This window comes from Pezoporus flaviventris, unplaced genomic scaffold (assembly GCF_033815535.1).
Source record: "Pezoporus flaviventris isolate CSIRO_AGI_PZ_B2104156 unplaced genomic scaffold, CSIRO_AGI_Pfla_v1 ptg000001l, whole genome shotgun sequence".
In the NCBI taxonomy this organism is placed as follows: Eukaryota; Metazoa; Chordata; class Aves; order Psittaciformes; family Psittacidae; genus Pezoporus; species Pezoporus flaviventris.
The window spans coordinates 41,447,904-41,549,107 of record NW_026892549.1 but is presented as its reverse complement, the minus strand read 5'-3'; the positions used below and the strand labels follow the sequence as shown (position 1 = coordinate 41,549,107).

Here is a 101,204-nt window from a genome sequence, read left to right as displayed (position 1 = left end):
TAGAAAGAATTAACTTTCTTCTTCTTCCTGTAGAAATTATCACAACTGCCTTGCCTGAATGGAGAGAAGAAGCAGCTGTAATGAATTATTTATCTGTAGCACACTGTAAGAAGGATGTGCTGTGATTAATTGTAGAGCCGGGCAGGAAATGGTTTCCTTGTCCCAAAAGATTTTTGAGATTAAAAATGTGTTCCTGTTGCACACTGGGATAAAACCAAAACCCCTTTAGAAGATTTTAGAAAGAGAGAGAAAGCAAGAGACCTACAAAAATACTCATTTGTCCTATGTGTGGCACTCTCTTGAAACATGAAAGCCCAACACAAAATCTTAATGACTAAGAAGAAAGTTTGGTAGAGAATTCATGGGGTCAAACCATCCCATTCAACCTCCATATCCTTGGGGAGACCAACACACTGGAGCAGGGACTTGAACATTGTTGACCTCACATTAATGCTGTCTCTGCTGAGCCGGAATGGGGCTTGTCTCTTGGCTTTTTGTGCTATCCCTCTCACTTCAGCATAAGAGTCATACTGGTTCTACCTGATTGCTTAGTCCTTAGGGAAGCAATCTGTTATTTATACTGACTTTTTTTGGTTTTACAGCTAAATGCTGCAGAGCTGAATGACCTTTTATAAACTTTTTGCCTCCAGATGGGAAACCTCCTTTTGTAAAAAGCTTACGTGGAATTGACTTTTTATTTTCTGAATCATTTCCCCCATGTGTCTCATAAATAAGGCATAATTTTCCCTATTGTTATTTTATTTTTGCCAACACTTCCAATCTAAACACGTAGCCTGACTATACAGGAGTACCCTGCTATATTTTTAACTGAGGCTGAGTTGATTCACTAAATATGACATAGCAGAAACTTCAGAAGTTGAATCTATTCCATCTAAAATCATTGTCTTGCTCCATAAAAGGAGCAAGAAAGCTTTGCCGTATCTTCATTACAGCTGTAGAAGTTCATACTTCACATAGTTTCTCCCCAGGGTACAACTGTGGTAAGGAAAAAAATCACACTGACTGAAAGAACTTGAATGTATATAGATTAAAAGCATATGGTCTTTTTAGTAGCGGGCATGAGCTGGTGAGGCTGAGTAACTCCTGAGATTTGTGAGGAGATGTGGCAGATCAGATTGATCCTTTTTCTGGAACCAGTAGAAGGGTGTGAGAAAAGCACCAGGTGTCTCCTTTAGTCTTTTTTGAGACCAAGCAACCAGAAATAAAAAGTAGTGCAGCAATGATTTTACAACATTTTTCAAAGAATATGCACTTTGAAGCCCTTTGAACACTGGGAGATGGAAAAAGAATGCCTGATTGAGAAATGTTTTGAGCCACATGAGCCAGATTCAGTTTCTATGCGTGCGCAGAGAGCACAGGCTATCTGAATTCCAGCTCAGTCCGGCTAGCAGCCGTGTGTAAATGTAACTTCCCCAATCCATCACCGCCTCTCAATTCCCTGAAAGCTGGCAAGAGTTTCAGGAGTTTCATGGTTTAAGCCCAGCCTGTAACTCAGATCCATGCAGCCACTCTGTCACACACGCACTCCGGGCAGGAGAGGGAGGAGAATTGAAAGAATGTAAACCCCACGTGTTAAGATAAGAACAGTCAAATAACTAAGGTATAATACAAAACTACTACTACTAATCATAATAATAATAATAAAGATAAGGAAGTAACAAGGAGAGAGAATATAAAACTAAAAGAGGAAAGGAAAAAATCAATAAACACAAGTGGTGCACAATACAATTGCTCACCACCCGCCAACTGACACCCAGCCTGACCTGAGCAGTGATCTGTGCCTTCCAGGTGACTCCCCCCAGCTTACATACTGGAATGGTGTGCTGTGATATGAAATACCCCTTTGGCAAGTTTGGGTCAGGTGTCCTGTCTCTGATTCCTCCTGGCTTCTTGTGCCCCTCCTCACTGGCAGAGGAGACTGAGACTGAGAAGTTCTTGGTCAGGGTAAGTATTACTTAACAGCAACTAAAACACTGGTGTGTTATCAGCATTGTTCTCAGACTAAAGCTGAAACACAGCACTGCAGCAGCTGTGAGGAAGGAGAAAAATAACTATTACCACTGAAACCAGGACAAGGAGTAATGTTTTTAAGATCTGAATTAAATGTGTTTAATAAAATGAATACATGGACTTGCCAGTATATTTCAGCTCTGGTACAGAAGACGTACACTAATGAGTCAGATGGCCAGTCAACCTGGACTATCAACATGGTTGAATGCAGGCAGAACCAATGCAAAACAAGCCCTGAGACTGACTAACCCAGCAAACGTGAGCAATCGGTTGCACTGCTTGGATATTATGCAGCCACCAGTGATGCTCAGGCTGATGATGGCTTTACGAAACAAATTGCAGGCTGGCAGTGTCTGGTGTCCCTGTCTGGATGTGACTGTTGCTGACAACTTCCAGGTATGCCATCACCTTTTTATTAAATACAATGGATTTTAAATTTAGGAAAAAGTCTTCAGAAGAACAGGTCAGAGCCATGCTCTCCCAGTTCTTGAAAGCAAGGCCATCTGCCTCTGGGGAGGATGAGCTCTGTTGCGGGACTTAGATCACAGGTGGCAGACACAACAACATCATAAATGACACTGACAACATGCAGACAGGACATAATTCTTTTTTTCCTTTTTTTTCCTTTTTTCTTTCACAGTTATTATTAGCTCTAGAGTTGTGATAATCCTTTCCTCATGTGGCTTTTGCGGTAACAATTCACACTTGTGATGTCCCAAATCAGATTACCAAATCTATTTCATTTGGTACCACATTTGAAAAGCAACCAGATGCACCAGGTGGACCATTTCTTAAGTGAGACGTGATATTAAGACTGTTCAACAGTCCTGTCCCATTTTTTTGCGCTGTCTGCCTGGTCACATTAAAATGAAAGTCACAGTGCTCACAGTGCTGGTTACAATCACAGCATTTTACAGAATCTTGGACCTGTTATAAGACATCTCCCTGTTGTGTGAGCTATGTTTTAGGGGCTAGTCTCTCCAGTAGGAGAAAACGGCTTTGATAACCCACTGGTGTCAGGTACCTATGATGTTTCTACCCAGCTGAATTTCTAAAGAGAAAGATAGATGTTGTTTATTGATAGGGCTTTATCACTGTTTCATAATTATCATTAGATTTGATACACTCTGATGTTGAAGAAAATGTTATCCCACATAAATGGTATAATTTATAAATCTATAAATGTGTGTGCTTTAAAAATAATTATTCCAATATCTGTGCTTAACATATGCATCTGATACTAGAGACCGCCAGGATTAGAAATTGTTTCCATTATCTGAACAGTAACTGGGCAAAATCTGATCTGAGTAGTCATTAAAAAATTTAGTGAGATTTTTATCTATTTTCAAATACCACTATCAACTTTATTGTGTTTAATCTAGCTTACTTGTTAAAGGAACATAAAAAGGGGCATTAGAACTGTAGATTTAGTGTAGCACAACCATTAAGATGAAGAGTAATGGCTGGAAAGCCTTAGCTCTCAAGGTTCTCCTGCTGTATTAATGTCACCAAAATCATATTACGGGGATGCGGGTATTTTTTTCTCAGGCTGTATGGGCAGAAGGAATAGTTTCTTTGCCCAGCAGAAGCAACTCTCCTGATCCACCTGAATTCACATATGGGTGTAATTCTATGCACACCCACATCAGCATGGATCGATGCATTGCCAAGTTCTTTGTTCTCTGTGTAAGGGAACAAGCACCCAGGTTAGGTATGTCCCCCATGGTGGTAGGTGTTGGAGTCTCACTCTTAAGGCCAGGGCCAGACCGCTGGAGTTGGACCTGTTACACGTTTTCACAAGGCATGATATGCTATCCTGGTTAAAGGTGCCTCGGTTTCCAGAATAAACTCAAAATTGTGGTCTATTATCTGTAACACTATGCTTTTTGATGAAGTGTAGTAAAAAATATCTATTTTCCAGGTGTTGGGAAGTCTGATGGGCTGGTAGAGAATGAACTGACTGTATTTGTTCATGTATTTGTTTGTTTACTTAAACTGCTTGGTTTTCAATCTGCTAATCACCAGGATCTGTTGCTTTTTAAGGAAACAAAAACACAAGAAAAACAAAACTGTTTATGAAAAGGTCTTTTGTGGGCATGTGGTCTAAATGTTTTCAGTATAAAGGAAGCCTTGTTCTGCTTACAAATAGTTGTAAGGACTGTATCTTCATCTGAGATTTTAACACTCTGTGCAGACATAAGTTTAAGACAAGGAAGGTTCACATGTTGCACAGCTGAGGGTTAGTTACTTTGTTCACTTGGCTGGCGTTCAAGAATAGCAAATAATTTCTGGATAAATGTAAAATACAATAAGACACTGGCTCCGGGAAATATCTTTTCCTATACATTGCCCATAATTATTTGGGGGGCATTTTGGAGATATGGCTGGGGGAAGAATGAATACCAGACTTTGTTACTTCAGGGAGCAGAGTTATTTGTCATTTGGTTCACCTTCCTTTCTTTCAACAGGGTGCTTTTCCCTGGACAAAGACTCTTCTAGTTCACTGACATTAAGAAAAGTCATAGAAAATAACGCTTGAGATTGAGTCATGTATGTAGCCATATATCACTAATAGAAAAGAATGTGTTTCCCCTAAACTTCAGTCACCTCTTAGTGATAAACTGGTAACAACCATGTCTTATTTGGGGTTTCTCTCCATACCTCTTTCTCCTTGGCCATCGGGGATTTGCAAGTGTTCTCGGGATTTCCTTGGAATTTAGGCTGAGTAGTGCAGGACACATCATAAGTATGATTTATTAGGTGTTAGAGACAAGTGCTTGGAACTACAAGGAGGTCTTTCCATTTTGTAACTTTGCCTGCAAAGGTTTTTCTTAAAAGAAGTAATAGTCTGTTCTCCTCTACTAATAATCTGTACTGGTTTATGCGTAAGCCACCATTCCAGGTTTTACCAATAAATAGAGGAAATGGCACACTTTTAAAAGGAGATTAAAATGTGGGGATTGGGTTGCATATTTTTGTTTTCTGGTTTACTGCTGTGTTCTGTCATGCTCGAAATAAACCTGTATCTGCAGTTTATACCATATCCTGGAGTCGTTGGTTTGACCCTCGGCAAAGCATTCCCTGTGCTGTATTTGCAAGCAGTAACATTCAGTTCTGCATGGAAAGCTAGATACCAAAGCAAGCGTGGGTTCTTGCCCAAGCTTGGTTTTCAAAGAGGTGTGATTTTCTGTTATCAGTTACCTATCCAAAGGATATGAATTCTCTACATTCACATATACCGCTTAGGAACAGTAATTTTACAAGTTTTTTCTCCTTGGAAGCCTTCCAAATCAATATTTTTGTTCTGTTTCAGGCAAAATGGGAACACATGAAAAATATTATTTTGTTCATATCCCTTTGTAGCCTGTGGCCCTTTGAGCAACAGTCAGTAGGCAAAAATTAATATATGACTGAAAGAGAATGGTCTGTGTTTTCTAATGATGTTTGAGAGAAAATAAGGCCAGGAAATAGTATTTTCATAACTTGTGATAAATTATATGGTGGTGGGTATTTTGTTCAGATTGCAGTGAGAACTGCAGGTTGTGCTCTTACTTCCATGTGCCTAATCCAAAACCTGTTTCCAACTGCTAGGCTTCAAACTGAATGTGTGTGAGACACAATTAATAGGATTAATGTTAAATGAGGGAATCTTAGACCTTATCTATCATTTATTTAGCATTTAATTATTCAGGAATTAGCACATGACCTGCATTAGCTCCTTCCTCTGGGTATCTTGCTGACAGAACAGTGCAAAGGAGCAATATCTAATCCTCATACAGCTAAAACTGCTGGTGAAGAAGAAAGATCCTATTAAACTGGCCCTGTCATGTGAGCAGAAACTGCACTTAATACTAAGTACTGGCTCTTAAGGCAGAGTACAGTTGTGTTCATAACAGCAAATTGATTCAGACTGCCATAAAAGTGTTGTAAAGTTTCATCTTAATTTGCAAGTAAATATGTATTCAGGCTGTGTCATTTTGATGGATACAGAACTGTGCACTGCTACAAGGCCTGCACATGTATTTATTTATTCGGGAAAATATACCGCATGAAAACATTCATTACAAAAGACTTAGTGTGCTGTAATGGCTTGATCCAGCACCACTGAAATCAATGAGAATCTTTCTTTCCATGTTGGTAGCGCAGGAACATGCCAGCAGGATGGAAAACATTCCTCTGGCCTGAAGTGCCCAGCACAAATGTCAAAATCATTAGGAAAATAAAAGGCTGACAAACCGGCAGTCCCATAGACATGTGACAAATTTGGAGGTAACTGAAAACACAGCTGTTTTATAAAGTTTGCGTGTGAACCATATGCTCTTAGAAAGATGGGCTATTCCCACTACTTGTCCATGCTTATTGCTGTTTAAAAACCAAAAACTATCAGGAGACTTGGTAGATATGTACCTTAAGAACACCTGAAAAGGGTTGATTAGTAGTTGACTTGACTTTAATATTCAGCTTGTAAATCAAATTTTATTTCCTTGAGTTTTTATTAATTTTACCAGATTTTGTTTTATTCTGCTTTAAATAGCATCTTCTCAAAAACAGGTGACAGAAATAATTTTTCCTATTTCTTAATGAATGATCAGCCTGCAGTGTAACACTTGTTTGGTGTCATTACTTTAATAAGGAATTGAAAACTGTATATTTTGGTTGCAACTAGTTCCACACGAGTACTTCAGTCCTGAGAATTTTTCAGTGATAACCTGTGAAGTGAATCAGTGGGACATGAACCGTAACACCATATACAGAACAAAAAGGTCCCTGTGTGCATGCACAACCGCGAGCCTTTAGCCTTATTGTACTTTCCAGGTACAGTTGCGATATGATGCTTAACCAAATCCTTCTGTCTTAGAAGGTCCTCTCCTGCAGATGCTCACTGCAGGGGCACCCACCTCCTTGCCAAGGAGGCTGCTTGCTCATGCTCAGCCATGGCATCATCCCAACATGCCTGCCTGGCTTTCGGAGCACACTGTTTCCCAGGACTCCTGCCAACCTCTACTGAAGCTGCCATCAGCGATGGCTTCCCAGTCCAAGGGAGAAATCTTCATGGGAAAGCTTATAAGCAGAGGGGTACATTGGAGAATGGAAGGTATTACAGAGAATAAGTATCCCCAACATTATGGACTTTCTGACCTGAGACATCCATCTTCATCTTCTGTCTTGGTTTGCCCAACAAGCACTCAACAAAAATCAACAGCTGTTTGTGTCTGGGGCTGGCTTCCAAACAGGAACTTGGTGCTCACAGGTCCCCTGAGATACATCTCCCCTCCTGCTACAAGTTGTTCTTCACCCAGCAGAAATCCAGAGCAACAAATGTGCTGTCCAAAATCATTTTGTCTCACAAATAAATAAAATCACCTTCCCATAAATCCAGATGTCATTCTTCTCCACATTCTTGTTATGCTTTCCAGTTCACAGGTAGGAAAAGAATCTAAACTTGACTCTTCTATGCACTTCAGTACAGTTATTTTACCTCTGGGAAAGATGAAATGGGGACAAGTGAAGAACACTGGTGAATTTTGCACTCGTATGCGGTAATCAGTTGTTCTTTTTGAATGGTAAAAGACCCAGGAATCCTCTTGGTCTTTCGCTGCCAGAGTTCTGTGGTCAAACCCAAGCATTATTCTGTACTTTAACAGGTCTTGAGGTTTCGCATGTAATAAGACTTGTTGCAAACAGATTTCACATGGTGCATTTCTTTAACTGTAAGATATAATCAAGCCTGCAGAGCTGGATGATCTTACATCTAGATGCTGTAAGAGGTTTTACATTGTCTTGTCCTTGCCTAGGCACATGCAAGAGGTGCTGGAAGCCAGTGGAGTGGCTGCTGTCTGGTCCTGTGCAGCCTCTGTAAGGAAAATCCCAGCACCTCTGCAGTTTGAATGAGGTGCTCCTCCTTAGACTGACTTTCTTTTAAAATCTTCCCTCACGGTTACTAAGCAGATTTTGGACTAAACTAGCCGCATAAGGAATAGGAACGAACGAGGAATAAATACAAGCAGAAACAGCATAATTTTTTGCAGCAATTTTGCGAAGGGTAGGGCACAAGACAAGGGCACTTTTTCCAGAGGGGATCCTGGACTCATACTCCTGTGAGAAGTTTTCCCTGCTCTATTCTGCTCTGCCTTCTCGGGCTTTCCCCCCTTCTTCTGCATGAACTCTGCCCTAGCCTGCGTATCTCTCCTTAAATGGAAAACGGGGAAGGGGCCGGCTGCTTGGGCAGCCGCCGAACCCAGGGCAGCCGGTGCAGCGGCAGTCCCCGTTATCTCCAGGCTGTGCCAGCCCGCTCCCACGGGCAGAATTTGAGCAGCAGCGTTCCGGGCTGGCACTTTTCCCTGAATCCTCATAAATAAAACTGTAAATAAGTTGCAATAGAGAAAGAAAGAAAATACCAACAACCACAGGGGAGCTGCCTCGCCGCGGTCCCGCGCCAAAGGGCACCGCGAGTCTCCCGCCGGCTGCAGCATCCCTCCCTGCCCCGACGTCCCCGGCGGACCCCTCCGTCGGGGGCCGTGGGGCTTCACGCCGGGCCGCCCAGGGCATCGGCGGGCGCGGCGGTGGGGGCGGCCAGCGCTTCCCGCTCCCGCTTCTTCTGCTTCATGCGGCGGTTCTGGAACCAGACCTTCACCTGGGCGTCGCGGAGGCGCAGCGAGCGGGCCACCTCGAGACGGCGAGCCCGCGACAGGTACCGGCTGAAGTGAAACTCCTTCTCCAGCTCCGTGAGCTGCCTGGTGCTGAAGCTGGTGCGTGCGGGGCAGGCGGGAGGGTCCCCCCTGCACGGCGCCGCACCGCCTGCAACGCCGAAAAACACCGCGCTTCAGCGGGGGGAAGGGGAACGGAGCTGGGCGGGGGTCGGGGCAGGAGGGGATCAGAGGGGAGCTGGGATGGGAGCAGCCCCCGCCCGCCCCCCGCCGCCCCACTCACTTCTCCCGGGCGGGCTCCGCTTCGCTCGCATCCACTCGAAGGTGCGGGGCGCCGCCGGGGCCGCCGAGGGGGCCAGGGAGCCGGGCGGGGGGACACCGCCGGGGCAGGAGGGGCCGGCCTCCGGAGGCGTCGGCGGGCGGCCGCTCCCGGGGAAGATGGATGTGGAGCAGTCCGACGGCCCGGCTCCGCGGGACGGTCGGTAGCTGGAGCCCGGCGCCGCGGGGGCGGCCGCCGTGTACCCCGCTGCCCCTGCGCAAGCAGCCGGCGGCGGGGCTGACGCGGCGCTGGCTGCGGTGCCCAGCGCCAGGAAGGTGCCGTCCGCCAGCCGGGAAAAGGGTGACTCCGGGGTTCCGCGGCACAGCCCCGGCGGGAAGGCGAGGGGAAAGTACCCCAGGTCCATGGCCTGCGGGGCAGCACCGCTCCCCACACCCCGCTGGGGCAATATTTCCCTAATATAGGGCTGGGAGTGGGGCGGCACGTCCCGCCCCGCGGCCAATGGGAACCCTGCGCGGGAAGCCCGCACCGGGGGTCCCGGGCGCCGAGGGCTTCACGGCCCACGGCCACCCGCCCAGGGCCGGTGCGGGGCTGCGGGTGGGCAGCACCCCGAGCCCTCCCCAGACCCCGTCGGGACAGACCGCTTCCCCTGGACTGGCAGGGCTCCCGTCCCAGGGCAGCTCTGCCCCCTCCCCTTGCCCTGCTGTCGGCCAAGCCCCCGGGAGCTTCCACGGGAACCCGCGCGGCCCGGGGGAGCAGCCGGGGGAGAGGAGGACTGCGCAAGCACCCCCAGGCTGTCCGCACCCGGCTGGGGGATGCTGCACCTCGCGGCACTTAATGGTCTCGCTCCATCAGATAAGTGCTCTGCAGCCTCTCAAAAGTGAATCCCCGGGCTCACCCCGTTAATGGGCTTTCATTTTTCCCTAGGCGATTCAGTACTGTTTACAGAGCGCTTTCACCTGGCAGAGACTGCAGCAAGCTGCACTGCCCAGGCAACCACTCCAACTCCCTCTCTTGGTTTCATCCCCTCAGAATGGCAGGCAACAAGAACAAGTGCGAAGGATATGAAGCCTGGACTCCAAGAAGGATGGTCTTTCCCTACATGGCTCCAAGTCACACTTGACCATTCAGTCTGAGCTACACATGCTTGATTTGGATAATGATGAGTTTTATCTAACTTGTCAATTGATAATCATAGAAACATAGAATAGTTTGGGTTGGAAGGGACCTTCAGAAGCCATCTAATCCAACCCCCCTGCAATGAGCAGGGAATCTTCAACTATATCAGGTTGCCCAGAACCACATTCAGCCTGCCCTTGAATGTCTTCAGGGATGGGGCATCTATATACCTCTTGCACTCAGGCAAGTGAAGCCAAGACCTATTTCCTTGTGGATGCAGCAGGAAATTCAACCACTAGAATTAAAAAATTGCTTGCAAGTTGCACAAAACTCTCCTTCTAAATATAGCAAGAGGTTGGCCTTGCTCCCACATGGTGCCTATCAGGATAATTCCTGTAATGATCAGCTGCAAAATTAAAATTAGGTCTGTTCCATTAAACGGATTTATCTTGATAAAAATATGTCAGGAACTCACAGGATGAGGGAAATAAAATAGAAAAAAAAGAGGTATCAAGATACTTTCAATTGCGATTTGAAAGTGTATCACTACAAAATGTGGGAAAGTTGTCCCAGATTATAGAAGTCAATCATTAAGATGCCAATACTTAAAGATCACTGTATTGAAACATAACTGGAAATCTGATGTGGAGGGAAATAAAAACATTCATCTCCATAAGATCCCTAAGCAGTCCTATTATAAATTATGCTTGCAGAATTAGGAAAAAAATAAGTCTTTGTTACAGGTAAACATGTGTGGGCCCCAGTAGCTCTTACTTGAAGTCTTTTAGACCATGTATGGTGTGGACTGCCATGCACACGCAGGAAAACTGTTAGTATTCCCACCTTAGTATAGCTGCATTACGTACTTTGGAATCAATATGACTGCTGAATCCCTCTTAGAAAGAGTGATTTGCACATCCTCATCTTTTACTATTTCACCCTATTTACTTGATTAATAAATGAAAGCCCCAAAACTATTCTATCTTTATATCTGAGAACTGCTTTAAGACTTAATTTTCTTATCTTCCCCACAAGGAACCTACTTTTAATGAAACAAATTTTAGTTTATGGATTTTGAAGAGCATCAAAATGGAAAGGATTTTTTTTTTTCCCCTCTCCATAAAACCTGTATTCACACTGAATACAAAATGTTGTGTTTAGTACCTCACCAGGAATGGAGGACTCATACTAAATTTAACATTTTACAGAGGACTGTTCACTCTGTACAAAACTTTGAGTTCAAACAAGATTATACTTTCCTGACATTACCCATACTGCTGAGATGTACCTGAAGCATTTTTAAGTGACTGATAATCATGTGTCAATGCAGTTCAGAACAGCAAAAGGGTGCTCTGGGCAGAGCACACTTGGGCTTCAGTGACTTGGGAGTGGACAGACAAAGAACACGAGCAATAGCTGCATCATGCTGCTTCAAATTGCACATGTAACCTTCTAAGTCTTAGGAAGTGGATGTGAAATCAGTTGGGAAATGCAAGGTGGTACCTTATAAAAAAAATATATTTCTGAATAAAACCACAAACTTTAAATGCCTTTATTCAGTGCCTTAGACTCAACAGCCCAAATAGCTCAATAAACTCTTGGCCAAAGCTCTGCTTGTTGTGGTCAAGAAGAGGCCACAGATTTTGTGAGGACCTGACATGGTGACAACCAACCAAGGGCAACCAGGATCTCCAGAGAAGGAAAAGTTACACAAGGTCTTCCACAGATTTCAGAGGGCTGGTAGCAGAGAAGGGACACCATTGGGAGACACAATCAGACCATTGGGAGACACAATCAGACCGTTTCACTGACTCAACCTCAACTCTTTCCCACAAAGAAGTGCTCTGCAGCTCAGCCCCAGCTGCCCCACTATTACACCCAATTGAGGGTTCACAGCAGGCCTGTTCTATTTCTTTCCTGCAGAGGCCCTGACATGACACATCCCTGGGACAGGCAGATGCAAGCCCACAAGGACAGAGGTGTGCTTCACTGCGTATGGGCTCTGATCAGTGATGTCAACTTCCGTTAGCCCTGCTTTCTTCCCAGCTCATCCAACCCACCTGCTATAAAGCAGCTATTCCAGAGCAAAGGCTGGCTTTGCAGCATTAATGTGCTTGGGACTTGGGATCTACAGAGCAGTCACTGGTAAGCACAGAGACACAAAGTTAGGTGTTCTCCAGACACAGTCTCATCTATGCTACCCTGCTGCACTAGTAATGGGATATCACCTATATTTCTATTTGGTTGTATACATTAGAAGAAGAGTTCAAATTAAATATACCTTGTCAGGAAACCTACATTTTGACGGAGGGGTTAAATTATGGATGATACAAACTTGCTCAGCACACCCACGGCAATCAGAGCAGTTGGGAAAATGTCATCTTCTGGCAAAACAGAAGCCTGGGAACACCAAGCTCTTTAGCAGAGAAAGGCTGGCCATGTAGGAGAGCATCTGTGCTTTTCAGTCTCCCCTGCTGTAAAAACTCTTGCCTGCAATGAAGCAAATAGCACTGGCTCTGGAGGAGGGTTGCTGCTCTACTTGAGTCTTCTGTTTGCAGAACACAACTGGTTTAATTACACCTAAAGCTCTGTTTTAAACGCTAGAAGAGCTGTCCATGTTCACACCAACATACGATCTTTCCATTCACACAGCTGGATTCTGTTACTGAGTTTCTTGTTCACTACCTGTTTGTTTTTGCAGGACTGTTCAAGGGTGAGGAAAGCAGGAATCAGTAGCTAAACACAGGCAGAGCATCTCTTGTTGCTGTTTTGGCTTTTGACAGGGATCTGATTTTCTATGCTTCTGAATTTCACAGTGTTCATACTTATATGGCTAAGTCCCAGTGATAGGAAATTGAGAGACTGCAGCTGGTTTTGCTGTTTTTTTGCAAGAGGTCTAATAGGAAAGAGTCCCTGGAAGTCAAAAGGAGGAAGAAGAAAACTGAGTTAAAAAGAAGGGTGGGAGGAATGTGATGCTGTCAAAGGCAATTTGAGAATGGCGGGGAGGTTTGGGGATGTCTGTCAAGTAGTGCAGTGATGGCACGAACCAGAGGAGCTGCTGGTCCAGAAACCCCTGTGAGAACAATGGACCAAACCAACCCCTGTGCCACCACACTTCTGGGAGCACATGGGCCACTGCAAAGCCTGACACAGCCACTGGGAAATTAAGATGTGATGTAGAAACAAGCCCAGTGAAAAAGCCCAAAGCCCTGTTGAATGCAGATGCTTACCAGCAGTGCACTGAGGAGGCTGCTTGAGCAGCACATGCATGAAGGCAATGGCAGCCCTGAGCCACAAGGACTACTTTGAGGTTGGTGCACATTGCCTTTCCTCTCTGGAGTAAGCCTCCACCATCTGTGCTTGTCTCAATAACATACAGGAGATTCAACAGACCCCTGCTCAACCCCGTTCTCAGGAAAATGATACAGAAGGTCTGATTAAAGCATGGCCTTGTCCTTGCCCCTCTGCTGCCACAACATAACAGCAAGAGAGAGCTGGTTCTCAGCGGTATGTGGGGATGCACTCCATCGTGTGGAGACAGCCAGGGCATGGGTGGGCATCCCAAAGAGAAGGAAGCAAACACTGCGGATTTAAGCATTGTCCCTGTTAACACAGGCAAACCATAAAAGGCCCCTGGAAGGAAGGCTAGCAGAGAAAAAGGAGAAGCTCTGGGGAGTTTATTTTGTACAGTGTGAATAAAACCAGGGATGTGCAGAGACCCCAGGGCAAAGAAGGGAAATCATTCTGCCGCTCTGGGGTGGGGCAGGCTCAGCTCCAGCACAAGCACAGCCCTTCCAAACAGGCAACGCATTTTGCGCTCTTCCTGAGGAAAGCGTGTTTCCCTCTGCCATCAGTATTTCCCTGCCACAAGCTCTGCTTTCCTGGCTGACCCCTGGGGCAGTTTCACCAGGCCTGGGACAGAGACCTCTGCTCTCACAGTCTGTGGGATTAACTATAAAGATCCTCCACATGAACACAGAGAAAAGGAGTCTCTCCCTCATTCTGTAAAGATTTGCCAAGAAGAGTAATTCCACTCGAGCCCCTGCGCCATGTAATGCCATTTTCTGTCCCATGGCTATGAATTTTATAGGAAAATATACATGTATGGATAACCCAGAGGTATTAAGGTAAGCCATGCTGCTCTGTGCAAAACAGAGATGTTAAAGGGTTTGCAGCCAGGATTTCTGCTTTGCCTAGCCCTTCTTACTCCCAAAGGTCCTAAAAAGTGGCCCAAGTTCCTTGGAGGAAAGATCGTTACTACAAAGGGGCTGGAGGTTGTCTGCCCTCTTCAAAACTTCTGCTGTTGCCAGAAAAACTGCACATCAACAAACTAAAAAGAAAGAAAGAAGTGCTCAACTTGTACATTCAAGAGTATTTTTACCCAGAAGACTCCATCCTACTAATAGTACAGATCCCATGCTGATTACGTTCAGCTTTGTGCTTATGATCATTGCAGCTGAGCCTTTCTGGGTTCAAGGAGCTCCAGGATCCTAGGCTCTGAAGGTGAACACAAAGGCCAAAGTCTGCTCCCAAGAAGTTTCTGCAGAGGTCTGTGGATGTGCTGCTACAGACGACACCTTGCTGTGTTCCCTTTTGCATCTCAGCCTTTCTGACCAAAGGGGCTCCGTCCCATCCTGCCATATTACTCCATGGCTCTGGGGCTCTGGGACTGGGCTATTCCTCTGCTGCTGGAGTTTCTGATCGAGTCCCAGCTGGCTCAGGCTAGAAGAGAAGTCAGAGGAACACTGTCGAGTGAAAAGTGTTCATCATGTGATTGATGACCCTTAATAGAGCCAGCCTCTTCCCTCCCCCACCAGCTCCACTGCCAGCCAGGACCAAGTTGCCACTGCTGCTGCTCACATGGGAATGGAGAGCCTGTTCAGGGATTAACCTGCCACTCAGTCCCTGGAAAGTGGCTGCGGCCAACAGAGCTGTGGTCCAGCACATCTAATGCCTTTTAAAAGCAGAGGTAGTCAGTTCGTCTATGTATAACATCACATGGTGCCCAGCCAACCACCGCAGCCCTAATTGCCCTAGCAGCACCAGCCCCTTTGTGCTGCCCGTCTGGCTCCAGCTTTTGTTCCCAGGCAGGTCTGCTGGATGCCTGGGCCTCTCCACCACACAGCATGCTGTGCCTTCACTGGGCTGCCATTGTGTGTGGCTGCTGGGCACACACAGCAGGCTGGCACGTAGAAGGACGGTGTTGTGAGCTGCAGCTCCTTCCCTGCCTCCCTGGCTGACGGCTGTCAGTGAGGCACCCTCCCAGCAGGACCCCAGCACCCCCAACCGCTTTACCTTCTTTGTTCCTCAGCAGAGTAATCCCTTCTGTGCCTAGACCTTTCTGCAGGCTGTTTCAGCGGTGCAGAGACCCCAGTGGAGGGTCCTGCCTTCAGACTTCTTGCCAACGGAGCATCAACGATCCAGTGGGTCCCTAAGAAAGTCAGGGGGCTTCTAGCTGATGCTGGTGGGCTCCCTCTTTCTTAGCTAGCCTCCGCTGCCGCCTGTCCTTGCCTGCTTTGCCTGCAGCCAGCTGCCTCCTCTTTACCCATGGATAGGTTGGTGCAGCCCAGACGACCCAGGCATGGTCCCACGGTGGCAGCCATATGGGGTGCCCTGGAATCCCTCCCTGGACCACCTAGGGACCAGGGCTGTAAACCCTACTTTGCTCAGGGACCACTTGCTAATGAAGCAGGATGCATTTGGTTTTGCTTCCCCAGCCTCACACAAGTGTCACCTGCAAGAGAGTGGCATCCCTGGGAGCTCCTGGCTGTGCCTGACTGGGGTCCCCTGCCCTGGTGCTGCTCACCAGGCCCTAGACAGAGGGACATGGATGGGACACCCCTCAAAAGAAGCAGGGTACAAAGGTGCAGCTCAGTCCTGTACTGACTGCACAGAGATGACACAAAGCTTCATCTCCTTTTGCAGCAGGGAAACTGCTGGGCCCCCATTAAATAGTGAGTTACCATAAGAGCCAAAACAGCAACCGGAGACCCAAAACCCACTGAACAGGGGAACCTTCACAGACTCACTGAAGCGCAGTACACCCCTGACGCCCCTCAACCAGTGCTGTCAGCAGCTTTCTATTCCAAACACTGCAGCAGTGCTGCCGACATTGAGAGGCCTTGGCTCAGTGACCCTGCTACGGGTCTGGAGCAGATGGAGGGAGCAGGGAAGGAGGGGAAGGGATGATGTGACTCCTACATGCAAAGAAAAGCAAGGCTAGGATCAGCCCCAGGCCTGGTCTTGGCTGACTAGTTGTGTTTTAAATAGGTGACTGGAGTTCATCACATCAGATGCTGTTGCAAAAGATCTGAGTTCCTATTGAGTGTGAAAGGGGGCTGTTTATAATTTATGGGTTTTAAATGATGGGCCAAGAAAAAGTCTGGCTTGTGCCAAAGTGTCTCTCTCCTCTAGATTGCTGATGCTTGTACAAACATTGTAAAAATGCCAGTGATCTCACTAAAGTAACATTGCTTCCAATAATTAAGTTATCATCATGGACTTCTCCTATGTCACAAACAAGACGCCTCTGCCGGAGTCACGGAGAAGAAAAGTGAATTTATTTACAAGATTTCCCCTCGCACATGCTCCTCCTCCCCCCCACTGGAAACTAAGTCTGCAAACCCCATCCTTCTGCAATACGAAAATATCTCAGAGCAGTGTGCCTCAGTAACTCTGTGTTTGTGGTCAGGGTTCCTCTCAAACCCCCTTCTTCCTCAGATCATGGGAAGGGCTACCTATAAACGGCCTTTTCTTTCCTAACAGATTTAATGAAGGACTAATCATGTAAGTCAGAGCGGACACTGTTTGAAGAGCAACCTACAGAGCATGGAGGTGGGAAACTCTTGAGGAAAGCACATAGGGTTACACCAGGAATGGCCCTGCAGAAATAGGGGTGCCTTGCCATTTCACATATAGAAGCAGGTGGTACAAAATACATGGTGTTTTCAAGAACACACAAAAAAACCCACATGTACAATCTCAGTCCTGGGTACATTGATTACAGAAAATTCTGGAGATACAAACATATATATATTTCTGGAATATTATAAAGTGTAATTCACAAGTGGTGTTTAGCCTTACTTTTTGCATTACTTGTATGTGGTTTTTACTCCCAAATGGAGCTTCTATGAAACAATTTGTGTGGAAAATTCCAGATAAAACAATTTTAGGGCTCAAAATGGTTAAAATATGTATCTGAACAAAGTAGTTTATTCTGTTCTGTATTGTTTACAGATCTACAACACATATATCCAAATTTGCTAGGGTAAAAGTGAAATTTAACAGAAGTTACACTTCTCAACATAGCACAACATTGTTAAAATTGCATGGAGGGGAAAATAAAACCTTAAGTAGGATTTTGAATTGTTACTGTCCAGCCAAACATAAATACCAGGAGGTGAGGAAGAAAGGAAGGTGAGGAAGGAAGGTAAGGAAGGTGAGGAAGGAAGGTAAGGAAGGTGAGGAAGGTGATGAAAGAAAGAAGGGGAGGAAGGGAGAAGGGAAAGAGGGAAGGAAGGAGGGAAAGGGGGTGGAAGGAAGGAAGGAAGGAAGGAAGGAAGGAAGGAAGGAAGGAAGGAAGAGAGAGAGAGAAAGAAAGAAGAGAGAAAGAAAGAAAAGAGAAAGAGAAAAAGAGTGAAAGAGAGACAGAGGGAGAGAGAGAGAAAGAGAGAGAGGGAGAGAGAGAGAAAGAGAGAGAGAGAGAAAGAAAGAAAAGAAGGAAGGAAAAGAAAGAGAGAGAAAGAGAGAAAAAACTTGTCTGTGTTGACCAGAATTGGAGGAGTTAAAATATTTCCCACAATAGGAATGCCATGTCCTTTCATTAGAGGATGGAGTAGGAGCTGCAGTGTTTGTCAGACTGGGAAGTGGCACGTCAGACGGGTTGGTGGGGAATAGGGAAGTTCGGATTTATCTTGAACTCGACACTTTTAGAAAGGTAAGAACAGTCTTCTCGGAGAGACGTGTACCGTCAGGAAGAGACTTTAATGACAACGTTTACAAAAGAAGTATCTGTAAATCCAGCGAGGGATTCAACACAGCCGTGTAACTAAAGAGGAGGAAACACGAGGGTTCAGAGCATCGTTTTGTGGTTTGGTTGGGGTTGTTTGTTTTTTTTTTCTATTTCTTTTTTTTTTGTATTAATTTTTATTTATTCCTCCTCGTGTTAGCGGTCCCGTTGGTGACGGAAGGAGGCGGCGATGCCCCGCAGCCGCGGTCCTGGGGGACGAAACCGTCCTCGTCGGGCGCCCCTGCCCGCACCCCGCCTCTGCGGCTGCCCTTCGGCTGCATCTACCTGATTGTCAATTTTCTTTCAAAGTTTATTTTTATGAAAAACAAGAGGAAAAGCTCGGGCTTTCAAAGATGTCTAAAAAATTGATTTATGGTTAGTATAAAGACAACAGTATAAATAACAAAGGAGGCAGCAGCTGCTGCGCAGATTGCTATGGAGACCCTAATGAAATTAGCACTATCAGAGGGTTTCTAATTTTTTTTTTTTTTTTTTGCTTTCTAAGCTTCTAATCTTTCCTATTTCAGATAGCCAGAGTGTAATTTAAAACAATAAAAAAGAAAAAAGAAAATAAAATAGCCCACCCAAATAATAATATGTGTGATAGATACCCAGTCAATAAATAAATGTTAACCTCACCGAGGCTTTTGTACGCAGGATTTGATCTGAAACAAGATGGCCAAGCGTCCCTGCTTTGTAGATCACCTCCTCCAAGCGGCTGTGATTCCAGCCAAGGGTGGCTTCACCCGGCCAAGCCAGCTGCCCCCAAGCCACCCCGGCGCTCGGGGCCAGCCAGAAATAAATACTTTTAAAATAATTCCGATACTATTAATTTTTTTTTAAAGTGTAACGGCTCTTTTGTGTGATGCCACAGTTTGTTTTACTCTATTCATGACTTACGACTTGCTGTCTTAATTAATCCTTACATAAACTACGAACACCAGCCACTGTTACAACTGTTCAAGACTACTCTCTCAACTAGCTCAGACCGAATATACTAAATAGGTGGAAATGTCAGTCACCACGGACCTGAATCGCTCTCCCGAAGTATTGGTGAAGGAACTCTACAAATACCCACATAAATACATTAAGACGAGGATAAATAATCAGTGATACAAAAATGTCTCGCTTAAAATAATAAATACATATCGTTTAGTCCAATGCGATCCTTACGTTACGGAAGAATTCATAAATTAACTTCTCTGGAATAAGTTTACGCGCGGGCGAGTTCCCACCGCTCACCCCTGCTCTAAAACACCTCAGCATGACGAGCTGCTAACACTACGGCATGTCTAAAACTTACCTTCAAGTACATCATTACCAGCTTACCAGTCCCTCGGTTTGCAGTATATTGCACTGTCATGCTTAAACACAGCTCTAAGAGAAAGGCTCCTGCTCGCGGACCTACCCGGGGCTGCGGAAGAAGGGAGCTGCTAGGGGAGACAAATCCACTAACACTGTTGGCACTCGAGAGCAAAGTAACACTGTCCCGTCAGAAAAGTGAGGTAATGGAGAGGGGAGCGGGCCCCGCCGCCCGCCGCCCCGCTACAGATGCGTGAGCTTGGGTGCCTCCTGCATCCGTCCCTGAGAGCTGTGGTGGGAGGAGAGGTCCGTGTAGGTGGGGTGGGGGTCGCAAGGTCCGTGGTGATGGCCGCCGGGGATCTGGGCGGCGCAGCTGTAGTCCACGCTGGCGGAGGAGGGGTGCTGCAGGTGCCCCAGGTTGAACATGGGGCCCGAGGCCGGCATCGAGTCCACGAAGTTGCCCCCCACGTAGACGGGGCTGCCCTGCAGGCTGGGGTTGGCGAAACCGCCGCCGCCGCTCTGCATGGGGTGGGGGTCGTACTCCGCGCCCGCGTAGCGCTTCTGCTGCGGCAGGCAGCTGCTCAGCGGCGCCGTGTAGGCGGCCAGCCCATACATGCTCTGCTGGGACTTGGCGAAAGAGGTGGGCGAGGGCGCATCGTAGCTGAGGCTGTTGACGCTGGGGAGCTGGCTGGAGTAGCCGACGTGGTTTGGGCCGCTCAGGGGGGGGCTGCGGTCCGGGGACTGTCCGACGGGAGAGTGCATGATGCCTTTGGCTTTCTGGTCTTTTTTGTACTTCATCCGGCGGTTCTGGAACCAGATCTTGATCTGCCGCTCGGTCAGGTTGAGAAGATTGGCCATCTCCACCCGGCGCGGCCGGCACAGATAGCGGTTGAAGTGAAACTCCTTCTCCAGCTCCACCAGCTGCGCGCTGGTGTAGGCTGTGCGCACCCGCTTGGAGGCCGGCCCGGGGGGGCTCTTGTCCTCGCAGCTTTCTCCTGCAGGAAAGAGGCACAAGTTGGTCCCCCCCCGAAAGCCACCCCGGGGTCTCCCGAAGCCCCCCTCGTTCTTCCGGCCCCCGGAGAGGGGGAGCAGGGAGTTCGGGGGAGGCCTTCCACCCCTTCCTGCCCTGCACGCACCGACCCCCGCAGCTGCCTCCCCCAGGGACCCTAGCTGCCCTATCCAGGCCAGTCGTGGCCGCGCCTTCCGCCACTGGGCTGGCGGGGGGAACAGGGCAGGAGCCTCCAGCCTTCCCCGCCTGCGGCGCCCGGTGAGGCTGAGACCCCCGAGCCATCTCTGGGGGCCATTGCCCCTGGAGGAGGAGGGGACATGGTGCAGGGCCAGGGGCTCAGTCCGAGAGGCTCTGCCCCGCTCCCAGGGCGGGCAGTGGGGCGGGTCGGGGGTGTCGGGCTACCTGAAGGGGCGCAGGTGCTTTTCTGCTTGGAGTTCTGCCGGGACTCCTTCATCCAGGGGAATATCTGCTTGCTGAGGGTGGCGGTGGTTGAGCCCGAGGAGTTGGGGCCTCCCTTGTTTTTTTTCGGAGGGGGCGCGCTGGGAGGGGGGTTGGGCGGGGAGGAGGGCGGCAGCGCCGGGGGCTGCTGTTCGCCGATGCCCGAGGGCTGGCTGGCCCCTGCGCCGCCCCCCGCCGTCCGCATGCAGCTGCCGCTCAGCTCGCTGCCCTTGTGGGCCGGGGCACGGCCGGGAGCCGAGCCCTGGACGGAGCAGGCCGAGCCGGGGTACTCGCCGTCCAGGCCAGCCTGGCCGTAGGACTGGTGGGTCGCGCCGTAGGGGTAGGCGTCGGCCTTGCTGTAGCTGTAGCCCCCGAAGAGCCCCGCGTTGTCGTAGTAAGCGGCTTTCTGCATCCTCCGCTCTGCTATCTCCGAGGCCCGCGGCCCCCGCTCAAATAACATTGACCGCCGCCCCGCGCCTCACGTCGTCGGCCCGGGCCACTCGTATCCACCTGGGAAGGGGGACAGTGGGAACACAAAAGAGACTTTCAGTGGGGGGCGACGGCTGGGAGCCTCCGGGCTGTCCCTGGAATGCCCCGCACCCCAGCACCAACGGCCTCGGCAGGGCCGGTAGGCCTTGGAGACGGCAGGGCGGGAGCAGGGGCAGAAGGGAAGGAGCGGGTGACATCCAGGAAGGAGCAAGGGACTCCAGATTAGGAGCATGGGGCATAAAGCAAGGAGCAGGAGACACCAGAAAAGGAGCAAGGGACACCAGAGAAGGAGCAGGGGGGATTAGGAAAGAGCAGGAGACACCTGAGAGAGGATCAGGGGACCCCAGAGAAGGACCAGAGTCACGAGGGAGTGAGCAGAAGACACCCAGAAAGGAGCAGGATCACCAGGTAGGAGCCAGGCCAAATTGGAGCACACCAGGTAGAAGAGCAGGGCACACGAGGAAAGAACAGGGGGACAGCAGGGAAGGAGCCACCGAGAGCAGGTGTGCTGAGGGGAACGGGAACAGATTGGCGGGACTTCCCAGGGTCCACTTTTTGAGTCATTTTGGGGAATTTTCTTGCTTTGTTCTGCCTGTGGACCCCAGGAGTTCGGACGAATCGCTCTCCGTGGTTGCAAGGGAAGGGCTCCCACTGAGCAAGGCGAGGCCGCGCTGGGTGGTGTTCCCAGCCCCCCCCCCCCCCCCCCCCGCCCGGTTCATTTCAGCCCAGAGCCCTCCGCGCCCCTCTCCCGCCCGGCACGCGTGCGCAGGGCCGCGCAGAGCTGACATGATGGATTGAGCCCGGGCTGCGGCCGGGCAGAGGCAGAAAAATCCCGTCCTCTTTGTAAACCCGCCCTCCTTCTTCCCCCGGATTCCTCCGGAGTTAAAGTGTAACCGGCGCCATTCACTCCCTTCACTTTGCACTATAAAGGAAGTCTCAGGTCAGCTCCCCTGTTTTATTTCTGTGATGAATTAAATTCCCTCACCCGGCGTTTCTCGTCGCTTTTATTTGTCCCCATTAGAAAGAACCTGAGAGATGGGAGATAATTTTTAGGGGGTTCTCTTCTTTTTCCAGCTTGCGAATTTGTGGCGCTCCCCTCCCCGCCTACCGGCCTCCCGATCAGACTGTTTAAGCCGAAAACGCACTGTCCCCTCGGGGCAGATGTTTTGGTCCAGAGTGCTGCTCCCTTTTCCCTTGCAACTTCCCTGCACTTTTTGCAAGATAGAAACTGTTCTGTGATTTTGTTGCGGCTTTTTTAATATTCACTGCCATTATTTTTTCTTGTGGGATAGGTTTAGTTTTAGTAATTTTGTAAAATGCCATATGCTTCACCTGCCAATGTAAGCCTGTAACTCAACGTATCTGCAGAGTTCGTTTTATTTCTTCAGGGTTTAAGCCTATTACCATACGAGAGAAGAATAGCTAGATATTTTTGACCAGTGTCCGATAATTACCGTTCTCCGGCCTATACTTGAGCAATACTACCAGGATACTGCTCTTTGTCCCGCAGCCTTTGGTACCGCCAAGTACCGCTCATCTGTTCCCTAAAATTCACCGGGATTATACACGTCTGTGTAATTCAGAATAACCTTAGCGATCTGAGATCCGCGGCCGCTCTCGGCGGTTTATCCCCTGTCACAAACCACCGGGGTCCTTTTCTTCCCTGAACAAAAGCTTGGGATGATCTGCGAAGCTGATGGAAATGGGAAAAGAGCTATTTTCCTCTCCTGGAAAATTTAGTTTAAAAAAGTTGTCTATGGAAATGGGCGGTGGCGATTCAGATGCTTTTTAATATGCTGTGATAATCTTGAAGAGTCCTGAAAGTATTTTTTGTACAAAATAATTCTGTCGCTCGTTTTCCACTTCCATCATCTACATTTTCGGGAGCGGTCTGGACTGAGGACTTTTGTTAGCACAACACCGCCTTAAGCGTGGGCTTTTATGTGCCTTGTGAAATATAGTTCCCAAAAGAATACGCAGAATCTTAAGAAAGAATATTGCTGTTAAGCTGTTAAAAGCCTTATTTCTTTTCTGAAATACCAACTGCTTGTGAACTCTGCTTGAACCTAAAAAGGAGGCTATGGGCCATAAATCACATAGACAATGCTCAACTGTTTGGTGGCTCATCTTTAGATCTTAAAAAGAGAGTGAGGGAGAGAAAGAGGGGAGACCTCTCCAGGGTTTGATTTTCCACGAGTGCAAGGCCCGGGGTGATGTTTTTATAGGTAACACCAAAGCAGGGGCTCAACACTTGGTGGTTTGGCCAGAAACAGCCTCTAGGGAAAAACAAAAAAAAAAAAAAAAAGGTGACATCCAAATGGTGGGCCCGAGCTGTGGGAGGTGGGCTCAGAGTCTCCAAGGGTAGGAAACCACGTATACATGCCTGTGTTTCAAATTTCCCTTCCTGCACTCCAGAAAGGTTAACCTTATCTGAACTGTTGGCGTTGGACACGATAATGGGGCTTTTTGTCCGTCCTGCCGCTGGCTCCAACGCTTTTGGAGGTTACCGACCCTCTCACGGCAATACCTGGGGAGAAGCCGGGAGCCTGAGCGTCCACAAGGCGCTTTCCTCTCGACACCTCCATATTAAGCAGCTCTCTAGTGAAACTTCCACTACACTTAATTCTGCTGAGGATCAATATCTAATATGATACCGAATAAATAAGAGGCGGTGAGCGCGGCCAGCGGAGCGGTTATTAAAGCAGCTGGAGTTCTCAGGGTGCATATCAATGCACCTGTCATTGCGGTTTGTAACAAAATTTATGACTGCTAGTGCCGTGGCAGTAAACGCTCCGGCCAGGAATGAAAAGGAAAACACTTCCCAAGCCACGGCACTTTCAGAAGTGCAAAGCAGCCGGCGCGTAGGAGGGAGCCCGGCAAAAGAATCCCCTGCTCGGCACGTTTCCCGGCAGCCGGCCCGGGGCAGCTCTGTATATAAGGAACACGCTGGACCCACTGCCGGACCCAGCCGCCGCTCCGGGCCGCGGGCAGGAGAGCCAGGCGATGGTAATCCTCTGCCCTGGGCTGGCTGCCGTGGGCAGTCGGGCACCCACCGCTGGGGCTGGACCTGGACCTAAGCCGGGAGGTCTTGCTCAGAGTTGAGAGCACTGAGAAGCGCGGAAGGGCCCGCGGACAGAGGAGCAGCGGGGGCGCTCCGGTACGGAGCAGTGACCGCCGTGAGGCCTCTTAAATCAGCTTCGGAGCACCCCCACTGGTAGACGTCCGCTCCCCGCGGCCGGGTGCTGGGCAAGGTTGCTCCCCAGCCGGGCTCGGCTCCCTCTGACCCCGCTTTCAGCGGGGCTTCCTACGGGCTGGTATTTACTGGTATAATCTGGCGTCGAAGGCTGTGGCGCGCCCGGCCGAGCAGCGCTTCCCGCTCGGCGGTCCGGCTGCCGGGCCCGGGCTTTGGTCCCTGCGGAGGGCCTGCAGCACTGGGGGAAGCGGGAGGTGGATGGAAAAGGAAACTTAGAGAACTCACCACACTTATGTTTTTTCTTGATTTTTGACTTTAACTGTCTGGGTAGGATCTTCAGGTTCCTTTGGATAATCCGTGGGCACGGACCTGCAACAAAAAATGAGAACTGTCAGCGGAAACTGCTTTGTTTTGGACTTTCTTCCTTAGGACTTTGTTAATAAATGCACATCTCGTTCTCAGCCCCTCACCGTGTCTCTCCGTCCGCGTCAGATCTATTGCCAGACAAAGGGCAGATGTTTCTCTCCATTTGTTAATAGTGCTTTGAGAGATGCGGGGAGCGAAAAAACGCGCAAAATTCCGCGGCTGCGGGTCGTACCCAGGCAGGGCTGCATGTGGCAGCCGCTCCGCCGGGCCCCGAGTACCGACCGCGGAGGGGAGCCGCCTGTGCCTCCCCGATCTCTGAGCCCGGGCCGAGGAGCGAAGGAGAGCAGAGATTCAGCGCACGGAGGAGAGGGACCGCCATTGCATGGGAGCTGAGGGGTCCTCCCCGCTCCCCGTCGGTCCTCCACAGCTCCTGCCTCCCGCAACTCACAGCCCGCGGAGGGCCTTGGGGAAACAGAGCTAGCGCAGGTCTTTCTCCCTTCCTATCCCCCGGACCCCTGTTAAGACAGAGAGAGAGAAAAGCGGAGAACCCCCAGCGCTGAAAATGCCCCGCAAGTATTTGCATCTCGAAATGAGCATTTTGCATTTGGCTGTGTTATGTGTCGACTCAGGACTTTAAGAACTTAAGAGTGTCAGAAAATCCCCCACAAAGAAGCCCAGGTCATTATAAAGACGATATCTAGCCACCATAAGCCTTTGAAATGACCTTTGCCTCGTACAGCAATAACTCACCACTTAATGAACAACCAACGGAAGCGCCTCCAATAGCTCACAACACAACAGACCTTACAACTTTCCACCAAGTCTTCTCTCTCCCTACCCAAACCAAGTAGGATGCAACATTCCCTCTTCTTATCACCTTAATTTATGCTGGCAAACTGGAGTTGGGGAAGTGGAGCTTCATGATTACACATGATGCTCACTCGGATTCTTGGCCTGGGCCTGTCCCGGCAACGTCTTATATAATATATTCACGTGGGTGTACGTCAATTTTAAGTGCTTTATTTTTTTTAAAGACGGGTCATTAGAAATAGCACTTTACAGAGTGTTTGAAGGCAGTGTAAGTGGCGTTGCACCTTAGCCCCTGAGCGGAGAGATCATAATATTGCAAACCGAGTCATTGTTAGCCGCTCTTGATTAATACGGTAAGTTTTCATTTTGTGCCTAATTAATTATCGACTTCTTATTCCTTCCTGAAGCAGCTCCTGAGCCTCACAAGCGGAAGCCTTCTTGGTCTAAACATGTTGTACTTGGTGAGAGCTTGGCCAAATCTCGGGATTTCCACGGCCACAGGAATAGCCCCCAAAATTTGTTCTGTGGCGAGGGGATCCCGGGCACGCTGGGGCTGTGTTCTGCTCCCGGCGCTGCTCCCGCAGAGCCCACCTCGGAGAAGAAGTCGCCAGCGCTAAACGCAGGGAAATCTTTAGAATTATTCAGGCGTGGGCCCAATATAGGTATTATTGAAATTTTAGGTGAAGTTATAAGTGAGTGCTTCCATCGAGCCAAATGAAATGCTGCTTGCAGTAATTGGATTCAGCTGACTAACTTGGCAGGCCAGCAGCTTGGAGGCATAGAGCTAAGAAAAATGTTCACTGCTTTTAACTTCTGATCGAGCAGAGCAACACGCAACAGAAAGGAAAACAAACAAACAAACAAAAAATCACGCCAAACACCCCAACTTCCTCCTTTCTTCCCTTTCCCTCTCCTTCCTGCCCTGCATCCCACTGGCACCTCGGCCCCACTGAGGAGTTGCCGGGGTGGCCGGGGCGACCAAGGTCCGGCTCTGCCCTACACCCACTCCTGCCAGCCTGCACAAAGCTGGGATTTAAGCAGGGGCTGTCTAACAAACATAACCGAGAGTTCACCCCGGCTGCAGGCAGACCACAGACCGGTGGGACAGGCGCTTCTGAGAAAGCCGGGCTAGTTGCAACAGCCCAAGAGGGGGCTGAGCTGCAGATGTGTGCGGGGAGGCTGCACGGCCCCTGTCAGCTCCCCCGTCCACCCGAAGGGACACAGGCCGATCCCCTTGGGCACCTTCCCACCGCCGGATTCATCAGACTGCAAGAATGGAGGGCAATAAACTCTTCGGTACGTAAATATCAAGTCGTGTTTCAGACAGCGTATGTAACTAGGAAGCATGAGCATACCGGTAGTATCAACACCAAAACTACTGGGTGATGAAAACAACAGCCACTGAGGAACAGGAATGCACGGAGAGGGGAAAAGATTTTGGAAGACATTTGGCAGGAATATTTAAGATACCCTATGCAGGGGCTACAATACCGATGACCCTGGTTTAAATCGTCCTTTACAAATCAACACGGTACCCCCTGCCCGGCTACCCACGGCAATGCATTAACGCGATGCTCAATCTTACTTTGGCAATGGGAGCATCTAGCAAAGTTGTCTGCCCCTTGTTCCTTTGATTGTTTGCAATTCCCTTCCTGCAACCAGCAAAAATTGGGAAGAGGATAGGGTTAAACGTCTTCCCCCTAGCCTTTGGGAAGGAGTCTACATTTTCTTTAAGGAGCATAATTAAAAGAAGATACAGCTTAAAGCGTTCATAGAGGGGGAGACCAGTCCATGCATTTGCAGCCTTTATGGGTAGAGATTGCAAACAAATTCCAGATAGTCTCTGAGCAAAGGCAATAATTCAGCCCCTGTGGTTAAAGGTCCCATTTTGTCATGCAGTTGCTTACCTGTGCATCAATTTATCATAAACCTGGACTCCTCACTTTTCAGGATCTGCTCTTGCAGTTCTTAGAATATATCCTTCACCCTTTGTCTGCAGACAATACTCTCCTAAACCTGATCTTGCGGTTTTACAGACATTTCCATACACCAGAATTCCCGATAGAGCGAAAACAAGCTCAGGCTCAACTACCAATAAAAGAGAGCGAGTGGAAATCGGAATTTGTTGGGCTTACAAAAAAAAAAAAAAAAAAAAGAGAGAGAGAGGAAAAAAAAAAAAGTCAACACACAACCCCTCAGCCATCAGCCTCCTGCAACCACAGGCGGCAATTGGCCGGCTCGTGTTTTGTTTTGGTTTTAAATCGTGCGGCCATTGATGAATTTTGGGGGCCAGCAGGAGAAACCCCTTTATAATCAGAAATATAGGCACTGCCTTAAAATACAGGAACAGGGCCCACGTGATCACGGGAGCAGCTCGGCGGCCCGAGCCTGGCGCGCACCCCGCCGCCTCCCGCACCCCTGCTCACCGGGGCCGCCGCCCCGGGCCCCGCGGGACGGGCCGCTCAGCGCACCCCGTATTCCGCGCACTGGCCCGCTCTCCTCCCGGCGGAGCTCCGCGCTGCACCGCGGAGGCCGGCGGCTGCGGCGCTCGCACTTACGCTCCCCGCGAGGCCGGCGGAGCCTGGGGAAAAGGTGAATTCCGCGGGATGATCCCAGGGCGCAGAAATTCCCGGAGGAGAAAGATGAGGTATTTGGGACCGGCCGCAGAAGAGAGCCTGCGCAGGGGGCAGCTCCACAGCAGCGCTGCTCTGGTGGAAAGGCGCTGGGACTCGCTGGCGTGAGCGAATTTTTGCTTTCTCCTTCTCCGTACCGTGAAGATGTGGGGTAGCAGGGACTACCCCTGTCTGGAGGCTAAACAAGCGTTGGGGAAGAAAAAAGCCAAGCCAGCAACCTCATGACATTTGTGCGTGTGTGTGTCTGCCCTGAGCCTGCCTTCCCTCCCTGTGTGCATGAAGCCACATAGAGCAAACCCGAAGTATATTCGTCATGTGTACCCACAAAGCTACCCAACAGTTCCAGTTCAGAAAAAAAAACAAATAAAAAACCAAAAAACACCTATATTAGCTCCTCTGTTTGATTTTTCTAACATATCTGTGGCTATAAATACACTACACCTAATCTAACATCTGCTATGATTTCATTACCATCCAAAGCATGGGGATGTGACAGTAACGTATTACCTTACAATACTAACCGTAAGTGCATTGTAACATTTATCTAAATTAACATTGCTTTTCCTGACTTTGCAAACCAGTTATAAAAAGATTGGAGTCCAGTGATGGAAACATAAGTTCAATGTAAATTATTGTGTACGGCTTCGGATTTATAACCCTATATTTCTTCGAAATGATGCACTTAAATCTCGCCTCAAGTAAGAGGTAATGGTTCTTTATATCCTTTTCCGTCAGCCATATATTTCGGTGTCTGGGTAGTTTTGCAGAGCCCCCCGCGCTCGCGTGTCTGTGTGTACATACAGCAACTCCTACACTCACAGCGTGTTCTGCATATTTGTGTACATACACACAAAGCCGAACATAATTCTGGCCGCTGTTTAGACATTTTGGATGACGGAGAGGTCTTTCTTTTCCTACACAAAAGTGGAGGGAAAAGCTGGGCACCGCTAGAGCAAAAAGCACAAAGAGGATTCAGAAGAAAATGACTTTTTGGAGGGCAGTTTCGACGCACCTGGAAAAAGCCCCACAGCCCTCGGGTGTCTTGTCAAAGTCTAGGGCTTAAAAATAAAAATAAATTACAAAATCTAAAAAAGCGAAATATAATGTGAAAATGGAGGACTGGTGAAAGAAAGAAAGGAAGGAAGGAGCACCTTCACCACCGCCGCCAGAATTAAGACATCGTAAAGGGGACTGAAAAAAAAGCCTATTAAGGAAATGTTAATCCTCTGGCTGGTGGGACTCCAGCTTTCCACGAATTTGTCTCTGGTAAAGGATCTAAGACTTCTTCAATCGGAGCATATGTTCATAGAGCAATAAAACAGAAAGATTTACAGTCTCCGCCCGCCCCCCAGCAGCCTCGCACCCTTTCAGGAATTACTTATGATGATTTATAACAACAACTCCGGCAATTGTCAAACTGATAAAATAGCCCGGGCTATATGCGGGAATAAACGCTCTTATGAAAGGGCTGCGATTTATGTTCGGGTCCGTTTTACTGCGTGTCTTGGTGGAGTTTGGTTTCTTTCCCGGACCAACAGGATAGTATAAAACTTCATTGATAAAAACGTAGGAGTTCTCGTGAAGTAGCAAATCTGTTCCTTAGTCACTACCAAAGCACATAAACATTTGTCATCTTTGAATAATTGAATTAATGTGTTATTGTTTGAATGTATAATTCATAACATAGGAAACTTTGTCTCTGTCCTGCCACCGAAACGGAAGTAATAAAAAGCTACACTCTAGGTTTTTTTTAGAAATTACTCCAGCAAGGAATAATAAAGAATATCCTGTTTGCAGAAAGTATTTCCAGCTGACTCTGGGATTTCACAGAGAAATCTCAGCCTCGTTGTCCATATTCTGTGGAGTTCATAGACGGTGGCTTCATATAAAAACACAAATACCATTTCCCCCTAGTCCGAGCTATCGATCGGAGACTTGCAAGGCGGCGAGCCCGTTTCGGGGGCTGGATGCTCCCGGACTCCTCCGCCTGGGCGGCGAGGCTAGGGATGACACGAACGGCGGTCGGGGCTGGAGCGGGGCCGGGGCTGGGGGAGCGGGGCTGCGGGAGCGGGGCCGTGGCCGGCCTTTGTGTGGGCGGTGGGGGAAGGCGCGCCCTGTGCTGGCTCTGGCCCCGCTGCAGCCCCGCTGTCAAAGACGCGCGGCAAAATTTACGACCCTGCTTGCAAAGGAGTTGAGGGCCCTTCCCTGCCGGTAGCACCGGGCAGCGGCTGTCCTGACAGCCGCATTGTTCCTTCCGCGCCTCCCCGCGCAGGCGGCCGCGGCCACCGCCGCCGCCCATGGAGGCGGTCAGCATGCCTCCTCCGCGGCACTCCGCGCTGCTCCTCGCTCGCCCTCTTTCCCCTGCTCCCTGGGAAGCAAAGGTCACCGCTTGCGCCCGGTCCGGTCCCCGGCCGCTGCCGAGCTGGAAATCAGGAAGCAACGTGCCCTATTTGTCAAGCGTTTGACAGCTGAGTTCATTAAGGCTTAAATAAGAAGGAATAAAAGTAAAAAATATTTACGTACCGGGCGTCTCTTTTTCGGCAGCTAGCAAAGAGCTAGGTGTGCAGAGAGAGGGACTGCACCCTTTGTATATTATATTCTTGGGATCTCTTCAGTTTTCAAGTCTGATAGAGTCCTTTGCTTGGCAGATTAATGACGACTCCGTGTTTCTTAAGGGACGTGCTGAATTAATTATTTCGCAAATCACGTGGTCAGGACTTGTAGAAATCTATTCTTATCATCTTCCTTGCACTTTGAAATTCTGCCTGTTATGACTGTTCCTACCGAGGTTATTTTGGTCTCTAGGCTTGGGGGGAAGGAAAAAAAAAAAAGGAAAAAAGAATCAGGGGAAAGGGCTAACAAACATGGCCGTTGGAAACGGTGTGGCTCTGCACAGAGAGGTCCCTATTTACTGTACTGTACAGTGAGTGGGGTTTGCTATTGACTCTGCCTTTCCTCTTCATTCTTACCTTAACGACTAGTGGTGATATAATATACAGAACCGTATTGATGTATCGGGAGTAACAGGAGGAGCCATTAAACAGGAGAGAGAAAGTATAATCACAAAATGTGCCTCGACATTTCAACTTGTGCTCAGAACCGCACCCGCACCCACCTCGGCACACCCCGGTGGGAAGGGCCCTCGCCTCACCCGGGCACCCCTCTCCTGCCCTGTCCGAATGGGGTGCTCTCCCTTTGGACCCTACCTTGACCACGCTCCAGGGGAGGATAAGTCTTCAGTGGCAAATACTTGTAACAAATAACACAATCGACTTCTGCTGACCAGAGGTGCATGTTGTTGTCTGAGGTGCTTAGTCAGCGGGATTAAAAATAAATGAATAAATGTTTGCTTTAGGTGCACAGGAAAGTTTAAACTCCCCAAGTTTGTGTTTTCTCGTGGTCTTTGGTTTGTATCGGCTGGAAAAAAAAATAAATAAAAAAAGGAAAGCTTACTGCTCAGGAAGAGCTACTTCCAGCATTTCCATTTCAAATTTCTTTTTTGAATGGATTCCGTCCAGGACTCACCTAAAAGGCACCCATCTGTGTGGGGATCGAGGTGACTTCAGGTGTGGCTCCTCGTCTCCTACCGCACATGCATAAATCCGGGAGTCATTCTAGGAGGGCTTGTTAAATGCAAAGCAGTAGCAAATGGATGACAGGCACTTTTAACTGCAGCCTAAATGTAAATATAGACTCCAGCTTGGCCTAAAGTCACACCATTATAGCTGGGGCGATCATCAGACCTGTTCAAAGGGACATTTGGAAAGATGCTATGCAGTCACTCATCTTTTAACACTGTAATGATGGGAGGGACCAGCATTTTCACAGCAGAAAGACCCACCTTGTAAGGACTGTTTGTTCAAGGTACAAACCAGAATCTATTTCTCTACACCTTTTATTATTTCAAATGTATACGGAGGGCTTACATCAAAACTACAGGCGACATTTAGTATAAATAACGCTTTAATCAATGGCAGCAAAACATTGGCAAAGTCTATAAAAAGCATCACACTTCAACAGAGATGAGAGTATTGCTGGACAATGCAACCGTTTAACAAAGGCTCCAACGCACAACGTTTCACTCATGATATACAAAAATAACCATCTTCCCTTTCGACACAAAGTAACTCTGAAGGAGGGTTAAAAACCAATAAGAAATAAATGTCAGGTTCGTTTTGCAGGAGAGATAGTGACCAGTGGGTGCTCCTGGTCGTTATTACAGAGCACTGGCATCTGGAAACTATTTCTTTTGGTACTTTTTGCCTCCAGTTCACGTATTATCCAAGCTCACAGCGCAATTACAACTGTGTAAACTGACAGTGCCCCCAGCCTCGCTCAAAGAGGGCTTGCAACAGGGGCTGTAAGAGCTGTGTTGAACTCAACACTCATCCTGGAGATATTAACATTTCAAAAGACAATGAGAAAAATTCTGCTCGCAGATACATCCCTGTTTGACTTCAGTGGGTGGGGGAAGTAAATCTGGAGCAGAATTTGGTCCTTTAACTTTGGGAGCCATCTCGGTTGATAAGAAGCCCAAAGTAAGGATTTGCTTATCCTAGGCCATTATTTTCCAGAACTGTACCACAGAAACCAAAGTTGGTGGCTCTCTCTGACAACCCTTTTGCCCTGCTCCCAACCAACTTATCACAGACTTTGAGTGAACAGCGGGGGTCCAGGAGGGGCATTTTCAAGAACAGCCAGAGAAGGTTCCCCCCAACCCCCTTTTTTTGGGGGTGGGTTTTCTTTTCTTTTTTTTTTTTTTGCCTTTCCCTGGATTCATCTGAAGAGCAAAGGGAGGGCTATGGACAGCTCTGGAGACGAAAGGCCGCTACCACAGGATCCGGGTATAACAAAACTTGAAAACTTGTCTCAGGAATTCCCTCCTCAAGCGCTGCTGCTAGCTGCTCTCCATGCCAGAGAAAGGGAAGGGTAGTTTGGGTCCAAAAGGTTAAGGGTTTAGAGGTCACTCTTCCCGGCTGAAATACAACTAATCGAATAGAAAATTTGTCCTCTGGGTGAACCTGCTCCTGCAATTTAGCCGAACTTCAGTAAAATACCTTTTCAGCTTCTCAACGTGAAGGCGTCAGAAAAAAGACGTCTTTACTATGTATGAACTCGGTGCTTTTTGTCATAGAAACAATGACGCGAATAATGCGGGAATATCCATCTTTAATATCACGACGTGGAGATATTCAAGTATTGCCATGTGCAAGTCTGAGAACTGGGCTAACCCTAACGAAGAACAAAGAGTTTTCTCCAGGCTCTAAAACAAAAGACCAGGTCTTAAAGAGACTTTACGGACTTCTAGGGATGAGAAAGGGGCAGAAATTAACCGCTGGCCACAGCTAATGCTGCCGAATACACTTCTGATGAAAAGCTAGCCTTTCATTTTCGAATGCATTCAAACCCGTTTTGGCCACGTTTTTCCGAGCGAGCCCAAAAAGCAGTGGGTCTTGGGTATGAAGCACCCAGCCTGGAGATGGGCACGTTAACTCACCCCCTGTTCCTGCCACCTCCCTTCCGCCTTTGCTCCGAGTTTCCTTCTTTGCCCCTTTTCTCTTTTAATAAAGGGATCACCTCGTTACAATTTCGCTGATATTGGTTCCTCTCCCAGGCTGCCCTGAGGGTGCAGGAGATAAGGGTTGAGCTTTCAAATCGCTTGAGAGGAGGTTTAAGTGGCTGAGAGAGCTGGTTTGGTTGGGTTTGGGAGTTACAGCGCACCAAAACTTTGGCATGATGCACCCAACAACCAGGGACAAATAGGTGGGTATTAGACCAGCTCTGCTCCCGTCCAAGCCTTTCCTCTTTCCCTGAAAGCGACTCTCTCAGAGATTTTCAGCCATGGCAGTCATGTGGTTTGCTTAAAAACAATCACTGTTCTTAAAAAAAAAAAAAAAAGACCAAAATAACACCCAAACAAAGCAAAGCACAACCCACATCTCCCGTCTGTGTCTCAGAAAGAAAAGATATTAAAAATCTGGTTGAAAGAATGCATTCAGCTTTGAGTGGCTCAGGTTAGATCAGAAATCTCACACATTTTTCACTCTGGGGTTTTCTTTTTTTTTGGGGGGGGGCTGGGGAGTTATTTTGTTGTGGTCTCTTTTTTTTTTTTTCTTGTTTCCACCACCCCACCCCCATCCATTTTTAAATGAGGTATCGATGATTTAAAGCACAACACTGAGCAGAGCAGACTTTGGAAACAGATTTCAAGCCTTCTAGCCCTGGATGGCACACAGTAAGGAGCAGGGATACTTTTTCTATTCACAAAGAAGGAAATGAAAAAAAAAAACACAAACCCGGACAAGAAAGTTGTGTACATTCAAGACAAGTAAACATTATACATGTGTTCATGAGACTGAAAAGGAGAAATGTTGTATTTCAGCTCCCCTTTCCTGGTTTTGGCTTGACTATTTTTCTTTTTATCTTCACTCTTCTACTTAACAAATAAATAAATACACTAACACTATCAGTACATAGAATAACCCGTTTTCACTTAAGTCCTATGAACACCTTCTGAGACGTTATGGAAATGAGCAAGTATTTTCATTACACCAAGAAAGGTAAAGCAGCACAAAAAGTTCACAATTAGTAGTCTTCATGTTCAAATAAAAGACTACGCTATAAATTTCCTGTCTTTAACTTGCCCAAATGCATCCTCCCGAAATTGCATGGGATAAAAAGACAATTAAAAGTAAAAACTCCAGTATAAAGCATCAAACCTTCACTTTAGAATTCAAAACTGAAACACAGGACAGTTTCATTTTCAATGATTTATTACTTTTTATGGACAGAAGGTCTCTTTTAATATTTTCTTAATTCCCACTGCCTGCATGATGTTTCTTTTCTCTCTTTTTTTTTCCTCCTTTTCTTTCTCCTCCCCCCCCCCCCTTTTTTTTTTTTTAGGTTGTGCTAGCAGAGGCAAATAAAATAAAGTCCAAAGTAGCGTCATTTTGTCTCCTTTGTACAACAGTACCTTAAAGAAAGATGACAGTTTCTCGAGTCCTTAGCTGCTATATGCAGGTTCTGCTTGGACAGTGTCAGTTATGTACAGTACTGGTCAGAAGCGAAGGATGAAATGGAAAATTTCACCTCTTCTACAAAGTTGTCAAGTCAGTCTGATGGTCCTTGGAACCAGTCTGTAAATGGGAGTTTGAACCAGAGGAAGAAGACCTGCCCTTCGTGTTGGGCAGTTTGTGATCTTTTTTCCACTTCATTCTTCTGTTCTGAAACCAGATCTTGATCTGGCGCTCAGAGAGACACAAAGTGTGGGCTATCTCGATACGGCGGCGCCTGGTCAGGTACCTGTTAAAATGAAATTCTTTTTCCAGTTCTAGGACTTGCTGTCTGGTGTAAGCTGTGCGAGAGCGTTTAGGTTCCCCTCCGTTGTAATTGGGATTCACTGGGAAAAAAATACGGAGAACTTTACAAAGCTAATCTTGACTTGCCGGTTCGACTTTACAAAAGAAAACCCTTACGAGCTGCGAGCATGTGGCCGGGCTGGGCTCGTCCCGGTGCCTTACAATGGACGGGCTGCTCTCCCCCCACTAAGGCAGGCAGCTAGGTAGGCTGGGAGCCCCTAGCAGGCTCCTGAAATAGAGTTTTCCCCTTGCACGGTAAAGCCCCGCATGGCCAACGGCCTATTTCCTCGGCAATAAAAATTTATGATGAGTGTAATTGGCTACCTCGGCTTAAAAAGCTCGCCCAGAAACCTGGCAGGGACTCGAGCGAGCGCCGCTGAGGGCGGCCGGAGGCAGGGTAGAAGAGCAAAGTAAGAAGAGGATCCTTACCCGAGTTAACATGGACTTTCTTCATCCAGGGGTAAACTACTGCTGGCTGCTTAAGTGCCGACCCGTGGGGGGGTTTGAGGGCCGGCTGCTGGCTGCAGGCTCGCGAGTTGGGCATTGGAGGCGGTGGACAATGCTCTGCTTGGCCGGGGAAGTGGCTCGCCGGGCCGGATTGCTCCTGTCCGTGACCCCGCGGCTGCACGGCAGAGCCTTGGGCATTGCTACAGCTAAAGGGCTGCTCGCTGTAGTTTGACCGTGGGTAGAGTCCCTGGTGCTGGAAATCAGAGCCCTGCGAGGCACTGTAGTACTCGGCCCCTTGCTCGCCTAGGTAGTTGTTCTGCAAATATTCCTCGCAAGGAGGAAATTTAGGATCCACATACTTGGAGTTCACCATGTACGAACTCATGGCCATTAATTTCTGAAGGTAGAAAATACTAATTTTTCTCGTGTTGTCTTTTTTCCCCCTGCCATAGAGCCCTCCTACTTGCTGTCAACTGAATAAAGTTAGGCGGGCATGTGACCGGCCCGGCCAATGGGGAGCCGGGAGCCCATCACCGGATTTCGCCGCAGCTCAGTGTTTCCACCGATTTCACCCCAGAATATCCCCGTAACCGAGTGACCCCCCTCCCCGGCGGGTCGCACCCCCCGAGCAGGTGCCGAGGTGCGGGGCACCCCTGGGGAAGCGGTGCTCCTCCTGGCCCGCAGGTAGGGCCAGCCTTTTGTCTGAGCTGGCGGCCCTCCGCCCCGGTTGACTGTGCTGTGCCGTCAGATTTCCCATCTGCGGCCGCCACCGGGGTTTGTTACCTCGCTTTAAGTAAAACACCGAAAGAAATATTCGGAGTGAGGAGCTGAAGCGGGGTTAAAAGGGAGGAAACCGATAAGGAGGCGAGAGAAAGCGAAGCCATCCAAGAAGAGGGTAATATGTTGTACAATAGATCTGTTCTGCCTTTGTCTCGCAGAGGTCATTCAAAAGTTACCAGAATTTAGTTCTGCTGAATAAAATTAGGCAATCAGTAACTTCTCATTCACTTTCAAGGCTCAATATGTATCTCCATGCATACGTATGCGCGCACAGACGCCAACGCACGCCTATATATGTAAAGCTATACACGTATGCATGTAAAACCATACAGATGGCAAGAAATCGCTCACTAACCACTAAAGTTCAATCAATTGAACTAGAGACGGCATTTATTTAAGTTAAAAATATCACGGCTTTAATGAGATAAATTCGGTCTTCATTCATCAGTATCATTCCAGGAGCACAAGTAAATCTATTCCAGTGAGGCGAGTGCTGCTCTTTTGCTGTTGCTGTAAATATTTGGATGCGATCTGAGCCCTTGATGGGAAAATTTTGCTAAGGTCTGGCATATCTGGCTAATTTATGAGTATCTTTAAAAAGATTCAGTCACCGATTAGTGGATTTTTTTTGTTGCTATTTTTTTAAATAAAATGTATAACTTCTGTTGAGATTTAACTGTTTGGATTCACAGTCTGTCAGTGAAAGTTACGACTGAACGACAACTGAAATTTGAAGAGACGTCCTAAAACCTGGCAAATAGGAGAGAGGCAGAAAAACTTTTGTAATTTCTGGGTGTTCATCACGGACATGCTTTTTGATTCCGCCCGTATTTAAACTTCTAACCATTTGCAGAACGGTGAAGTTTTTGCATCGACCATATATTCCCCTAGAATCGAATCTGTGACTATATGAATATCACACAAATTCGGTTCTACAGGGTATATATAGACAACGTAATAACATTCTGTTTTCATCTATAATATAGCAGGGCTTTGCAATTCTCTTAGTCCTTACTGTCTTCTGAGGAATGCAAACTATTCTGCTGGGACTCAATTCTGAGATACGGATTTGCAGGAAGGTGGGATTTCAGAAAAGATTCACGCTTCTTATTATTGCTGCAATACAGCCATACGACTCTCCACCAATTTATAGCGACGAATTTCGCCTACAAAATTCTCAGAAAGACCTGCTGCTCACTTTAAATGCTCTGCCGTTTACGTCCTTTTTAAGAAAACAGACGTTACCAGTCAAATCCCGCCACTTGGAATAATAATGGTTAAAATAATTTAGAAAGAGTCTTTATATATTTAGACTAACACGAATCTGAAGATATTCTCCATGGTCAGAATTTCCCCTCCCCCTAAAATATAAAATAATAATAATAATAATAATAATAATAATAATAGAGATATTGAAACAGAAGAAAAACAGCCGACAACAGAAACAGCGATTGGTGAAAAAGAGAAGAGAAAAGGCTGGAGTTAGTCGCTTTCGGGAAGAAGAGAGTTTCCAAATTTTCCAAATTTACCTTCATCCTATTATGCTGGTCTAGCTATTATCTCTGCGAGCTGCCTGCGAGCCGCAGCCTCTCACCCTCCCAGGTTCTCCCCGCCGTAGCGTTTATGGTGAAGGGCAGGGCGAGAGGTCAGCCGAAATCATTTACAAACATATCACAAAGTTTCATTATTTTTACTTTGTCGACAGCGGCACACAGGAGTACAAAAGTTCATGAATTGTGTCTGACCCAGCTCCTCACTGCTGTCCTGCGGTCAACCTCTTCTCCTTCCACTATTTAAAACAGGCACCATAAGGACAAATAATGGTGCAGGGGTAATACATCCAGCCACTGCGGAGGGCAGATTTGGGGGTGTTGCGTTTATCCGAGCGATGTGTACCGGTTTGTTTCCCTGGCTCCAATTCCCAGCTGCCTGGTCTGGGGATGCTATTTTTAAACATCTGCTTTCTTACCACTGCCCTGGTGTCTTCTTCACAGCAAGTGCAACTCGAAACGACTTTGTGTCCCTAATCTCCTTCCCCCTCTCTGTCGCCGTTGTGCCCCCCTCTTCCCCCTCCCGGATTATTTTAATCTCCACCCAACTATTTTCAGCGTCTCTCTCTGCTTTCTCCTCCTTTCTCCGGGGGAAAGGAGGATACCTCCCCCCCGGGTGGGTGTGTTAACCACCCAGCTGAACTGTCAGGGTGAAACACACACACCCAAAGCGAGGTGGGGTTTGGGGCAGCCCCCGGGAGCGGACGAGCTCTCAGAGGGCTGCCCAGGGAGAAGCAATGGGGCCGGGGAAGCAGCAGCTCCCCGCACTGCTTAATACTACACATTTTCATATTTGTTAGACGCCGTGACCTGCGTTTCACCTTATTGCACGACTTGCTCAGACAGGTCAAAGCCAAAGAGTTATTGATGAACAAAAGCGTTATATATTCACCTCCTGTTCAACTGCCCATACAAAATACTTTTGATCTATCAGGCTTTTTGTATTCTGGTTCATAATCAGTATGCTAAATTTACTTGGGCAGAAAACAAGTAATCCATACATTTAGGGCCGGCCCTGGAATAAAATGCCAAGGGCATCTGTATAGCACAGAACTGATCTACGAGTGGAGGAAAGTTATCTATGGAACAAAATTAAAACTTAAACGCTGGAGGCGATCTTTTAATTCGTATTTAAAGGGCTCGAAAACCAATATCACAACGTAAGGCAAAAAAAAGAAGCAGCCTGGCACAAGCAGTGAAAGAGGTTATTTATCAGCAAGCAGAGAGGGGAAATAGGGAGAAAAGCAAATAAACACAGCTCTGCTCCTCTACATGCTCCTCCTGGCCAGAACAGGGCTGGCAGAAGAGGGGAGGGCAATGTGTACCTAACTAATCTCCAAATAGCCCAGGCTTTCTTTTCCTGTTTGAGATACAAGCCACTCTCAGCCTGAAGCACCAGGACTAATACACTTGGCTCCATCCTGCAGCCAGAGAGGTTCAACAGCGTTTCCTGCCACACTCGGACCTGCTGCCCTCCCGTCGGTTCTCCCGGCCAAATCCCGCGGGAGCATCGGGGATGCAAAAACCCCTAGAGTAAAAGGTAGCTCTCCTAAGCTCAGACACCCGTTCCCTTCCGTTGTCTTCCCAACATTTCAGTCCACGTTTGAGTGTCCCTTGCCTGAAGAAAACTCAGCTGAGGCGGATCGGAGCGACCCGGCTGCAGGGGTGGCTGACCCAGGTGGCTCTGGCGCTGGCAGCCTCCAGAGCCCGCCTCCTCTTTCGCCCGTTCACTAGGCTGTGCCAAGCGAGGCTAACATTAGATAGCAGGCACGTCTCTGCTTCAAATCCAGGCTAGAGAGGAGTGGGAGTAGCCAAGGCTGTGAGGCGCTGGGATACAAAGTGATCCATCCAAGATCTGCGCGGGGAGGCGCTGTACAGACCAGCCGAGCCGAAATGGAATCGCTGCTAATTGCTTCAGAGTGTCTTAAAAGCAGGAGGACACCTGTACAGCCATAATAATCCCACAGGATGCTGCACCTCTACTTTTAACGCTAGCCAGGATTACAACATGGTACCACAAACTGACACCACAAGAGCCTTCCCATGCTGACATAGCCTTTTGCCTCTTCTTTTTTTTTGGGTGGTTAGCAATATTCCTCAGAGATACATCATTCTTAATTCTTCCAATTTGAAGGGAAGAAACAGGATTTTCAAGCAACACAAGATCTACAAGAAATAAAAGGTTACTCACAGTGGATGTTCTTCCATACTGGCGAACCTGTTGCAATAAAAACGTTTGTTACTGTTGTATTCCACATACGGGTGATATTTCTGGAGATCAGTTACAGACCACATCTGATAGATGAAGGCAGAGAGGAGCTGGTGGTAAATCCTGCGAGCAGCAGAGTGGTGGGGTGGAAGCCCCTTCTGAATGAGGGCCACGTTTCATTCAGGCAGTTTTTTATGAACACACGCTTTCCCTGTGCCTGGGGTGTGATTTTTTCACTTTTAATATTCATAGTCCAGATTTTTATACCACTTAATTTCTAAAAGGATGGAAAACCAGACCTCCCTCTTTCATTGGTGGAAAAAGGAATAACAAAGGCCTTTTTTTGTTCTGTGGCAACCCAGTCATAAATGAAATATTCAGATCACCTTTGCTAAACCATCACCCATAAAACATCACAATATGACACGCAGCATCATAACCATGCTGAACACAGAAAGAGCCAGAATTTGATAAGAATAAAGCTCGGATTACTCTAAGATAGGTCCCCTTTAAAATGACCCAATTAACCTAACAGTAACCACGAGACGTGTGTCTTTGTTTGCCTTATAGAAGGATAGATTTGACTTGAACTTTCCTTCAAATCTTCTTATAAATGCATTCAAAGATCACAATAAGCAAAATAAAACCACCGTCCAGCCTAACGCTCCTGAAACGCATCGTATGTTCAAAAGTAAATAATATTGGGGGATTCTTTTCTGTGAGCGATTTTTCAACCTCCTCTATTGCCTTTCTACGATATCTTGAAGAGTTATTGTATTACACACAGCGCAATTGCCCAGGTATCAGTAGCTCATTAGGTAGAGCTTCCCAAGACTGTTTTTTTATTAAAAAAAAATATATATATATATATGTATATTTAGTTCTGCCCACTCTGGTTAGCATTCAGAGCTTGCCAGGACGGCGGAGTCATATCAGCATTTCAGCACTAAACATTCCCTTACCCTCACTTTCCCTTTTATCTTTCTTGGGTAATAAATAAAGGTTAGCTCCAGATAAGATGTCCCGCTAAATTCCGAAACCTCCGTCGGGAGCACCCCACTCATCCCGGAGCTACCCTAGCCACCTGGGCTCTACCTGTCTGTTTTCCCCGCAAAGCCGTTCCGTAGGGCCATGCGGAGCAGCGCCTGTGCCCCGCTTCCGCAGCGCTGCTCCGGGCCCAGCGGCATCCCGAGCTTGGTGGCGGGGAGGCCGGTAGCGGACTTACTGCGCGCTTCCCCCGCGGCCGGGGAGACCCGGGAGCAGAGGTGCCTGCACGGCCGCATTCCCGCAGACGGTTCCCTGCTAACATTTTCCCGATTACTGCTTCCAGGAACGAAAGCATCTGCACTTGTATGCTCTTAAACTAATTTATGGTGGGAATTATATTTTGGCTTGTCAACTCTCAAGCCATAAAACAAAGTTTATTGGAATCACGTGCTCCTAAATAGCCACTCAGGACCTATCTCCGCGGAACCATAAATAACCTTCGGCTTTAAACTTTTATTCGCTAAATAAAGGTTCTCTGAATCTGTCCTATAAAACGGGAATGGGTCGGAGTAGCGGGGATGGGCAGAAGGTCAGCTCAGCTGCCTTTTTGAGCAGCGTGTTGTAGGGAAAGCTGCCAAGAAGAGAGTTACCACTGCTAAATTGCTCTTGCGAAAGGAGCCGGGTTAATTTAGCTGTGGGTACCCATTCAAGTCCTTCTTTGCACCTCTTAGGAGACAGGGAAGCCCATTGCCAGGAAGGCAAAAAAAAAAAGGAGAGGTAGTTCAGAGAGAGGGGCTTCTGCCTCTCCCTTCCCTGGATGTTTCTGAGATTTTGGTCAGGCGCCCTGGAAAACTGTGTTGACTTATTCATCTCCTGAGCTGTATCTCGGGAAAGCTGTACCAGGGACTGCGGACTCTCCGGGCACCAATGGACCCTTGTGAGGGACCAAACCGCTGGAAACAGAGAGGGCTCCGGGCTTTGGAAAGGGAGAAAGTGTGAAGCCTGCCACAATGAAATCTTTGAGGACTGGAAGTTTGAGGGCGGTTATAAAACAATAAAACAGCCCTGGTGTGAAGGGAGCAGGGTGTGAGTTAGCAAATGAGAATTTCAAGGAGCCCGAGCACAGGAAGTCAAATGTCCCTGGCAGCCACATAGCATAAAGGAACCCGGGCATCAGCTCCTAATCTATCATGGCTGAAATGAGGAAGTCGGAGCTGCCAGCAGCTCCCAGCTCTTTCAAGGAGTGGCTTGTGCCTTCCCCAGAGGGCGAGGAGTCGCGTCAGCCCCGTCGAGGACCAGCCGCAGATCACGGGGACCGGCTGCTGCCCCGGCCCGCGAGTGCGGATACGGTCTCACTCCTGCTCTGGGTCTCAGCTCTGAAAAGCGGGACAGCTTCAGCTCCCTGTTGGTGTTGGCACTAGCTGGGTGGTGCTTGGTTAAGTCCCTCCTGATCTCTGAATCGGCCATGTCCTGCCCAATCTGCCTGTTACACGAATTCTAAGTTGCCCCAAAGGGGCAGCTCACCTATCGCTGTGCTCTTTAGGTGGCTCACATCACAGCTGATCAATTCATTTTCCCTCATAGCACAAGAGGTGTCCTGAGCACCTTCCCTGCTCGCTCCTTAAGATGCAGAGTTACTCTGCATTCCGCTGTTTCTTTTGCTGTGACAATGCTTTAATCATTTGGCATCACCTGTGTGCTTTTATAATGGCCTAAGTCGGGGAATGACTTTTTCCCCTGCGCCCTTCCCTGCCAAGAATAGCTGGCAGGGGCACTGTGCAAGGTGACCTTTCAGACGGAATCTGAGAAGTTTTTTTTGACTGCCGATTAAAGTTCGGGGGGCCCGGCCATTCACCCCCAGGCAGGAGTGGATTGCCCTGTGTGGGACCAGGCTCTGTGGCAGCCTTCAGGCACCCCCTCGCTCCAAAACAAGCAGTTCTCTCTGGCATCTGGGGAACAGCCTCAGCGGCAGGCAGGTGCAAGATGCCAGGATGCTGGTCCCCTGAGAAGGTGGGGAAAAAAGATAAGGATCAGGATTTGAGGGGTAGGGATGCAATGGGGAAGTACAACAAAATGTAGGGAAAAGAGGCTGGGACGACAAGAACCGTGATGCAGAGGCATTTGCCCCAGGCCTGGCAGCTGGTGCTGGATACAGTGGAGGTCCGGTCCTGGGCAAACGGGACCACGAGTGAGCTCCAGCCCTTGTGATCGGCTCCCCTTACCTTCCCTGGTATCCGCGACAGCTTCTGCTCTCTTGGCCTACCCAGTGGGCAATAAAAGACTCTGGTTTGGACGGGGTCGCATCCCACACGTGCGGGAGAAGAGCCACGGAGAGGCAGTCGGCGTGGCAGCGCTGCTGGCGCCCGGCCGGAGAGTCAGCCCCTGCAAAGCCGGGCCGGGCATGTGCCTCTGGCAAATGTGGCCTTGAGGCTGGGGCTGGGAACTGTGAGGCTGTGGGGTAGTGAGGAGGTGATGAATGAGATACAGCTCCCTGTGATCATGGGCAAGATGAAGAATGTTTCAGCAACTGAGTAATTCCAGCCCTGACATTTTGAAGAGGGAATTAGGAGGATTTTCCCATTTTTTATTCTAAAATGCAGATGTGAAAGTTGACTTTGAAGCTCTGGCCAGTTCATTTAGGTTTTTATGCCAGCTCTCATATTCAGGACTGACGATCTGGAGGTGGATAAGGTGTGGAATTAAGTTACCCACTAACAATTGGTTTCCCTCTGGTAACTTGAGTTAAAAGGATTGGGGAAATTGAATCACATGTGTAAACCACTGTCGCTCTCGATGGCACTTGATAGACATGATTGCCAGCATCCACACCACCAGAAAATGACAGGCTCCATCTCTGACTTTGAAGACCTACAGAGCGCCTTGATAGCGTCCAAAACAGCCCTCACTTTTCTCATAACCCTGACCTTTCAGCAGTCACCTCACCACCTATGCCCTCGCCGAGCAGGATGTGGGCATGCAAAGGCCCCTGCCCGCAGCTCCCCGTGCCCGCGGGCAGATCCGGCGGCAGCAGAGACCCGGGGCAGGCAGGGCTGTTAGCGAGCCGCACCCCGACATCAAACGGGGGCAGCGGCGGCGGCACCCCGGGTCCGCGGGGGAAGAGGGCGAGGAGCGCGGAGCAGGGAGGGGAGGCCGGGGGCCGTGGGAGCGTCGAGGTGGAGCAGGCACGGCCCGGGGGGGTTGTGGATCACCAGGGTCATGTCCGGGCAAGGCTGGGTCAGATGAAACCTGGAGGTAACAGGTGAGGTGGAGGCAGTGAAAGCTGCCGGGCCCCTCTTGCAGAGGGTAGGGAGGCTCTGCCCGGTGGAAGGGAGCCAGCAGTGCTGGCCGCCATGGTGCTCTGGCACCCACATCAAAGGGGCAGAGAAGGAAAAAGTGTCTGCCCGACATCAAAGGGCGGGCCGGTGACCTGGAGGGCGGCGGGGCACTCGAGGTGAGCCGCGCCGGCACCGTGGGGAAAGGCAGGGAGTGCGCCGGGGCGGGCACGGGTGCGTGCAAAAGCCCGGGGACCCGGGGCGGAAGGAGGCCGCAGGGCTGGAAGCAGTGGGACAACTGAGCCACGGCTGGGGAGGGCTCCTCCTGTGGACCTCTCCCGTGGGCAGGCGGGAGGCCGGGTCGGGGCCCGGGGCAAGCGGTGGGGGGCGGCGGGTAGGCAGACCCCTCTCCGAGGCTGGGAGAGCGGCCAGGCTTGTCCTACAGCGCCTTCTCCTGGAAGAGGCCGTGGAGACAAAATGGCTGGTGGAGGCAGCCAGGGCCTACCGCGCCCCCGGCGGCCGCTCCGCTCTGCACGCCGGCCTGGCCTGGCCCTACCACCCGAGGGGGGAAGCAGCGGGCAGGTGACCCCGGCGCTAGCCGTCGGGGCGGCACCACCCGCGGGCAGATGTGTCGGAGCCAGGCCTCGACGGCGGCGCCGGGCGGGAAGCTGGGCTGAGCCCTCAGCCTCGGCACTTTGGCGGGGTCCAGTTCGGGTCGGCTCCAGCGTGGGGCGCTGGGTGGGCGATGTGGACTACCCCCCCCTTCTTCCTCCTCCCCCGCATTGGTGGGAGGCGAGTACCGGGTTCGGACAGAGCCTGCTGCCGCTGAATGCAGTTTTATTGCCTCTTGTTTCTGGCAGGACCCTTCCTCCGCGCCCCGCCCGGCCCCTGCGACCTGCTGCAATGTTTATTGTGCCTCATCTTTTCCTTTCGCTTCCTGTTTTTATCTCTCCCGCTTCAGCAGCATTGAGTGCCGCACTGCAGTAGAGCCGTAAATACCTTTAACAGCTGCCTGCCAACTGAGGGGTGAAATACTGTCTTTGTTCGGACTTTTTTTCTGCCCTAAGCACTCATAAAACACCCCATGAGAATTATATTTGTTTGGGGAAAGAGAAACATTATTGGGAAATAAAAGAATCGGCGGGTTTTGGGGTTCTTAAGAGCGCAAACCCAACGTGTGTTTCTTTGCTCGGGCTTCCCGGATCCAAGGTTCACATCGCCTCCCTTACTTGCCCCAAAACCCCTCCAGGGTCGGGGAGCAGAGGCTGCTCTTCTCGCTCAGGCAACTTGGAGCAGCTAAGAGGGAGCCCAGCCTGACCCCAAATGGCAGCTGGCGCCAGGGATACCTGGGCACTGCCGGGGAATGCAGCCTGCGCTGTCCTGAGGGTTATTTTGTGCTGCTGTTCTTTCACTGCCCTTGAGTCAGTAACGTGTAGGCTAGGGCTCGGCTATTTCCTTTCAACAAAAAAATGAGATGACTCAAATTCTGCCAAACACGTCGGAAAACGGAGCAGGTGTGAGAAATGTAAATGTGGATTCTGTGTTCCAGAAATTACAGCACACCAACACATCTACACTCACACAGGCGCCCACGTTTGTGTATAAATGTATATAAAAATAGTTCTCGTATGTGCCATAAATATATATATACACATCCATACAGTGTTATGAACACTCGCACACAGGTATATTTAAGAGCATACACATATTTATGCTTCAATGTTAATGAAAGAAATGAAAGGGGGAGTAAAAAAGATAAAAACGAACAAAAGCAAGCAAGGAAGGAAGCCGTTTAGAAAGGAAAAAAAAAACGAACTCCCACATAAACCAGTGGGACCATAAATGCATATGTGTATCCGCATGTGTCAGCATATGGACCCGCAGACGTACATGCACATAAGAATTCGTTAGAACATCCTGCTTTTGTTTCCTTCTTTTTCCCCAGGCTACGAATAATTTCAAAACAGCTCAAGGACGAGATTTTTTTTAAGTTTTTGGAGAGATTTATAGCCAAGCAGCTACAATTACTGTGTCACCTAGGAGAGATTTTGAGAGTGAAACCTAACTCAATACATACTTTCCAAGTTACTCCTAAAGACTGTTGCTATGTTGAAAACGATTTCCCCCAAATAATTCCCAAGTCCTTCAGCAGCGGAGGGCGGCCGGCTACTGCAGAGCCAAAGCGGGAGGAAAAAGCGTCCTACCGCTTCCTGAGCTGGGCTCGGGCTCAGCAAGCTGGGAACATGTTCAGGGATGGATTAAATAATTTCTCCTGCTGCTTCAAAATATGTACCTGGGACACGACCCACCCCTTTGCATTCTCACTAGGGATGGTTTATTCAGGCGGTTTGCTTTACCGTTAAATAAGCGGCTGCTTTTGAGGTAAATTGCCGATTCACTAAATTTCTGCAGTGCAATGGCATAGTGCATTTCCATCGCTGACCAACGATGTAACAATGCCAGGCAGCGGATTTTCTACTGCGCATTCACATCTTGAAAATTAAGAGGAAATGTGTAAAATACATGTGCATTCAAAATAATATAATTCCAAAGGACCAATGTTCTACAGAGAACATACATATGTAAGTATGTTCTTACCTAAGGGTAGATAAGGGTAGATACACATGTATGGGTATCGCAGATATAGTTTATATGACTGCTCTACCTCCTCTACATATTTCAAAATAAACCTGGGTTGGGTGGAGGATTTTTTTTTTCCGGCAAACTCGTCCCCTATTGAGTCCCCCACGATTTCCACGCGGGTCAGCAGCCGCGCTGCGAAGTGTCCCCCTGCCGTGGCTCCGCGCAGCCCTCCCCGCTCTGTGCGGCTGCGGAGCCCGGCCCTTGTGCCTCCCACAGGGCCGGTCGGAACCTCACCCTTGGCTCATGCACAGTGAAGAGAGAAGGATATGCTAAACCGCCCCGGCGGGGCCCCGGGCACAACCACCGGCGCGACCGGCTCGGCGGGACCGCCCCGCGCCCTCCGCCTCTGCGGGAGCTCTGACCCCGGTTCTCCTGAGAAAACACCTGTTAAGCTTTAAAGTTACGCGACCGCCCTTCCGCCATGAGGAAATCAAACCGCAGCATCACCACACCGCGCTTCAGACGGGAAGGGAAAATAGTTCCCAAAGAAAAAAAAAGCCTTTTTTACTGGAAGAAACCCCGCTCATGAGAAATGCTGCCTGCGAGCGCTACGCCCCAGCCTTCCGCCCCTCGGGGCGGAGGGGCTCGGATCGCAGCTCCAGCTCGGGCCCCAACGCCTTTTCCGTTCCAGTCAACGCAGCAGCCTTATACACCCCGCGGCGTACCCACAACCGTTATTAATAACAATAACAATGCCAATAAATTACAGTAGCAATAACAGCAACAGTAATAATAACAATAATAGTAACAATAATACAAATGGCATTAGAGAAAATAAGGGACTGTGAGGGACAGGTGACCAGCGGGGCTGAAGGACAGGGCAGCCGTCGCCGTGCTGCAGTGCGGGACGGTACGCGGGTGCGGAACCAGCGGCAATCCCGAGGGGAGCCGAGTGCTTACCGGTTCGCGGCACTGCCCGCCGGCGGAGGAGCCCGGGACGGTCGCTGTAATCCATTTTGCACCCGCGTAGCAATCCGTGTGCCGGAGGATGTGTCGGCAACAAGCGGCGGGAGAGGAGCGGGGGGCTGGAGCCAGCGCGGCGGCGGGCGCGGAGCTCAGCGCATTCCCCCCCTGTCGCGGGAGAGGAAGCGCAGCGGGTCTGGGGACGTGTCAGCACGGCAACGGCGGGACCGGCCGCGGGCTTTAGGGTGCAGGGCACAAACATGAGGGCGACTGCCATACACCTCAGCCTAGACAAAGGTTAGAAAAAGAGGGGCTGAGGCTCTCTGAAGGCAGAATGCAGGGGGAAATTCGCCAGGGAAATCAGGAAAAGGCCATGAAAGCGCTCGCTGCCTGCACATGACCAGCCGCAGCCAATGACGAGCCCAAATAGGTCATAAAAAGGTCTATTACCAAGTTGTAAATTTTCTTCAAACAAAAAGGAATTTACTGCAATTCCTTGCGGATTTTGCACATACTGCTTCCCAGCGCCATGTTTCTTTCGCCTGCGCGCTGCGCTTTTACTGAGTCCCCGATCCCGCCTGCCCGCGGCCTGCGCGCCCCGGGCGCGGTTGCGGAGGCCCTCGAGCACGGCCATTCGCAGAAGATCCGCGCAGGGAGAAGGGTGAGCTTCCTCGGAGCCGCACAAAGAGGGGGACCGCGCGGCGCCGGGGGCTCCATGTCGGCCCCCAACGAAAGAGGGCTCTACCCTCATCCCCCCACCTCACCCCCCTCTCCGCTCCGGCTTGCCCTAAAAGCATCCACACTTGTTTGAGCGCCCACTACTGAAGCCGAAGCCGTTCCTGACCTAAAAATAGTCCTAGCTGCTTCCCCACCCGGTGTGCCCGTTGCCCAAGGGTGGTGGCGGGCGCTGACATCGCGCCCAGGCTGCCCACGGCCCCGCCGGTGGGGATGCCCCTGTCCCCAAGAAAACCTTACCGCGGCTACTAGGATGTGGGGCAAAATTCGCAGAAAGTACTAGAAAAAGCTAAAACCTGCCCCGTGTCCACAGTGAATGCTCTGCTCGGAGATGGAGTATTCTTGCTCAATTTTTGTTCTAGACAATAAACAGATCCCTCCATCAGTGACCGCCGTGTTGATTGTACCTGCTTCGAAAATAGAGCTAACAAAAGTAAACACTTCCAAAGATGGAAGATCCTTTTAGCACGCTGCTTCTGGCAGTTGCACACCCGTGAATATCACAGGCGTGTGTCATGTCCCTCGGCGGAGGTACCGGCACCGGCACCGTTCGCGGCCGCTCTGCGGAACCCACGGCAGAGCTGCCCAGGGTGGAAATGGAGAAATACCGCGGAAACCAAAGGTGTGGTATATCCGCACTGCGGCCGCCACAGGCGGCCTCTTTCCTCCATTGCCTCCGCTACTCGCACAGCTACGGCTTTTCTCTGCCAAAATACCACTGCCTGCTCCGGATCTCGAGGAGTCCTGTTAATCTGGGGCTTACTGACAGCCCGGGACAATTTCTGGATCAGTTTTCTTTTTGTTAGCAAGACTCTACGAACGATTCAGCTGCCAGGCTGTAAGGGGGAGCTACCTTAACAACTACATTAATTTTTATTGTTTTTCTTAATAAGACAGGGACTATTCCAGTTACAGCTAGGCCTTTGCCGTTGTGCGTGCAAGGAAGTCAGCTTTTGTCTACGTGGCTGCGTTCCCAGTCGGCCCAGGGTGAGCGATGCTTAACGGAAACTTCCCCAAGAATATTCCAATTTTATTCTCTTTGTCTGGAAATTAAAAACAACCACAGCATCAGAACTTTCCCGGATAAATATTAGTGCTCGCCCAGGTGTGCAGGTCTCCGACACGCGCTTCCCTTGTTGCCGTCCCGGTCTGCGGCACTGATATCTCTGTGGCAGCGCCTGCAGGGACCTGCTGCATCAGGGCTTGGCCACAACCGCAGCGCAGGGCAGAGGCTTTTACCCTGACCTGAGACCCAACACGCCGGTGTCAGTGGCAACTGGTATTTTGAAAACCAAGGTGGAGACTGGGTTTCCTAAACTGCGCCGCCACCAGCTCCACATCCTTCCTGGACATTAGGGGTACCCGTGTATTTATGCAAATCCATGCAGCAAAATGTTTACTTCACCTCTTTGCTGCAGTTTCCCCTCTTTTACAACCTTTAACCAACTACGTGATTAAAATAAACCTAGAACAATAGCTCCGCTTGCTTGTGACTCCCTCTAGAGCTACTGTTTTGCAGGAATGGAAATGTGCCTGGCTCGGTGGCGGGAACGGGGTAAAGGGAAGGGAAACGAAATGAACCAAGCCCACCATACAATTCCCGACACCGGGCATGGCGATTCCCGCCGTGCCGGATCTGTTCCCTGGAGCGAAGCGGTGGGCGCCGGAGAAGGGCCGTAGCACTGGGCGCGGACGGCGGAGGCAGGCACCCCTCCAGGCTCCTCGATGTGTTTTCGAGTGGGGCCTGGCTCGGCCCTTAATAGTTTCCCGGGCAGATAATGTAAATTTCTCGTGTTCGTGGCAGTGGCTGGCGCGTCCCTCAGGTCCCCTTCAGGTAGCCATCACTCACGGGGACGTGAGGCCGTGGAGAAAAAATGACACAAATATCTTAGTAGGGTTTTATACCTCATACCCCAGCGCTCTGGCTACTGTTCCTAAAAAGGACTGCTGTCGGCCATCCTCTCGGATATTGCAGGCTGCGGGACCTCGCCGAGGAGCGGGAGAAAGGGGAGGGAGGGGAAAAGGGGAGATAAACCGTTTTACTGATCAGAGCGGGCTCCTCTCCCCTTGGCTGCGGGGAATCTTGCGGGGAATCTGCTCTCTCCGGCTGTGGCCTTCGCGGGGAACGCACTCAAGACATGCGATAATAGGGGGAAAAACGCCCTTCTCTCCGTTTACGTGTGGTTTGGGAGCACTAACCATTACAGCTCCCGAGAAAACTCCACTTAAGGCCACAGAAGCTTTTAATCTCTCCACTCGTCAACCATCCGCAGGGTCGTTTACGCCGGGTTTGGCTGCGGATGGAAGCCCAGCACCGATCAGGAGCAACGCTCATCTCGGCAAGGCAAAGCCCCTGTCTGGTGGCAGCAGCCCCCGGGCCCGCCGTCCCGCAGCTCAGGGAGGGTGGGAAAGCTGAAAGCAAGGCCCGGGCGCACACACCGAGGGGGCTCCCGGGACCGGGCCGCAGCGTGGCTCAGCCAGAGAGTGGGCCCTTGGTCCCTGCTGTCCGCTGCTTCCACCACGATCCCGCAGAGCCATGTCTGGAGACTCTGGCGGGGTGTGCAGGCAACAGGGAGAGAAACCCAGGATTTGCAGCCAATGTGACCTTCCCAGACCCCACCGAAACACCCAGCACAGGGAGAAGTACAGAAAAAGGCGCAGGGGGGGTTATTCCAGACGTGGAGGGGCAGTGAGGTTTACTGGAGGAGTGAATTACGAAAAAGATACGAAGATGCCGATACAGTTTATATTTGAATAAATTTGGTTTATTTTCATCAAATATCATAGCAGAAGGTTAAATATACTTCTAAGTTCTTCAAATTTATTAAATTTATTTAATTTAGTCAACATAAGAACAAGAATTAAAATAGTACAAGTGCACTTGATTAATAAACCGTCGTTAAATGTCTTGCTTATTGGAATTCATTATTAGGAAGTTTATGTTGTTTCTCGCAATCACCGTCTTTTAAGATTGGGAAAAAAAAAATAGAAATGTATTGCTACAAAATCTGTATCAAATTTGCAAAAAGTAGATGAACTGTTAAATCTAGAGATTGTTCCGGATATGGTTAAAAACAAAACCATAAACTGAAGCACCCGAAGCAGAGAAACGTCAAGCAGAGGTACACTCGTCCCACGGCAGGACCTCGTACAGGGGGAGACAGGCTGACATGTCGGGCTGTGGCGCTGGTTGTTTCTGATGGTCTTTGCAAAGGCTTTTCGGGCAAAATTTAATTCGTCTGGCCCTCAGCTCTGTCTTCTTCCAGATCATGTGCTTTCTTTTTGGTCTCCCCTTCCTTTCCCTCCTGTCTGGAAGCGGGGAATTTGTCCTTGTTGTTCTCTTTTTTCCATTTCATCCTCCTGTTCTGAAACCAGATCTTTACTTGCCTTTCGGTGAGTCCTAATGCATGGGACACTTCTATTCTCCTCTTCCTGGTCAGATAGGGGTTAAAGAGGAATTCCTTTTCCAGCTCTAGTGTCTGGAATCGACTGTATGTTTGTCTTCCTCTCCTCCTACCCGGCGCTGCTGTTTAAAACAAAAACACAAGGTTTTGGAAGTTGGTGTGGTCGTTCAAAACCAGGCACAAGCAGGGAGCGAGGGCTCGGGCCCCTCTGGAATCCCTCGAGAGAAGCCCCACAGAAACGCAGGGAGAAAAAGCAAAGAGCTCGGCAGAGCCGAGTTCTACACACGAGTGCGGGACAAACAGCAGTAGCAGATGCACGAAGTGCCTCGGCTCCCCATCCCTCCACTGGGCTTTGCGGGACCGAGTCACTTTATTATCTGATGACCGGTCCCCCGGCCCTGCTCCCTCCCTTTCGGACGGCTGCGGCAGGAGCCGGGCGAGAGCGGCAGATACACCTCGGTGTCCAAATGGACTTTAAAGCTATTCTTGGGGTGACAGCCGCCTTCTGCTGAGCTTTCTGTTTGCTTACTGTATCGCTTTATTATCGCAAGCCACCGCGGCGATAGGAATTGCGGGGAGAGACGCAGGGAGCGAGGGCGGCAGAGGCAGGGAGCGAGATGCAGCAAGAAAGAAGCGGGAGGAGGAAAAGAAAGTTTCGAACTCAGACGTGAGATGGAAGCACAAATTTTTGACTGCGTCCAACCTTGTGGTCTCATCCAGGGAAACATTTGAGCAGGAGACGAGCTCTGATTTAAGTGGTCTGGTTCCTCGCCAATATTAGCACTGGACGATTTACAGTCAGGATATTGTACCAGCTCGGCCTCTTGCTGTGTCGTAAAAATCTGCTGTCTCTGTAAGTTATCGTATCCATAAAATTTAGCGGGCTCCCCGTGACAGGTAACCCCGCTGCAGGGGGCAGGAGGCGGAGGCGCGGCGGGGGGAGGAGGAGGCGGCTGGTAGGCGGCCGTGGGGCTCCCCCCGGCCGGGTGGTAAAAGTCCGCTGCTGCGCCGCCGCCGCCCCCCGCCCCTCCGGGCGCGGGGTGCGGGAAGCCGGCGGCGGCCGCGCCGTTCCCGTAGAGCAGGGCGGCGGCAGCGGCGGCGGCGGCGTGGCGGCCGCTCACCTCGGGCGCGAAGTGACAGTCGTAGTACGGGGGATTGATGGGCTCCCTCGCCGCCGCCGCCGCCGCCTTGTACTTGGAGTACAGCGGGTTGACAAAGTAGGAGCTCATCTGGGAGGGGGCAGCGGCGGGTGGGGGCGCGGGCGTGGGGTGCTGCTCCCGCCGCCGCCGCCGCTGGTGCCTCTACGCTGCGCTCATGCCGTCGCCGCTCGCCAGTGCGCTCACCGCTCCCGCTCTCCGTGTATGTGGTGACCAGGACTGGATTATAATCGCTCCCAAAATGACCTGCCTCACTGCTTTTACTATTTCCTATTAGGCACACAGCAGTCCGCGCACACACACACACATACACACACGCTCATGAGCTCAGGGGGGACTTTTGGCTTCAGTTTACATGTGCCGCTCCTCAGGCAAGAAAAAAACCCGGCCCAGTCCTGCCCGGATCCACCCCAGCCGCTGCGCCTCCGCTCCCCCCGCCGGTGCGCGCTCGCCAGGAGCCAACGAAACCCCCGCCGCGCACAGGCGAGGCAGCCGCGCAGATCCCGCGCGATAACCGCGGGCGCGCTGCCCGGGGCGAGGCCACTAGGGGCCCAGGGCCGCGGCTGAGCTCTGAACCGCGGCCTGCACCGCCGTTCGGCTAGGGAGGCCAGCCGAGGGAGCCGGTGCTCGGCGCACTGAGCCGGGGGTGTCGGCGAGGGCAGCCGGGGAGACCCCGAGGGCGGAGGGGTGCTGCGGACCCTCCAGTCATTCCCTTGCAGGCGAGCAGAGCGCTGGGAAATGAGATGCACATTTACCCTTGACGCCGTGCACGCATGGCTGAGGCTCCAGGTTAATTGACAATGGAAATCATGCCTATGAATATACTTTCCATCATTTCACCCTTGGTGGACGTCATTACCGAGGCAGAGAGAGGGAGGGAAAAATAAAAAAAAAAATAGGAAAATATGTGGATGAGGGGTTTGCATCGCTCGGGGACGCGGTCCCAAATAAGCGAGCCCTGTTATACGAGAGGAAGGAAGGAAAGCGCTGCGCGGTAGGCTCGGTTCTGCCCCTGCTCCTCGGGCTGGCAGCCATCGCGGGGCCCCGAGCCTCGAGAAGTGCTGTCTCCAGCCCTCTCTTCGCTGCTTTGTCCTGCGGTGGGAATCGGCTTTTTGGACAGATACCCCCAGGAGGTCGAGTCTGCCCTATTTTGAAGAGAAACGAAAAATCTAGGTGAAATACAATACGGGCCCCGCTAGAGCCACGTGTGACCATCTGGTGTGAATTGACAAAAAAATATTTGTGGTTACATAAAAGGCATCGCAGGCTCCTTCCCCATCACACTCTGCTCCCCCACCCCTCCGACCTCCCGGTCCCCATCACAATTAACTTGCTTTGTCTAGGTGACCAGCCCTGCTAACCACCACATGAGTGCCCGAACGGGCGCTAGGCCCGCAGCGACACCCGCGCCCAAGCAAGGGCCCGGCGGCCTGGGACACACGCCTTTTGGAGCCTGGAAAAGGCTCAGGGACAGCCGGGGAGCAGGCGGGTGGGGGGTGTTGGAGTGAGAGAGGCCCGGAGGTGGCACACGGACTTTTAATGCTACAAGGATAGATAGAAGCAGAAGCAAAAGGCCATAGCAAGAGAGCAGCAAGAAGGCAGGAGACCAGGCCAAGCTGTGTGTTGGCAGAATGGCGGCAGCAGGGAAACTGCTTCACTCCGCACAGAGGCGCGGAGGGTCAGCGTGGATGCTTTCCACATCCACTCCAGACCACCCGCCCCCGATGTGTCAGCACTGCCACTCGCATGGGGCTGCAGTCCCAGCAGCGGTTCTCCGCGGCAGGGGAGAGCGCAGAGCAGTACGCGGGGCGCGGAGCACGAGGCGCGGCGGCGGCACTAAAGTGGAGCGCGGGCGCCCTCTGGCGGTGTGTGATGGCAGGCAACGTCCTCCCGCCCCGCGCTGCCCGCAGCTTCCCGGCCCCGTGGCCGTTCCGCGGCTCCGCCAGAACCCCGAAGGGACACTGAGGGACGCCGGCCGGCTCTGCACTGTCCCGGCGGGGCCTCAGCGCTGAGCGGTCCTTCCTGTGCTAGCTGGTTCCGGAATGGTTTTCATTCTTTTTATTTTTCCTTTTTTTTTTTTTCCTTTTCCCTCTTTTCCTTCCCCCATTTTTTCACCCCCTTTTTTTTTTTTTTTGTCTGCCGGACTTCAGAATGCCATTTTCTTAGCACATTTCGGTGACCGTCTTTTATTTTTTTCTCAGTGCTATAATTAACTACATACAAAGAATGCGCCTCGTTTACACATGGCAGCCAGCAAAGACGCCTGAGCTTTGAAGACCGCTGCTATCGCGTTTTCGATCGTGTTTCCCCACGTATTACACCACGAATTCTCCATGTGTGGCAGTTTCAGAGTTACACGGTTTTGTCTTGAACATGTTATTTCGTTTGCCCATGCATTTCTGTATTTATGGATTGACTTATGTAAACGAAAGTAAAGATGGATCTTTGTTCATCCTCCCCCCCCCCTTCACCACACATGCCTGTGAATTATTCGGTATGATGCGTGTGCACGCGACTGCGCATATGTGCAAACATATATTAACACAACCAACGGGTAACAATTAAATTATTGTTCAGTTTGACACAAAAAGTCATTTCCCTGGAAAAACCGCGTTTCGGCTTTCAAGACGTTTGGTTTTCTTTCTGCCATTTTGAAACAACGCACACCATATTAGAAATAGGTAAACAAAGGCGGGGGGGGGAGGGGGGAATAGACAAGGTAGAAACTGTCAATCTGCCAGAAATAAAATATTTAAAAGAGATGGTGTGGACTTGACAATTTCTTACCAGAGCCTTTGCTGGAATCAACTGTTGTGTGGCAAGAATATTGTTTACTTGTTGTTAGTTATAGATCACCCCCCTCCATAGTTATTTCCGCAAACACAGAGGCTAACGTCGCAGTGGAAGATCCAATAAAATACATTTCAACAAATCAGGGGACTTTGTAAAATCTCTCAGTTCAGTGACCTTCGGGTCTTTTTTGAGTCTGTTGCCTTGGCCCAAAGCTGACATATTGAAATTTATAGTCCAAGATTTTAAGACCTAGTTTGTCTGGATTTTTTGGCCTTTCCTCCCCCCTTTTAACAAACACAAACATCAAAATAAGGTGGTTTCAAAGAAAAGAGCCATAGCATATCGTAAACTCATTAGGTCCAGACGTCTAGCCATCTCAATGGTTTTATTATACCACGGTTCTTCCTGTTTTAAAAGAATTATAGGTATCTTCTCCACAATGGATGGGAAGCAATGCAACACCTTTTCCTGGAACTGCAGGCTTTTGCTCTTTTTTTTTTTTTACAGAGGTAAAAAACATTAAACACCAGGTCTCTCAGCTCTCCCCTTATTCTTGATTTAACCGAACTGCTCGTAAATATTTACGGGTCCTTCATTTTAATGGTTACTCTTTAAACAAAGCATTTTTTACAATGAACTTCATCTCAATTATCTTGATAAAGTCATGTGAGCTTATAAATGCAGAAGGCAGGAGACACGTTGCTAAATGAACTCTCTCCAACAAAGCCGAACGTTTGGAAGCAGCCGGGTCCCCCCAGAGCCCTCCAACCTCCAGATTAAAGTGTAGAGATTTGAAGCGGCCCCCAACAATAAAATAAGTTTAAGCGAATAGGCGTCATTTTTCTCCATTGGTTCTGGAGGACCGGTGTGGGAACATTTCCTAAGGTGTCCCAAGAGGTGGCTGGTGTTTCAGAGAGCGCTGGTAACCCAGGCGCTCAGGAGGGGTACGCGGCCCATGCACCTACATGGAGAGGCCAGAGCCGGCCTCGCCACCGCTGCCCTCCGAGAGCAAACTTCGATTAGGCGAGAACGGCGGGGGAGTGATTTTCCTCCGGCCTTTTTGGCTGCCAGAGGTGCTGCTGGCCCGGCAGCGAGGCCGAGCTTTCCCGCGGCCCCAGCCCGGCAGTGCTCGGCCCGCTGAGGCCCCGCGGGACCTGCGCGGTAGGGTCGGCTGCGCGAAGAGCATCGCGAGGGGCGCACAGATTTGTCCTCTCACGGCAGCGCTGTCGTTCGGTCACGGCAGACTTTATTGTGTAATAACTGACAACAATTACAACAGGTCTGTAGTTCGAGACACTGGGCAGTTAATACAACAGTCACCGGGGGCTGGGTCGCGAGCTAGCCGGGGACCGGGAGGCGTTAGGCCTATTGCGAACGGATTCAGGGATGAGACAACCTCCTACCAGTGCACTAAAGGTGTGTGTGGGGGACAGCTCGTGGCCTCTCTGTGACATCTATTGCGAAGGAGCGAAATTCAGACCTAGAAAGCAGAGGTTTTGGGAGAGGTTTCCTCTTAGTAAATCGTGGACAACACAGCACCCCGTTGATTTAAGTCACTGTAATTTAATATATATTTTATTACCGTAATTATAATTAATTCCCTTACCTTTATTTTGGCAAAGTAACTATCTAGACTACATCACTTTTAAGGAACATGTCAAACATTTAGCATCAGATAGAGTTCCCAAAGCTAACGTGCACTCACAATATCAACCAAACGGTCTGGGAAGGAGGAAGGGGGGATGAAGCGATTCTGCAAAACACGTTGGCGAGCAAGACAATATTTCCGAAAATACCTGACATAGACCACGTTTCACTTCTAGCTAAGGAAAAAAAAAAAAAAAAAGGACCAGATTGATTTAAAGTTCCTGGGAGAGATGGGGGGGGGACCCGGAGGAGGAGGAGAAACGTATGTGGGGCTGAGAGTACAGGGGCAGAATGAATAAAACCAAACCAACAAAAAAAGAAAACAAAGAGAAAAAAAGAAAAGAAAAAGAAAGAAAGAAAGAAAAAGACCCCTCCCCTCCCCAAAAAGGCAACTCGACAACCAAAAAACCCAAATCCAAAATAAAACCCAAACCTTCCAAACTCAAATCTAAAGCAGCATTCCCCAACTGCGTTTCTACCCCAGCGTTAGTCTCCTTTATTGCCCTTCTCCTTGTTCATCTTTTTCATTTTCATTCTTCTGTTTTGAAACCAGATTTTGACCTGTCTCTCTGTGAGATTTAAAATCCTAGCTACTTCGTAACGGCGGTCTCGGGTGAGGTACATGTTAAAGAGAAACTCTTTTTCCAGTTCCAGAGTTTGATACTTTGTGTAGGGACAACGCTTTTTCCTCGTTGAACGAGCGTGGATCCAGTTTGCTGCAGGATTATCTGGAAGAAGGGATGTATATAGGGAAAGGGGGCCGGGGGCGGGGGGGTGGGGAGGAGAGAGAAAGGTCGTTAAATTAATTTAACGAAGGATGGACTGTTTTCACAACTTTGGAGGAATTATCATAAAAGCCTTAATGCCCCAGTCTGTTTACTGTACAAATGATGTCTTGATGGTAGGTGGTTATGTGGAGTCTTTTATGGGTGCTTGTTGCTGCTTGCGCTGGGGTAGGCGTCTAGACGTTTTTATAGGTTAGTAAAACTATCAGTTTTGCACATTCGAGCCTTACAGGTTTCGGCAATAAATCAAAGGGGCAATTTCTTTCTTTCTTTCCTTCTTTCTTTCTCTCTCTCTCTGCCCCTCTCTCCCTCTCTCTCCCCCCTATTTTTTTTTTTTTTTTTACTTACTTGGGTCAAGTTGCTGCTGTTTCTCCTCCTTCAGATCGCTGCTCGGGCTAGGGTTGTGGCTGCAAGCGGCGGGGTCCTTGGAGCTGCCGGCAGCCGCCTTCTCTCGGGGCTCCTGGAGGAAGGAGCTGCACGTGTACTCGGGCACACCGATCCCCTGGGACTCCCGGGACGAGGAGCACTCAGTCCTTTTGGAAGAGGAGGAGGAGGAGGAGGAAGACGAGGAGGCGGCTGCTCCCGTCTCCGGCTTTATCCCGTAGTGGCGCCCGTTTGAGGAGCCGGAGCTGGAAGCGGAGCCGCTGCCGCCTCCGCCGCCGCCCGGGAAGCCCGGGAAGGGCTCGATCCAGGAGCGCACGTAGCGGCCGGCGTCGGCTGCCCCTAAGTGGGGCTGGTGCATGTAGGGGTGGTAGATCCCGGTCATTGCCGCAGACGGCTGAGGGTGAACCGTGGACCAGGAGGTGGAGAACACGGTGGATTTTGGTGCAAAGCTACAGGAAGAAAAATCTGAACTCTCTGCAACACCTGATGGCCTGGAGGTCGCACTGTGACCTCCCTGGACGAATCTACTCCCGTAAACTTCTTCGCTTTCATGGCCTATGAGAGAATCGACATAATAGTTACTTATGGTGCCACTAGACGACATTTTAGGCTCCCCTCGTAGTCATATAAAAGGTTACACTGTTAACTGTATATGATACCCTCCCGGAGAACAATCGTAGTATTTTGCAGACTGCAACCCTCAACCATTGGTTGCGCAGCCCACGTGATCATATTTACCAATACTGAGAGTAAATCAATCCGCTAAACTGGGGCTGCTGTGATTTAAAAAAAAAATCATCATCAACAACAGCCCCGCACAGCGCTCCCGGACCTCGCAGGGGCCGCCCGCTCTACCCGCCCTGCCCGCCTGCCCTGCCCTCCTTGCCCGTCCTCTCTGCCAGCTTGCCCACCCGCCCTGCCTTGCTTGCCCTGCCCGTCCTCGGTGCCCAGCCCTGCCTGCCCGGGCGCGCCTGGCGTGGCCGCTCTGGCAGCCCACGGCCGCGGCGGGCGCGCACTATTTCTTCACCTCCTTTGAGTGATTTCTGCCACTCATTTCTTAATCAATGAGAGGCAGGGTGTTTAAATAAATCCAACAGCCTTGGCTTGCTAATCACACTCCAAGCTGCTGAGGAAACCCGCTGGGAAAGGGGGATTCTTGCCTGTAAAAACAAACCATCGCAAGCTGGGACTGTAACGACTTCTCATAAAACAGGAAAATGTTACAGTAAAAGCACATTGCGGTACTTCCATATTTCAGAGCATGTGCGGGTATTATTATCTGCTCCCCCACCTACTCTTTGACAGAAAGTTTCCATGGAAAGGGTACACTTTTAAAAAGAGATGCCCATTGTGTTGTTTTAAAACAGGTGGAAGACCTCTGTAATGATTTTATGCCTTTCAATAAAAATTTTATGAGGTGTATTTGATTATAGATTAATGTGTCCCTAATAAAACGGACGGATGGAAACAGCAAAACCTGTGTCTCCAAGCACAACTGACGTGTGGCTGAACACAGGCTCCGGTATCTGCGAAACTTTGGGGCTACGCAGCCCCAGCGCAGCCCCCCCCGGCTATGCCCAGCGCTGCCCAGCCAGGCCCGGCTACAGGCAGCTCCGCGGCCGCGGGGCAGGGGCAGCCCCCCTCCCCGGCAGAACTGACTCCTCCGCCCCTAGCTAGTGGGGGAGCTGGGCCGGGCCGCGCTGGCCACGTTCAATGCCTACGTGAGATTTTTGCCCGCTTTGCTGTCTTTTCCTTCCTTTCCCTTCCCTTCCTCCCCTCCCCCCCCTCCCTGCCCGGTTAGCCTTCCCCGAGTGACACGGTGCCCGGTTAGTACGGAAAACCAGATTACCCATGGTCTTCTCCCCACGCCTGCTCTGCCGAGCGAGGGACGGCGGCTGTGCCGGGATCTGGAGGAAAGCACACGGTTAGTGGGGAGCCCGCCGAGAGCACCAGCGACAGCAGCGCTGCGAAAACACTTCCTACTCCCAGGCCGTTATGAGGAAGGGACTGAAATTCCTGTTTATTTAATGATTTATTACTCTCTGGGGTTGTTTTCTTCTTTTTTTTCTTCTCTTTTAAACCTTTTTTTAAAAAAAAAAATCCTTTTTTTTTTTTCCCCTTGTGGTTGTTTGTTTGTTTCTCTCCTCACACTTCAGTATTTTCCTTTACTTCTCATACTTCTATATTTTTTTCTCTAGAAGCTGGGTTTCTGATATGGCGAAAAGTTGTCCCTCGCTTTACACAGATAAGAATTTATAAAGCGGGCAGATTAAAGTGAGCCTCCTTTTTTCTATATACGTTAAACACTTGGTATGGAGCCAGCTAATTACTTCCCACTGCTGAAACTTCGTTGGTGATGTAGCCAGTATCTTTAAAGGAAAATAAAAGACGGTTCAAATGTATGCAATATTTAAAGATATGGGGGGGGGAGGGGGGGGCGGGGGCTGTTGAGCACCGGTTTTCTTGTTTGTTTTCGAAAGGAGAGCAAGCACAAAATACCTACGGGCTTACGGCTCCCGCAGCATCAAAATTATGATGCTTTGGTTTGAGGAATATATACCTCTGCCCTACGAGTGAACGTGCACATGAGGAAGTATTGGCCTAAATTTAAGTACTTAATTGATATAAATTTAAATCTCAGCAACAAAAGAGTAAAATGCAACACCACCAGCTGCAACGTGACCAGTACTAGTGCCACCAAGTCAGACAATGTTGGCACTATCTTGCTTTTAATTTCTTGATTTAGAAACTGCTTAGGGGAGGAATGGGCGCTGATGGTGAGTGAGCTGGTTTCTCAGCGCGAACAGTAGCCGCGCTATTTTTCCAGTACTGTTTGAAGGTGAAAGTATGCCCAAGTATTTGCACTTCAATTTGGAGTCATGTTCATTTGCAAGCCATTTGCAGTTCTGCTGAGTATTTCTCCTCACACAGGCACTCACCCGCTCCCTGTCTCACGCACACCCTTCCTCAGCAGAGCCCTGCGAATAACATTTCTCAGCTATGTACAGAAAGGGTTAAGAGTCTTGAAAGTCATTATCTGGATGTGTTCTACTAAAATGGAATTGCGCTAAATAAAACGATCTCTGAGTAAACAGAAACGGTGCAGGGTGACAAAAGTAGGTTTGAAGAGGCCGGTGTATTTTTGTAAGCACGCTTGGAGCGTTTCTGCTCAAAAAAGCCAACCTTGCCAGACGTTTGAGGAAACATTTTTACATCCACCATCTTCCGTAAGCTCTTGAGCTGATCAAGAACCGAACTCCTTAACATTTATCTTATGCCCAGCTTTGCATGTGGCATGATGGGGTTCTTTTAAGAGAGTACAGACACGAAATCAAAGTCTACACATTGTAAGCATGCGGTGACTGATATTTTTTAAATCAACATGCGAACGTCAAATAAAATGACATACATATTGCTGACAGCTTGTAGTAGAAAGAATTTTTATCACTTACCATTTATGAGTTGATTGGATGAGGATGTCCAGTTGAGGTCATAGTATTTTACTACGTTTTTTATTTTTTGTTTCCTTCCTCCCTCTCTCTTTTTTTTTTTTTTTTTTTACATTCAATTTGTCAGACTGGGAACATCACACAACATTTTATCAATTAATCATTTGTTTACAGGCACAATTATAAATGAATCAGATTTACATCGTTTCCCGCCCCAGTCTCCACCCCACCCCTAAAAAAGGAAAGGGGAAGAAAAAAAAACAAAAAAGAAAATAAAGGAAAGGGGGGAGAAAGAAAGAAAGAAACTCAGGCAGATACACACAAAGACCAGAAAATGTCAAAGAAGGTACATCAGTCCAAAGAGCTGCTCACAGAGAAAGACCAGGAGACCAACCTGCATCTGTACTTTCAGTATTTGTAGAAAACCAAAGGAACCGCAGTAGTTTACAGAGTTTATTGCATTATACATGCGAACAGAACATGCACAAGTAGGACATATTGCTGCTGAACGACTACTATTCCACATATGCACCACAAGGAAATGTCTACAATGGAGAAGAAGGGAATATTCCATTTTACGAAGGACAATCTCGAAGTTCATTTGCGAGGATAGTTACCTTATAATGTGCTTCTCTTTCCCCCCGCCCCCAAAGTTTCCCTCCCCCCCCTCTTTTTCTTAAAGTATTGAATGTACTCCAAACGTTATGGCCCGTGTAACAGCCCCACATAAATACCATTTTGTTAGTAAAAACATGAAAAAGTCACATTGCTTGGATGTTCGACAGTTCCAATAAGTTAAGACCAAATGATAATATTCAATAATAGTTACCCTGCATTACGATGAGAACAAAAATAAATTACACGTGCTAGGTTTTATATATACTCGTCATAGTAATACATATTCACTTGCAGCGCTAAAAGAAGGACGAAAAGTCACATTCTACCAGAAACAAAACAAAACAAAACATAACTGGGAAATGCCGGGTTTTGCCACAGTCTCTCCTGCCTTTAACAAGTGGCGGTGCTGTGCCCACTCCTCACTGGTGCCCCCCCCGGGGTTAGGGTTTAAGAGAAGGTCAGATTAGCGGTCAGTTCCCGGATTCGGTTCTCCCTGCTCATCTTCTTGAGCTTCATTCTGCGGTTTTGAAACCAAATCTTGACCTGCCTGTCAGTGAGGTTTACGCTCTTACTGATCTCTAGACGGCGCTCTCGAGTGAGATACATATTGAATAAGAACTCTTTCTCTAATTCCAGTGTTTGGTGCTTAGTGTAAGGACACCTCTTCTTTCTGCCACTCTTTGCAGTTAGCCAATTGCTTGTTGGAGTATCAGACTTGATTTCCTCTATCAAAATCAAAGAAGGAGAAGAAGAAGAAAAAAAAATCAAAAATACCTCAGGCTGTTAGATTGTACCCTTGGCCATGACCCCTCCTCTGCAGTGTCTGGCAGATATGGTGGATGCGGGCACTACACAGGGCTCGGGTGCGGGGTGGGCACTGGGAGGGGACCCGCTGCCAGGCTGGGCTTGCCTGGCCCCGCCACCCGGCCCCTGCCTGCGACCGCCCTGCACTCCTCCTGCCCCGGCCCGCAACTGACTCTCCACTTCTCAGCTGGCGTTCAGCATTTCAACAATATTTAACCTGCCATCAGCCCCGTGGCCGGATTTTAACGGGCCTATCCCCGCCATGGCCGCTTCGGGTTCCCACGACAGTTGCTAGGAAAATATCCCAATCACAAAATCCCCTCTCTCTGTATTTGGAAGCAGCATCTCCCCAGCCATCAGCTGAATTACGCAAGCACACCTAGGAACAGACATGGCCGTTTTGCCAGCCAAAATGACATAAAGACGTTCAAGAAACTAACACCCACAGCTCTTTTTTTTTTCTTTCTCTTTTTCCATTTTCTTTTTAGATTTTCTTCCCGCCAGAAAGAAATTTGCCCCACATCAACCTAGACCTGGGATGCTAAATATAATTCAGATAAAGAGAATCTCCATGCACACGTAAGGTAAAAATCGACCTAGAGGTTGCAAAGTACATTTTTATATGGAAAAAAAAATTCCCGTTTTAGGATTCTTCGAAACACGCCGTTCAAAAGGAAAGCTTTAGTGCACTTTTAAAGGGAAAATAAAATCAGATTACACCACCTTTAGCTTTCAAGCGCATTTCAAAAATACTGTAGCACTTCTGGAGACAAACCCAAGGTTATCTAAAGCATCACACTGAAACATTCCATCTTTGGACCAGGCAGATAGCGGACTGCTGCTTTCATTGTGCTTTTATTTCCAACTTTAACCAGCCTGGTAGCACCTATTCCTCACCTATTTTAATAGGATCGTAATTAACTTTAAATGCAATCAAACCGCAGTAAGGCTCAGTAAAAAAATATAAACAACAACAAACAAAAAAAAAAAATCAGCGAAATCTTACGAGAGAAAACTTGAGCTGGTCGTATTTTACAACCTCCAGACCTGCTTTTTTTTTTAGAGGTATGGAGCTGCTTTTGGCTGCTGCAGCGCACTAAGGAGCAGACGGCTATATTCCCCGCACCACGGAGGCTGTCTGCAGGTCTGCATGCACAGGAGAGGCAGACCCCTACAGAAAATCCCTGGACCCTTTAGTGTGGCATTTTTTTTTTCCTGCCAAAATCTTCAGCGATACAGCACCTGCAGCCCAATACTCCTTTGCATTAAATGTGATGGCTGTGATGCTCGTTAGTATATTCGAGCCTGCTTTATGGTGCTGGCGTGTTGGAGTTACACCACGGCACGGTTTAAACTCGGTAATACAGACCTTTACTCTCCTTCTCCTGGACTTCTGGGCTGGACACGGAGCCTTCGGGCAGGCAGCTCCGCTCTTCTTGCAACGTGGACTTGGGCTCGGGACTTTCCACTTGAGAGACTTTAGCGGTGCTGTCTTGGCTGTTCGGGTTTTCATTCATTTTCTTTTCCAGCTGAAGTTGAGCAGATATCTGCGGTTTGGAGCTGCCGCGAGGGTTTAACTGTAACATTACAGTTGAACTCGTTTCAGGGCTATTATTGTACTCTTGGGTTTTCCCAGTGGCGTAGGTCTGGCTCAGTCTAAAATATCCTGGGACGGGAACCTCGGGGTTCTCAATGGGGCATGATTCAGACACCAGCCTCTGGTAGGAAGGGACGTCTGCAGAAATGAGTTTGGATCTCTTATCGGAATACATGCAGCAATTGCTTTCTTCTTTAATATTTGTAGTGAAGGAACAAGTGGGGACCTGCTGTGTAACAGGTTGCTCTATTCGACAAGATCTGTTCGGGTCTGTCCAAGTGTCTACTTGAGGTATATAAGGATGTACATTCATACCCATATTTTGGTGATTAACTTCTCTTTTAGCCAGAGACGGAAGGAGTCCACAGGTTTGCATCCCATACGTCCCAATGTCTGTGCTAGGTGGCATATACATGCTGGCGCTGTTGGAGTAGAAACTGTCACTCCTGCACGCACTGATGAGAGAATCTACTAAAAAAGTATTAGCGGCAGGAGAGCTGTTGGGAAAGGACATTTTGGGGCGGAATTTGAGGAAGAGAGATTGTGTCCTTTGTAGGCTGACATCTCTAGGAAAACATTCCCGTGTAATTGCGGATGCCTCCGCGCGACCACATGACAGCCGGGCCAATGGCAGCGCCCGCCGCCCCGCGCCCCGCCGCCCCGTCGCTGACGCGCCCCGCCGCGCCGCCCCGCCGCGCCCCGCCGCGGTCAACAGCGACCCCTAGGCCGCCGCGCCGGCACCGCACCGCCCCGCCGCGCCGCGCCCGCGCTGCGGCAGCCGGGCCGGGCCCCCCCCACAGCCGCGGAGCCTCCGCGAGTGCGGAGCACACACAGCTCCCCCCCCCCCCCCCCCCCCCCCAAACCACCTCCCCGGGTGGCACGGCGGGCTGAAAACCAAACCGCCGCTTGTCCGCCATGGCTCCCGTAAAAGCCCCGCGCCTGACAAGTGCGGGGACAAAAGGTTGCGGGATTTATTAATGCGTATTAAGGAGAATCAGGGGCGATCAATAAAACCCTCATCTACATTCTTGGGCTACTTGGTAATTTTCTTGCTTCTGAAGCTTTTTCCAGAGTTATACCCTCTGTTGCCGCGCACGGGAAGATATTTTATTAACAAATCAATCCAGACTTTGTAAAGGATAAGATTAATAGTTAAGATTTAGCATAATGGCGTTCGCGTTATGAATTATTGAAAATTATACTATTGATTTTTTGCCTTGCTGCTAACCGAGAAGGTCAATTTTTGTTTTAACACAAATTGTCAAATATTAAAAGCTAGACTTTTGTCATAACTCGAGTTTTATAGGGAAGCCACATTCCTAAAATTATTTTACTATGCTCTCGCCCGACCGTCTGGGAAAAGGGAAAACAAAAAAAAAAAAAAAAAAAGAGGAAAAAATAAAAAAGAAATTAAAGACATTTAAAAAAAAGAAAGTGTTTTTTTTTCACTTGCCCTGGAAACCGAAAGCATCATAAAGATAATTTCTCCTTCTGTGGTGTTGCTCATTAAAAAACATACAGAAACTCATAGCCTCATTGCAACTCTTTCAGCAACTTTTTCTTTCCTTGTCTTGTTTTTGAAGAAGAATGACAAATGCATCTGTATGATAAAAAAGAAAAGAAATACCGAAGGCAACAGCAACTGTTTACATGACAAACCAGAGTTTTCAGCCCCAACATTTTAAATCTGTTTTACTGTTTCCCCCCCACACCTCCTTCCCCTATCTACACCCGCATCTATTACAGTTTAAATAGTGACGGCGCAAACTGTTTATTACTCTTTCTCCCTTGCTTTTCTTTTTTTTAATTCCCCCTCCCCTTGTTTTCTTGGTGGGTTTTAGGTGCTTTTGGTGTGTTCTCTTTTGGTTTGTTTTTTGTGTCTCTGTGTGTGTGTTGTTTTGGTTTGTAGGCTTTTTTTGTTTTCTTTTTTCTTTTTCTTTTTCTTTTTTATTTTTCTTTTTCTTTTTTTTTTACTGTACTCAAAGTGGGGTGTTTCCTATCTGTGGCTGATGCTGTCAAGGACTCTTATCCAGACAAACTGAACTTGTTGATAATTTTTGTTTCTGATTCCCCCGCCTGTTTATTTTGGGCCTTTCTTGCATTAAAACGCCCTTTCAGGTCCCCAGAAGCAGGCAGCACGTGAAAGGATTTTAAAAAATTTAAACGCGCCTTTCACACGGCGGAAAACCCACCAGCGTAGTTTTACATTTTCCCCCTTTCTTTGGCATTTGGATGTTTTGCACTTTTACCGTACACTTTGCACTGCTGGAAACAATAACCCTATTTAAAATTTCGCTGTGGCAATGAGACAGACCCTTTAAAACCTTATCGCAGCTGTTCAAATACAACATCATTGTCAGGTTAAGAGCCAGAGTCTTTTATAGCTGCAGTCTCCGGCTCCTGGCTCGCCTAAGAGTTTAAATATTACCTTCGGCATAGTCGCTGCTCTCAAGATCTTCCCGCAGCAGCATCCCCTGCGCCTGGCGCGGCCCCTCCGCGGGCGCGCTCCGCCGGCGCCGAGGGTCGAGCTCCGCCGGGATGGCAAGTTAAGATCATTATCAGAGCCATGGCTAAGATTTCCCTGCGCTGGAGGAGGAGGAGAAGCTGCGGCGGAGCCCACGACGCTCCCTCGGAGCCCCGCATCCCCCCCTCGCTTTCCAGCAATTTCCTCTTCTGCAACAACAGCCCGGACAACCCACAGAGTTTAAAGAAACAAAATACTATTTTCCTTGACACAGTTTAAGACTCGACTGTTAAATCTAATCAGGAATTTTATGCCCATCAAATGGCTCTTTCATAATCTTTATTTACACTTGCAGAAAAGGGGGTCCCAGAAATATCCCAGCTGAAGTGTGAGCCCAGAGCTCTACAGCGGGTTTCGCCCGGCAGCGAAGTTAAAACAATAAGCAAAGGCTGCGCTTGCCTTCCACGCCAGCCTGGCCGGTGCTGAGGGAGCTGACTGCTCGGCTCCTGATTAGACATGAGGGTTCTTTGATTTTTTCAACTGAAAATATGCATTTCTCGCATGTCACTACACGGGATCTCAGCTGATGGTTGCGATGATAATGACTTAAATATCGTATTCAGGACTGGTAAACGGCTCCGTAAGACACTTCGCTCATGATAAATCATTACGGAGTTTAAAAGCTGGCAGCATTTTTTTATTATTGAAAATGAACAGTAGGAAAGTTTAAGTTTGATGTAAATAGAAGTTGAATAAACATGTGAGAGCCACTGGGGAACTGGGGACTTAGGCTCTGGGCATTCAATGTCATTCTTGTTCTAAATCATATTAAAATGGAATCAAGTAATTAACATTAATAAATAAATCAATATTGTGCAATAAATGAGATATACAATCTACATTAATATAAAGGTTTGGCTCTCAGAGCCCCATATTTTTCCCAACGAGGGAGAAAAAAAAAAAAAACAAAAAAAAACCCAACAACCAATGGGTCCATGCAGATGTAAATCACTGTTTGTAATAAAGCATAGGTGGACATTACAGTTTTCTCCTCTAGCAAATGTCAGGGCTAAAACTTGAGGTTACCAGACGTGGCAGCAGGGCTTAATTTTCACTGCCTTATCTTCCTAAACCTTATTACTGGTGATATGATTATTATTTCTTGTCTCGGCTGTGCTGAGGATTTTCATAGTTGCAATTTGCTCTGTTTGTGTCTCATTATGTGAGGGGGATGGGAGCGAGGTACGAAACAGGCTAGATATTTTGCAGATGCCTTCAGTAACAAAGGTGTTGAGGGAAATATCTTATTTAAAAACCAGGCTGGAACCCAGGAAGCTTTTAGGAAGTTTCCTTTCATTTACTCGATTTCAGCATTTCATTTAAGGTGTCTTTAAAGGCGAGGATAGTATATTTTATGCCATGATGTTATATTGCAGGGAGATTGAAGAATAGTTTTTATTTCAGGGACGAAAAAAAAAATTGGCTACGATATCGCGTCCTTTCTTCTTTTAATAATACAACTGTCACGTTGCCCAGATTTCTATGTGCCATATTTTCACAGACAGTCGGCGTCTGGGCTGAGGGTTCAGATTCCCTGGTTTTTTTGACCGAGGGGGTCGGGGCAGACCGGACGCGGGGGGGTACGGGATGACATACTGATGACATTATGCCTCTTCCTAAATATGAAAGCTTATAAAATAAATAAAATAGTATGATGGCCTTTTCTTCAAAGGTGTTTTTGAGCGTGAGGATCGCACAGGAGCCCAGACTGTCCTCTCACCATCACCCGAAGCCTCAACCCTTCCTCTATTGTATTTCTATATTTCTGCGGACACAGAAGCGAGTATCTGCTATGATGAGATTTTAGCCTGTAAGTTGGCCGCAGATGCAGACCTCAGCCTCGGTATTTGGGCTGCGTATTTATCTTTCGGCAGATTCCTGCCGCATGTGTAGTTTAATCAGAAAAGAAGCAAATATCCATTTCGTTCTCCTTAAAGGACAAGCCCATAGACACTTGGAAATAGCTCACAGCTTCTTCTGTCTAAAGGAATAAAACAGAGAGGGGGGGGGGGGAATAATAGAAGAGGTTATAGGATCGTGGAAATCATCACATTTACACGAGGATTCAAAAAAGAAGCTGCATTTCCATATTCTGGTATATAGTTGTTTGTTTTTTTTTAATAACACATCCTGGCTCCCATCACTCTTCACATTCGCTGCGATCAGCCTCACTGTAACTGCGAGTTGTTAAAGCGCCTCGCATGAAGCCTGATGGGTTTGGGGTTGGTGTGGATGCTTACAAGGAACACTCCCAAGCCAAGAAAAACAAACACAAAAACTTCGCTAAACGTTTCCCTCTCGAAATGGGTATCTCCACCGAGAGACCAGGGGATTTTCCTTCGGGATCCGGCTGCGCCTCTAAGGACTACCTTTGGCGTCAGGGATCCCAAGGATTTCAGATTGTACAATGCCATTTTATTACCGACGGAAAGGCTATTTCTAGGAAAGTGTTAACAATGAACTTCTAAAAACAAACCAACCCCAAGCCCCCACAACCCAGCAGACAAAGTGCCAGCAAATGTTTTCACGAGAGAAGGGCCTTTAAAAAATGCAGAATATGGCTGAAAGAACGTGAAATAGATTTCGATTTATTCTGGGAAAAAAAGCAGAAAGCAGCGAAGCCCTTTCTTTCCTCACATTCTGACCAAAAGTGCGCACTGGAGGGAAAATGTAAAGAAGAAAATCAACAAAAACCGGAACATGCTCGATCACTGGAGAGCATCCAGGAAATTCATAAGCTTCACTTTAATTTTCTAATCTCTACTTTCATTTTAATAGATCTCCATAGTACTTTTAAAGAGAGGGATTTCATTCAGGAATGCCTTGGCAAAGTGATGTTCGAATATTAAAAAAGATTGCCTTTTTGCTTTAGTCTCTCGCTCTTTCTAAAAAAAATAAGCCCTCTCTAGGATCTAACAGTAATCTCCCCTTAAGTACAGTGTGGCTTTAAAATTATGCTTTCTGTGCCTAAAGGTTTATTTTAAGAAAAGCCTGGATTAAGAGCCGAAGATGAACTGTGGAAACGCATGGGGTTTGTATTACTTTTGTTTCACTGGCGTTAAGGCTGCTCTTAAAGGAATGAACATAGTTTCGTTCTAGGGAACGAATTCGGGATATAACTGGAGTTTTGGTGGCCTTTTTTCTTGCTTAAAATTATGGTGGGTTTTTTTTTAAAGCTCGGATGCATTATAAAAGATTACGACCAAATTTTTTTTTTCTTCTCCTTTAAAGTGGCGTATTTCTCCATCCCGTCACGGTTATGGGTTATTTGTTTAATAAATCTTTTTGATGCTTTATTTTCTCATTTGGAAGGCCCTGAAATCTTATCGTTACTTATATATTAGCTATTTTACTAGCAGTGAGGTTATTCTCAGGGAGCCGGGCGGCCGTGGGCGTTGCAGCGCCTCGGGGCGCCTCCCTGTGGTCGCGGAGCTCACTGCCGCGGCCGCCCGCCTGCCTCTCCCGGGGTTCTCTCTTCGCGGCTCCGTCTGCTCCCGATCACGGGTTTCTCTTGTTCTTTCTAAATAGAAACGTAACCGTGCTATCCTTGAGCGTTTATGCAAGATTAATGCTGAGTTGTTTCTATTTCAGCGGCTCTTTTTTTGCGGTGTCTTAGCATTTTAAAGGCGTATTAATCCGCTGAGGTAGACTGTTAAAGCGCTGCAGGGAGCAGAAAAATCAAACGCCTCGTTCTTGTCCTGCGGATTAAGGCTCGGGAGAGACGCGAGAATTTTGCTATAAGGTCAGGCGAAACGCTGTGAGAAATTCCCCGCCGCTTCGCGCATTTCTAATTAATGGGCTTTGTGGAGAAACGCATAGAGAGACCATCTTTCTCCTTACATTACGAAGCATTTCCTACAGCTAACCTATTATCATTTTGAGAAAAAAAACTCAACAAAACAAAAAAACAAAACTCAAACCTCATCCCCAAACCCTTTTTGTTTTATTTTTAGAGCTAAAAAAAAGGAGATCTGGGGCGAATTTCTGTGAGCGGAAGGGAAGGGCAGGGGACGCGGGAGTCGGCGGGCCAAGGCGGGCGCGGAGCAGAGCGGGGCACGCTCCCGCCCACCGCCGAGAGCTCACCTCGACCCGGCCGGGGCTTTCTCTGCGTTATGATGCATTTGCTAATCCGGCCAGCTATGCGGTAATAACTGTGTGTGTGGTTGTGCGGGTGTGTGAGAGAGGGAGGGAGGGAGACACAGAAAGAGTGAGAGAGTGGGTGGTGGTTGAAAATAACAGAGGAACCTTAAGGCGCCTAATTATTCAGAAAGGTTAAAGGTGATGACCTTGACATTTTGGAAGTTCAAAGGCATACACTTATGTTTTTCTTGCTAAAGCGTTTAAAAATATTTTTTTTTAAAGTCATGCCTCCCTCCGCTTCTATTTCTCCATTTTTTGAATTCTCGGGCTTTTCCTGACTTATTTGTGCACTTTTGCCTTCCCTGCGTGCAAGCGTAGTGAGAGCCGCCGCTTCGTCCTATTCAAAACAGGCAAATTCTTTCCTCACTCCTCGCCTTTATTGCACATTGCGGAAATCTCTTTTTCACCCACCAGAAGGTGTATAATATAACCCAATTAAGCTGTTTAGAACCTCGGTTTTTATGGTGTTGTCTAGACAGTTCAAGGTTTTGTAAACAGCCCAGCCAGGTCACGCAAGATAAAGCGGCGCGGAGCAGAGCCCTGCCGGATGCCGGCCCCCGCGCAGGGCCCGCCGCAGCCGCGGATGGGGCCGCGGGCTGCGCTCCCGGCTCTCCGCTCGCCCTCCCCAGGAACGGCATCCAAGAGATCCACCCGCCTGCCTCCAAAAGGGTCTCTTCTTTTTTTTTTCTTTCCTTCCCCTCCCCAACTAGTGCCAATTGTTTATAGCTCCCTCTTGTCTGCCTCGCTCCGAGCCCTCCGTCTTTCTGCCTCTCTCTTCACTAACAAGTAAACAGCCACTGGCGTTGGGGATTTTGGCCTTCCTGTGAGACTGACAATTATTGTTATTTTAATTAAAAATAAAAGCCTTTTTCGATGTTTACAGCAGTTGCAGTCCCATCAGAAGTGATGGGCTGCAGCCAGCCATACTGGCTCTGCCTCACGGCGAAAAGAGAAGGTTACGCATACCTACAAAGAGAGAGTTACACATCTAAACTAATCTTGATTTAAACGCGTTCAAAACAACCCGACTAGGCAGCTTCCTATTATTATTCAATTGAACTTGGCTCTAACCCGGGAAGAGCTAGAATCCTTTGGAGATGGAAATCCATAGAGTGCACGGAAGTTATAACCTTAACTTTACTAGAAACCATTTATTCACATGAAAAAGACAGTGGCCCATGCTTTTGGATGACAATAGAAACATATATATATATATATTTTATATATAGCGAACGTACATTTACCATCTCTTAAATAAACCGCATTCACTTAAAGGGAGGAAAGTGTTACCCTAGCTCAAAAGCAACAACAGAGGCCCCCCCCCCCCCCCCCCCCCTAGAACTCAATGAATTGTAAGCAAAAACTACCAGACACACTGCAGGTCCATTGCTGGCACTGTGAGAGAGGAAAAAAAGCACCTTTGGCGAGAAACACTGGAGAGTGGACAGTTGGATTTGTCCTAGTTTCCCCTTATCAGGAATCTGCTCCGCCAAGCCCCGAAATCTCCAGTGGCCATTCAGTGTGTGGAGTTGCATATGAAAATGAAACTTTGAGTTCCGCAGGGTGGATGTGTCATGTAAACCAATTTACTTTTGCATTCAGATGGCAGGTCAAAGAGACCGAGATATTCTTTTTCTTCTTTCTTCCTTTTCTCTTGCTCTCTATTTTTTTTTTTTTATTTTTTATTCCTTTCAAAACAAGGGATTCCCAGTGAAATATTGGAGTCGATCTCTGTTCAGTTTCTTTTCTTTCATCCTTCGGTTCTGGAACCAGATTTTAACTTGCCGGTCAGTGAGGTTGAGCATTCTGGACAACTGCAGTCTTTTCTCTTTGTTTATGTACACGTTGAAGAAAAACTCCCGTTCCAGTTCCCTTATCTGATATTTGGTATAGGGACACCTCTTTTTCCTTGATCTCTGGGGAATTGCTGAAATTCAAGAAAGAAGAAACTGATTTGTGCTGCTGCGAACACGCTTAGCTAGGAAGAGGTCAGACTTTGACAATATCACATTGCCTGGATAACAGCCCTCTAACAGTTAAAAGAAAAAATATTCCCTGGGCTTTTGCTCTCTGGATGAGTTAATAAAAAAGCGAATATTTTCCAACTTCTCCTTAAAAGAGAGCACTTCGAGCAACACAGAGAGATATTTAAATGGGCTGGAAAAATTCCAAGTTTCTCAAACTCCTCTCACCCACCCCCCGCCCCAAACAAACGAAGATCTTAAGCTCTAAACCGAAGGCAGCTCTGAGCAGTACCTGTGAAATTTCCCCGTCTGCCCCCGCCAAATCAACAATTTAATAACAATTAATATCCTCTTCCAAGAATACCTTAAGCCCACCTAAATTGGTTTCCTATCGTAAACACGCTTTACAACGGTAAAGGAAATCTTATAGGATATATAAAATCCTTTGGATGCTTATAAAATTGCACATAAAATGAGGCTTGACAAAGTGTTGGCCTTGTACTCTTGCCCCCAATTTACTACTGATACCTACCTGAACTGTTGCTCTTCTCTGCAACAGCCTCACCAGAAGGGGAATCGGCGCTGTTTGCTGGTGTCACTTTCTTCTCTTGGCTGGAAGGTGTTTTACTGCAAGTGCTGTTCTGGGCTTTCAAGTCGCCCTTGTCCGCGTCCCCCTCGCCCTCGGAGTGCTGCTGGTACGGGGGTCCGGGGGCTGCCTCGTAAAACTGGTCGAAGCCTTGCGGCAGGATGCCGTTCCTCCCCACCGAGCTGTAGAAGTTGGAGGCGGCGGGAGACGGTCCGTGGTGGCCGCAGACAGGGTCCGTTTTGAATAACATTTCCGTCCTCCTGTTCGCAGGCTGCAGAAAGTCTCTGTGCATCACCTCTTCAGCTGAGTAATAAGGAGCATAACTGCCCCTATACTGCCATTTGCTGCGCTCTAATCCGTATTCCCTGAATGCCACTTCGCGCACAGGTTGGACATGAGGTAAATTGGAAGAATAAGGAAAAGTCATTTGACAGGACGACGACTGCGACAAAAAAGAGGGTTTCGTCGAGAAATCTGAGGGTGAGACGTAATAAGTGCACCCTGGCAGATACATATTGGAAGTGCCGTGACTGCAATCGTCAAACTCAGTCATGTCTTCCTTTTTGCGATTGCAAGCAACCAGGAGGCTTCAATGCATTGAACAAGATCCATCTATTGCACAAGAGGGTTTGGACAGGATCAACTAAGAAAAAATCCCCACCGTGTGCTGACGTGCAATTCATCTTGATTGATTCTAGTGGTAATTATGTCACGTGACGCGATGCAGAAATGTCCTTATATCTATATCAGCCCCTCGGAAAGGCTCCTAACACCGCTCCAAAGAGCCTTCCCAGCACGGAGAGGCGAGAGCAGCCTTTGTACAAATACAGCCGGTTTTCACCCTCAGCCTTTCCCCCGGCGGTGAGGTATACGTCGGTGGTACCGGTGATCACCTGGGGCCACTCCGCCGGGGCGGGTGCTTGCCCACCACTGTTGCAGACCGGAGCGGAACTCCGCTGTTAGCAGCCCCCGCCTGCATCGCTGCCCGGCCCGCCCGTCGGGGAAGGGAGCCCCCGGGGAGCGGGAGCCCGCCGGGCACCCCCGGCTCTGGAGCTCGGTGGCTCCTCGTTAGCGGGAGCGATGCTCGCCGGCCATCGCCGCTCACACAGATGGTGAGCGAGCGGATGATGATTCACTCAGGAAAGGCAAGTGCCACTCGCACGTGTGGATCAGCCCGCCCGGGTCCAGCAATCCACAGTTGGCATCAGAACCGGTCACAAAATCCAGAGCCCGAGTCCCGATCACCTCATTTTCCCCAGCTTACAAGCCCAAACAGTGCGCGCTTGTGCCAAGGCGCCAGAGACAAACTGAGATCAGAGATACGCAAACAGAACATCTCTCAGAAACCGCTTTTATGAAAGGGAGACACTTTCGGGCTCTTCTGGAAAGCAGAGGGCTAGGGAGGCAAGAGAGGTCCACCCCGCACGGTTTCCTTGGGAAGCAAAGCAGCACACAAAGTGACCTCTGTTCCCGTGCCTCCAACTCCCACCAAAATGTCCATTTTCATTGGAAGGGAAAAGCAGAGTTGGGAGCGGGCGACACGCACAACAGCCGCCAGCCCCGCGGCCGCCCTGCCTTCGAGGGCTCATTTTTGCCAGTTTTCTTTTTCGCCTTGAAACATTATTTTACATACACGAGCACAACCCAGGTCACAAAGGCTGAAAAAAGAAGAGAATAAATAATACGCTCCAGCAATAGCCCTATGCTCGAGCAATCCCTCATTCCAGATACGTTTGCCAGCTCTCTATGGGAATGCCTTTTTTCCACCACTGTACAGCATAGCCAGAGCAGCCTCGCCACATGCCGCTCTCCAAATACACCCAAAATCTGAGCGAGCTCCTCACGCCGAGGGGGCCACCAGCTGGACCCAGGCGATCTCCGGGAGCTCCGGCCAGGCGGCAGGCCCCAGATCACCTCCAGAAAGGCAGACGCCTAGTCCCACAGCATGCAGAGAGCCCGGCAGGTAGAGAACTGTCCCCAGATCACGGGCAAACCGGGGGAAGGCCCGAGGGCTCCCTGGCTCTGCAAGGCGGCCGTGCCCACCGAGGGCTCGGCCCCGCTGCGACAGGGGTCTCAGCGCGACCTCTGCTCCACGCCGCTGAGGGTCTCGATGCGGGGAGCCCCGCAGCACGGGCTGCCCCCAGGGCCCTGCTCCTTGCCTCCTGCACCCTGCTCCCTTCGCCCTGCTCCCCGCACCCTGCCCTCCGCCCCACCACCACCGGCGCTGACCCTCCTGCATCCTCCGGCCCCCCAGAGCATGCGAGGGCTGCCCAAGGGGCTTCCTCACCCCAGCCCAGCTTGCCCTTTCTAAAAAGCAAAAGACCAAAGCCAAGCAGATAAGATGAAACTCATTCCCCCTTTTCCTCCCTTTATCTTTTTTCTGTTCTTTGTACAATATGGTGGGTTTTGTCTTGGTGCCTCGCCTGCAAGCCATCTCAGACGCCACACGTTGGTTGCAGCAGATAGACCCTCGCGAGCTATCACCAGAAATCAAGGCACAAACCCACCACTCCCTTCTTTTGTAGATAACTTTCGAGCCCCTTCGATTCTGATGCAACACATGAACAACCTCCTAAAAACGATGCCTGCGCAGTTAAAATGGCTCCTGTGTCACTTACCACCCCGAGCTTGCAGCAGAGCAGGGCAGGGACCCGTTTGGATTGTGCCCCCAGGTTTCTCATCGCCTATCTCCTCAGGAAAGATGGCTCTGGGAACCTATGGAGCTTCATTTTCTTTCCCGTTCAAACACTAATAACGCCTTAGCCAGAACCCTTCACCTTCCTTTCAATGCAGCAAGCCTAGCACCAGTTAAATTTTGGCGCAGGAGCCAACCGGTTTCAACTAATTCAAGTTCAAAGACATGGCGACGATTTGTTAATACTAAGCCCTTTTAGGAAACAGTCCCTTAAAGAGCAATCTAATTTGGAGAATGTGAGACCAATACCATAGCAGAGACCCCGCTGGAATAAGGCAGAGCTGAGGGTCCCTGTCTGCCACAGCATTTTCATCCTGGGGTCGGTTCCCAGCCCAGCTCTGAGCATTACATATATGCCCCCCTTTTTCTTTCCCCTTCAAGCAGATTAGACAGCATAGAAACATAAATGCACATCATGTCCACAGTCAGGCGAATACTTTACCGTTAGGCGTCTTGAAACATCTGCAGCCGTTGCCTGGAATTACCAAGGATTCAGGTCCAAGTGACATTTCCAAAAGCCTTCCTTGAAAATCAAGGCGACTCGCATAACATTCGGGTTTGAAAAATCCACCCAGTCCGGCTGGAGAAGATGCGGTGTTTTGTGCCACCCAAGATAAGACACTAACTTGACCTTAACTTTGTTATGGCGCCCCTAGTATCTGGAGAACGTGAACAGACACTGTCTGGCAGCTCTCGTAAAAACCGACTGGAGAAGAGATTCTGAGTCATTTCATTTATTGCCACTACAGTTCTGCAAGAAAGCTTTTCCTCCCTGCCAAACTTTAATTATTTATGCTCTTTTAGGAAGCACAAAGGCATCCAGAGCCATTCCCAACAAGCCGAGTTGCGTTTGCAGCCTTATCAAAAGAGGAGGAATGGAGAGTCCCCTCGGAAGGGCTTTATCACGTTAGGGCTGCGGTCGGAATGCAAAGATGTTTATGTTGGAATAAATAAAGGGATGGATGGCCGCCTGCATGCTGGGGGGGGACGACGCGGCCGTGGGTCCCGCAAGCGGGGGCCCGCTGCTCCCCCCCTTCCCGCACCGCACCCCATGTACCCGCAAAGCAGGGACGGGGGGAAAGGACACCCGAAATAATCCAGCCGGAGGGCGGGGGGTACATCCACCTCACTTGGGCGCATCTCCTGCAAGCCCTCCCAGCCAGCGCGCCGCACACGCGTGTGCGCACACATGTGCCCACAGGGCGGGTGAGGCGGGTGCGCGCAGGCAGAGCCGCACAGGCAGCGCGCATTCTGTGTTTGCAGCTCTGCCACGCGTGTGCGTGTGTGTGTGTGTGCAGTTGTGTGTCGTCGCCTGCTGTTCCAGAGGAACGGCTGAAACCTGGGGCATGGGCACGCGTGAAATCATGCACGATTTTCTACCGCCTGTGTGTCTGTGAACAGTTTTAGCCCACAGATATGCACGTCTGCGTGTGTGTGTATGTGCACACACGGTTGCACACAACGGGCGCTGCTGAAATATGTGCCTCTCTATATACAGGCACATACAGAGATACATAACACACGTACTTTAGCATCACATCACAATTTAGTTCCTACCTCTTCTGATTTTGGTCCTTCCGTAGGCGATTTTAGGCTGGAAGCTCTACAATCAGCCATCATCGTAGGTCAAATACGTTTGATAAACAGTACATCGCCTTTCACATCTTTTCGCCCGAGGACCTTCTTCGGATTTCACATCACCCATGTAATAAAGGGACTGGTTGTACTGGGGCTGGTTAGGATAGGGAATGACGGCATAAAGGGTCCATTTCTCATGGACTGTAGCCGAATGAATGTATTTCAAGGAGAGAGTAAGAAAAGAGGCTTTATCTGTAGATCTGTGGTTTGGTTGTGGGTTTTTTTTGTTTGTTTGTTTGTTGTTTTTTTTTTTTTTTGCTTTTCTCCTGGCTTGCACCATTGAGCTTGCTTCTAGTTTTTTAATTAGGGAAACACTACAGAATGAAGAGACTTCCATTGTCCGCAATGCACCATCTCCCATTACGGGGCTGGACGTCTCGACGACTTGGAGGGACCCAGGGGTGGTGCCTCAGGTTGTGGATGCCCAGGTGCTCACCTCGGCCCTCAGGGAGCTCCCACCCTGCGCTGCCGCACCCCTGCTTTCCCCTGGCAGCAACCCCGTCAAGGCTAGGCAAGGTTTTGTCTGAAATGGGCAATGCGGCAAGGGTAGCCGTTCTGGACGGCGAGAAATGCCGCCTCCGAGATGGGCTGGGTTTCATTTTCCCTCCCAAAACACCACCCGAACATTACCTTTGGGGATCCCTGAAAGCTTTTGGGAAGATGGCTGTATCTCTGCCCGCTTAGGGATCCAAAATCATGTGTCCCTCAGTGCCCTTGCGAGCAGACATCGCAAGAAAATGAGTGGGTAGGAACGAAGTTCAAATATACCCTTTTATGAAATAATGAGTTTATTGCCTTCAGGAAGGCAATCGCCCAGTGTAAATAGGTAGCTGCATTGTGCCATTCCTTCTGGTTATTTAGCCTTGTGTACGCCCAGCACAGCCATATCTGAGCTTACATTATAGACCAGAAAATAACGCAGGCTCTGCCAGCGTTATTATCATTAGTGTTGCGGGAGACAACCCAAGATTTTGCGTGTGGAAACGCCTCTTCATTAGAAACAGATTTATGTGGAAATTGAGGCCAAAAGGAGTTTTAATCCGGCCCTAAAAATCCGTGATTTTTTAAATTATTATTATTTTTATTTATTTTCTGAAGTACCAGACCAAGGCAATAACAACCGCATTTCCCCCAGCTCTGCAGCTCCTGCCAGCCTGGCTCCTCTGGTGCTGCAGAACCTGGTGGCTCCCGGCAGAGAAAGTCTGTCAGCAAGATGCGGGAAAAAAAATCGATTACCTTCTCGTCCTAAACCAATAATCAAACGGCTTGGGCAATGCTCCCAGCCCCTTCTGGTTGGGTTATCCTCTGAGGTTTATATCTGGGGGAAAAAAATGAAAGCGGTCTCCCCTTTCCCTCATAAAAGACTCTGCTGAAACGGCCATGGGGACCGTCCCTCAAGATAATCAAACGCACCAAACCCTCCTGGCTCTCCTCTCTCCTGCGCCGGCAGCACCTCGGGGTGAGAGGCTGTCGCCGGCTCTTCGCAGCACTGCCTCAGCCCAGTCCCCGACCCCAGCCCTCCACGGCCTCAACACCACCCGCTCTCCCTCCTCCTGTTTGTGGCAGCGCTTGGGCAAGGCCAAAGTCAGCGGCGCTGAAAGGGCAGGGCCCGGCCTGGCCCGGCCACCTGGGGCGACACCGGCGACGACGCCTCGGAGGCTGCCTGCTCCGGGCCCTGCTGCCCCTCCTCCTCCGCGGTACGTCGCGCTCCCCCGGTGTCCGTCTGGCGCACGACGGGGGCAGCGGAGAGCATCTTCCCAAGGGGGAGCCGGTCCTCTGTACCCGGGAAATGGAGCAGCAGCAACTCCCCCCATCCCCAGCCCGCACGCAGGCTCCCCTCCACCCATTACCCAGGCCCGTGCCCTTGCCGTCGGGCAAGCGTGAGCGGATGCCACCGCGGAGCCGGCGCGCAGGTTACGCTCTGGCCTTGCGTGGGTGTCACGTGCCCTCTCTGCCAGGCTGCTGCCGGATCTGGAGCTCCGAGCAGAGGGTGGAAGGAAAAAAAGGAAAAAGGAAACAAGAAAAAGGTTTATTTGCCAACCACTTTCCCCATCGCTGCTCGAGCAGGTTACTCCAAACCACAAAACAAGACGGCGCCGCAGGCTTGCCCTGGCGTGCAGAGCAGCAGATGAAAGGAGCGGCCAGGATTCACAGAGCTGACGTCTTTACTAGGCGTTATTCCTTTATTTTTGCTGCAAAATGGTGTTTACATACAGACAGAAGAAATCGATTTTAGTTTAGCACCACTCGTTCTCCGAGGAAAGAGAGGGTAAGAAGCATGAGGAACTATATATAAATGGAGAAAGAAAGGTTAAAAGCTGATAATACAGGTTTCCATGCTGGTCCGGCTTGTCTTCTTTGTTTTGGCTAAGAACTCAGCGCCTGCCAATTTACGAAGGGATCCTACGCATTTCGAGAACTTGGTTTAAACGGTAAAAACAAAAGCAACCCACAAACCGCAGTCCCCGCGTTTGACTCACGAATACGCTCTATTCTAGGGGTGAACACTCCGGGCACAAGTTCATGCAGAAACGGGCAGACTCTGCTCTAGTACATAGAAAGCGCCTGCTCTCGCATTACTACTCTTTTCTTTTTCATCCGCCGGTTCTGAAACCAAATTTTAACTTGCTGATCGCTTAAATTCAGTCTGTTTGATAGTTCTTTCCTCTTCTGTCGGTTAATAAACTCATTGAGGAGAAACTCGTTTTCCAATTCAGCAATTTGTTGTTTTGTGTAAGGTTTCCGTTTCTTTCTTGATCTCCCCTGGGTGGGGCACCAAGGCAAACCTACAACAAACACGTCGATAATTTAGTGGATCAGGTCTGGGCATTAGAAAGAATATGCAAAAAAAAAAAAACAAAAAACAAACAAAAAACAAACAAAAAACAACCAAAACCAAACCACCCGCAAGATAACAGGGCTAAACTAGGTCGGCAAATCTGGCAAAGCCCATCTGACAGCGCAATTGCTATCTACATCCGAGTCGGATTAAGCGATTATCGCTCCGAATGGGTTACGGGGGGGTTACAGAGCAATTACAGGCATCTCCTAGAAAGCAAGTATCGCTAGCTCTCTTCTAGCTAAAGAGAGATATTTAAGGCATACCATCCTGCACTGAAGGTCTGAGGCATGACTGGACTGCTGCGGGCTGAACTGTCAGGTTCAAGTTGACGGAATTCTTGATGTCCTCCTTTAAGCTGGAAGTGCAGGAATTCACTTCAAAAAGAGCAGCCGAGCCATGCAAACCCCTCTGCAGGCTCGAGTGGTCATACTTTACGGGCTTTAAGTTGGCTGCGTGAGTAACAGTTGGGTCATTTGCAAAAGATTGCCTTTGCCTGCATCTCTCCTCTTGTTTGGAGCTCGCATCATGGGCGTAATATTTATTGTTGTCTTCCAGGCACTCTTTGTTGCCGTTGGAGCTGATGTTGATTGGAACGGAGCCGGGGAGGTAAGGCTGCGCCGCGCCGCCGAACGCGTGGCTCTGCGGCTGGGCTGCGCACGAACTTGAGCAAGTCCAGGGGATCGAGCTCCGGGGGTAGGAAATGGTGGGCAGAGCCGCCAATTGACTGCCATTAGCCCGCAAATTGGGAAAATAAAAGGAATCTGGAGATTGCAAATTCAAGAGAGAACCAACGTAGCCAGATCTGTAGAGACTGCGATCACACATTTCCAACAAAGGACTTCAGCTGTTCTTACAGCAGTATTTAGTTACAACAGGGAATAAGCGGAAAGCCTGAAACGATTGGACGAAACTTTGCAGACAGGTTCTTCAAAGCCGGTAATTTCAGCACCGCCTCCAGCCACCGAGCCACAGAGTCCCCCCTTTTTTTTTCCCCGTCTCTTTTTTTTTCTCCCCCTTTTAAGAAGTCTTATGATAACACTTGAAATATGAAAATACCGAGCTCGCAAGGGGGAGGGGAGAACATGGTCTCCGCTTCTATAAAAGTGGCCGGGGCTGGCTGACAAAGCTGCGGAGCTAGCGAGATAAGGGGAAACTAAACATTTACAGAGTTGCCGAGGGGACAGGGCAGTCCCCGGCGCAGCCCTTGCCTGGCGGAGCCCCTCCAGATCAGGCAGACCCCCTCCAGGGCCTGGCAGCACCCCCCGGTCTGGAGTTCCCGAAGGCCTGGGCAGCTGCTGGGGCGAAAACTATCACCGCGATAGAAGTGTGCTCAGCGGGCTCGGAATAACTTACGTTTGTCTCCTTTCCAGTATATGCGAGTGCTTAGGACACACGAATGTGTTTCTGTTTCTGTGCAGATGAGCACACCTTGTGCCTCTGTGTGTGTGTGTCTGTGCTCAGAATACGCATTATGTCCGCTTTATATACGCGTTTGTTTTAATTGCAAGCAACATGATATGCATCTGCATATGCTTGCAATTAAATTAATTGTTCGGACATTGCCATGATCGTCATTCTGGTACACTAATGACTAGTATTTTCTTAGGTACGCAAGTCTGCCCTTTTTACCCTTTTTACCTTTCATCTTCACTCTAAAGAGAAGGCAAGACTTTAAACTACACCTCTAAATCCCGAAGTTTATTCTGTCTTTAAAACACAAACAAAAAAACACCAACAGACTGAGAATAACATCAGCAGCAACACGGAATTACGTGAGGGAGCCGCCGAGATAAACAGACAAACGAACATTCAAACAGAATGGAAAGACTGCAAAAAAGAAACTGGCCGGTTCTGCTCTGCAAGCAGAGGATGGGAGCGTAGCGGTGGGCAGAGCAGAGTCAGATCGGCTGGGTACCCCGCTGCTATCTCCCAAGCTGCGTATGAGGAATTTTTCTCCCCTGAAGAGAAAATTATATCCCTTACGGTGTTATTACGGTGCTGTTTTGGGGAGCTTATACATATTTTTACATTTTGAAGAGATCAAACAACAGCCCAGTTATTCCGCTATTTCTCCCATTTTCCCCTTTACACCGGAGTAAGTACAAATAAAATCATATTTGAGAGTATCCTCCCAGGATGTTGTTCGTGTCCTTTCCCAGACCATGAGGATCGGCAGGCGGTGTTCTCCCCACAGAGATAAGCCGAGGCTCAGTGTGCTTCACCCAAAGGCCCCCGAAGGAGACAAGCCACTGGGCTACTCGGGGAGCAGCACCCTGCCGGAGCCCAACAGAGACCCGCGTTCCTGAACACCTTTCGGTGCCGCCGCCCCAGGGCGCCTTTGGAGGCCCATTCGTCACCCGGACCGGGCCTTTCTGTCCCCGGCCTCTTTTCCAATAGGATTTCCCCTAGTTTGAGCGAGCCCATCTTCAACAGTCTTAATGCCCGGATTTAGCCACTTTCATTACCTCCGTTAAAAACCTGAACCTAGTTAACAGGTAGGGTTAATTTTCCGTGTTATTGTCCTCTTAATCATAGTTTTAATATTGGTTTTATTTCTACTCCGAGATCAGAGACGCTTGCCCCTCTTGACATTCTCCTAATCAAATTCATCTTTCTATTTAATGGGAAATTGGGGTAAATTCTGCAGTAATTTCATTGCCCTGGAAGAAAGCTTTAAATGATTGCTCCCTCCTAGACCACACAGGACCACACAAGCACCGCTGGAAGATATTACTGACCACTGCCTTTAATTTTTATTGTTTGAGTTATGTCTACCAATTGAATCTCCCTCTTATTAGCTTAGTTGTTTTCTGCTTTTTTTTTTTTCCTCCCCATGAGAATGGGCAATAGTTTATTTTCATAATCGCCTTTTACGAAAAAAGCTGACTCTGATTTTCGCTTCTCAGAAAACAGAAGGAACTTTTTGTGCTCAAAGACTATATTTTTTTTCAGCCCTCAATAAACACAGGGAATGGATGTGAGTTCCCAGTTACCGGAAAGAAAGGTGACACTTCAAACTAACTTTTATGGGGTTAGAGAAAACAGAGCTTTCAATTAATGCTCAACTCATCTGTAATTGCTAATTAATACCGCGAAAAAAAATATGAAAAGAAAAATCGGGAGTAGCTGGAGACACTCACAGCTGCGGAAAGTGATGTTTATGTTTAAATCTGCAGGGAAAAGCACTGACAGAAACATCTCGTTGCAGGGGCGGCTGGCCACTCCGCGGGGCGGAGAGCCTCGAACGGACTGGTGCTGTTTTTTCCAGCCCCAGCCGGCTTCTGGTTTGGGGGGCGGCGATAGAATGCCGCGGGTGTCCCCCTGCCTGTGTCTGTACAGGAAATATCACCGCTGAGGAACAGAGCGACCCGGAGGGCTGCTTTCACACGCTCCTTTCCGCTCTTTAGTTTTTTTTTTTAAGTAGGCAACCGGATCGCCTAAACATCAGAGCTGACCACACGCTATGATTTCACTGGCATACATGTTCTTCAAGCTTACAGATGAAGGTTGCTCTGCGTGTGACCGAGTAGTCTCCCTCGCTCGTTTATCACTCGAAAACGCAGCTCCTGAAGAGAGGCTAAGGCTTCCACTGTCTATGCCCGGGGTTGTCCAGGAGATGGCAGGATTGCCTCAGACATGGCTGGGAAATAGCGCTGCCTGGCAGGAGCCAAGCAAGCTCCATGGTGGCTGCGGTGCAGGCGAGGCGGCCGGCCTGCAATGCATCATCGTGCCACTGCGCATTTGCAAGCCACTTTGTCGAGGTTCATATCAATTATCTGTACTAATGCGCGCTACATTTCCGGCGAAGCATTATGCCCTTCTGTCTAAACACGGCCGGCTGTGCCCGGCTGCAGCTGCGGCTGCGCGGAGGTTCCGCGTCCGCGTTGGGTGAAGCGCCGAGCACCACGGCCCTGCCGGGTCCGTGAGCGCTTGGAAGAGCCCAGGTTGCCGGCACAGGAGCTTTGAATAATTCTTGTCAATGGCCCCGCTCCAGGCTTGAAAAAGTCTTTCAATCTGCACTGTTAGGTGGACGGCTGCTGTGTCCAGTGCCGCAGCCCTGGCCTCCCCTTCCTCCCGGCTGTGGCTGCTGGTTTCTTAACGTTTCTGCACGTTGTTACAAGACTAAAGGTCCTCTCCATCTGGTACCCATTTGCCAGCCAGTTCGTGTTTCCTCTTGCCCTGGAAAGGGAGCTTTGGCCTTGGCAAAGCTGCGTCGTCTGAAAGCCCGGAGTCCAGCAAAGCCAAAGGTTAAGCCTGGAAGGAGGAAGGGAACAGCCCATGAAGGCTCCGCTGCCGGGAAATACAACAGCTCTGGCAGTGCCCGGCCAGAGGGAGACTCCTCGGAAGGAAAAATTACTCCGGAATTAATAGGACTGAAGTAGGGAGGATGGGGAGGTGTCAAGGAAAGGGAGAAAGAAGAATTTAAAATATTCAAGGAAAACAAATCTGCACCAGCAGAGAAGGCCGTTCCAGATACCTAAATGATGTGTCCCACAAGTATCCTCTGTTCCCAGAATCAAACAAAAATGCATATTGCGATAAAATCTGAAATGCTCCGTGATGGATTTTTTCCCCATCCGTTCGGGGAAAATAAACGTTTCAAAACCCGTGAATGTGCAAGCGGAAGGGAAAGGGGAAGGAAGAGGTTGGAGGAGGCAGAAGATAACCCCCACTGGAGCCATTCGGTTGCGGAGCCAACGGAGGGGTACCGAATTGGGCCGGCCGCTCCTGCCGCTGAGGAGCCCCGCCGGAGCACCGGCAAAGGGCAGCTTGGAAGGGGAAACTGAGGGGCGCTAGGCCGCTCTAGGCACCGGGCAGGCAGAGCCGGACTCGGAGGAGAGGGAAAGACAGACACCCCGTTGCCTCCCACCTCGGATATTTTCCACCGGCAAGTACTTCTTTCTTCCCAATACCATTCCCCGGTGGAAAGGCGAGCCCGGACACGCCTTTCCCTACTTCAGCGTGCTTTGCACCGTATCTAACTCTCCTTTCCCAAGAACCGCGGTCTTTAAGTGGTCCTGGAAAGATCCCAGGCAAACTTGGAAGCCGATAAACGCCGTGCTGCAAGAAGAAGGCGAATTTTGTACTCTCGTTTATATATATATCGAAAAGAAATAATTTTATTAAAGACGGTTCAGAAACAGTTTGGCAACATTGTTAACAGCTTGGAACGGCCAATAATCCTAACACAAAGTAAAAGCAGACTTGAAGACAAGAAAAGATATGGTTTATGGAGAAAGAGTCTTACCGTAGGTCTTACACACATACACTGGTAATCAAAGTGTTTAGAGCAATAGCATATTAAAATAAATAATACTAGTTCGGAACACACACATTTTAATAATTAGACGAGGCACATTAGCAGAGAGATACTGCTTCTCTCTCTTAGTAGTTGACTAGCATGTCTGATCACCCTGTGTATATCTTAACATGCACACTAGGTTTAAAATAATAAAAACCCGACGAAATACTGGCCTTTCGGCCTATATAAATTACGGCATCTTTTGAAATCCCTTATTTATTGCTTCTGTCATTAACACCCGTTTAGTTTTGTAAATTAAAAGTTAGCGGTGCACTTCACTTCTCCGACCAGGAGTTTGTTTTGTTTTTTTTTTTGTTTGTTTGTTTTGTTATTTTAATTTTTAAGAGCCATGGCAGAAGAAAGGGGAAGAATCTTGCGCTGGTCCGGTCAAATAAGCTAGAGCGGGCACTTTACACAGAGGCTGCGCAGGTTTATACACTGCAGGACAAACCGGCCCGTCAGTCCCGGGAAAAGAAAGCGCTTTCCTGAGGTGCTCCCACCAGCTCTTCCGAGGAGCGCCTGGACACGAATAGCTGGGAACAGCCTGCTCCTTTGGAAGCCGGGGAATATGAACTATATGAAACACTTCTATTGAAAACGGAACGGCAGGGAACCACACACACACAAAAAAATCAAAACAAAACAAAAACCCCCAACCCAAAAAACACCCCCCAAAAAAGCTCAAACAAACCAAAACCCTAAACCACAAACAACCCCCCTCCAAAAAAAAACAACAAACCCACACCCCCCCAAAAAAAAACAAACCCCAAACACACAAAAAGGCCACACTCTAAGAAAACCCAAAACAAACAAAACCCGGCCTCAACCAAACCCAAACCTACGGAAGCAGGAAGCGCGGTGGGAGATGCCCGGCACTGTGCTTTTCGCCCCACACCAGCTCGGAGATACTCTCCTTCCCTCGAAAAAGACAAAACCTAGCTCCAGGCGTTACCCCTCCATGCAATTTGGAATTCTCTCTGGGTTCCGGGGCGCTCGGCGGGTTTTGGCAGCAGCCGGGTGCAGCCACGGGTCCGGACTTCGGATTCCTTGCGTTTTCCAATTGATTTTTTTCGGTGTGTTTTGAAGTTTACGATACCGAATCAAAACTGACACTTTTTGGCACTAACTGTTGCTCAGAAAAAAAAATAATACAGAACCCCCCAAAGAGTTAAGCATTTAAGAAATTTATAACTGCAACTGTTCAACGTATTTAAATTCCTTTATACTGGCCTAGAGGGAAGAACAGAAAATATAATTAATATTATTGTTTTCAAAAGGAAGAAACAGAACTATAATTCAAGACTTGTCAGCACTCCCTTCCACTGAGAGAAAAACGCTGACTTTCATGGAAAACAATTCCCGAAATTTCACCACCGCTGGAAGGAGAAAAAAAAAATTAAATATATTTTCAAGTCTTTCCAAAAGTCTTTAGCTGGTCGTAAATTGAGTTTATATATCCACCACTGTCCGCAACTAATAGATCAAGATACATTGTCTTTGAGTTTGGAGACTATTTTCTTATCCTTCACCCTTCTGTTCTGAAACCAAATGGTAACTTGTCTCTCAGACAGGTTTGTGGCTGCTGATATCCTTCGCCTCTTGTCCTTGTTAATGAACTTGTTAATGGCATATTCATTCTCGAGTTCTTTAAGCTGCAGTTTTGTGTATGGCACTCGCTTCTTTCTCCCACGCCGGTAGACACACATATCGGGCTGGTTTAGTGCAACGTCCCCTATGGTAAAAGACATTATGTGAAAAATTAGAATTTTATTACAGGCTTTTAAACCTTAACCAGTACTTGTTGGGCACTGGTTTCACGGGCAAATAAATAATGCGGAGTTGTTTACAGTTTATTATTATTTACACTGCCACATTATTTGCGCGTTAGTAAAGCACTACGACCTTGATGGACTGTCATCACTTTGCAGGCATGCATCGCTAGGGAACGTGCAGAACGTCGGGGGCTTTCTTTGGCCGGGGGGCCGAGGACAGGTCGTAGCTGGCAGCGCGCACACAACTCTCTTTGGTGTGTGTTTCCCGGGTTTGTTTGCATGTGGTTTGTGCCTCTGTGCACTCATTACTTCCAGCCTCTTAAGTGCTCTGGGGCCGTGTCAGTGGCCGGCCGGAGAGGCAGAGGACTGCAAGCCTTCGCGCACCGTCCTGCAAGCTGCTAACGCGAAAACAAAAGCAGCCGCCGAGGGAAGAGGCAGCAGGAGAAGGAGCCCGCGGCCGCCCTGGTGCCCCCGGGACGGGGACCGGGACCCTGGCGCTGGGCGGCGGGGGGGCTCCAGGGTCTGTCCCGCGGGGCGGAAAGCAGAGGGTGAGGTTTCCTCGGGGGTGGGGGAAGGAAAAAGGAAAATCCACCGTCCCCCCCGTCTCTCCTCTCTGTGCCTGTGCGGCGTGTCCACCTCGGCAGTCCGCCCCTGCGGCCCGAGGGGCGGGGGAGGGGACTGGCAGGCGGAGGAGGCGTGGGGGGGGGGTGCAGGTCAGACCATTTCTCTCCCTCTCGTACCTGGAAAGGACGATTTCCAAAAGTGTGAGCTCTGTGTCTGATCTTTGGCACAGTAAACCTGACTATTCCAGCCATTAGCCAGAGTCCAAGACTGATAGCCCTCCATTGAAATGTATGTTTCGTGTCTCGGTTCCCCAGAGCCAAACGTTGAGACCATGTCTATGTACCCAGGAACGTGCTGGTAGGGGGTTGTATAGCCCTGGTAGAAGGACACTTCCTTCGCCCTGGAGGAGACTTCATTGGCTGGGACACTCGTGCTGGTCAGACTGGAGACGTCCATGTACTTTTCCACAGGAAAGCCGCCAATGGAGGCATGGGGGGGAGACTTCAGGGCGTTTTGCTGGATCCCAACCCCGTGGGACATCCTGCAGCTATAGTATCCATTGCCAAAGTGATACCCATAGCCGAGCGCAGGGGCGGTGGCCGGCGCGGCGGAGCCTGGGCAGTCCTTGGCCGGGGGGTCGGGCCTCGCCGCCGCCCCCGAGCGCTCCCCTCCGCCGGCGTAGGCGAACCCCGAGGCGGCGGCGGCGGCAGCGGCGGCGGCGGCCGCTCGACCCGTGTGCGCAGCCCCGAAAACGGGCGAGGAGAGAAAATTACGGCACTGCCCTGGGGCTCCGCTGCCGCCGCCGCCGCCGCCGCTGCTGCTGTCGGCGCGCAGTCCGTCCATCTCCCAGCTCGCTGCTTTGCTCATGGCCTTGCACATCGCGGACGGCGGCGGCTCGGTCCCCGGCCGGGCATGATGCAAATGGTTATTTGCCTCCAACAGGTTGGATCCTGGCGGTACGTTTATAAAAACGAAGTCCAGGTTGGGAGGGGGGACGGGGGTGGGGGCGGCCGGCTCCAGATTAGTTTGCCGCAGGCCGGGGGGCTGCTCATAGGCTGCTGTCGAAACATGTGACCCTCCCGCTGCCCGTACTGCCCCTTTCGCCTAGCAGCCCCCCGGTTCGCACCGGCGGAGCCCCCCCCCCCCCTTCCCACCCCCGCCCCGCCGCCGAGCTCCCGCCCCGCCGCGGCCCCGGCGCTGGGGAGGGGTTGGGCGGACGGGCGGCGGAGATGCCCCTGCGGGCCAGCCTCGCCCCCGCCGCTTTCATCCCCTCTTTCCTCCTGCCTGCAGCTTCAAAAGGGCCAGGGAAGGACCATGAACCTCCGCTGGCACTTTTGAAGCCGCAGGCATGGGCTCTGGTCGAAGGCGAGGGCAGAGATCTGACCGGATCCCCGGGGAAGCCTTCCCCAGCTCATTGCTGTGTTTGCGGCAGGGTGAAGAAAACCCCAGCGCGGTTTTTGTATCCCATCCTCCACACCTCCCTCCTTCCCGGACATGTATGGAGTAGGAGGGCTTTGTTGTGGGGAGAAGGTATCCCCGGCTCCACTGAGCTCTCGGTCCATAGGAGATCCCTCCTTTAGCCCCCCCCCCCCCCCCCCCCCCGATGTCGCTACCAGCCAGGAAAAGGCACCAGGGCTGTGTGCAGCACAAGATGCTAAACCTGGCATTCATTAGATGTGGCTTTTATACCCTTGCAGTGTCAGTCCGTGTCGTGGTAAGGCAGACTAGTTAAATCGCAGCATTTGCTTGTGCTGACGGCTGTTCTGGTGGTGACTACCCAATGCTGTGGCAAATCCTTCTGTCGTCTCTCTAGACTCTCCAGCTGGGTCGAGATGGAAGTTGCAGCAGTGCGAAGAGCTCGAAATAGAGAAAGCAGAGAAGACGAGTCCCTGCCCCTCTGGGCCGGCCTGTCGCTCCGCGGTTGTGTATTACAGACATTTAGACCTGTCTGCGGCGGGGAGGGCAACAAGTTACGGCAGCTCCGCTGGGAAAGTCAGGGAAACTTTTCGCTCTCTGAAAAAAGTAGAGCTGGGGCCGTGTTTGCTGTCTCGAAGGAGGCTCAGGCGCAGGAGAGAAGAAGCAACTGCCGTAGAGGTGAAACACAGTGCTGACAAGATCTGGGGTCTGTGAGTGACTTCTCAGGGCAGGCGGTGGGCATCCCCCTGACTTCTGGGCTGCCGCGGGCGCGGAGGGGACTATCAGTCTAGTAGCCGTCGGCAGTTTCTGGAAGCCGGGTGGAATGACAAAGGGTGCACATCAACAACCGGATGGCAAACACGTTCTAGAGTTCTAACCACTTAACTGCTATTAATCTTTCATAATCAGCTGAGTGAGCCAGACGTGATTAGGTGTTTCCCTCGGTTATAAATGGAGTCAGTATTTACTCTCAGAACATGAAACCATATATAATTAGGACACTTTGTAGAGGCACAAGTTTCTCATCCTTTTATTTCCCTGTATGCAGCTTCCTAGTGAAAGCATTGCTAACGCACTGAAGTCTTGAGAAAAGAGAGACTATTTCTCCGGACATCTTTCCATTTGAATTTCCATCTCCCGTTGTGCTTCCCATTGCCATAAATGCAATGAAATTTTCTTTCTCGTCACGACATTTTAAATAAGGCCGACGAAAGAAATGAGCACCTAAAGCTCAGGGATTCGGAGCTTGAGCTCCGAAACATCAAAACAAACCACGGTGCAACTCTATCCAACGACAGCCCCTCGGTGTCCTAGAAAACAGTTTCTTTGAGAGGGTTTACGACAAACAACAATTCTATAATGAGCCGTTTTGTGGAGGGTGTAGAAAACAGCACTGACTTGCACGGCAGGATATTATGCACACGAATAAAAATAATGAGCTCATAAGGCAAAGTCGGATCTCTGGGAGCATCCGCCCATTTTACAAGTGACAGGACACATCCTGCACCCCCGGCCCCAGGGGTAGTGCAGGGCTCCGTGCTGCCGCCCCAACCCCAGTCCGGAGCCACCCGCTGTCCCCATTGCCAGGGCGGGACAGTCCTCACCGAGTTAGCTCAGCTACAGGCAGGTCGATGTGCCGGTGTGGCCGGGCCTCCTCTGCGGACACTACTTGCCTTCCCGCGGAGCCGCTCCGCATTACCTATTGACACATTGCACGGGAATCTGGGTAGCACACGAAGAAGATAGCATCGCTGGCTGCGTTCTGCTCCCGAATAATAATAAGTGGGTTTTGGTTATTTTTGTTTCCCACTCCCTGAAATAATCTCATTTCCTCAGATACATTTGCTATGATTTAATGGAGTTAGGACTCCACTCAAGTTTTAGGACAGTCTTTTATTATTTGCTCTCTGTCTTCCGCCTGGTCTCTCCCAGGAAAAAGTTTTTTTTCAGCTGTTTCAGGAAGTAGCTTCTCTTGTTAGTGTTTATTGCAGGGAGAAAAAAAAAATAGTAAAAGAAAAAGAAGGGGAAAAGGTCTTCCAGGACAAACGGAGAAGGTAAACTAAGAGAAAAAAAATCGGCTTATACTTCCCTCAAACCTTGCCCCGTGCACACTGCGTTCTGTTACCTTTTGACTTGCGTGGACTTTTAATAGCTAAACAGAACAGAAAAACTTTTATTTTCCTCTGCCCGAATTACGATAATGAAAAGCTTTAGCAGCAACGTGTGGAAAAATAAACTACTTTTCCCCTCCAGATCCGTGCCACAGTTTCTCATATCTGTATTTATTTCAGCCTTTAAATTTTCCATTTCGAGCCGGACGGAGAAAATTTTCTCAGGACTCTCTGCGCCCTGGCCCAGACGGAGAGCTGACGGGCGATGGAACATTGCGGGCGTTGAACTTGAGCTCTAAGGTCACGGGCGGTGCTGGCCGCTGCCTGACTCCCACCTCCCCTCTGAGGCCACACGGGGACCTCGGGTACTCAGACCCTGACGCCGACGCGACCTAGGACGAAGAATCGGCTGGGTCGCATTGCGTCGGGAGTAAGGCTTTATCGTTTAAATTGAAACCTGTTTGTGTGCAAAGGCAGCCCCAGAAGACATCATGTAATCATTAAGCCCGCAAAAGGGGATGTCCGCATGGGAAGCAAGGGGATGGACGGTGCTGCCGGACCCGCGTGACTCGGGACACACCGGGTTCGTGCCCTGTACCGCTGCAGGGGTGACATTTCAAGGAGAACCAGGACTGAACAGGAGGCAGACTCCCCGCGGGTGGCCCTGCACCACAATCTGAACCGGAGGGGAGAGTCGGAGCTGAGGGACAGCGGGGTGCGTGCCGAGGCACGTGGAAGCCGGGGAGCTGCACTGCCAGGCGGCCTGCGGCGGGCAGGGCAGGCAGAGCCCGCGGCCCCGCTGCGCAGTGCCACCGCAGCGCCGCCAGGTGGCGCCGCAGAGCCTGCCGCCGGCGACACCGTGGGCTCCGTGTTCCCCCCCGCCCGCTCCGCAGGGTCCGCCGTAGCAGCCCCGCTCCTGCGGCACCCCCCGGTAACCAATGCCCCCAGCCCCGCAGCTCCGGAACCCTGCAGCGCCGCCTGCTCCCCTCCGCGGACACTGTCCCAGAGACCTTGCGCTGCCACGAGTAGCTGCTGGTGCCCCGGGCCCCTGTTGGCAGCCTGCCCCGCCGGGGAGGAGGAATCAGATATTCGTGTCCGTTTTCCCAAGCACGCTCGGAGTCGTGAAAAGCTGACCGAGGTGTTGTTTGGCTGATTTCATACGAACTTCATTTCAATTAGGTTGCGTGACCTCTTTTTCCCAGCTCAGATTTAATAAACGAGCACTGAAATGTTCTTTGATGCCTTGAGTCATAGCTTCCAAGGTAAAAGCGCTAAGACTTTTGGCCATAGGCCTAAGCAGCCATTTAAACTTACAAGAACAACTGAGTAAACAGCGTCTGACAAAACCTCGCATATTTTGGCGGTCTCTGAAACTTCCTCCCCCATTGCTCACTAATATCTCTCTGATGCTGAAGGTTCTTTAAGCCGAGCTGTTGGTTTTGAAGTTCTATAAACATATGTTGAAAGATTTTTAGGCAGTGCTATTGTTGTGGGGGAGAAAAAAAAAAGCACGATAAACATCAGTGCGGTAAATGCCTCTAGTTTGCTGGGAATATAAATATCAGATGACTTGTTTATTAGTGAGCTGACAGTTTGGGGTGAACTGATTAACTGCATGGCAGGGAACAGTTTTGTTACCTCACATCTACTTAGTGGATTATTAACGTCTTTTATAACGTCATTTCCCTTGCATATGAGTGTAACTATATTTTAAGATACACTGTATATAACCTAAGATCAGTATTATTAAAAGGTGCAAAATATAACATAACACTAATAAAGATCATTCACAGCCACACTTGTGTGTAACTTATTTTTCTCACATTGGGGCTTTTCCTTTAGTCTCTACCATCCGCACCGAATAACATAAAATGCGTTCCCTCCTCTTTAGTGGTGCAGTAACATTTCTGGAGTGTAATGTTGGGCCGACTCTGGTTGTGCACATACAAGCACACGAGTGCCTCCGAGATGTGGCATCTCGTCTGCGGTTTCCGAAAGAGCAGGGGGAAAGATGCTCGCCCTGTTACAGCCCTTAAGAAAACAGACGAGGGCGCCAAACGACAGCAATAAACCTGGCCGCAGGCTTCCGCTCCTCCTCCCGCGGGCGCGGCGGGGTAACGGGGGCTCAGAGACCCCGGCCGGCCTGCGAGACACCCGGCTGCCCGCTCAGCCACGCTCGGTGGATGTAGCAGAGGGGACACCCTGCCCTCCGTCCCGCCGGGGGGGCAGCTCAAAGCCGGGAGACGGGGAGCGGCGGGTAGCCTGGGGGTCTACCCTCAGCTTGCGCCTAGCTCCGTTCCCTTCCGCGACGTTGGCGGGGAAGGAAAAGTTATTTACTTTTATCTGGGTTTGGGCCTGTAAAATGCAGGACACCACACTGCAGTCTAAATTTACGTTTCAAAGGGCTGACATAAAACGATCCTTAATAAAAGGCTGGATTTTGCAAACAACGCCTAGAATGTTTCCCAAATATTTGGTGGAATGTTTAGGGAGACTTTAACACATTATTAAAAAAAAATCTGACAAGTATCCCATTTTAGATCTATGAATCATGCGCAAGAGTACAATAACTTAGGAGATGTATGTGACTAACATTAGCAGGAACAGCTCTCGCAAAAAAATCAAACCCGCATTTAATCACAGGAAACATTGGGGTGTTTCTCCGGGAGATGAAACTCAGCTTCTTAGGGTCTAAATACTAGATGATGTGGGTGAAAAAAAATCACTGCGAGAATAAAGATTGGGCAGCTACCGAAGCGCACTCCAGAGATGCTAACGACAAAGGATTTATCTTCGTTTAAATGGTTGCCATCAGCGTCATTATTACTAGCAAAGTTATCACTGAAGGGAGACTTTCCGACTGTCACGCCTGCCGAGCGCGGCAGCCCGTGTTCCCTGCAGAGCGGCACCCTGGAAAGAGCGGAGGGATGAGCTGGCTGAGCCACAGGTAACTTTGGAGAGAGGGTGCTAGAGGTGGTGTCTCTGCTAGCTCGAAGCCTGCGGGCACTAAACCCCCATCACTTATTTCTATTGTTATTTTTAAATTCTTTCAATGCGTAGACATTCCTGCCGGTGGGGAGGGAAGGAGGCGAGGGCTGGAGAGAAACCCTCCGGGAGGATGGAATGGCACGGCAGCGGAGTGTTTGAAAATCACGAATGCATTTAGTGTCCTTCTGTTATTTCCCCCCATCACACTGTACAACAGCCAGTGTTGTTCCAGAGGGGAGAACAAATCGAAGGCTAGCTTCATTGATAAGCAGGATTTTAAAAAGTAAAAGAGAGATCGTATTTAAAGATGCAACGAAGAAAAATACTTTCGAATTATAATATATTAGATTAAAAACAAATATTTTAATTTCCAGGATCGATGCGCGCCGGAAGCAGCGGTCTTACAAAGTCTGGGTATAAGGTTCGCGCGTATGAGGGTTGCGTGGGGGTGTCAGGGTAAATTCCTAAATAAAAGTACTAATGTGGTCTGGAAATGGGAGAGAAGAGCAAAGAGATAACAGCGGCAGGAGGTTCTCAGTCCTCTCGTCCTCTTCCAGCATTTCCTCACTTTGCGATCTAAAATCCGCCTCAGAAATAATAATAAAGAAAAGCATTATCTAATATTTAACATGTAGTTCTGTCCGAGGACAAATGAGAGAGAAGCTGCATCATTAGGACCTAAAAGGCAACAAAACAAAAATCAGAGCATAATGATGCACCTAAATGAAGGGGGAAATGTTGCACAGCTCATTTTATTAATCAGACTGTCAATTCCACCCCAGAGGCCAAACCCCAGAGCAATTCAAGCAAGATCTGATCAAGCTAAGGACAAGAGCTTTACTCCTCACTTCTTGTCTTTCTTTCTTTCCACCTGGATATATTTGTCTGCTCTGAAGCCGCCTTCATTATCCACTGACAGGAGCTTGTATTTATTTGCTTATAAACCTGTTACAATAAATGATTATTCGAACAGCGTCATTCGTACCTTAATGACGAGCACCACTTTTTGATGAATGACATTTCGGGCTAGAAAGGATGTATGGGTCATTTTGACCAGTCATTCCCTCGCTTTGGCATCCCACAATTTTTACACCTCCCTCAAAAAGAGATAATAATATTTAGAGACACTTGCCGGGCTGAATGTGAATTAGCCCCTGCTGCAGCTCATCATTAGTACAGGACCAGCCCTGCAACTTTGACATTTTTTATAAAGCTGAGATGATGGAAAGAATAAGAAAAGAGATGATCCTGATGGAGAGAGGGCTGCACAGCCCTACAGCTGGCAAAAGGCTCTCGAATTTGTCAGACTCAGCTGGAAATGCGGTGCTGGAGGCCCTTGAAAATTCTCCGCACAGTGGTCGCCTCAGCCCGAGACTGACTGCCGCTTCCCTGCACAGCGCTATAGGGGACATCTCTGCCAAAGGCAAATTTGAAATAGACACTTTATTCAATCTTCAGCATCCCAGCAGTGAAAGCACCGTCTCCTCCGAAATCCCGCCTTCGGAAAGCAGGAAGAAAATCAACCTTTATTCCGAAGTTGCTCAAGAGGCAGATATGAACAGTGATGTGGAGGTGGGCTGCTCTGCGCTCCGCTCCCCAGCCAGCCTCACTTCCTCCCAGCTGAAGGAAAACAGTAACAAAGGTAACTCTCCCTTTATCATCTCCATCTAAGCCCCGCACTTTGCCAGCCGGCTTTAAAAAACTAAGCAAACCTACCACCACCGCCAAAGTTGCTCGCCTCTGCACGGGCGCTCTCTCTTCTGCGAAGACAGAGCTTCAGGCTGTAAAATATTATTGCAATTACAGCGCTATCCCGATAGCCGAGACACACTGCCCGGGTACGTGCGTGTGTGTGTGCATGCTATATAGATATATAACCGGAATATATGTGGGCATAAATATCCACCCATCAACATTTAGGGAAAGCTTTTTCCTCATTTTCCCTTGCCCTTTTGGAGCTCTCCGCGCCTCTCGAGCTGTATATGTATGTATATACAGACATAGATTAAATTAGAGAGAGGGTGGAATGCGAGGAAAGTGCTAGTATTTGTCTGTGTGTGTTCTGCTCTGTGTATATGCAACGTGCCGTCTGTGTCCACCTCGGGTAATTGGGCATTGTTCACTTTTCCTTTGCTTGTAACAGGGGGTTTGAAACAGCCTTGTCTCCTTCCCTGCACTTTGCGGGGCATGGTGACGGACGGTGGTTGTTATTATTGCTGTAATTGGGGAGGGGGAGCCAGGTGAGCAGTGGATTTCCTACGGGCCACAGTGCATGCCTTTTTTGTCAAATGTGCCAGGGAAAGGAAGGGGTCCTGGACGTAACTATGGAGGAAAAAAAAAGGCTCTTATGGCTGCTTTTATTTCTTAAGTCTCAAACGAAAATAAGAACTGCAGTGGAAGGAGAGAAAGACAGCTCCGAGCCCTGTCTCCTCGCAGCCCGGAAGAGCTGCACCAGCCCAGGCCAGCACCCTCGCCCGCTCTCCCCAGGGCTCGGCCAGCCTGCAGTCACCAGCCCCTACCCCTTCTGCTGAGAACCACGGGGTTATAAAGTGACTCAAAAAGAAAATAACCAAATCTTTCCCAAACAACCCCCCAGACTATACCCTCATCCCCTCCCCAATCCATCTTTATCGATTCTATCAGGAGCAGTGATTTGTAAGGAGGGTGGTTGGCCTGAAGGACGGGCGCCCAGGGCCGGGTCCTGCTCGGCCCGGCCGGGCTGTTGGGGGCCGCCTCGTTGTCCGCTCTCACCCATACGCTCGCCCCGCAGGCTACGCGGAGAGCAGCTCGGCACCTAGCACGCCCGCCGCCACCGTCCCTTCCACCGCCGGCGGCATCGGCAGCCTACACAGCGGCGGGACGCTGGGCGGCTCGGCGGCGGGGGCCGACCAGGTGCGGCGGTACCGGACCGCCTTCACCCGCGAGCAGATCGCCCGCCTCGAGAAGGAGTTTTACCGGGAGAACTACGTGTCGCGGCCGCGGCGCTGCGAGCTGGCCGCCGCCCTCAACCTCCCCGAGACCACCATCAAGGTACGCAGCGCCCCGCGCAGCCCCGCGGAACCCCGCGCACCCCGGCTCCCTCGGGCCGGCGGCCGGCTTCTCTCCGGGGTTGAGGGCCCGCCGGGCCCTTAGGTGCACTCATCCCTTGTGCTCGTTTGCTGCTCCACACCTAACACTTTTCGTTTGCGTTTTAAGAAGTTATTTTCCTCATCTTTTTTTATCGCGTTAGCACATTTTGTAAAGAGAAGAGGGGAGGAAAAATAAACGCAGCTATTAAACACGGGGGGATGAGCGCGTCAATATCTTAAAGACACAGCCCTGCTTGGAGGGAGGGGGCGACTGAAGGGGAAATGTTTATTCAGACCGAAGGGTCCCCCCCGGACCCAGGGGACTGACTGTGCCCACCGGTCCGCTCGGGCAGGGTCACAGGACACAGGCAGGAGAGAGGTCTTCTACAAGCGGTATGGCCACAGGCCGCACCGCCTTGGCGCTGGGTACCGGTGAGTGCCCGGCAACGGGTGCGGTGGGGTGAGGAGTGGAAAGGCGCTGAGGCCGGACTGTGCTTGTCTCCCCGCGCAGGTGTGGTTCCAGAACCGGCGGATGAAGGACAAGAGGCAACGCCTGGCCATGTCTTGGCCTCACCCGGCCGACCCCAGCTTCTACACCTACATGATGACCCACGCCGCTGCCACAGGCAGTCTGCCCTATCCCTTTCACTCCCACGTCCCACTCCACTACTACCCGCACGTCGGGGTCACCGCCGCAGCAGCTGCCGCCGCCGCCTCAGGGGCAGCCGCCGCGCCCTTCGCCACCTCCATCCGCCCGCTGGACACCTTCCGGGCCCTCTCGCACCCCTACTCCCGCCCGGAGCTGCTCTGCAGCTTCCGACACCCCGGCCTCTATCAGACACCGGCCACCGCCGGCCTCAATAGCAGCGCGGCCGCCTCGGCGGCGGCGGCGGCGGCGGCAGCAGCAGCTGCGGCGGCGGGGTCGGGGCCGCCGGGGAGCTCGGCTCCCTGCTCCTGCCTCAGCTGCCACAGCAGCCAGACGGCAGCAGCGGCGGCGGCGGCGGCCTCGGCGCTGGGCTCAAGGGGCGCCGCCGCCGCCGACTTCCCCTGCACGGCGGCGGGGCAGCGCTCCGAAAGCGGCTTCCTGCCTTACTCGGCCGCCGTGCTCAGCAAGGCCGCAGTCGCCTCGCCGGATCAGCGGGAGGAGGCGCCGCTCACCAGATAACTACCGCGCCCGGGCCCGGCGGCGGGGGGTGTTTTTTACAGGGGTCAGGGTTGGGGGGGCGGGCCGGGGAGACCTCGGCCTCGGCCAGAAAGTTCCGTCTATTTTTTTATTGCTGACCGGCGGGGAGTGCGCTCCGCGGATCTTGCGCCCCCGCGGAGGAGGCCCCGCGGTGCGCGCTGCCGTGCAGTGCCCGGTGCCCGGCTCAGGGCTCCGCGGGGCTGCGGGCGGCAGGGCCAGCGGGCGCAGGGAGGGTGATGCTGCGGAAGGGAATGTGTTTCTTGGTTTTGGTTTTGTTTTTTTTCTTCCTTTTGGTTATTATTTCGGTTTGAGTTCGACAAAACGGACAATGTCTCGTGCGACGAGCGGTAGCTAATGAGGTTGCCGCAGCCGGGCCAGTAACGGGAAGGGAAGTGTGAGATTGACAGGATGGGGAGAGGCATTTTTTAAACTCACGCTTTCTAACTACCATAATCCACACTATCTGGGAAATACTTGAATCTCTCTAGGTGTAGGCTGTTGTCCTGAAGCATTTACTTTCCAGACACTTTTCTAAATCTATTTTTTCTTCGCGTCTTTCTCTCCTCC

The 101,204-nt window shown here is 49.7% G+C and overlaps 10 protein-coding genes and 1 long non-coding RNA gene across 16 annotated transcripts; 2 read left to right on the top strand and 9 right to left on the bottom strand.

Moving 5' to 3' along the window:
* Positions 1–8,554: 8,554 nt before the first annotated feature.
* On the bottom strand, positions 8,555–9,885 carry LOC133266628 (homeobox protein Hox-D1-like). Its single transcript, XM_061448085.1, has 2 exons — positions 8,962–9,885; positions 8,555–8,829 (listed from the first exon to the last, which is right to left on the bottom strand). The coding sequence occupies exons 1-2, from the start codon at positions 9,359–9,361 to the stop codon at positions 8,558–8,560; spliced, it is 672 nt and encodes a 223-aa protein (XP_061304069.1). The 5' UTR covers positions 9,362–9,885; the 3' UTR covers positions 8,555–8,557.
* A 7,912-nt stretch (positions 9,886–17,797) lies between these two features.
* On the top strand, positions 17,798–18,901 carry LOC133269659 (uncharacterized). 2 transcript variants are annotated; one of them, XR_009743514.1, is made up of 2 exons: positions 17,798–18,163; positions 18,740–18,901. It is a non-coding gene; the product is annotated as an uncharacterized LOC133269659 (long non-coding RNA). The 2 variants fall into 2 exon arrangements; XR_009743513.1 differs by lacking the exon at positions 17,798–18,163 and adding an exon at positions 18,199–18,457.
* Positions 18,902–19,037: 136 nt separating this feature from the next.
* HOXD3 (homeobox D3) lies at positions 19,038–49,619 on the bottom strand. Its single transcript, XM_061454181.1, has 4 exons — positions 48,469–49,619; positions 24,799–24,882; positions 20,796–21,341; positions 19,038–20,379 (listed from the first exon to the last, which is right to left on the bottom strand). Exons 3-4 carry the CDS (start codon positions 21,289–21,291, stop codon positions 19,628–19,630), a joined length of 1,248 nt encoding a protein of 415 aa, XP_061310165.1. The 5' UTR covers positions 21,292–21,341; positions 24,799–24,882; positions 48,469–49,619; the 3' UTR covers positions 19,038–19,627.
* HOXD4 (homeobox D4) lies at positions 35,214–37,554 on the bottom strand. Its single transcript, XM_061454193.1, has 2 exons — positions 36,110–37,554; positions 35,214–35,721 (listed from the first exon to the last, which is right to left on the bottom strand). Exons 1-2 carry the CDS (start codon positions 36,516–36,518, stop codon positions 35,417–35,419), a joined length of 714 nt encoding a protein of 237 aa, XP_061310177.1. The 5' UTR covers positions 36,519–37,554; the 3' UTR covers positions 35,214–35,416.
* A 2,330-nt stretch (positions 49,620–51,949) lies between the features above and the next one.
* On the bottom strand, positions 51,950–54,307 carry HOXD8 (homeobox D8). Of its 3 annotated transcripts, XM_061454170.1 has the most exons (3): positions 53,732–54,147; positions 53,314–53,461; positions 51,950–52,732 (listed from the first exon to the last, which is right to left on the bottom strand). In XM_061454170.1, exons 1-3 carry the CDS (start codon positions 53,837–53,839, stop codon positions 52,437–52,439), a joined length of 552 nt encoding a protein of 183 aa, XP_061310154.1. In that variant the 5' UTR covers positions 53,840–54,147; the 3' UTR covers positions 51,950–52,436. The 3 variants fall into 3 exon arrangements, with proteins under 3 accessions (XP_061310154.1, XP_061310146.1, XP_061310138.1); XM_061454162.1 differs by having other exon boundaries at positions 51,950–52,729; positions 53,314–54,307; XM_061454154.1 differs by having other exon boundaries at positions 53,314–54,256.
* Positions 54,308–57,784: 3,477 nt separating this feature from the next.
* On the bottom strand, positions 57,785–62,846 carry HOXD9 (homeobox D9). 3 transcript variants are annotated; one of them, XR_009743508.1, is made up of 5 exons: positions 62,829–62,846; positions 61,226–61,283; positions 59,341–59,931; positions 58,266–58,935; positions 57,785–58,040 (listed from the first exon to the last, which is right to left on the bottom strand). XR_009743508.1 is itself a non-coding variant. In XM_061454128.1 (4 exons), the coding sequence occupies exons 1-4, from the start codon at positions 62,829–62,831 to the stop codon at positions 58,694–58,696; spliced, it is 894 nt and encodes a 297-aa protein (XP_061310112.1). In that variant the 5' UTR covers positions 62,832–62,846; the 3' UTR covers positions 57,785–58,693. The 3 variants fall into 3 exon arrangements, 2 of the variants coding, with proteins under 2 accessions (XP_061310112.1, XP_061310125.1); XM_061454128.1 differs by having other exon boundaries at positions 57,785–58,935; XM_061454141.1 differs by lacking the exons at positions 61,226–61,283; positions 62,829–62,846 and having other exon boundaries at positions 57,785–58,935; positions 59,341–60,108.
* Positions 62,847–63,265: 419 nt separating this feature from the next.
* Positions 63,266–66,472, bottom strand: HOXD10 (homeobox D10). The gene is made up of 2 exons (XM_061454115.1): positions 65,617–66,472; positions 63,266–64,168 (listed from the first exon to the last, which is right to left on the bottom strand). Exons 1-2 carry the CDS (start codon positions 66,356–66,358, stop codon positions 63,891–63,893), a joined length of 1,020 nt encoding a protein of 339 aa, XP_061310099.1. The 5' UTR covers positions 66,359–66,472; the 3' UTR covers positions 63,266–63,890.
* A 7,167-nt stretch (positions 66,473–73,639) lies between these two features.
* On the bottom strand, positions 73,640–75,933 carry HOXD11 (homeobox D11). The gene is made up of 2 exons (XM_061447960.1): positions 75,005–75,933; positions 73,640–74,435 (listed from the first exon to the last, which is right to left on the bottom strand). The coding sequence occupies exons 1-2, from the start codon at positions 75,609–75,611 to the stop codon at positions 74,200–74,202; spliced, it is 843 nt and encodes a 280-aa protein (XP_061303944.1). The 5' UTR covers positions 75,612–75,933; the 3' UTR covers positions 73,640–74,199.
* A 5,637-nt stretch (positions 75,934–81,570) lies between these two features.
* Positions 81,571–83,718, bottom strand: HOXD12 (homeobox D12). Its single transcript, XM_061447819.1, has 2 exons — positions 82,497–83,718; positions 81,571–82,177 (listed from the first exon to the last, which is right to left on the bottom strand). Exons 1-2 carry the CDS (start codon positions 83,056–83,058, stop codon positions 81,939–81,941), a joined length of 801 nt encoding a protein of 266 aa, XP_061303803.1. The 5' UTR covers positions 83,059–83,718; the 3' UTR covers positions 81,571–81,938.
* Positions 83,719–88,950: 5,232 nt separating this feature from the next.
* Positions 88,951–90,738, bottom strand: HOXD13 (homeobox D13). The gene is made up of 2 exons (XM_061447698.1): positions 90,048–90,738; positions 88,951–89,267 (listed from the first exon to the last, which is right to left on the bottom strand). The coding sequence occupies exons 1-2, from the start codon at positions 90,736–90,738 to the stop codon at positions 89,017–89,019; spliced, it is 942 nt and encodes a 313-aa protein (XP_061303682.1). The 3' UTR covers positions 88,951–89,016.
* A 6,866-nt stretch (positions 90,739–97,604) lies between these two features.
* Positions 97,605–100,619, top strand: EVX2 (even-skipped homeobox 2). Its single transcript, XM_061447577.1, has 3 exons — positions 97,605–98,028; positions 99,157–99,416; positions 99,966–100,619. The coding sequence occupies exons 1-3, from the start codon at positions 97,605–97,607 to the stop codon at positions 100,617–100,619; spliced, it is 1,338 nt and encodes a 445-aa protein (XP_061303561.1).
* The last annotated feature ends 585 nt before the right edge of the window (positions 100,620–101,204 follow it).

Coding starts and splice junctions, on each gene's coding strand:
- LOC133266628 (XM_061448085.1), bottom strand. CDS start 9,361: ATGGACCTGGGGTACTTTCCCCTCGCCTTCCCGCCGGGGCTGTGCCGC. Junction 8,830..8,961: donor GCGGAGCCCGCCCGGGAGAA/GTGAGTGGGGCG, acceptor TCGGCGTTGCAG/GCGGTGCGGCGCCGTGCAGG.
- HOXD3 (XM_061454181.1), bottom strand. CDS start 21,291: ATGTTATTTGAGCGGGGGCCGCGGGCCTCGGAGATAGCAGAGCGGAGG. Junction 20,380..20,795: donor AAGCACCTGCGCCCCTTCAG/GTAGCCCGACAC, acceptor TCTTTCCTGCAG/GAGAAAGCTGCGAGGACAAG.
- HOXD4 (XM_061454193.1), bottom strand. CDS start 36,518: ATGGCCATGAGTTCGTACATGGTGAACTCCAAGTATGTGGATCCTAAA. Junction 35,722..36,109: donor GAAAGTCCATGTTAACTCGG/GTAAGGATCCTC, acceptor TTTTTTTCCCAG/TGAATCCCAATTACAACGGA.
- HOXD8 (XM_061454154.1), bottom strand. CDS start 53,839: ATGAGCTCCTACTTTGTCAACCCGCTGTACTCCAAGTACAAGGCGGCG. Junction 52,733..53,313: donor TCCCTGGATGAGACCACAAG/GTTGGACGCAGT, acceptor TGTTTTAAACAG/CAGCGCCGGGTAGGAGGAGA.
- HOXD9 (XM_061454128.1), bottom strand. Junction 59,932..61,225: donor GCGTGGGGAGAAGACCATGG/GTAATCTGGTTT, acceptor ATTCTCTCATAG/GCCATGAAAGCGAAGAAGTT. Junction 58,936..59,340: donor ACAGCAGCAACTTGACCCAA/GTAAGTAAAAAA, acceptor CCCTTCTTCCAG/ATAATCCTGCAGCAAACTGG.
- HOXD10 (XM_061454115.1), bottom strand. CDS start 66,358: ATGTCCTTTCCCAACAGCTCTCCTGCCGCTAATACTTTTTTAGTAGAT. Junction 64,169..65,616: donor CCAGGAGAAGGAGAGTAAAG/GTCTGTATTACC, acceptor TGATTTTGATAG/AGGAAATCAAGTCTGATACT.
- HOXD11 (XM_061447960.1), bottom strand. CDS start 75,611: ATGACTGAGTTTGACGATTGCAGTCACGGCACTTCCAATATGTATCTG. Junction 74,436..75,004: donor AGAGAAGAGCAACAGTTCAG/GTAGGTATCAGT, acceptor CTTGAATTTCAG/CAATTCCCCAGAGATCAAGG.
- HOXD12 (XM_061447819.1), bottom strand. CDS start 83,058: ATGTGTGATCGCAGTCTCTACAGATCTGGCTACGTTGGTTCTCTCTTG. Junction 82,178..82,496: donor CAGACCTTCAGTGCAGGATG/GTATGCCTTAAA, acceptor TGTTTGTTGTAG/GTTTGCCTTGGTGCCCCACC.
- HOXD13 (XM_061447698.1), bottom strand. CDS start 90,738: ATGAGCAAAGCAGCGAGCTGGGAGATGGACGGACTGCGCGCCGACAGC. Junction 89,268..90,047: donor TTGGAAATCGTCCTTTCCAG/GTACGAGAGGGA, acceptor CTTTTACCATAG/GGGACGTTGCACTAAACCAG.
- EVX2 (XM_061447577.1), top strand. CDS start 97,605: ATGATGGAAAGAATAAGAAAAGAGATGATCCTGATGGAGAGAGGGCTG. Junction 98,029..99,156: donor GAAGGAAAACAGTAACAAAG/GTAACTCTCCCT, acceptor CTCGCCCCGCAG/GCTACGCGGAGAGCAGCTCG. Junction 99,417..99,965: donor TCCCCGAGACCACCATCAAG/GTACGCAGCGCC, acceptor CTCCCCGCGCAG/GTGTGGTTCCAGAACCGGCG.